At 44.4% G+C, this 144,179-nt stretch overlaps 1 protein-coding gene across 5 annotated transcripts; it reads right to left on the bottom strand.

The window, feature by feature from the left end:
• Positions 1-51,242: 51,242 nt before the first annotated feature.
• Positions 51,243-122,044, bottom strand: CBFA2T2 (CBFA2/RUNX1 partner transcriptional co-repressor 2). Of its 5 annotated transcripts, none has more exons than XM_040330338.1 (11): positions 121,846-122,044; positions 70,584-70,727; positions 66,251-66,492; positions 64,951-65,040; positions 64,685-64,866; positions 62,197-62,456; positions 60,987-61,084; positions 58,319-58,511; positions 57,971-58,039; positions 53,941-54,128; positions 51,243-52,082 (listed from the first exon to the last, which is right to left on the bottom strand). In XM_040330338.1, exons 1-11 carry the CDS (start codon positions 121,871-121,873, stop codon positions 51,807-51,809), a joined length of 1,770 nt encoding a protein of 589 aa, XP_040186272.1. In that variant the 5' UTR covers positions 121,874-122,044; the 3' UTR covers positions 51,243-51,806. The 5 variants fall into 5 exon arrangements, with proteins under 5 accessions (XP_040186272.1, XP_040186271.1, XP_040186273.1 ...); XM_040330337.1 differs by having other exon boundaries at positions 53,941-54,131; positions 121,846-122,042; XM_040330339.1 differs by lacking the exon at positions 121,846-122,044 and adding an exon at positions 83,639-83,819 and having other exon boundaries at positions 53,941-54,131.
• Positions 122,045-144,179: the final 22,135 nt, after the last annotated feature.

The raw sequence follows: 144,179 nt of genomic DNA, 5'->3' as shown, positions 1-144,179 counted from the left end.
CCTGTAGCGTGGTTGTTTTTTTATTAACTTGCAGAAGAAGAGGGATGGAGGGTTAGGGGAAGTTCAGATACCTTGTGCAGATCAATGAGGAACTTGCGATCCCGGAGACAAGTACATTCGCTGTCAACGGATCTTGCTCACCCGGATAGGCCTCTCTCACCGTCCTAGCAGCCGGAATGATGCACGGACAAAAGTCTCTGCCACAGACTCGATGATAGTACTAAACTGTTGAACAATCCTCTGCCACAGGATATGGTGATCAGTATATGACAAGTGAAACACAGCTGCACAGTACCAAAGTCCTTTAAGCCATCCGGCAGTACTGTGAGGTAAATTGATTAGGGTGCATCCTCCAATTGAGTCACCAGGCCCTTCTTGAGATACCAGCCTTCCGCCTGGTCCTCTACAGGAAAGGTCCTCCTCTGAAACTTCCAATTGCTCGGCTTCTTTCCGCAGGCAAGACAGCACAGGACGATAGGGACAGGACACATGGGGTAGAGATGAAAGAGCTGCTCGCCCCAAAGTTGCATGAGAGAAAGAAGTTCCCCAGTAGGGCTTTTTTAGGCAGCGGGGTCAAAGAGTAAATTGAATAGTTTCAGTAAAAAATGATATTTGCAGATGATATCGGATGTCACAGAGAATAATGGTGGAAAATATGCAAATATACAAGAAGAGTACAGAAGTAAATATCACAATCCTAGTTGCAGTTGACATGAATGCATATACATCTCAAATTACTATGGGTTATTGTACAATGTAGGTCCCTGACGACCATTTCGACTGTTTGTTCGGTCTCTTCAGGGGGACAAGGGTTCTAAAACGTTAATTGGAAAATTTTAAATTAGAAAAAGAGAACATGTCAACATACATCACATAGAGTATACCATGATGATATATTTACCGCTAAAACAAGTAATCAGGGATAATAGGAGCCACTGGACAGTCCGGGAGGGGTTATGGCTGCCCCCATCCCCCCCCAAAAAACAAAAGGAGCAAAAGGCCTGTCATAAAAAGGGCTTGCAAGAGCCAGAGCGTGGACGCCCTCTCGGCGGTGGAGGAGCAGGCACCTGCAAAGAACACCCACAATGTTGTAATTGGTTAGAAAGAATTGAATAAATAATTCAACGCAAAGCTGCCAAAATGACAGTTAAAGTCTGGGTATAGAGGTATGGGGGCTGAAGGCAGGTACTAATTGCCAATATAAGTAATGAATGGCAGGGCAGATAGGTAGTCCAGTGATGGAAGTGTGAGAGTGTGATGATAATTAATTTAAAGGAAAAAGTGAGGAGAAAAATCAGGGAATACCTAGTGTGTCCCACTTAATGTGGAGGTAGTGAAATGAGTAGAAGGGTAATAGTGAATAAAATGGTGGAGTTGTACATGGGTAGTGAAGTAGTTACCTGGTGCAATAATTGTTGAGAAGTTCTTTGTTGTGTATGGTAGAAACCTGATTGCAGTTGTTAATGGCAGGTAAGGACAAGGAGCCGAGAGACCATGTGTGCTGTAACATCCAGTCTGGCCTGTGTGGAATCAATTAATGACTCCACACAGACCCGTCATTAATTATAGCCCCGTGGGTGTGGCGATTAGGATGATCGCACGCAGGTGCCTGGGTAATCCCTAATCCGCCAGGGGATGGGCGTCCCGGCCGCCATAGAAATGGCTGACACGTGGCTCCCTTGGCATCCCAGAGTGCTGTACAGCCCCGACAATAGTCGTCCTCTTCCACCGCAAATCGTGTGACGTCATGACTCCTGTGTGCACGCCCGAGCGCCGTGCATGCGCACTGCATCAGGACAGTCTGGAGAGGATTGGAGGGATGCCGCCGGCAGGGTGGAGCTCGCAGAAGTGTCCAACCAGCAGGCCCCGAGGCAGAAGAAGAGTTGTCACATACCTTAGGCCAGGCGGCCATGAGGTCAGAGAGAGAAAGAAATAGCATCTACCCTTAATTATCCTCTCCTAGAATGCCCAGTGGTAAAACACTCCCACTGGACTGTTTCTGGGTAAAGGGACACCCAATACACCTTAGCCTGTTGTACTTCCAACAACGGCCTGTGGTGACAATGACACCTACCGACGACAGTGTGGAACTGCACACAACACAGCCAATGCTGGAGCAGAAGCTAATTAAGCCATAACATTAAAGTTGAACTATGTACAGTTCAGATAACCCACTAAATTTACATGAGAGTGCCTGTTTAACATGAGCAGGGCGCTACATTTGTAATGTTGTACTGGAGGTTTTAATGTTGGTTTATGAAGTTTATCGCTGGACATGTGTGGGCGATAATAACGTGGCTGAGTAGCATGAGCCCCTGGGGCTTGGGCTGCTTCCTTTTGGTACAGCCTTATGGTCCTATTCAACAGCTAGACTTGGAAAGATAGGTAGAACAATGCGGGAACAAGGACTCCCCCTTCCCACTTGTTGCTGCATGCTAAAAGATGGGGAAGGTTTGAAATCAGGTGCGTTTTGTTCCCTCTTTGGATAAGAAGCCTAGTATGGAGCTTCTGGGTTCAGCCCTGGAATGGGAAATTAAAAAGCAAGGTGAAGAACTTGTATTTACAAGTGTGAGTACCTTGCTGTATAGTTATTAAAGAAATCCCGTTATATGGGGGGGTTTGCCAGTTTACTATGCACACCCAAATGTCATATGAGCTGGTGGTGGCTAGTGGGAAAATGTCTGATGGTGCAAAGAGAACCACTCAAAACATGTGTAAGTTGACTTGAGCCACCATATCCCATGGGCCCCATATGTTAGGCTGGACCCTCCAAGCCATAGCCTGAAACTACATAATATACAGGGCCCTGCAAGACCAGGTGTAAAGAGGTCTTCTTTGTGCACTGGTCCAAATCATTTGGTGGAGGGGGGATTATGGTGTGGGGTTGTTTTTCAGGGGTTGGGCTTGGCCCCTTAGTTCCAGTGAAGGGAACGCTTAAGGTGTCAGCATACCACGATACTTTTGACTGTGCACCAGTGCACAAAGCAATGTCCATAAAGACATGGATGAGCGAGAATGGGGTGGAGGAACTTGACTGGCCTAATCTCAACCCAACAGAACACCTTTTGGGAAGAATCAGAGCGGAGACTGTGAGCCAGGCCTTCTCACAAATGCGTTTTTGGAAGAATGGTCAAACATTCCCATAAACATACTCCTAAACCTTGTGGACAGCGTTCATAGAAGAGCTGAAGCTGTTATAGCTACAAAGAGTGGGCCAACTCAATATTGAACCCTACGGACTAAGACTGGGATGCCATTAAAGTTCATGTGGGTGTAAAGGCAGGTGTCCCAATACTTTTGGTAATATAGTTTATATTCTTATCAACAAACTCATACATTTTTGTAATGGCGGAGTACTTTGTACTATATATGCTTTTTTCAGTTTAATTATAATATACTAATGACATGGTCTCTCTGTAGATACTTTGATCAGCTTTAGTAATATTTCCTGAAGAAGTGGACGTTGCTTCACGAAATGTGTCGAGATTCATGACATAGCTTGATCATCCTCATTGTGTTTACAACGCTATTACACAGCGCTTTCTATACATACTGTTTATTAAGGTATTTTTGATATTTAATATTTACATGTACATTGTGAATACAAATTGTAAGATCTTTTAATATTGGACTGTTTTTTACCTCCTATAAAAGTCCCATGGGCATTTTGTGTATTTAGACAATATTTACTTAACCCGGAGTTCAGCTTTAACTTTTAATGATACGCAGCCTGAACAGTAAAATTACAATGCAGTCGTTTTTCTCTATTAATCAGCTTTTATGGAAATTCACCAAGCTAACGGTTTCTGTTTTCTCTTTAGAGATGCACTTCCTTAGTGATTTTACATAAGCAGCTTTGTAAAGACCTAACATGGCTTGCTAATGACTTCTAGAGCAGGGTATTCACAGGAAATGCTGACATGGCTGCTTTTGACTTCTAGAGCAGGGTATTTGCAGGAAACGCTGATTCTGAGAAATTTTCTGAACTGACTGGTTTCAGGAAGTAGAAACTCAGCTCTTCTGGGATTACATTTAGAAACAGGGTAGCAGGAAGTGTACCACGCAAGTGCTCTGGGCCCAGGGGCAAGGCAATTCCATAGAGTCTTGTTTCAAAATTATATTTAAATAGGAAATATAATGGTTTAAGATATTTAAAATGTAATCAATTAACCAATCAATGTAAATTACAGTGGCGCCCCCCCCCCCCCCCAATCCATGTGTCCGACCCCCAAATCTACATGAAGGGCGTCGGATGCATGGATTCTACATTATTTTTTTTTAAGCACGTGATTAGAGCCTGAGGCTCTAATTGGCTTCAATGAAGGGTGGGCTCGGGGCACAGAGCACTGCGTCCGAGCCCATCCAGTTGTGTGTCAATAGCAAATGAATATTCGCTATCGTCACACTGATTCTCCTCCCAGCCAATCAGGAAGCAGGTCTTGAGGCCCAGTTCCTGATTTGGCCAAAAGGAGAAGCCATCCTATTGGCCTAGGAGGAGGAGGGAGGAGATACAGGGGAAGCCTGACCGACTAACCCACCAGCCGCCACAGGAAGATGGAGGGGGGACACAGAGGCCCGGGACACGGAGGAGACGGAGGTTAAGTGAGCTGGTGACCGGGGGTTGTGAATATGGTGCATGGTGTGGGCTGGAGTGCGGAAGCAATGGGATTGGGACTAGGGATGAGCCCAACACCCCCCGGTTCGGTTCGCACCAGAACCTGCGAACGGACCGAAAGTTTGTGCAAACTTTGGAACCACATTAAAGTCTATGGGACTCGAACGTTCGAAATCAAAAGTGCTAATTTTAAAGGCTAATATGCAAGTTATTGTCCTAAAAAGGGTCTGGGGGCCCGGGTCTTGCCCCAGGGAACATGTATCAATGCAAAAAAAAGTTTTAAAAACTGCAGTTTTTTCGGGAACAGTGATTTTAATGATGCTTAAAGTGAAAAAAAGCGAAATATTCCTTTAAATATCATACCTGCTGGATGTCTATATTATGCCTGTGAAGTGGCACGTGTTTAAAACTGTCCCTGCACAAAATTACGTTTCTATAGGAGCAAAAGTCATTTAAAACTGCTTGCGGCTTTAATGTAATGTCTGGTCCCGGCAATATGAATGAAAATCATTGAGAAAAATGGCATGGGTCCCCCCCCAGGCCATTACCAGCCCCTTTGGGTCTTGTATGGATATTAAGGGGAACCCCGCACCCAAATAAAAAAAAGGCGTGGGGCCCCCAGGCCCTAAATACCCTGAACAGCCATATACATGCGGTGCAAACAAGACAGGGACTGTAAATCAAAATACTGCAGGTCCCTGCCTGTATTTGTATGAGAACATCAGCAATTGTGTTTAGGTAGCTTTAGCTGCACACTGTGCAAAGGACACAGTACACTAAGTGAAAATCCTGCAGCTAGCACAATCACCTGCCTGCCTGTCAGTATATTATGAAGAGAATAACAGGAACGGATCTAGCTAAACTGAATACAGTGTATAAATATATATACAACACCTGGGATGCATATACAGTTGCAAGAAAAAGTATGTGAAGCCTTTTGGAATTATATAGATTTCTGCACAAATTGGTCATAAAATGTGATCTGATCTTCATCTAAGTCACAACAATAGACAATCACAGTCTGCTTAAACTTATAACACACAAATAATTAAATGTTACTATGTTTTTATTAATCACATCATGTAAACATTCACAGTGCAGGTGGAAGAAGTATGTGAACCCCTAGACTAATGACATCTCCAAGAGCTAATTGGACTGAGGTGTCAGCCAACTGGAGTCCAATCAATGAGATGAGATTGGAGGTGTTGGTTACAGCTGCCCTGCCCTATAAAAAACACACACCAGTTCTGGGTTTGCTTTTCACAAGAAGCATTGCCTGATGTGAATGATGCCTCGCACAAAAGAGCTCTCAGAAGGCCTATGATTAAGAAGTGATGACTTGCATAAAGCTGGAAAGGGTTATAAAAGTATCTCCAAAAGCCTTGCTGTTCATTAGTCCACGGTAAGACTGCTGCTACTCTCCCTAGGAGGGCCATCCTGTAAAGATGACTATTTTCTTTCGTATCGCCAAAGACGAAAGAAAATATTGCTTGTGAATGTATATTTTGTACTTTTTCAATGTATTTTATTGTATGTATTTTTTGTAATTAAATTTATATATTTTTCTAAATTCCTAAGTCCCTGTGATTGCCTTAAAAAGTCCGCCTTGTCACTACCTTGTGTAGTATTTCTCTATATCATATTAGTATCGAGTATCTTCTGTGGTTAATCACGTGGTTCTTTCTTTTAAATTGTTTCAATATCTGTGTATTTCATTGGATGCATTAAGTATTTTTTGTATCTATTTTGTAAAATATAAAAAATGTTCACATATAATAATCTCGATAACTGTTAAAACGCCATATATTGTAGTACCATAAAGGATTAAAATACGATCTGGCCCCCTAATAATGTCATTATGACAAAACGCGTGGGGGTGTGGTATCTTCTGTGGTTAATCACGTGGTTCTTTCTTTTAAATTGTTTCAATATCTGTGTATTTCATTGGATGCATTAAGTATTTTTTGTATCTATTTTGTAAAATATAAAAAATGTTCACATATAATAATCCCGATAACTGATAAAACGCCATATATTGTAGTACCATAAAGGATTAAAATACGATCTGGCCCCCTAATAATGTCATTATGACAAAACGTGTGGGGGTGTGGTTTTACAAGACTTGTCAGGATTTTGACTGACAATTTTACATCCATTACCATCCATTCTAGTGTTAACAGATCGGTGAGATTTGAAGTGGTATATGCTCATATCTTGTCTTTTTATATGGGATTGGCTTTTTTTTTGTTATTTGAACAATTAAACAACAGTGGGCGCTATATGGGTTTTTATTGTGATTTACCATGTGAAATGCATTCAGCCATCCATCTACCACCAGAGCTGCTGTTTTTTTTTTTTCAGAAGCCCTGAGGATTTGTTGATCAAACAAGGAAATTGTACAAGTGGAGCACATACAGGTAGTGCAGAATTATTAGGCAAGTTGTATTTTTGAGGATTCATTTTATTATTGAACAACAACCATGTTCTCAATTAACCCAAAAAACTCATTAATATCAAAGCTGGATATTTTTGGAAGTAGTTTTAAGTTTGTTTTTAGTGTTAGCTATTTTAGGGGGGTATCTGTGTGTGCAGGTGACTACTATTACTGTGCAGAATTATTAGGCAACTTAACAAAAAAAAATATATACCCATTTCAATTATTTATTTTTACCAGTGAAACCAATATAACATCTCAACATTCACAAATATACATTTCTGACATTCAAAAACAAAACAAAAACAAATCAGTGACCAATATAGCCACCTTTCTTTGCAAGGACACTCAAAAGCCTGACATCCATGGATTCTGTCAGTGTTTTGATCTGTTCACCATCAACATTGCGTGCAGCAGCAACCACAGCCTCCCAGACACTGTTCAGAGAGGTGTACTGTTTTCCCTCCTTGTAAATCTCACATTTGATGATGGACCACAGGTTCTCAATGGGGTTCAGATCAGGTGAACAAGGAGGCCATGTCATTAGTTTTTCTTCTTTTATACCCTTTCTTGCCAGCCACGCTGTGGAGTACTTGGACGCGTGTGATGGAGCATTGTCCTGCATGAAAATCATGTTTTTCTTGAAGGATGCAGACTTCTTCCTGTACCACTGCTTGAAGAAGGTGTCTTCCAGAAACTGGCAGTAGGACTGGGAGTTGAGCTTGACTCCATCCTCAACCCGAAAAGGCCCCACAAGCTCATCTTTGATGATACCAGCCCAAACCAGTACTCCACCTCCACCTTGCTGGCGTCTGAGTCGGACTGGAGCTCTCTGCCCTTTACCACGGGCCCATCCATCTGGCCCATCAAGACTCACTCTCATTTCAGCAGTCCATAAAACCTTAGAAAAATCAGTCTTGAGATATTTCTTGGCCCAGTCTTGACGTTTCAGCTTGTGTGTCTTGTTCAGTGGTCGTCGTCTTTCAGCCTTTCTTACCTTGGCCATGTCTCTGAGTATTGCACACCTTGTGCTTTTGGGCACTCCAGTGATGTTGCAGCTCTGAAATATGGCCAAACTGGTGGCAAGTGGCATCTTGGCAGCTGCACGCTTGACTTTTCTCAGTTCATGGGCAGTTATTTTGTGCCTTGGTTTTTCCACACGCTTCTTGCGACCCTGTTGACTATTTTGAAAGAAATGCTTGATTGTTCGATGATCACGCTTCAGAAGCTTTGCAATTTTAAGAGTGCTGCATCCCTCTGCAAGATATCTCACTATTTTTGACTTTTCTGAGCCTGTCAAGTCCTTCTTTTGACCCATTTTGCCAAAGGAAAGGAAGTTGACTAATAATTATGCACACCTGATATAGGGTGTTGATGTCATTAGACCACACCCCTTCTCATTACAGAGATGCACATCACCTAATATGCTTAATTGGTAGTAGGCTTTCGAGCCTATACAGCTTGGAGTAAGACAACATGCATAAAGAGGATGATGTGGTCAAAATACTCATTTGCCTAATAATTCTGCACTCCCTGTATTGACCTTTGTTGTGAGGGTCAGTATATAGAGATGAAACTGTGCCCATCAAGGTGGAGGTTTCTGCAACACCCGCTTGAAGTGATATACCCAATATTATGTCACAGGACTTTTTTCAAATTTTTATGAACTTTATGCCATAAAGTTTAAAAAAAAAAAAAATCTTATTTGGATTTCTCAAATTATTGTAATATTGAATTGCAGTTTTTGTATACAAGAATGATGTAGTTGTTCGTGGGGCAGCATTGATTTTCATATAAAACATACAATCTACTCACATAAAATCTCATAAAGGGCACTTGTGTAATATTTATTTTATTATATTTATTACGAGTACTTATACAGCACCGTACATTTTTGCAGTGCTTTACATACTGTATACAGTGGGGAAATAATTATTTGATCTCTTGCAGATTTTGTAAGTTTGCCCACTTACAAAGAAATTAAAGGTCTGTATTTTTATCATAGGTGTATTTTAAATGATAGAGACAGAATATCAACCAAAAATCCAGAAAAAACACATGAAACAAATGCTATAAATTAAAGGAGTTGTAAAGGAATTTTTTTTTTTTGCTGAAATGACTGTTTACAGGGTATAGAGACACATGGGCAGATCCACAAAAGAATTACGCCGGCGTATTTATTGATACGGAGCGTAATTTTAAAGTTCCCGCGTTGTTTCTTTGTTTTGTATCTACAAAACAAGATACGACGGCATCTGGGATCGATCCGACAGGCGTACGTCTTAGTACGCCGTCGGATCTTAGGTGCATTTTTTTCCGCCGGCCGCTAGGTGGCGTTTCTGTCGAATTCCGAGTCGAGTATGCAAATTAGCTAGTTACGGCGATCCACAAACGTACGTCCGGCCGGCGCATTTTTTTACGTCGTTTGCATTCGGCTTTTTCCGGTGTATAGTTAAAGGTGCCGTCGTTCCCGCGTCAATTTTTTTACGTTGTTTGCGTAAGTCATTCGCGAATAGGGATTTGCGTAAAATGGCATCACCGTCGTAAGCATTGGCTTGTTCCGGTTTAATTTCGAGCATGCACACTGGGATACCCCCACGGACGGCGCATGCGCCGTTCAAAAAAAACGTTGTTTACGTCAGGTCACGATGTATTTACATAAAACACGCCCCCATCACATCCATTTGAATTCCGCGCCCTTACGCCGCCAAAGATACACTACGCCGCCGTAACTTACGGTGCAAATTCTTAGATACGCTACGCCCGGCGGAGAGAAGCGCCGATCTACATGGATCTGCCCCATAATAGTTAACTGATTCCTTTTAAAATGTATTAAAAATAGATAAAAATCAATTATATAATGTACCTCTAGTTTCGTTTTTGCATCTAGTTTCGTTTTTGCATGTTATCCTGCCTCTGTGCTATACAGAGCCATAGAGCAGTCATGGTTTGGAAAATGAAACTAGAATCTCCCAGTACTGTGGTCATCAGGAAACAGACAACCAGGAAGTGTCCAGAACAGAGAAGAATTACCGCAACATCAGAGCAAAAACGAACAATGAGGACATGAAACCAGGACTGCAGTAAGGTAAAGGAAGCTATTTAGCTAAAAAAAATAAAAATCCTTTAGTGACCCTTTAAGTTGCAGTTCAGTGAGTTAAATGAGTATTTGATCCCCAAGAAAAACATGACTGGGTACTTGGTGGAGAGACCCTTGTTGGCAAGCACAGTGGTAAGAAGTTCCTAGTAGTTGATCAGGTTTGCACACATCTCAGGAGGGATTTTGGTCCATTCTTCTTTACAGATCTCTTAAGGATTCTTGGCTATCTCTTGGCAACTCAAAGTTTCAGCTCCCTCCATACATTTTCTATAGGATCAGTGGGGGTGTGTCCATAAAGGGCGCAGGAGCGCCGCCCCCTCTCTCCTGCACCTGTCTATCACCATAGATAGATTCATGCATTGCAATGAATCTATCTATGGTTGCGGCTGCCGCCCCCCATTCATGTGTTCGGCCCTTTGTTGGGTGCCGGGCATCTGAATTACAGCAGTGTTTTTTTTTTTTTAAGCGCCCGTTGGCTCTAATAGGTGTCCTGATTATAGCCATAGGCTCTAATAGGCTTCCAAATTTGTAAACAGCGGGCACAACGGTGTTGTATTAGGGAAGCAAATAAATCGCTTTCCTAACACTGAACCTCCTCTCAGCCAATCAGGTGCTCGGGTGACCTGATTCGCTGAAGCGACAGCCGCTGTGATTGGACGCCTATCAGGCATGCAATCATAGCAGAAGGCGGGAAGAGGACGGGAGAAGACATCGACGAGGACTCGGAGCGTGGAGGACAACGCCGTGACCCGAGACAGGTAAGTGCAGGGCGGGCACACTGACAGCATTTGATGGGGCACAGTAGCGGCAATTGATGGGCACACTGGCAGAAATTGATGGGGCACAGTAGCGGCGATTGATGGGGCACAGTATTGGCAGTTGATGGGCAAGTAGCAGCAATTGATGGGCACACTGGCAGCAATTGATGGGGAATAGTAGCGGCAATTGATGGGGCACAGTATTGGCAGTTGATGGGCAAGTAGCGGCAATTGATGGGCACGCTGGCAGCAATTGATGGGGCACAGTAGCGCCAATTATGGCACACTGGCAGCAATTGATGGGGCACAGTAGTGGCAATTGATGGGCACACTGGCAGCAATTGATGGGGCACAGTAGCGGCAATTGATGGGGCACAGTATTGGCAGTTGATGGGCAAGTAGCGGCAATTGATGGGCACACTGGCAGCAATTGATGGGGCACAGTAGCGGCAATTGATGGGCACACTGGCAGCAATTGATGGGGCACAGTAGCGGCAATTGATGGGCACACTGGCAGTAATTGATGGGTACAGTAACTGCGTTTGATGGCACAGTGGCGACAATTTATGGGTACAGTGGCTGTGCTTGATGTACACAGTGGCTGCGCATGATGGGCACAGTGGCTGCGCTTGATGGGCACAGTGACTGCAATTGATGTTTTTTTGTTTTGTTTTTTCAGTTTGTTTGCGCACCTCCCCCCCCCAAAAAAAAAATTGGAGCACCATGATGATTTTGAATTTTCATTATGTCACATATATATTGTCACATTGTTTTTTATTTTCTATAATTCATGTTATATTTGTACATTTTTGCAAGCACTGCACTATATATATATATATATATATATATATATATAAAATATATAGTCAGATTTAGAATACATGGAGAAATACTGTAAGGGCCAGATTCACAAATGAGATACGACGGCGTTTCTACTGATACGCCGTCGTATCTCTGTTTCTATCTATGCGACTGATTCATAGAATCAGTTACGCATAGATATCCCTAAGATGCGACAGGTGTAATTGTTTTACACCAGGGGTCTCCAAACTGCGGCCCGAGGGCCAAATGTGGCCCTTTCCTACCCTTCATCCGGCCCTTGGGGCACTATTGTTCCCAATGATATGAGGCACTATTCCTCCCAATGGCACCAACAATAGAGCACTATTTCTTCCACTAACACCAATGATGGAGCACTATTCCTGCTCCTACTGACCACCACCCGAGGCTGTGTTTATTCTCACTGATGCTTGGCCTGAAGCATTTTCTACCCCCCCACTGGTCGGAATCCGGCCCCCCTGAAGTCTGAAGGACAGTAAACTGGCCCTTTGCTTGAAACGTTTGGAGACCCCTGTTTTACACTGTCGGATCTTAGGATGCAGTACCGCAGCCGCCTCTGGGGGGAGTTTGCGTCGTAAACCAGCGTCGGTTATGCAAATTAGGAGTTACGGCGGATCCACAACGTTTTTTTGCGTTCGCTACGTCGCCGCTAGTCTAGTTTCTGGTCGCAAAGTTAGTCGTTTTTTTTGGTGCCCTAACTTTAGTCAGCAAGTGTATTGCTGTCTAAAGTATGGCCGTCGTTCCCGCGTCGAAATTCAAAATTTAACGTCGTTTGCGTAAGCCGTCCGGGAATACGGAAGTACACTACGTGCGTCGCTGTTCAAAAAAATGACGTCACGGCGCGCAAAGCACGGCGGGAGTTAAGAGACGGAGCATGCGCAGTAGGTCCGGCGCGGGAGCGCACCTAATTTAAATGGCACACGCCCATTTAAATTGGCCCGCCTTGCGCCGGAGGCTGCCGGCGTAGTTTTCATCGCAAGTGCTTGGTGAATCAGGCACTTGCGATGAAAAATTGCGGCGGTGTAACGTATCTAGGATACGTTACGCCGCCGCGATTCTACGTGAATCTGGCCCAATGTGCCCAAGTGTTCTAACTCCAGGCGCTATAGGATAATCGCTACAAAACCAATGACTGCATGCGCAGAGAACATTTTTTTTTTACTGGTAGCAATAGTAACCTTAATAAATATTGGATTATATTTATTTTTCTCCTTGTTATTGAAGGGTGTGCATCCATGTTTGCTTACACAAGTATAATCTGCTTTACACACTAATACCTTCAGACGACATTATACCGTGGCTGTTTACAATGCAGCGTCTATAACGATTATTGTGCTTTATGCCTCAGGCTTTTGGGAAAGTCTTTCGAAGGGAAAGCACCGCATGGCCTGATCTTATCGATGAGGAGCGTGACCTTTAGGGCATACACTCCCCATATTACTCACACCACTTAATCAATGATTCAACGCACCCCGCTGGATTTTACATAGATGTATGCTTGCCTACCATCATCTGAAAATCTCCCAGTAAAAGTGGCCATACTACAAATTCCACACAAACATGAAACCTTTATCTAGGGTTTGAAGTCCCTGAAGCAAATCTGCGAATTAAAGAATTTCATGAATTTAGTATGAAGAAAAGTTGTGCTTTTGTCACCAGATTTTGTGTTTTCTCAGAAAACTACCCGAGAACCGAACAATAGTCTCAAAGGAATACATATAACAAAAGATTGTAGGGTAAAAAAAAAAATACAATGGTATAGATCACGGGTCTCTAAAATTTCTAAACATAGGGCCAGTTTACTGTCCTCCAGACTTTAGGGGGTAGACTATGGCCATTGGAACTAAAAATTGCCCTGGTGTCAGTGGGCATTGTTGGTATCAGTGGGAGGAATAGTGCCCCATAATTGGTAGTAATGGAAGAAATCAAGTCCCATCATTGGTGTCAGTGGGAGGAATGATGCCCCATCGTTTGTGTCAGTGGAAATAATAATGCCCTATCATTGGTTTCAATAGTTCTCCATCATTGGTATTAGGGTTGTCCCGATACCGATACTAGTATCGGTATCGGGACCGATACCGAGCATTTGCGCTAGGGTTGCCACCTTTTCTTCAAGTCAAACCCGAACACTTTAGCGGACCACAACAATTTTTTTTATAGTATGACCTGTACATATATTTTGCTATTAAACACCATTTCTGATCATATGAAGTTAATACCAAGAGTTCCCCTTTACATCAGAGTCCTCAGAGTTCCCCTTTTAAATATGAATCCACAGAGTTCCCCTTTTACATCTGAACTCGCAGAGTTCCCTTTCACTATAAGGGGGGACTCTGCAGACTCTGATGTAAGGGGGAACTCTGGGGGCTCTAACATAAGGGATGCTCTGGAAACCATGATCTAAGGGGGAACACTGGAACTCTGATATACAGGAGGACTCTGATGTAAGGGGGAACACTGTGGTCTCTGGTGTAAAGGGGAACTCTGATGTAAGGGGGAACACTGAGAACTCTGATGTACGGAGAAGACTCTGATGTAAGGGGGAAAGCTGTGGCCTCTGGTGTAAAGGGGAACTCAGATGTAAGGGGTGCTCTGAGAACCCTGACTCACCTTTGTGTACTCAATCAGAGGCAGGAGAGAAAAGGGAAAGGGGGGGAGACATTCACAGACAGGGATGGATGGTGAGCTCACCCCCTGGCAGTCAGCACCTCTCATCCAGATGTATCTGAGGCTGCTGGACTTAAAATTTCCATCCCCAACTTTCCTTTTCTGAGGCACAGCACTGAGGATTGGAGTGTGGGCAGACACAGAGGGGACGGGGTGGGGGGGGGGGGGACTTGGTGTAGATCGAGCCCTCTCTCAGGCAGTGTAAAAGAGACAACTGCAGCCATAAACCCTGCTGGCAAGCCATAGTCCAGGCTAAATAATGTGTCCGGGTTTCAGGCTTTCTGAAACCCGGACACAGGATTCCAAACCCGAACTGTCCGGGTGAATCCTGGACAGGTGGCAACCCTAATTTGTGCGAGTACTTGTACTAGCACAAATGCTCCGATGCCTTAGCCTATACCTGCCAGCGGAGTCAGCAGGCAGAGCGGCGGGTGGAGTCAGCGGGCGGAGCTGAGGGCGACCCGTAGAGCTGGCAGGGAGTACAGCGTTCAGAGCGACCGGAGCCTTCACATTTTGTCGCGAAAGTGACGCTCCGTGTTGACGTCAGAGACACCCATCTTGGTACACCCTGCACTCAGCCACAGCATGCCAGCAGCGGACATCTTGTTACACCCAGCCCATATAGTTTGGGCTGGGTGCAACAAGATGGCCGCTGCTGCTTTTATGCGGCTGAGTGCAAGGAGTACCAGGATGAGTGTTGCAGGCAGTCTTCCCTGATGGCATTTTAGTGCCTGCCCATCAGTGCCCATAAATGTCACCTATCAGTGCCCCCCAGCCGTCAGTGCCATCTGCCAGTGCCAGCCAGCCGTCAGTGCCATCTGTCAGTGCCAGCCAGCCATCTATCAGTGCTGCATATCAGTGCCACCTAATCCTATCAGTGCTGAAGACCAGTGCCACCTAATCTGTATTGTGCTTTGAGAAACTGTCACATGACATTTAAAAAAAAGGTAATCGGTATGGGTTACCTGATCCTGATCTCCTGAACTTTGGGGACCCGGTACCAAACTTGGCACACATGTAGCCCCACTCTTCCTCTACAAGTGTGCACAGTTTGTTGTCTGGGGGACCTACGGTCGGGGAGCACCAATTTTTCAAAGCCGGGCACCCCTTCCATAGACTCCCATGTTAAACGTCAGTCTAGTCATGGACACAGTGAGGCATGGACACAGTAAGGCATGGGAACAGTGAGGCATGGGCATAGTGAGGCATGCACATGGACACAGTGAGGCAAAGTGAGGCATGGACACAGTGAGGCATGGACACAGTTAGGCATGGACACAGTGAGGCATGGGCACAGTGAGGCATGGGCACAATGAGGCATGCACATGGACACAGTGAGGCAAAGTGATGCACAGTGAGGCATGCAGATGGATTCCGAAAAGTGGAAGTTCCATTTTTGGGTGGAACTCCACTTTAAGTTAATGCAAAGAGTCCATATTTACAGTGTTGACTCTTCTTTTTCAAAACCTCTGCAATTCGCCCTGTCATAATATCAACGTCTGGGCCACATCCTAACTGATGGCAGCACATTCTTGCATAATGAATGCTTGGAGTTTGTCAGAATTTGTGAGGGTTTTGTGTTCACCCCCCGCTTAAGGATTAATCACAAGTTCACAATGGGATTAAGGTCTGGGGAGTTTCCTGGCCATGGACCCAAAATTTCAATGTTTTGCTCCCCAAACCACTTAGTTATTGCTTTTGCCTTATGACAAGGTGCTCCATCATGCCGGAAAAGTCATTGTTCCTCGCCAAACTGTTCTTGAATGATTGGGAGAAGTTGCTTTCGGAGGAGGTTTTTGTACTATTCTGTATTCATGGTTGTGTTCTTAGGCAAAAAAAAACCCACACATGAATGGTCTCGGGAAGCTTTACTTTTGGTATGACACAGGACCAGTGGCGGCTGGTGCTCAAAATTTTTTGGGGGGTGCAAACGTAAAAAAAAAAAAAGAAAGAAAAAAATTGCAGCCTCACTGTGCCCATCAAATGCAGCCAATGTGCCATCAATTGTCACCACTGTGCCATGCCATCAAATGCAGTCACTGTGCCATGCCATCAAACGCAGCCACTGTGGCATCAATTGTCACCACTGTGCCATGCCATCAAATGCAGTCACTGTGCCATCAAACGCAGCCGCTGTGGCATCAATTGTCAGGCACCACTGTGCCATGCCATCAAACGCAGCCACTGTGCCATCAATTGTCACCACTGTGCCATGCCATCAAACACAGCCACTGTGCCATCAATTATCACCACTGTGCCATGCCATCAAACACAGTCACTATGCCATCAATTCGCACCACTGTGCCATCAAATGCAGTCACTGTGCCATGCCATCAAACGCAGTCACTGTGCCATGCCATCAAACACAGCCACTGTGCCATCAATTGTCACCACTGTGCCATGCCATCAAATGCAGCCACAGTGCCCCTCAATTGTCACCACTGTGCCAATTGTCACCACTGTGCCCTTTAATTGTTGCCCCTGTGCCCATTGTTGTCACTGTGCCCTTTAATTGTTGCTACTGTACACATTTTCACTACTGTGCCCATTGATGCCACTGTGCCCTTTGTCGCCACTGTTCCCCTTGATGCCACTGTGCCCTTTGTCGCCTCTGTGCCCATTGTCGCCGCTGTGCCCTGTAAAATGCACTTACCTTAATCCTTCCACGTCCCTCGATGTCTTCTCCCGCCTTGGTGACGCTTCAGCCAGCGAGGATAAGACATCCGGGAGACGAGGGCTGTACTCGGAAAGCCTATCAGAGCCGCTGGCTCTGATAAGCACTTCCGCACAGCCAACCAGCTGCCGTTATTCAGGTGGCCGGCGCTCAACATCCGGCCACCTGAATAGACCAGCGGCAGCTGGCAACAATAACATACATTCATGCAATGCATGAATGTATGTTATTTGCGAGAGCCAGAGGGGGCGGAGCTGCAGCGCCCTCTATAGACGGACCGCCATCACTGCAGTTAGTATAAGTAAAAACTACATTTTAAGGGGAAAAAAATTCTTAAAGGGCCTTTTTTTTTTTTTTTGTGACTACAGGAGGGGGGGGGGGGGGGCGGCGCCCGGGCACCCCCTATGGACGGGCCGCCGCCACTGCACAGGACTGATGGTAGCGCTCCCCTTTTTTCTCCGGACAAGGTTTTTTCCGGATGCCCCAAACAATCAGAAGAGGGATTCATCAGAGAAAATGATTAACCCCAGCCCTTAGAGGTCGAATCTCTGTACCATTTGCAGAATATCAGTCTGCCCCTGATGTTTGTCCTGGAGGGAAGTGGCTTCTTTGCTGCCCTTCTTGACACCAGGACATCCTCCAAAAGTCTTCACCTCACTGCGCATGCAGATGTACTCACACCTGCCTGCTGCCATTCATTAGCAAACTCTGCACTGGTGGTGCCCCGATCCCGCAGCTGAATCAACTGCAGGAGACGGTCTCTTGCTGGACTTTCTTGGGCACCTTAAAGCCTTCTTCACAAATGCAGTGGAAATGTTTTTTTTATGGGATTAAGTTCATTTTCCTGGCAAAGAGGGACTTTGCAATTAATTGTAATTCATCTGATCACTCTTTATAACATTATGTAGTATATGCAAATTACCATCCTAAAAACTGAGGCAGCAGACTTTGTGAAAATTAATATTTCTCAAAACGTTTGGCCACGGCTGTACATGCTTCAGTGCAGGGTAATCTAATGCCGTGTACACACGACCAGTTTTTCCATTGGAATAACCAGGTTTTTCTGACGGAATTCCGCTCAAGCTGTCTTGCACGCAGTGACGTACAACACTATGAAGAGCCTAGAAAAATTAAGTTCAATGCTTCCGAGCATGCGTCGAATTGTTTCCGAGCATGTGTGATTTTTTTCTCCATCGGAATTCCATACAGACGAACGGGATTTCCGATAGAATTTGTTTCCGTCTAAAAAAAAAGAGAACGTGTTCTCTTTCTAAGTCCGTCGGATTTTTCAAAAAAGTCCGATGGGGCATACACGGTCGGAATATCCGATGAAAAAATTCAGTCTGACTTTTTTCATTGAAAATTCCGACGTGTACACGGCATAAGATTGTTTACCTTAACTCAGAACTCTTCACCTCTGATGCCGCGTACACACAACCGTTTTTAATGTCATGGAAAAAACAAAATTTTTCTCGACGTGATTCTTGTCAAGCCTGTCTTGCATACGCACGATCGCGAAAAAAAATGCTCGAGCAAAGCGCGGTGACGTACAACATGTACGACGGCACTATAAAGGGGAAGTTCCATTTGAATGGCGCCACCCTTTGGGCAGATTATGCAAATTTCCCTTCTCATAACTTGCTTCTGAGCATGCACATAATGCGCGTCACCAGTTTCCGAAAAAAGCCGAACGTCGGTGCGCATTATGAGCTGGGGGTGAAGCTTTTGTAATACGTCAACCACTAGTCTCTGAATAGGAACGCCCACTCCCGCGGGATTCACTACCCGGAAGCCGGGGGGAAAATATCTATACTAAGGTATGTAAACCGAAAAAAAAAAAAAACAGCATACTGTACATGTCGGCAGTATGCTGGATTGAATGGTATATACTTGTTTTTAGGGTGAACCTCCGCTTTAACGACCAATTTAAAAAATTGCATTTTTCTCGTCATAAAAAACGGTCATGTGTATGCGGCATGATACTTGGGGAAAACGGGGACACAAATTCACCACATCCAAGGACTGGAAGATTGCATTATACTGCAATACATTTTTGTTCTTGGGTTTGGAAATGCTTTAATGAAGTATTCTCACCTTACACAATAATGTAAGGAACCCACATGCAGCCCAAAAACACCTATAGATAGCCAGGAAAATGAAAGTAAATTATTATTTGCTTTGGCATATGCCACATTTAGGCTTTAGGCTTTGACCTAGTAATCATAAAGGTTCTCTTCTGGAGTCAGTACACTGAATGTAAAGCTCATTAGCTTATCAGCCGATATTTATTCAGTGACTACAGTCCTGATTATCTCACTTCTGATAAGAAATGGTTAATCATCTGAGAATATTAACACAACGGATACATTTGGTTAAGAGCCCAGGGCTTGCTCACTGTTGGCCACCCATTGTCAGATTTTTCGCCAATTACAAAAGAATGACGTTATACCTGTTCTACAGCTGATCATTTTCATCTTGGGGTGCGTCATTTCAACTTCCTGACCTAACACTTTTTCTGAACAATTTTTAAATTGTACATGAGAAACTTTGCAAACATGTTGAATTATTCCTGTAACAATTTTTTCCTGAATTCCGAACACATGAAGAAGTCGGCCATGCATGGATTGAAATTCCCATATATGGGAAGGCTGATTGTATCCAAGTTGATCCATCTGTCAACTTGGGTACAACCAGCCTATTGGAATTTTCTGCATGAAATTATTGCTAACGGCTATAGCCGGAGCCCCCCCCCCTCCCAGCAGAATAGCACTGCGGGAGGGATTCCCCATCAACACTTACTGTGTTGATGGGGGAATCAAGCAATCTTTCTTCCACCTTTAGTGGAAGGAAAAAAAGTTGCATCATCTATGGGCTGCTTAGGAGTCACAATTTGGTATTTCGGCCAAATACACAGAAGAAAAATCCAACTTAGTACCGTATTTTTCGGTGTATAAGATGACTCGGCGTATAAGACGACCCCCTAATTTTCCAGGAAAAATTTTGGTTTTGGGATATACTCGCCGTATAAGACTACCCCCTTCCTACTAGTCTTTCTGGAAGCTGAGGGTTAGCCAAAACAACCGCTGACAGAAACAACCGCTGACAGAAACAGGCTTTTTTCAAGCCTCACTATGCCATTACATGCCCCACTGTGCCATTACATGCCCCCACTGTGCCATTACATGCCCCCACTGTGCCATTACATGCCCCCACTGTGCCATTACATGCCTCCACTGTGCCATTACTTGCCCCAACTGTGCCATTACTTGCCCCCACAGTGCCATCACATTACATGCCCCCACAGTGCCATCACATTACATGCCCCCACAGTGCCATCACATTACATGCCCCCACAGTGCCATCACATTACATGCCCCCACAGTGCCATCACATTACTTGCCCCCACAGTGCCATCACATTACTTGCCCCCACAGTGCCATCACATTACTTGCCCCCACAGTGCCATCACTTGCCCACACAGTGCCATCACTTGCCCCCACAGTGCCATCACTTGCCCCCACTTCCCCCCCCACTGTGCCATCACTCATGTTTTGCAGGCCGGTGACAGTCTCCGTCTGCTGCGAGCGTCCATGATTTCAAAGCCGCGCCGTCTTCTCAGCGTGTCCTGTGATTGGCGGAACACAAATTTTCCCAGTAGCGCCTCTGTTCTGTGTTCCGCCAATCACGGATGCCTTCTCATCTCATCCGAGGATGAGAAGGCATCCGTGATAGGCGGAACAAAGAACAGAGGCGCTGCTGGGAAGTTTTGTGTTCCGCCAATCACAGGACAAGCTGAGAAGACGGCGTGGCTTTGAAATTATGAACGATCGCAGCTGCACGGAGACCGTACCCGGCGTATAAGACGACCCCCGACTTTGGATGCATTTTTTTTCATCCAAAAAGTCGTCTTATACGCCGGAAAATACGGTAATCATTGAATTCTGACGATGGAGAAACCTCCCGCTGTCAGAATACAAAAGCTCAACCACAGCTCAAGAAGCCACTAACAACCTCCGGAGGGACCCTAGTTGACAATGGCTGCTTTTGAGAGATTTCCTCTACTTTGTTTTTCTTCAATATGAAGTAAGGAGAAATATCCCCAATGGGACACAGACAGAAAAAAAGAAAGACAGAGGCCCGGATTCAGAAAGGACTATCGACGACGTATCTCCAGATACGCCATCGTAAGTCCAAATGTGCGCCGTCGTATCTATACGCTTATTCAGGAAAGCAGATACGCCTGAATTTTGGCAAGATACAACCGACATAAGTCTCCTACGCCGTCGTATCTTTGGTGCATATTTACGCTGGCCACTAGGAGCGCTTCCGTAGATTTACAAGTTGAATATGTAAATGAGCTAGATACGCCGATTCACGAACGTACTTCCGCCCGTTGCATTAAGCTACGCCGTTTACCTAAGGCGTACGTCCGGCATAACTTACCCCTCATAAAGCAGGGGTAAGTTATGTTAAGGTATAGGCGTGTTTACGTTTACGTAAGTAGTACGTGAATGGGGCTGGGCGTAGGTTACGTTCACGCCGCATGAATGGAGCCGGCGTATCTTAGGGAGTAAATTAGACGTGATTCTAAGCATGCGCGCGCATGCGCCGTTTGTTCGGCCATGCATTTACATGGGGTCACGCTTCATTATAATACAACACGCACTCTGCCTTTCTACTTTGAATTTGGCGGGCTTACGCCGGCCCATTTACGTTACGCTGGCGTACATATGGGAGCAAGTGCTTTGTGAATACAGTACTTGCCTCTCAATGTTACGACGGCGTAGCGCATATGAGATGCGCTACGCCTATCTAAAGATGTGCCGATCTCTCTGAATCCCGGCCAGAGGTTTTGGCAATTAATTATTGTAGTCAAGCTAAAGGCTGGTACACACGGGCTGAATATCTTCCGGTATTGGCTGTTTTAACAGAAACCGGCTGACTTTTGGCACGTGTGTACAGCAGCCTGTCCGACGAAGCCGATCAAATGTCCGGCTTCTGTTGAAAGGGCATAATGAAAAACCAGCAGCCAACCGGTATCCAATCAGCGCTCATAGCCAATGGCTGTGTGTGCTGACTGGTGTGTTTTGGTGGGGGCAGTTCTCTTGTCAAAACACAATAGTACAGTGGGGAGAACGCTTCTTGCAAACTCCTCCGTTCTTTTTTTTATTAAGCTCGCAGAGTTGAAAAAACAAACAAAAAAAAAATACCTGTGTGTACCAGGCTTAACATGGTTTGGCAAAAGATCCACTTTATTTGGAGATCGTATAATTTGTGATTTTCTAGTTGTTAAATACATTAAAATTGTAATGATTTACATTACATCATATGGCCAAAAGTTTGTTGATGTCTGCCCATCACACCCTACATGAGCTTGTTGGACATCCTATAATGCATACCTCCCAACCTTTTGAGATGGAAACAAGGGACACATAATAGCAAAACTATGTGGGCAAAGGACTCACAGCTTAAAAACGTCTCTCCATGTTAATCTATGGCCTCATGCCCACCATGACGTTTTTGAGCTGTAGATGGCTGAGCCGTTTTTAAGCTGCAAAAAAAAAACAGGACCAGTTCGTTCTGAAGCTCCAGTGTTAGAGCTGTAAAAACGCCAGACGTTAAAAAACGCTGAAAAACGCTGAAGAACGCTGAAAAACGCTGAAAAACGCCCAAAAAAAGGCTATCGCGGTAAGGCTTTCCACCCAATTTTGGAGTGTGCCTGTAGGAACTTATGTTCTTTCGGCCTAAGGAACATTTGTGAGGTTAGGAACTGATATTGGACAAAAAAAACGTGGCTTGGCTTGCAACTGGTGTCTCAGTTCTTCTTAAAGGAGTTCAGTAGAGTTGAGGTCATGGCACGTTGGAGTTCCTTCACGCAGAACTCATCAAACCATATCTTTATGGAGCTGGCTTTATAACTTATGTTCTTTCAGCCTAAGGAACATTTGTGAGGTTAGGTACTGATATTGACCGAAAAACCCTGGCTTGGCTTGCAACTGGTGTCTCAGTTCTTCTTAAAGGAGTTCAGTAGAGTTGAGGTCATGGGACGTTGGAGTTCCTTTACGCAGAACTCATCAAACCATATCTTTATGGAGCTGGCTTTAGAACTTATGTTCTTTCGGCCTAAGGAACATTTGTGAGGTTAGGTACTGATATTGGATGGAAAAACCCTGGCTTGGCTTGCAACAGGTGTCTCAGTTCTTCTTAAAGGAGTTCAGTAGAGTTGAGGTCATGGCACGTTGGAGTTCCTTCACGCAGAACTCATCAAACCATATCTTTATGGAGCTGGCTTTAGAACTTATGTTCTTTCGGCCTAAGGAACATTTGTGAGGTTAGGTACTGATATTGGATGGAAAAACCCTGGCTTGGCTTGCAACTGGTGTCTCAGTTCTTCTTAAAGGAGTTCAGTAGAGTTGAGGTCATGGCACGTTGGAGTTCCTTTACGCAGAACTCATCAAACCATATCTTTATGGAGCTGGCTTTATGTACAGAGGCACTTTATCCTTGAACAGAAAAGGGCCTTTCCCAAACTGTTCTTACTTGATTGGAGTGGGTGTGTGGGGTGTCCACATACTTTTGGCCATATAGTATATAATTAATTGCAATTATTCATGATCTGGAATTTGTTCCTCCTTTTCTCCACACATCCTTGCCTTATGTCTTCGTCTGAATCTCTTGTTACTGAATAACAAGGTGTTTACGAGGAAAGACGTGCGTACTCTGTCACTGCTCTGTTGCTGTCAGTAGAACTGGTATGTTGACAAGTAGTACTGCCAAGTAATGTCCCCACCTTACAAATTCCATGTTATGTAAGACGATCTAAAGTTGGTAAACAGTAGTGATTTGCGGTGCGTGCAAGACGGCATGGTCTGCTTTATCCAGGGGAAAGCTAATATAAGCCAGTGATGAGATCAGCCATGCAATGATGACATCATTCACACAGAGAAGGAGTTGTAATGAGAAATTGTCATAAGCTGCGGCACGTGTATGCCATTAGTGAAAGTGGAAATTGATAGACGACTGTCCCTCATTTTGAGGTACTGGTCCTATTACTCCTCACTTGTCCCTTTTTTTTGTCTCATGTTTAGACCTCCATAAAAATAAATTTAGGCTGTTACTGATAAAAAAAAATTGTGCTCGATTAATCGATTTTTTTTAAAATCGATTAATCGACTAATTTTCAATTAATTATAACCGTAATGTCCACACATCTCCCCCAGTAATGTCCACATCTCCCCAGTAATGTCCACATCTCCCCAGTAATGTCCACATCTCCCCAGTAATGTCCACACATCTCCCCAGTACTGTCCACACATCTCCCCAGTAATGTCCACATCTCCCCTGTAATATCCACATCTCTCCCAGTAATGTCCACACATCTCCCCCGCAATGTCCACATCTCCCCCAGTAATGTCCACATCTCCCCCAGTAATGTCTACATCTCCCCCAGTAATGTCCACATCTCCCCAGTAATGTCCACATCTCCCCTAGTAATGTCCACATCTCCCCTGTAATATCCACATCTCCCCCAGTAATGTCCACATCTCCCCAGTAATGTCCACATCTCCCCCAGTAATGTCCACATCTCCCCCGCAATGTCTACATCTCCCCCAGTAATGTCCACATCTCCCCCAGTAATGTCCACACATCTCCCCCAGTAATGTCCACACATCTCCCCCAGTAATGTCCACACATCTCCCCCGCAATGTCTACATCTCCCCCAGTAATGTCCACATCTCCCCCAGTAATGTCCACACATCTCCCCCAGTAATGTCCACACATCTCCCACAGTAATGTCCACACATCTCCCCAGTAATGTCCACACCTCTTCCCTAGTAATGTCCACATCTCCCCCAGTAATGTCCACATCTCCCCCAGTAATGTCCACATCTCCCCCAGTAATGTCCACATCTCCCCCAGTAATGTCCACATCTCCCCCAGTAATGTCCACATCTCCCCCGTAATGTTCACATCTCCCCCAGTAATGTCCACATCTCCCCCAGTAATGTCCACACATCTCCTCCAGTAATGTCCACACATCTCCCCCGTAATGTTCACATCTCCCCCAGTAATGTCCACATCTCCCCCAGTAATGTCCACATCTCCCCCAGTAATGTCCATATCTCCTCCAGTAATGTCCACACATCTCCCCCGTAATGTTCACAGCTCCCCCAGTAATGTCCACATCTCCCCCAGTAATGTCCACATCTCCCCCAGTAATGTCCACACATCTCCCCCAGTAATGTCCACATCTCCCCCAGTAATGTCCACACATCTCCCCCAGTAATGTCCACATCTCTCCCAGTAATGTCCACACATCTCCCCCCGTAATGTCCACATCTCCCCAGTAATGTATACATCTCCCCCGCAATGTCCACATCTCCCCCAGTAATGTCCACATCTCCCCCAGTAATGTCTACATCTCCCCCAGTAATGTCCACATCTCCCCAGTAATGTCCACACATCTCCCACAGTAATGTCCACACATCTCCCCAGTAATGTCCACACATCTCCCCCAGTAATGTCCATATCTCCTCCAGTAATGTCCACACATCTCCCCCGTAATGTTCACATCTCCCCCAGTAATGTCCATATCTCCTCCAGTAATGTCCACACATCTCCCTCAGTAATGTCCACATCTCCCCCAGTAATGTCCACATCTCCCCCAGTAATGTCCACATCTCCCCCAGTAATGTCCACATCTCCCCAGTAATGTCCACATCTCCCCTGTAATATCCAAATCTCCCCCAGTAATGTCCACACATCTCCCCCAGTAATGTCCACATCTCCCCCAGTAATGTACACATCTCCCCCAGTAATGTCCACACATCTCCCACAGTAATGTCCATCTCCCCAGTAATGTCCACATCTCCCCCAGTAATGTCCACATCTCCCCCAGTAATGTCCACATCTCCCCCAGTAATGTCCACATCTCCCCCAGTAATGTCCACATCTCCCCCAGTAATGCCCTTTAGTGCCCATCAGAGATGCCTGTCAGTGCAAACCAGTGCTGCCAATCAGTTCCCATCAGTGATGCTTGTCAGTGCCCTTCAGTGCTGCCTTTCAGTGCCCATCAGTCATGCTTGTAAATGCCCATCAGTGCCGCCCATTGCTGATTAAATACCACCAAAAGAAAGTTCCATATGTCTCAAAAAAAGAATCAACATTTCATATGGGTGTTGCATGACCACACAATGAATTGTCTTTCAAAGTGTGACAGCACTAAAAGCTGAAAATTGGCCTGGGCAGGAAGAGGGTTAAAGTGCCCGGTAGGCAACTGGTTAAAACAAATAGCCTTGACTTCTGATGATTAATATCATCTATGACTTTTTTAGGGCTGGTTCACACCAGATGCAAGACAGTCAATTACATACATCGACAATGTTTAATACGTATGCCAATGGCCCTGGTTCACACCAGATGCAGATACATCGACAATGTTTAATACGTATGCCAATGGTCCTGGTTCGCACCAGTGCAGTCAACAAAAGTAGAACATGTTGCATTTTTTTCTGTATGGAACAAATCTGAAATGTGCCAAAACGCATCAAAAAAGCACAAGAACGCTTGTCCTAAATCGAGATTTCGAAAAGAAGAGGGGGAAGCATCAAAAACGCATAAAATGCATCAAAAAGGAGCCTACAGACATGTCCCCAGAATACAGAAATTGTGACCCTCTAAAATTAGGACAACGATGATTTAAACATTCTTGTCCCATGCGCCATCTCATCTTTCCTCAGACAATTAGAAACCAGTGCGGCCATATATGAATAGAATCTCATAACTAACATACTTGAAATTATTTAAGAACACACTACAATCATTTCCAAGTGTTTCGGTGTAAACTCCTTAACCACTTGCTAACTGGGCACATATACCCCCTTCCTGCCCAGGCGAAATTTTAGCTTTCGGTACTGTATCGCTTTAAATAAAAATTGCGCGGTCGTGCGATGTGACTCCCAAACAAAATTGACATCCTTTTTTTCCCACAAATAGAGCTTTCTTTTGGTGGTATTTGATCACCTCTGCGGTTTTTATTTTTTGCGCTATAAACCAAAAAATAGCGAGAATTTTGAAAAACAATATTTTTAACTTTTTGCTATAATAAATATCCCCAAAAAAAAAAATGTTCTCAGTTTTGGCTGATACGTATTCTTCTACATATTTTGGGGGGGAAAAAATCACAATAAGCGTATAGTGATTGGTTTGCGCAAAAGTTATAGCGTCAAACTAACCCTGAGTATGCTGTCTGATAGAAGGTCAGATTAAAGGTGGAAAATGTTCTAAAATAATTTATCTTTGTCTCATTTTTTTACATCACAGAAACCTGACATTTTAAAATGGGTGTGTAGACTTTTTATATCCACTGTAGCTGTATGCTAGCTTTAAAGCATAGGCTTCAACTTTCAGAGGGCAGAAAATTAAATGGGAGGCCAACACTGAGCTACTTTCCAAATGCGTATTGATTTATGTAGCTCAATAATCATTTAAGAAGAACTACACCCAGCAGGGGGGCAATACACCCAAGAAGTGGATTTACAAGCACCCTAAATAAACACTACAAGTATTTTAAACTGAAAATTAGGTGATGCCATTAAAATCAATGACAGAATGGAACCAGTTTATTTCGATGATTGTATCATTTGGAATGCTTTTAATACACTACAAAAAAAAAAAACACCCATCAAAGCATGTTTTCTTATACATTGCAGACAAAAATAAAAATCAATATAATTAATATTAAGTGAATATGTACCTAAATTTGACCTGGTATCTGTTTTTTTTAGTCCCTGTAATACTAAGCTCTGACTGAGAGAGGGAGAAGCAGCACAAGAAGCCAATCACTTATGACTGACAAAAAGCATTCTGATAGGAGGATAGAGCAGATAGTGCTGCTTCTCCTTCACTATCCAGTTACTGGCTGGGGTAGGTCAGCGACAGCCTGGCTAAGAAAGGAGTGGGCTGAACAAGGCTGGTTCTCATTCAACTTGGAAGACTGGGGACATCTAGGGCTGCTGTTAGAAATCACGGGGCCCCAAACAGCCTACCTGGCAGGGCCCCCCCCAATATATCAAGACCATATTTTCACAAAAAATACACTAAAATCATTATTAGTGGACACAAACATAACAGAAAACCTGTGTGAATTAGCCCTTTTTTATATAGTTTTTTACATTAAAAAAATTTGACACGGGGGGGGGGGGGGGAGTCAGAAGCAGGCAGAACAGGGAGGGGAATCAGTGTTAGGGAAGCAATTACAGGTATGATGCCATGTATGTGTCTGTGTCTCTCCCTGCAGCAGCTGAAAGCCGGCAGGAGGGGTAGAAACTGGCTTTTCATCTGCTGCAGAGGGCTGCACAGGGCATCCTTCTGTAACTGCCCCTCCGCCAAACCACACTAATTCCTCCTGCTGTTTGGGGCCCCCTGTGTGCCCAGGCCCCCTACAGGAGGACTGGTGGTCCCCCCCTATCAGCAGCCCTGGGGACATCTAGTAATGCAAAATAAGTATTGCAATGGATAGCTCCAGATTAAAAGTGATTATTGCGGCAAAAGCTGTTTTTTTAATTTGTATGTTTTAATGTATCTTGTATGTTTTCCCATTGTGTACGCTGCGTGACTCTGGTCTAACATTATTTTTGATGCAACTATAAGTTTATGCATGTTGTGCTGCACTGTAACCCCCTTTTAATATATATATATATATATTACTATACGGTTGTGCTCATAAGTTTAAATACCCTGGCGGAATTTATGATTTCTTAGCCATTTTTCAGAGAATATGAATGATAACACAAAAACTTTTCTTTCACTCGTGGTTAGTGCTTGGCAGAAGCCATTTATTATCAATCAACTGTGTTTACTCTTTTTAAATCATAATGGCAACAGAAAATACCCAAATGACCCTGATCAAAAGTTTGCCCCATTTCTTAATGCCGTGTATTGCCCCCTTTAAAATCAATGACAGTTTGAAGTCTTTTGTGGTATTTGTGGATGAGGATCTTTATCTTCTCAGATGGTAAAGCTGCCCATTCCTCTTGGCAAAAAGCCTCCAGCTCCTGTAAATTATTGGGCTGTCTTGCATGAACTGCACATCTGAGATCTCCCCAGAGTGACTCAATGATATTGAGGTCAGGAGACTGAGATGGCCACTCCAAAACCTTCACTTTATTCTGCTGTAGCCAATGACAGGTTGACTTGGCCTTGTGTTTTGGATCATTGTCATATTGGAATGTCCAAGTACGTCCCATGCGCAGCTTTCTGGCTGAAGAATGCAAATGTTCCTCCAGTATTTTCTGATAATATACGGCATTCATCTTGCAATAAATTTCTATCAAATTTCCTGTACCTTTGTAGCTCACACATCCCCAAAACATCAGCGATCCACCACCGTGTTTCACAGTAGGAATGGTGTACCTTTCATCATAGGCCTTGTTGACTCCTCTCCAAATGTAATGTTTATGGTTGTGGCCAAAAAGCTCAATTGTGGTCTCATCACTCCACATTTCTTTGTGCCAGAAGGTTTGAGGCTTGTCTCTGTGCTGTTTGGTGTATTGTAAGCAGGATAATTTGTGACATTTGCATAGTAATGGCTTTCTTATGGCGACGTGACCATGCAGCCCATCTTTCTCCAAGTGCCTCCTTATTGTGCATCTTGAAACAACCACACCACATGTTTTCAGAGAGTCCTGTATTTCACCTAAAGTTATTTGTGGGTTTTTCTTTGCATCCCGAACAATTTTTCTGGCAGTCGTAGCTGAAATTTTGGTTGGTTTACTTGACCATGGCTTGGTTTTAACAGAACCCCTCATTTTCCACTTCTTGATTAGAGTTTGAACACTGCTGATTGATATTCATAATTCCTTGGATACCTTTTTATATCCCTTTCCTGTTTTATACAGTTCAACTACCTTTTCCAGATCCTTTGACAATTCTTTTTCTTTCCCCATGGCTCAGAATCCAGAAACGTCAGTACAGCACTGGATGAAAGATGCAAGAGTCTATCAGGAGTCCATAAACTCATTGACCTATTATACACACACACTTACAATAAAAATTAATAATAGTAATAAATAAAATAAGAATTAAATATACAAAAGTTAGATCAAGGTTGAGCTAGGTCAGTGCCAGGGTCAGTGTTTGTGTCAAGTAAGGGTCAAAGGTCAGGTTCTAAGGTCATGGTCAATATATTTTAGGTAAGATTTTATTTTTACATTTTTTTTTCAAATAAGTATCAGTGTCAGTGTGTTTTAGGAAGGTTAAAAAAAAGCAGAATGCACACGATTGTTTTTGGGCTGTACTATGGGTACATACACATATGTGGTATCGCTGCATGAGAATTTATTTTGGGTTGTTCTTTGGTGGAAGGTTATGGTAGTAACAAAAAATACAGTTAAATATATATATAAATATATATTTTTTTATTATTATTATTTCCTATGATAATAAAAAATAAATAAAAAATCAGGAGCTATACATGACCATGTACCACAAAACGAAAGCTCAAAAAACAAGGTATAATCTACCTGGATACACACAGTAGTTGCGATGATATGTACGGTTTTACTAAGACATGTCAACATTGCAAAATTGTGCTTAGGAATTAAGATTTGTTTTACCCTTATGTATGAAGGGATTAAGGGGTTAATGTGCTTGTTTCCTCCAAACTCTGGCCTAGACTGCCATTTTAGATCATGGCATAGGCTCACGCTGCCACAACAGACACACACTGGAAGTCTTCAGCTGCCTTGTAAAGGTAATATCTGTGTTTCTGGTGTGTGTGCTTCACCTTTTAAGGAGGAAAGGGCTGCCTGCAGATGAGCCTGCCCTCTGCTTTTGCATTGCTACAAGTGAGCCTGCCCTTTGCTTTTGCATTGCTACAGATGAGCCTGCTATCTGCTTTCGCATTGCTACATGTGAGCTTGCTCTCTGCTTTTGCATTGCTACAGGTGAGCCTGGTCTCTGCTTTTGCATTGCTACAGGTGAGCCTGGTCTCTGCTTTCGCATTGCTACAAGTGAGCCTGCCCTCTGCTTTCACATTGCTAATGGAAAGCCTGCTCTCTGCTTTTGCATTGCTACAGGTGAGCCTGCTCTCTGCTTTTGCATTGCTACAAGTGAGCCTGCTCTCTGCTTTTGCATTGCTACAGGTGAGCCTGCCCTCTGCTTTTGCATTGCTACAGGTGAGCTTGCATTCTGCTTTTACATTGCTACAGGTGAGCCTGCCCTCTGCTTTTGCATTGCTACAGGTGAGCCTGCTCTCTGCTTTTACATTGCTATAGGTGAGCCTGCTCTCTGCTTTTGCATTGCTACAGGTGAGCCTGCTCTCTGCTTTTACATTGCTACAGGTGAGCTTGCATTCTGCTTTTACATTTCTACAGGTGAGCCTGCCCTCTGCTTTTACATTGCTATAGGTGAGCCTGCTCTCTGCTTTTACATTGCTATAGGTGAGCCTGCTCTCTGCTTTTACATTGCTACAGGTGAGCCTGCCCTCTGCTTTTACATTGCTATAGGTGAGCCTGCTCTCTGCTTTTACATAGCTACAGGTGAGCCTGCCCTCTGCTTTTACATTGCTATAGGTGAGCCTGCTCTCTGCTTTTACATTGCTATAGGTGAGCCTGCTCTCTGCTTTTACATTGCTACAGGTGAGCTTGCATTCTGCTTTTACATTTCTACAGGTGAGCCTGCCCTCTGCTTTTGCATTGCTACAGGTGAGCCTTCTTTTTGCAAATATATGTTCCCATAACTGGGGAACTCAGATAGTTTAGCTTTAGGGACTACACTTATCAGAGGTGCCTTCAATGCAAACATTCAATAAATGCACATTTTTATTTTAATAATATAGGTGCATTTATAACATTTCTGCATAAGGTGGACTATGCCTTTAAGTTGTGTCTTTTGTATCAGCCTAGAGTTTAGTTTTAGATGAACTCAATATGCACCTATAGAGGTAACACCTGCAAAAACATTGCCGCACATTATGTATGTGCATTGTCCTGCAGGCCCCATCCTTTTGTAAAGCCTTCACAAACGCTGACTATCTGACCTTTACTTTGGGTTAATGACATTGTTTACAACCTGAACATAAGGCAGTTTTTACACCCTTGACTCTGCACACGAGCCACTTGTACTGGCAGCGAGTATCGCATTATACAACACCTTGCCAGACAAAAACAACCCTACCTCCAGGCTGAATTACCAGCTGATTGTACAAGCTCCCTGACCTGCACCTTACTCCATTATAATCACACTTAAATAAATATTTGCAGCTTTGTATTTCTAGTGGGAGGTCACAAGTGTATTTTTGCTGGTTGCTAGGTAGTCTGGCCAACTAGAACCTAAGTGGAGCGTGGTGATTCATTAGAAAACAGGTGACATGGAAGGGGGTGGTGGTCACACCTGCCCAGACTGGTCAGACCTGATACTGTATATCAATATATTCACAACATCGTAGGTGTATACATGAGGACATAATGCAAGTAGTGTAATAAGGTTTTCATTACTGAAAGCACAATAATTTAGAACGCATTAAGGGCAGTTAGCCCTCTGAAGAGCAATCTACAGTGGATGGCTTGTCAGAGGGAATTTGACAGGTGGTGAGGAGGCATCATGTTACCTCGTCACCTCCTGATTTAATCCCTAAAAGACTGAACAAGCGTGAAATGCATGTGGTTGTGGCGTGGCCTCTATCACGTGCATGAGTCAGGTTCGGGTGGGCGGCACTGCCGAATGTAACAGGGGATCATTTTTGGTGCACTGTGATGCAAAGCACCTAAAGTTTGCACCTAAAGCTACTTGGTGTGTACTGCACGTGTCCTCTGCAAATTGCACCTAAAGCTACTTGGTGTGTACTGCACGTGTCCTCTGCAGATTGCACCTAAAGCTACGTAGTGTGTACTGCCCGTGTCCTCTGCACTGTGCACCTAAAGCTACGTGGTGTGTGTACTGTCTGTGTCTGTGCTATTTTTCTCAATGATTTTTATCCATATTGCAGGGACCAGACATTACATTAAAGCCGCAAGCAGTTTTAAATTACTTTTTTCTTATAGTAATCTCATTTTGTGCAGGGACAGTTCTAAACACGTGCCACTTCACAGGCATACTATAGACACCCAGCAGGTACGATATTTAAAGGAATTTTTTTTTTTTCCTTTAAGCATCATTAAAATCACTGCTCCAGAAAAAACTACATACAGTTTTTAAAACTTATTTTCCATTGATACATGTTCCCTGGGGCAAGACCCGGGTTCTCAAAAACGTTTTACGTTATAACTTGCATAGTAGGCTTTAAAATGAGCACGTTTTGAATTCGAACGTTCGAGTCCCATAGATGTCAATGGGGTTCTAAATGTTCGCGCGAATGTTCGGTCCGTTCGAAGGTTCTGGTGCGAACCGAACGGGGGGGTGTTCAGATCATCCCAATTCCTGATGTGTCGCTGGGACAAGATTAAAGGGAAATCTCCCCAATGAGTCAGCAGAAAAAGGGAGTTTTAACCCATCCTTACTATCCAAAAGTAAAAAAAGTTTTGGCAATACATAAACTTTAAAGCCAAAACAAGGATGTATACATACAGTATATTCCTCAACAGCCACACACTATGTAAAACCACTGTATGTGCACTAAACACCCTTGTAACACAAAACAGAGTGAGAGCTGAGCTGTGGGAGGGATCCAGCAGGCTCCACCCAATACAGGGGCGGAGGGAAAGGAAACTACAGGAGGGGGCGGAGACAAGACCAGTCCCCTGCACAAGGAGAGAGAGCAGTGACTTTATTACAGGAAGCTCCTGCACAAAGGCAAAGCGCAGGAGTTGTTTCACACTGGATTACCACACAGATCTGAAGGAAATGCACAAGATTCAAGAAGAACAAATAGTGTATGTCTTCTGTATTTAGACAATAGAGGTTAGCTTTAAGAAAAGCCCTTATCTCTCTTGACATATCAGTCTAAACATTTTTCAGAGGAGATTGGTATCACTGGTGACCTGGGTTAGGTGACATTCCTGGGAACGCGCTTTACGCTAAAAGAAAGAAAACATTTACATATGTGCATTGCCAGCATTGCAGCTACCAGCGGCAAACCTCAGCTTGGAGTTTCCAGAAATCTGCAATGCTGTGCACACACGTTTCTGCAAAGATTAAAACGTGATATGACAACTGCTTCTGTAACAGTAAAGAAAAGGAAATCAAATTTTCTTTATAAATGGGAATTTTCTTTCTATTTAACCACTTAAGGACCGCCTAACGCCGATATACGTCGGCAGAATGGCACGGCTGGGCACAATCACGTACCCATACGTGATTCCTTAAGCCCAGCCGTGGGGTGGCGAGCGCGCCGCCCGGGGCTTGCACGGGACCTGGTCCGAAGCTCCGTGACCGCGCCTGCTGGACCTGCGGACCCGATCGCTGCCGGTGTCTCACGATCGGTCACCGAAGCGGAAGAACGGGGAGTGGTGTGTGTAAACACATCTTCCCTGTTCTTCGTTGTGGCAGTGTCATTGATCGTCTGTTCCCTGATATAGGGAGAGACGATCAGGGCTCAAGTCCTGCGGGACCGTGTGGGAGCGGAGTCCCTGCACTTTTTTCACAGCAGGAACTCAGTTCCCTTTGCAGGACTAGAGCAGCCGAGAGCAGTAGAGCTGCCCGAGCCAATCCTTCACCAAGCGGCGATGCCCAGCTCGAGTCACTGTCAGGGGCAGGCGAACCTTAGTAATCCTTTATGTTACTGGCCGCTTCCTGTATATGGATTCATCAGGTAGTGTGCGGGTATTCCGTCACTTCCTCGATGCCGCAATGTCTCCTGGGAGCTTTTATCATTGTTCCCAGGAGACATTGCAGAGGTCTGCCGCGAGTTATCGCGGGATTTAGAAAGAACTTGCGGCCAGTAACATAAAGGATTACTAAGGTACAGTGGATCGAAAAAAACATGCGGTTTAGTAATTATGCATATGAGCATATCATTTTTTTTCGGGGAGTGGATGTTGGGTGGGAGTTCCCACACTTTTTTCCCCAGGACTTGACCACTGGAGACGATCAATGATGTCACACGTCCACCCCCGCCCCCCTACAGTTAGAAACACATATGAGGTCACACTTAAACCCTACAGTGCCCCCTAGTGGTTAACTCCTAAACTGCAATTGTAATTTTCACAGTAAACAATGCATTTTTATAGCACTTTTTGCTGTGAAAATGACAATGGTCCCAAAAATGTGTCAATATTGGCCGATGTGTCCGCCATAATGTCGCAGTCACGAAAAAAATCGCTGATCGCCGCCATTAGTAGTAAAAAAAAAAATATTAATAAAAATGCAATAAAACTATCCCCTATTTTGTAAACGCTATAAATTTTGCACAAACCAATCGATAAACGCTTATTGTGATTTTTTTTTCCAAAAATAGGAAGGAATAATACGTATCGGCCTAAACTGAGGAAAAAAAGTTTTTTATATATATATTTTTGAGGGATATTTATTATAGCAAAAAGTAAAGAATATTGAATTTTTTTCAAAATTGTCGCTCTATTTTTGTTTATAGCGCAAAAAATAAAAACCACAGAGGTGATCAAATACCACCAAAAGAAAGCTCTATTTGTGGGGGAAAAAGGACGCCAATTTTGTTTGGGAGCCACGTCGCACGACCGCGCAATTGTCAGTTAAAGCGAAGCAGCGACGAATCGCAAAAAGTGGCCTGGTCCTTTAGCTGCACATTGGTCCGGGTCTTAAGTGGTTAAGTAGGAATTTATACAGATATTTACATATTACGTTAAAAGTAATTTTTTGTTTTACGTTACTCCGTATTACTGGTTTGCCCTTCCTTATTTTCACTTATGTATTTACTTGAAGATCTTCCCCCTTATGACTATCTTTACGTCAGATAGTTGCTGAATATCCCATGAAATATAATCCAAACAGGATAAGCCTTGAAATAATATTTTTATATCAGCCTGAACAGACTGATGAGGTTTAACCCCTTCAATTCTAGGCACTTTCACCCCCTACCTGCCCAGGCCAATTTTTGCACTTTGAATGACAATTCCTTAGTCATGCAACACTGTACTCAAACTATAATTTTAAAATTTTTTGGAGAAAAATCAAGATTTCTTTTGGTGGTATTTAATCACCACTGAGTTTTTTTTTTTGCTAAACAAATAATAATAATAATAATAATAAAAAAGGTAAGTTTAAAATAAGTACTTTTTCTCCTTCACTGATGAGGCTGCACTGATGGGCACTGATGATGTGGCACTAATATGCAGCACTGATGGGTACTGATAGGCAGCACTGACAGGCATCACAGATGGGCAATGAAAGACATTGTTTATGGGCACTGATAAGTGGCAAGGATAGGCATTGTTGTGCATTGATGGGCAGCATTGATAGGCGGCACTGATGAGGAGGCACTGACAGACATCACTGATGGGCACTGATAAGTGGCAAGGATAGGCACTGTTGTGCATTGATGGGCGGCATTGATAGGCGATAGGCACTGAGGAGGAGGCACTGACAGATGTCACTGATGGGCACTGATGATGTGGCACTAATATGCAGCACTGATGGGTACTGATAGGCAGCACTGACAGGCATCACAGATGGGCAATGAAAGACATTGTTTATGGGCACTGATAAGTGGCAAGGATAGGCATTGTTGTGCATTGATGGGCAGCATTGATAGGCGGCACTGATGAGGAGGCACTGACAGACATCACTGATGGGCACTGATAAGTGGCAAGGATAGGCACTGTTGTGCATTGATGGGCGGCATTGATAGGCGATAGGCACTGAGGAGGAGGCACTGACAGATGTCACTGATGGGCACTGATGATGTGGCACTAATATGCAGCACTGATGGGTACTGATAGGCAGCACTGACAGGCATCACAGATGGGCAATGAAAGACATTGTTTATGGGCACTGATAAGTGGCAAGGATAGGCATTGTTGTGCATTGATGGGCAGCATTGATAGGCGTCACTGATGAGGAGGCACTGACAGACATCACTGATGGGCACTGATAAGTGGCAAGGATAGGCACTGTTGTGCATTGATGGGCAGCATTGATAGGCGATAGGAACTGAGGAGGAGGCACTGACAGATGTCACTGATGGGCACTGATGAGGTGGCACTAATATGCAGCACCGATATGCAGCACTGATGGGCACTGAAAGACATCGTTTGTGGGCACTCATAAGTGGCAGCGATAGGCACTGATGGGCGGCATTGATGAGGAGGCACTGACAGACATCACTGATGGGCACTGATTGGCATCACTAGCAGGCATCTCTGATGGGGCTGCACTAATAAACATTGCACTGATTATCAACGCAGATCCCCCCTGTCAGGAAAGCCGCTTATTGGCTCTCCTCTACTCACGCGTTGTCAGCATGAGTAGAGAAATGCCGATAACTAGCACTTCCTATTTAGACTGTGATCACCTGTAATTGGACATAGTTGATCACATGGTAAAGAGCCTACGTCTTTACAGAGATCGGAGATGAGGTGTGTCCAAGCTACACACCATACCTTCGATCGCCGCACAGCATGCCACTGGGAGCGCACACAGGCGGTTTGTTCTGAAGGACATCCTATCACGTCCACTCAGGACAATGGAACCGGTCCCATCGCTGTCATTTTGCTATTGGCCGGAAAGTGGTTAATGAAGAACTGTAAAGACAAGAGTACAAAGACAGAAGAATACAATCGGGTCTGCACTGGACAATGTCAGAAGCATTTGTCCTGCCGTGATGAATTTTCCCTATATTTTGTCTATTATGGTTAATTCCTTGATTGTCAGTGCCATCTAGTGGCCATAATGCAATATTTTCCTGACAGAGATATTTTTTTTTTTTTTTCATTCAAATTTATGTTTATTTTCAATAAAAGTACATACATTTGTACTAAAACAGCAGTATACATTTCAGTAATACACAGTAAATAATAAATCCAATGCATTGCTTTACATAGAAGATGGTCTTGTCATAGAAACTGACTATCATATACAGCCATATCATATGCTATCACCATACGGTGAGAGTATAACAGATTGTAATAGTTAAAAAGAAAAGCTAGGTATAACCAATAATTTATAATTAAATAAATAAAAGGATATTTCTATATACTATATAATTCCTTAGGCTTATTGTTGTCACACAATAAAAAACCCCATGTGTGTACTGGGTCTAATTTCATGGAACTAATAAAGGACAGGATTTCTGTATAACAAAGACTTCTCTGACACCCCCACTGGGAACAGTCTGTGTCCAAGAGGTTAAGCAAACCTTTAAATCCCCCTTCCCTCCCTCCAATAATTATCACCAATACCACCCAGTCACTGTAAATATATATTTTCAAAACCCTTAACATACCTAACATCCCCAAAAATTTGGTGGAATCTTTTGATAACCCAAACATAGGCTAATACAAATGTTTATATATATCTTTTTTTTTTTTTTTTCTAAACATAACACTCTGAGAATGAGAAATAACAAAGATGTTATCCTCGTGTAAAAAAAAAAAAATATCAAATCAAATAACAATCAATGAAAAGAAGAGAAAAAAAGAGAAGAAAAGAAAGAAAAAAAAAAAAAGAAGATCAGGGGAAAGTAAAAGGAAAAAGAGATGGCAGCCTGCCTGTCAATGAACAACATCGTCCTAAGGATATAAATATCACCACAGCCTTTATGGGATAAAAGATATTCCCATAAATTTCATCCACGGTTCCCATATTTCATGGAAAAGAGTAGACATATCCAACATGGAACAGACCCTCTTTTCTTGTTCCATAATCCATGTAACCTTTTGTTTCATATACCGGATGGAGACAGTAGATTTTTTCCACGCAGCTGCAATTGTGATCCTGGCACCTGTCAGAATGTATAGGATGAGTTTTCTAGTAACCTTGGAGGTTTGGGGTAACATCCCGTTAAGTAAAGCGATAGTGGGGGATTGATGCAAATTACAGCCTGTGACACGTCTTATTATGTTGAACACCTTATTCCAGTATCCACGTATTTTGGGACATTCCCACCATATATGTACCATAGACCCCAATCCCTGACAACCTCTGAAGCAAAGGGGCGAAATTGACGGATACATGGAAGCCAGTTTAACGGGAACTAAATACCACCTAGTATAAATCTTTACATTAGCCTCTACAAGGGATATATTCACAAATCCTTTAATGGATCTAGTATAATTACTGCACCAGTCAGATAAATCCCAGTTGTTATTAAGTTCCCTTTCCCAGGCCAGCATATGAGGTAATTTGGTGCAATTATTAGCAAGCGATTGATATATGATTGAAATATTCCCCTTCCTGATCAAACCCTGATCACAATTACTTTCATAAGGTGTCAATAGTCCAGAGATCGAGCCACTATCCCATAGGCTTTGTGCATAGTCATGTAGTTGAGAAAATCTTAATTTTTCTGAGACAGGAAGACCTAGCTTGTCAATGAAGTGTTGTTTAGGAAGTGGACCCGAGCGCGAAAAAAAACGGCCTATACGATACAACCCTTTGTCATGCCACCATTTGAATGAATCTACTTCAATTTTAGAAACAAAGAGTGGGTCTAGAAAAATACTCGATAAAGGTCTGCCTTTAGAAATTAGAGAGGGATTGTTTTTAAGTGAATCCCATAAAACAAAGGTTTGAGAAAGAGTCGGAGATAAAATAGAAGGCCTATTCTTGGTAGGACTCCACATTAATTCCTCTATCGTTAGATTCGGGGTCGCCTGCTCTTCTATATCTAACCAGTCAGGGCGTTCATGTTTAAGAAAAGTTTCCGATAACTGTGCCAATCTTGCTGATTGATAGTACCATAATAAGTTGGGTACCCCCAGACCCCCCTGTTCAGGCAAGTTATAGAGAGTGCGAGATGGAAGGCGTGGACCCTTATTGTTCCAAATAAACTTGATAATCTTTCCTTGAAAGGATTTTAGATGACTTTTAATTATCGGTATGGGTAATGATCTAAAAAGATACAAAAGCCTAGGGAGAAGAGTCATCTTAACCGAGTTAATTCTACCAATCCAACCTATATTCTGAGTCCCCCAATCTCTCAAATCTTTCTCAAGTTTTCTATACATAGGTGGATAATTGGCCAAATACAAGTTTTGGATGTTGGGAGTCAAATAGATACCTAGGTATTTGATATAAGAGGTGTCCCATTTGAATCCATAATTTTCCTTTAGTAGAGAAACCGTGGATTCAGAAAGAGAAACATTGAGGGCCCTAGACTTGGCCATATTCACAGTTAGACCTGAAACTATAGAAAATTTGTCTAAAAGAGAATATAATTCCGGTAGGGATGTATCTGGAGCGGTCAAAAACAGTAAAAGGTCATCTGCAAACAAGGCACATTTATGTTCCGTTTTGGCACATCTAACTCCTCTGATGTTTGTGTTCTCACGAATAGCTATAGCCAAGGATTCCATAACTATTGCAAACACCAGGGGAGACAGAGGACAACCCTGCCTAGTACCCCTATGAATCTCAATAGGTTCCGAAAAGATACCCTGAAAGCGTATATTAGCTTTAGGATGAGAGTAAAGTGCAGATAAGATTCCAAGAAATTTCGTGCCAAACCCCCAACGTTTCATCACTTCTAACATGAATGGCCATGATACTGAGTCAAATGCTTTCTGTAGATCAATAGAAAGAAGCATTCCCCTTTGATTAGTATCACCAGTCCAACCCGAGTTCAAAATGGAGATCAGATCCACAGCCCTCCTAACCTGATCAGGACCTTGCCTTCCAGCGATGAAGCCTACTTGATCTTTACTAACATACTGGCCAATGAAAGAGGACATTCTATTGGCCATTACCTTAGTGAGTATCTTAAGATCGTTGTTAATGAGGGATATAGGTCTATAGTTTTCCACCAGGCTATGGTCTTTTTCTGGCTTTGGGATAACCGAAATATAAGCTAAATTAAGTTGCCTGTCTATGGGAACTCCACCGGTCATGTGGTTGAAGAATTTAACCATGTAGGGTGTTAAAATGCTCGAATATGTTTTATAATAAGCACTTGAAAACCCATCAGGGCCCGGGGCTTTATCTAATTTTAGGTTTTTAATTACTAACAATACTTCTTCAGCTGATATGGGAGACTCCATCATTTCTCTATGAACTTCAGTCAATTGAGGTAGAATCAAATTGTCTAGAAAATCATCCATTCCCTCTGAAGAAGAATCATCAGTGGATGCATAAAGCTTAGAAAAAAAATCATGAAAGGCCTCCATTATCTTCCTAGGATTCAGGGTAAGAGAACCATCAGTCATCCTTATTTTAGGGAGAGACCGCGATTGAAATCTGGGTGAGAGTTTATGAGCTAGCATCGGGCCTATTTTATCTTTAAATTTATAGAAATTAGCTCCAGTCCATTTCATATCTTCCCCAGCTTTGGTGGTAAGTACCAAGTTTAGGGCAGATCTAGCTGCATCAAGTGCCTGAGTAGGAAAGTTAAGAGGATCAGATTTATGTTTTTTACGTAGCTCTATATAGTTGTTTTCCAGCTTCCTTATGTCTATGTTTCTTTTTTTCTTGAGGCCAGCGGCCACTTGTATAATTTTGCCTCTGATAGAAGCCTTGTGGGCAGCCCACAGAGTTTCAGGGGACACATCTTCTGTATCATTATGCTTAAAGTATTCTAGAAGAGATCGCTCAATATCCTTCATTAGGACAGGGTCCTTCAAAATAGACTTATTTAGTGTCCAATGAGACACTTTAGGAGAAGTGTCCTCTCTCCTCAGTGACAATAGAACCATCGAGTGATCTGACCAAGAAACATCAACTATATGAGACTTAATGGCAGCTGGGACGTGATGGTTAGAGATTAATATATGATCTATACGCGAATAAGAGTGGTGAGGGTTAGAATAGTGAGTATAGTCCTTAATTTTGGGGTTCATCTCCCTCCAGATGTCAGTTAATCTAGACTGATGTAGAATGCGTGCTACTTGTAGACTAAGTTTAGTCGGTCTGACGATTCCCTTGACAGAAGGTTTGGACTTATCCAATCCCGTGTCGAAAGCTAGGTTAGAGTCTCCACCCATAAGAATGATCCCCTCCATGAATGGTCGGAGGGTATCAAGCATCTGTGAGAAAAACTTTTTCTGACCTCTGTTAGGAGCATAATAAGAGATAAATGTGTATAGTCTGCCATCAAGGGTACCTTGTAACAATAGAAACCTACCTTCCGGATCTCCAAATTCTTTAGTCAGGTTAAAATTACAATACCTAGAAAACAAAATGGCCACACCCTTAGTTTTGTTTTCTGCTTTAGCTAGGTAAAACAATGGAAAGTGGGCATGCATAAAGGAAGGGTTGTATCGTTTAGGAAAGTGGGTTTCTTGAAGGAAAACCACATCCACACGGAGAGACTTGTATACTTGAAAGGCTTTGCGCCTCTTAACAGGAGAATTCAACCCCTGAGTGTTGTGAGTAACAACACTAAGGGGTTTAGATACATCATTTGATCCAGCCATAAGTCTTTTCTACATCTATGAACATGCGGGACCGTACAGATATCATCAATAGTCTCGCAAATACGAACAATGGCAGGCAGGCTGAAGAAACGAAGAGAGTATGAAGAAGAAAGAAAAAGAAGTGAAAAGGAGAGATAAAAAGAGAAAAATAAAAAAACATATGGCACAATAAACTATTAGATCGTGCAAGGTCAATTCGTGACCCAGAATGGGGGAAGAGAATGATTCTCCTTCCCTCATTCAAACAAGAAATTTTTGTATAGTCCCAGAAAAGGACTATATTCTTACCCATTGGGTCGACAAAGTGTCGACACAAGAGGTAAGTTGAGGTTCAATACCTCACCGTCGTCAGTTGCCGACAGATTAAACATTACACCTTAAAACAAGTTTAAGATAAAAGGCAAGTGAATCATAGGATGGCCCAAAAACAGTAGGAGAATAATCTAAAGAAAAACGGCATTAAACTAGACATGTAAACCCGGAATCTTCTTTGTTTTTAAAAAGCATCCGGGATAAAAATTCATCTGAATTAAAGATTAAGAGATACGTCCTGGATAAGTCTATTCAATATCAGGGTGCTTGGTCCCCTCCAATTTTCCTGTACTTGACCTTGTTCCAAGGATTTTGAGTCGGACTAGTAGGTGTGTTCCTCTTGGCAGATGGAAGTTGAGGCGGATTAGTGTCCATGACAGGATCAAGAGATATAATTTTCAGATCATACAGAAGTCGTTCACCTTCTTGGAAATTATGTATTATATGGTTTCTACCATTATAATTGAATTTTAAGGCGAAGGGGAAAGCCCATTTATACTTGATGTTTTTGTTGATGAGGGCAGACAATAACGGTTTCATTGCTCTTCTTTTCTGAATGGTATATGGTGAAATGTCAGAAAATATTTGTATATTAGTACCTTGGTATTGAAGATTCTCCTGTTGTCTGGACCGTTTCATAATGTCTTCTTTGGTGGAGAAATAATGAGGCTTGACCACCACATCTCTGGGCAAACCATCTCTTCTCATTGGACCTAATGATCTATGAGCCCTATCAATTTCCAATTTTATATCAGGTGCAGATGGAAGGAGGATTCTCATAATGTCTCGTATTGCTGAATGAACGTCCATAATGGACTCAGGAAGACCCCTAACCCTGAAGTTTTCTCTTCTTGACCTGTTTTCCAAATCGTCAATCTTAGTTTGAGCAGCCTCCAGTTGTTCTTGTAGGAAATGGATATGATCATCATGTTGTTCAGTTTTAGAGACGTTAGTGTCCAATTTATGCTCAACTGAGTCTATCCTGTTGCCAAGACATTGGAAGTCTGCCCTAATATCTTTAGTAATTTTCTCAGCCGTGTGAGCTAAACCCCTTTCCAGCATTTCAGAGATCCTGTTATAGAGATCAGCAACATTGAAAGAAACTTCTGGAGCAGTTTCAACGTTAGTAGTCACTTGTATAGGGTCATGTGATGGAGAAACCATAGGAATCCCATGATCAGCCATTATAGGTGTTATACCCTCCCTTACTACAGATGAAAATAAAGCTGAAGATGTAGTAGAACTTAAGGTAGGAGGTGATGAGGAGGGTGTCACATGAGACGAGAAATGTTCAGTAAACTTAGGATCCACCACAGGTACCTGAGGACTTGTATGAGGAGGGGTGTCCATATCAAAAAGACTCTCCTTGATAATTGAGTTCTTATTTTTTTTGCCCTGTTTCCCCTTCATATAAAATAAGTGTTATAGTGAATTCTTATCAGCAGGGGTAGAGTTGTTCTATATCGTAAAATCAAGAGTTCACTCCTATATCAGCTCCTATAGGCATAACAGTCTTATAACCACCATCTTACAGTGGGTATTGCTTATGTGAACTGACCAGGTCCAGATTTGAGCCTTTACAGTAAGTATTGTGAAAAGATCAGCATCATAAAAATGTCTCAAATTACGTATCATGCAGGTGTCATATTAGTGGATAGGTCTGCAGCTATCTTCGACTAACATCGGACGGTGAGTAGGAACCCCTCAGTAAGTTTCCATTGCAGGAATAATCATAGGATAATCCGATATTGTATAACACAGGCCCTGGGGACCGTATCGAGTTGGTAACCAATCTCTGACTACTGTGATTAGTCTATTATTGCAGTCAGGTATCCAGTGTACAAAAAATTACCTCAGTGTAGAGAAGGAATAAATATAATAAAAATTCCAAATAGTGTGATATAATGGATTATTTAGGTTGCAAGATGTTACGGTGAACTGGGGATAAAATCCATCTACACTCTATCAGATCCTCGCAGTAGTTTTGCAGGATAATGGTCACAAGTCACCACACACTGAGTTTTAGTCACTGAGGTGGATTATAAGAGAAAAGTGTTTAATTTCAGCAGTTTTCGCCTCAGAAAAGCAGTTACACTTTTTTTTTTTTTGAAATCTGTGGTAATATACTTGTAGGCCACAAGATGGCGGCGTTGCCTCCGCAGTTTAAATATATATCAAGTCTGTGTTAATAAACTTGCAGGCCACAAGATGGCGGTGTCACCTCCGCAGTTGAATTGCTTATGAATTCTGTGGTAATATACTTACAGTCTACAAGATGGTGGTGTCACCTCTGCAGTTTAGTTATAAAATCTTTCCAAGGTATTTCATCCAGTTCTGAGGTAATAGTAAAGATAATTTGACACCCCACAGGGTGTAAGGATCACTGTCACAGTTTTAGCTTTCAATCCACATAACGATCGGAAGCTGTGTTCGTTTAGCCCGCTGTCACAGTACTTTAGATCGAGGGGTATAATGTTTACTGGGCCCCAAAATGGCGGCAGGTCTCCAGGTTAAAGATCTGCTCCCGGACCTAATAACCGCTTCAAATCGCCGCTCAGGCTTATGTCTCTGGGCCACCACGTAGATCGCTACACATATGAGGAGGATGACACTATGATTGTGTCTTTTTCTGCCGTTTTTACCTCACTTGAGCACGGCTGTGATCAAGGCTTCATAGGCCCCAAGATGGCGGCGGGACGTCTGCAATTGAACTCTGTCACGGACTGATTTACACCGCCGGCAGACCATCAAAAGGCACAATAATGGTATGGGGCTGTGCAGGGAGATTCCCCGAGTCAGGATGGAAGGGTTAGAAGTTTAAATTCCCGATCCTCGGTACCGGATGGCTTCGGATTCAGTTCAGCTAGGACGGAGCTCCCTCAGAGAGCATCCATTGCCATCAGCGTCCGGCCACGCCCCCCATCTATAATCTGACAGAGATATTTTAAGAAAATACTGCATTCTGGTCATTTGATGGAGCTGACACTCATAGGAGATATGAATCATTTATTGTATCCGCGCTTAGGAAATTAGTAGGCTGCTGCCTCCCCTCATGGCCCCTGTTACCAGTGTCTGGTGTGTATAAAAAAATCTGTGATAATGGGGTGAGTGGCCTGCTCAGTTTAGACACAGTAAGAGAAATTGCTCTCATAGATAATGGGCCAGATTCAGGTACCGCTGCGCACTTCTTACGGAGGCGCAGAGTCCCGTTTTTGCCCTGCGCCCCCTGCAAATTATCAGCGCTACGCTTCATTCACGAAGCAGTAGCCACGTAATTCGCTCCTCAAAAATGCCCGGCGTAAGGGCGCGTAATTTAAATGATCCCGTAGGGGGTGTGGATCATTTAAATTAGGCCCGTTCCCGCGCCGAACGTAGTGCGCATGCTCCGTCGGGAAACTTTCCCGACGTGCATTGCGGCAAATGACGTTGCAAGGACGTCATTTGCTTCAAAGTGAACGTAAATGGCGTCCAGCGCCATTCACGATTCACTTACGCAAACAACGTAAAATTTAAACTCTGCGACGCGGGAACGACGGGTATACGTAGCATTGGCTGCCCCTGCTAATAGCAGGAGCATCCTTACGCGAAACCCGACGAACGGAAACAACGTAAACTGCGTACGCAGGGCTCGCATAGGGTAGTGAATCGGCGTTAGTATGCAATTTACATACTATACGCTGACCACTACGGGAACGCCCCCTATCGGTCATCGTAAGAATGCAGCCTACGATATGACTGGCATAAGAGCCTTATGCTAGTGATATCTTAGGCTGCAGTCAGCGTAACGAGGTTCCTGAATCAGGAGCATTCGAAGCGCACGCGCAAGTAAGCAATTGTTACAATGGTTACGCAGACGCAATTGCTTTTTGAATCTGGGCCAATGTTTATTCAGAACTTTTTCCAACTCCAATGGTGAAAACATCTATTAGGTGGATTCAGGTAGGCGGGCGCATAGTTGCGGCGGCGTAACGTATGTCATTTACACTACGCCGCCGTAAGTTAGCGAGGCAAGTACATGATTCACAAAGTACTTGCCTGCTAAGTTACGGCGACGTAGCGTAAATCGGGCGGGCGTAAGCGCGCATAATTCAAATTCGGCTGAGGGGGCGTGTTTTATGCTAATGGGGGGTGACCTGACGTGATTGACGTATTTTACGAACGGCGCATGCGCCGTCCGTGTACATATCCCAGTGTGCATTGCGGCAAAGTACGCCGCACGGTCCTATTGGTTTCAACGTGGACGTAAATTACGTCCAGCCCTTTTCACGGACGACTTACGCAAACGACGTAAAATTTTCAAATTTCGACGCGGGAACAACGGCCATACTTAACATTACTATTCCAGCTATTTGATGGAATAACTTTAGGCCTGAAAGTGCGTTACGTAAACGGCGTATCTTTACTGCGTTGGGCAAGCGTACGTTCGTGAATCGGCGTATCTACTCATTTACATATTCTAGGCCGACCGCAATGGAAGCGCCACCTAGCGGTCAGCCTAAAAAGTACACTTTAGGTATACGACGGTGTAAGACACTTACGCCGCTCGTATCTGAGCCTAATTTAAGCGTATCTAGTTATCAGAATATGCTTAAATTTGCGTCGGCGCAGATTCAGACTTAGGCTGGCGTATCTACTGATACGCCAGCCAGCCTAAGTCCATCTGAATCCACCTATATGAATCTATACAAGTCTATTGGATTTGTTTTAATAAAGGCATTTGCTGAAAAGGACAAGAGCGCCATCTTGTGCTGTAAAATGATACTGACGCTTGTCCTGTGAACCTTGAGATAAGAGTGAAAAGGCAGTGCAGTAACCAATGCTGGGCTCAGTCACCCTCAGTGAACTTCTCCATAACACACTTTTCTTTTGGTCTGTAGTTTCCATTTAGGAAAATAAGTTATTCATTATATAGTGCAGCCACTGCAGCAGAGAGACTCATAGATCTTGATAGAGCACAAGTGTGGTGACGGCTCTGCCCTTGTAGTCCGTTGATTCTTCCTCCAGCTGCAGGTGGAGGGGTGGAGGAGCTAGGCCAGCACAGACAGTAATTAGACACTTCCATAGGAGGAGAGGGCTTTAATGTGCAAGAAGAGAGGGAGCTTTATTAGGAAACAGATTCTTCCTAAAATAGTCAAAATTTCTGACAGGGGGGGTAAGTGCAAACAGTACAGGGGACAGGAGGGGGACAGTAAAAGAGGGTGCAGGAGGGCACAGCACAGGGGGAGGGTAAGTGGGCACAGTGCAGGGGGCAGAAGGGTACAGTACAAGGGAGAGCAGGAGGACAAAGCACGGGGGGTAAGTGGGCAAATTACAGTGGGCAGGAGGGTACAGTACAGGGGGAGTAGGTGGGCACATCAGTGTCAGCGCTGGCTCTCCCTGACTGATATCCCGAGCTGTACGAGCTCCGATCATCTGGAAAACAACCCGCTATCTCTCCAAGTAGCGGTAAGGGGACTCACCACTGTGCTAATGGCGGGGGGATAAGGCTTCTTTAATTAGGCAAATTAGGTGGCCGCGAGGCCTTAGGCGACTGCCTAATTTGAGAGCCGCCTCTGCCACTCAACCCCTAGCAACCTATTCTGGAACTCTGGTTGAGAATGGCTGGTCTAGATGATGTTGGATGTCCCCTATCTGACTTGCTGCAGCTTCTAATGCACACTGTGAGAAGCTGCCCACTGGCCACCCCACTAAGTCCTTCAGTGCACCCACTTTTATTTTAACACTCTTATCCCAATGTATCCCCATACCCACCCAGAATTATCTGCATCCCTCTCCAGCAGAGGGATGGCTAATTCAGGGCGGCAATGGGGATAGATTGTGGAAAGGCATGGATGATTCTGGGTGAGGATGAGGATGATGGAGTTCAGGTGCTGTAGCGGTAGGGGGGGGGGGGGGAGACGCACCTGACCCCCCCCCCCCCATGATTCTGGTTGGGGATGAGAGTTAGATTGTGAAAAGCCTCATCCATTTTCACTGGTCCACGCCAATCTAAAGCATATAAGAACGCCACTGCACACTGGTGACTTACCCTCCATGCACCTGAGAGGGCTGGATCCACTCCCACCACTGATGAGCCTAACCACACCCCCTCCCCGAGTCCCACCTCGCCCAATCACAATACTAGTAACCTAGGAGCAGCAGGTTCTGCCTCAGCAGTGAAGGACACAGAGCAAGCGAGTGCAGGATCACCATCGGAAAGGGGGGACATGGGGAGAAGGAATCAGATGGCGGCTTGTGTATGTGTCATTCACTATTGCGGGTGCCATTCATTAAGCTGATGTATGGGGGCACGGGCCCCTTGGGACACTCGGGCCCCTTACAAGTGTATTGCTTGTACCCCCCCCCCCCCCCCCCGATGGCAGCCCTGCAAGGAACTTTTTAAAGTTTCAAATTTTACAAAATTCCAAATGGATGTTCACTTGTTCTCACTAGCTTCCTTTTTGATCAGCTATACTGTATGTAAAGTTTCACATTGTGTATAGTCAGCCATTGTCATGCCTTCAGTGATAAGGCTTGAAGTCTTCTCATTGACTTTTTGGTTTAATTAGATTAATCTATGCTGCCATCTAGTGGCCATTTTGTATAACTGCGCTATATTTATTTCAATGCAGTCATTTAGAATAGCTGATTAGATTTGGTACATGCAAGCCTCCTTACTTTCAATCCCATCAGGCCGTGCATCAGCTTTTTCAGTCTTTTGCTTTTTACCTTTCACCCTGGAAGCAAGCACATGGGCTGCCAAGTTCTACGCTAGCCATCCGGATTCATCTTGGGTATGTTTACCATCTGTGTCTTCAGCTAGATAGAAAGGCACTAATTGTATGATTGATTATTACCGTATTTATCGGCGTATAACGCGCACCCCAATTTCAGAGGGAAGTTTCTGGAAAAAAACTTTTTTTAAATGTTGTGGTCAGTGTGCCTAAATGCAGCCTATGTGTCCCAGCTCCAGCCTAAATGCAGCCTATGTGCCCCATCTCCAGCCTAAATGCAGCCTATGTGCCCCATCTCCAGCCTAAATGCAGCCTATGTGCCCAGCTCCAGCCTAAATGCAGCCTATGTGCCCAGCTCCAGCCTAAATGCAGTCTATGTGCCCAGCTCCAGCCTAAATGCAGCCTATGTGCCCAGCTCCAGCCTAAATGCAGCCTATGTGCCCAGCTCCAGCCTAAATGCAGCCTATGTGCCCAGCTCCAGCCTAAATGCAGCCTATGTGCCCAGCTCCAGCCTAAATGCAGCCTATGTGCCCAGCTCCAGCCTAAATGCAGCCTATGTGCCCAGCTCCAGTCTATGTCCCCTAAGGCCCCGTACTCACGACCAAACATGTCTGCTGAAACTGGTCCGCGGACCAGTTTCAGCAGACATGTTTGGCCGTGTGTAGGCACGAGAGGACCATTTTCGGGTGGATCGGACAGGTTTCCAGCGGACAACTGTTTCCTGGACTTGCTTTAAAACAGTCCGCTGGAAACCTGTCCCCCCCGACATGTACGGTCGTCTGTACAGACCTACCGTACATGTCCGGCCGCCCGCCATCCCTCGCATGCGTCGAATGACTTTGACGCATGCGTGGAAGCATTTAAAAGGCAGGCCCGCCCACGTCGCCACGACACCGCGTCATCGACGCGGCGACACCGCGGACACGCCCCGCGTATTGTTTACGCGTGGAGTTCTGTTCGATGGTGTGTACAGCCATCGAACAGATGTCCCCGGGCAGACAAGTCCGATGAAAACGGTCCGCGGACCGGTTTCATCGGACATGTCTGCTTGTGAGTACTCGGCCTAAGTTTTATTTGCCTAGATGCAGCCTATGTGCCCATTTGCAGCCTCACCTTCTCTCGTGGAGTGAGGGAATCACCAAGCCGTCATCTTCTTTTCATGCGGCGGCAGTCACATACACAGTCCCGCCTCCGCAATCGGCATTGGCTCCTGTGATTGACAGAACACTTGTCCAATGCCGGTGGCGGAAGCAGGACTGTGTGTGTGATGTTAGAGCCGAGTAAACAGGAGAGACGGCTCGTGGATTCCTGCGGCGCTCGGCGAAACTCAGCAGCGCTCGTCCCCCTCCTTCCCCTCCGAGCCCAAGGTACACTATCGGCGTATAGCGCGCACCTGTGATTTCCCCCCTATTTTCAGGGGAAAAAAGTACGCGGTATACGCCGATAAATACGGTAATTGCATTTTGTTTGTATCTGTTACAGTGTTACTCTATCTTGCATCAATAAAAGTTCAAAAGGAGTCTGCGCCTACCGGAATTCATTGGTATGAGAGGAGTTAACAGTGTGCCCGAATACACCTCAGTCACGTGTAGTGAGGGGCATAACAGCCATATTTGAAATAATACTTTGTTTTAAAAAGCCTTTTTGTCTCTTTTGCTTTTAATAATACACATTTAAAAAGTTAACTACAAAGTAAGCATATACAACAACAAGGGAAGACTTTCAGAAATAAAAAATAAAAACATGCAATTTTTCGTAATGCTATATACTGCCATTTTGGTATAGCTGTTTTTAGAGTAAAATAATTTAAATATACAATAGTCTTTATATCCCAAGCTGGAAGCAGTAGAAGAATCAGGCCAATGGCGACAAAAGGGCGATCTGCACAAGCGGAGAGATTATCCTAGCGGTTGCTCCCTGCCGGAGAATGACAAAATCAGCGATGTTCAACAATTTTCACCGTGCTTTGTGCCTCTTTAGTGTGTTCACAGTCCAGGGTGCTGTACAGGGTCCTACAAGTTAAATATTTTGGTCCATTAGGTCTCCTTTAAAAATAAAAGTGTACTTGAAATGTATAGATAGCTTAAATGGGTTCAATGGAAAGGTTTGACTTTTGTAACGTGACCATTTTTTTCTTCTTTTTTTTTTTTAATCCAAATCTACAAATGGCAGGTAAGAAATGTTAGATGGGACATTTGGGATGGAAGTTCAGTATTCACAAGTTGTCCACGGCGGTCACAGACGCAGGAGTGGAAGAACGAGAGGTGGCGCTGGATGAGCGTTCAACGGCTGGGCTAAGCAATATAGTATCGGCGGGTTTCGGCAGTAGGGAGCGGACGGAGGTTGGGGCCTTGGCTGGGCAATGTAGGGTCTGTCCGCAGATCCGATGATGCTTCTCCCAGTCTTTGTGTTGACAAAACGATCCACAGTATCGAGCGATATTGCATCCGCTGCAAGTCTCGCTTGCTTTACGGCCACAGTTCCAACAAGTCTGCAGAGATAAATATTGAGGTCTTAGTAAGAGATTTAGTTAGATGCAGAATGCTACAGGTACAAAGGTGTTCATTCATTTTCATGTACCATCTAATGCTTCTAGGTGCGACAGTCCATGCATGTATATCCTTTAAAGTACAACTACACCTTTGAAAACAAACCTCTCTCTAGCCTAGCTCCCTAAGCTGATCCAACCTAGAACAACCCCACCCCAGTATACAAGTACCCCAACGGCAGCCTCCTGAGGTGTTTACATCCTCCATTCAGAAATCTAATCTGATGCTGCCTGTGCCTGCAGCAGTAATATCCTGTAGAGCTGAATGGAGCCATTCTCTTGGCATCTCCTCTGTGGGAGTATAGCTCCATGCATGTCTTTTGAAAGTGACCAGGCAAAGCCAGAGGACATGTTGGCATGGGGAATATAAACACTATGGGCCAGATTCATAAACGATGTACGCCGGTGTATCTCCGGATACGCCGCCATTATTTCAAATGTGCGCCGTCTCATCTTTACGTCGATTCACAAAGCGAGATACATCCAAAAACATGGCTTCAGCCGTCCGACGTAACTTGCCGGCGTATCGTGGGAGCAAAGTTACGCTGGACGCATTCTGCGTTCCCATTATAAATACGCAAATAAGCTAGATACGCCGATTCACGAACGTACTTGCGCCCGGCGTATTAATATACGCTGTTTACGTAAGGCGTACAACCAGCGTAACTTTACCCCTCATAAAGCAGGGGTAAGTCATGTTAAGGTATGGACGTTGGAAACGTCGGAACAGCGTCGTATTTTACGTTGTTTGCGTAAGTCGTACGTGAATGGGGATGGGCGTATGTTACGTTCACGTCGACTAAGCAATGAGCCGGCGTAACTTAGGGAGAAAATTTGACGTGATACTGAGAATGCTTGCGCATGCGCCGTTCGTTAGGCGCGTCATTTACGTGGGGTCACGATTCATTTCCATACAACACGCCCCCTACCAGCCTACTTTGAATTAGGCGTGCTTACGCCGGCCAATTTACGCTACGCCGCCGCAACTTACGGAGCAAGTGCTTTGTGAATACTGCACTTGCCTGTCTAAGTTGCGGCGGCGTAGCGTAAATAGGATACGCTACGCCGGCACAAAGATGCGCCCAGGCACGTGAATCTGGCCCTATGGTTGGTTGCCACTACCCCTGTCACTGAGAAGTACAGTGGGGAAAATATTTGATCCCCTGCAGAGTTTGCCCACTTACAAAGAAATGAAGGGTCTATAATTGTTATCATGAAAGGAAAGTTACCCCAGGGGGCTTTGTATTGCAGCAAAAAATAATGCAATTATTAATGTATCAAAAAAGTTATATTTAGAAAAGATGTGCCACAGGGAGAGCATATTTAGATACAAAACAAGAACTCCAAATGGGTGAAATAGAATATATACATAAAAATACAGCCGTATAGGTATATATACAATAACATGACATTAATATCCTATAATAAATTGAATGCCGACGCGTTTCGACCTTATCGGGAAGGTCATCTTCAGGGGGAAAGGAAGAGATGCTCTAAAATAAAAAAAACTGTAGGTGAAAAGCATCTCTTCCTTTCCCCCTGAAGATGACCTTCCCGATAAGGTCGAAACGCGTCAGTGTTCAATTTATTATAGGATATTAATGTCATGTTATTGTATATGTACCTATAAGGCTGTATTTTAACTATTTTTATGTATATTTTCTATTTCACCCATTTAAAGTTCACTGGGTTGAAGCAAACAGACCAATATTATGGTGCTAACAAACCCATTACAGCAAGTTAATGGCTCACAAACATGTCAATATGATAAAAGTGTAGAGTAGGGCAGTTTGGCTCATACCTCAGTTGATTCCTCCTGCTCATTCACTACAATGAATGCATCCTCAGTTGCTCTCCTCTTTGTATCTGCAATAGTCTGTTCCATCCTGGCCCTCTCTGATGCAATCATATCAAATGCTTTCTGTTCGGCCTCAGATACGGCCTTCTGTACTTCAGACACGGCTTGCCTCTTCACCTCATTTACGGCCTCTTCTGGAAAAGATGAGCAGGGAGTTACAGAACAGAACATTGCAAATTACAATAAAGCTACAATGGATATGTCAAACCATCTTACTACGGTATTCTCTCTTTGTAAGCTTTCAACATTTTATTTAGTTGGGACAAAAGCAAATTACACATGGATGGGCAGGAGCACATTGCTTACTGTCAAGGGAATTTCCAAATTCTCAGAATGCCAAATGGCTGGGGCTTATATAAAAAAGTATGGGGATGGGGTAGATTGGTCATATTCAAATAGAGGCCCACAACCAATTCCAGAATTTCTGCTACTACTTCCATGAAAACCACAACCGATTCCAGAATTACGGTAAAGCCCTGTACACACGACCGGGAATCCCGTCGGGGAAAAAACACGGCGGGATTCCTGGCAGGCTTGATTTGAAAAGCCACGTATACACACGTCCACACAAAATCCCGCCATTCTTTTGAATGGCAAGAAGCTAAGCCGGTGTCTCGTCACATTCAATGCCATCGCCGCCATCTTGCTATACCCCACACTAACCTTGTATGCTACCGCGCATGCGCTGAAGTGTTATCGAGCATAAGCGTTTTTTCACCCATACAGAGGACGGTTTTCTCGGCAGGAAACACTCTGCCGGGAAACCCGACGAGAAAATAGAGAGCAGGGTTCTCTATTTTCCCGTCGGGATTCCCGGTTGTTTTTCTGACGGGAAAACGGCTAGGGAGCATACACGCGGCCGGGATTCCTGGCCAAATGCTTTCCTGGTACGAGGCTTTACTCCTTCCATGTGGTCCACAAACAATCCCAGAATTGCTGTTGCTCCTTCCATGTGGCCCTCAACCAATTCCAGAATTTCTGTTACTACCTCCACATGGCTCTCAACCAATTCTCGAATTTCTGCTACTACTTCCATGTGGCCCTCAATCAATTCCAAAATTACTGTTACCCCTTTCATTTGGTCTACAGACAATTCCAGAATATCTGTTACTGTTAGATTTTAAATGTATTAATATTTATTATGTGATAAATGTTTCTGAATCATTGGTTTAAGACATGGTAGCTTTTGAGGGCAGACAAGGTCAGTCACAGGACAGTACATCTGTTGTAGTGTAGACCACATCTATTCTTGAAAGTCCTACGTCAAGACAGTGGGTGGAGATGTTACTTAAAAATACATAAGTGGGTGTTACGTTCATCACCAACCTTCCATGGAGCTAATCTATATATGAATTGTGCTTAGCTTGGCTGTTAAAACAGTATAAGGACACATGTGGGTTGTGTAGTTAGCTAGGAAGCCTTAGGGTCACGACCCTACAGAGAAGATGGAGGTTGGAACAACCCAACCTGCTGGAAGGAACCTTTCCCAGCAGACAGACGTACCATCATAACATCTATTTCCTCCGTCTGTAACTTTCTGAAGTATCAACCTGCAATGATGTTTTACCAGCTGTAACATTGTAAGCATTAACTGTCTTGCTGTCATATCTTTGGAAGAATAAACATCATATAATGAAGGAAACCTATGTCTGTATATTGGGAACCAACAACGCCCGGGAGAAGGAGAGTTTTGACATATCGCATGACACGTGTTAGAGGAAAATGTCCCCTCTATCTCTCCCCCTCGTCCCTTCACCCTTAACAGTTACTCCTTCCATGTGGCCCTCAACCAATTCCAGAATTTCTGTTACTACCTCCACATGGCTCTCAACCAATTCCATAATTTGTTACTACCTCCACATGGCTCTCAACCAATTCCAGAATTACGGTTACTCCTTCCATGTAGCCCTCAACCAATTCCAGAATTTTTGTTACTACTTGTTACGCCTTTCTGTAGTGGCCTAACATGCCCCATTTGAGTCACATCTATGAGTCCATATCAACAAGGAGTATGAGCTTTTGGATTAACAAGCTGGGATTTAGTTGAGGGTGGGTCAGAGCGATGCAGAGAGATCTCTGTTCACACACAGAAGCAGCCCTTACTTGCTGCCTAAAGTGGGGGTTTTGGACCAAAGCTAAGACTCTGTTATGCAGACAATAACCATAGGCACATCCCAATCACCCCATGCGGCACCGATTTCCCTTGCTTACCCACCCCCCCCCCCCCCGCCCCCGTGTTCCACAGCAGGGATCCAGTGCGTCCCCGTTCACCGTTTCAGGTCAAAATTATTTTTCGGACCTAAAACAGAGCCAAAGACACAGGACCCTTCTGCTCCGGAGATGTGTGAACCGTCTCCTTTGAAAGCCAGTCACACTCTCTTGTCATGCAAAGGGGATATGGAAAAACCCACATCCAATTCGCAATAGTGTGAACCTAGCCTTACTGTATATCGCAGCGGAGGCTGCGGAGAAAGACTGGGGAAATCGCTGTCCTCAGTCCTTTTCTCAAAAGTGAGACATCAGGAGTCTATTTAGACCCCTGATATTTCACCAAACTTCCCTAACTGGGCTCCTAAAAAAACTGTAAAAAAAAGAATGAAAAATAATATTGTACAAAATAATCCAAATAACAACATTGTACAAAATAATAGAAAATAATACAAATAAAAAACTGACACCATCAACTGTCCTACTGACACCAACCTTTGCCTTACTGACACCGTCCACTGCTCTACAGACTGACACTATCCATTGTCTTACTGACACCAACCTCTGCCCTACTGACACCGTCCACTGCTCTACAGACTGAAACTGTCCTACTGACACTAACTTCTGCCTAAAACCTCGTACACACGATCGGACTTCCATCGGACAAATCTGTGGATTTTTGTGGGGGCGTTGTCCGTGAACTTGGTATGCATACACGCGGCAGAACATTTTTAGCCAACATACAACAAAACAACGTGTTTTTTCAGCTCTTTACTGCCACCCTACTGTTTAGTTGTTGTCTGATGTTTAGCATTAGTTCAGAGCATGCGTGTTTCTATTTTCGATTTTAGTCCGATGGATTTGTGTACACATGATCGCATAATCTGACGGAACACATGTTTTGTCGGACAATTTGAGATCATGCACAGCCAACATTTGTTGTTGGAAATTCCGACAATTGTCCGATGGAGCATAAAGACAAAACACATCCGTCGGACAATTGTTGTCGGAATATCCGATCATGTGTACGGGCCTTTACTGACACCGTCAACTGCTCTACTAACATCGTCCGCTGCTCTACTAACTGACACTATCCACTGTCCTACTGACACCAAATTTTGCCTTACTGACACCGTCTTCTTGCTCTACTGACACCGTCTACTTGCTCTACTGACACCGTCTACTTGCTCTACTGACACCGTCTACTTGCTCTACTGACACCGTCTACTTGCTCTACTGACACCGTCTACTTGCCCTACTGACACCGTCTACTTGCCCTACTGACACCGTTTACTTACTCTACTGACACCGTCCGCTACTCTACTGACACCGTCCGCTACTCTACTGACACCATCCGCTACTCTACTAACTGACACTATCCACTGTCCTACTGACACCAACCTCTGCCTTACTGACACCGTCCACTGCTCTACTGACACAATCCATACTTTAAAACACTAAAATGTTTTTTTACATTTATTTATAAAAGTGTGTGTTTATATATATATATATATATACACACACACACACATATATGTGCTTCAGCTCTGGGTGCACACCCCAATGCAATAGGCTGTGCATACCTATGACGATAACCAAAAGACATGTAAACATCACATCTTTTATGCAGCTATAATTCAATTACATATATTGCAGCTGAATCTTAAGTTGAGTGTTCACTTACACGAAAACATACACACCCAATGTGAACAACCCAACCCACCCGGCACTCTCCTCCTAAATGAGCAAAGCTGAGAACATGTACCTGCTTTCCTCCAGATCTCATCAGTAACATAGCTTCCTCCTGTTCTGCCACTAAAGTCCCTCTGATGATCTGAAAGTAGAAAATAAAATCCAAGTAAACTTAAAAATCCCAACACATAATAATGATATAAAAAAAACATACTTCACAGATCAAGGCACTACTTCCATCATAAATATTTTGGGTCTGTTGATACCAAGTGTGGTTAAAATGGCTCAGGAAGCCTATTCCGAATATAGAAAATAAAATCTTTAAAGCAGCCATTCTCAACCTCTTGAATACAAACGGACCCTTGAAATAAGTTTTGTGTCTCGGGAAACCAACTAGTGATGTGACCAGAGGCGTTCTCACCATTGGTACCAGATTCAGTACTGGTTGGACTGTGTTGCCTGCTTGAGTGCTCGCTTCCTTTCCGGAGTTCTGAGGATTCATTGTACCGTCTCTTCCAGTAATTCAGCTCCTCTCTGTCCACTTCTTGACACCTACGTAACACGGCCATAGAACGCCTTGTCTTTTCCACCATTTCCATTATACAGTTCAAGGCCTGTGGAAAAAAATAATGTCAGATGATGTGGTTTACAAATGAAAAGGAACTAGCTGACAACAAATACAAAATCTGGACTCTAAAGCCTCGTACACACGACCAGTTTCCCGTCGGGAAAACAGACATGACCGCTTTTGGTCTGGGAAAATTGGACGTGTGTATGCTCCATGGCAGTTTTCCCGACAGGAAAACCGCCGGAAATCTGAGGGAAAAGTTCTCTTTTTTCGCGCCGCGATTCCCGGCAGTCTTTTTCCCGTCAGTTTTCCTATGGGAAACACTGCGGTGGAGCATACACACGGCCGGGTTTCCCGGCCAAAGCTCTCATTTCAGTTTTCTTGCCAGGAGAACCGGCCGTGTGTAGGGGGGAAAAGTTTGCCGAGCCAGATCTCGACTTTCCTCTCTGGTTTCCCGGCGGTAAAAAGTCAGTGGTTTGGTAGGCATGTTCTGGTTCCACTCCTGCATTTATTTTGTTTTTTCAGTGCTCTCTTTTGCCAGGCCAACTATAGGTAGGGGCGGGTTTAGGTCATCACCTGCCCCATATCTATTGATTAGCACACCTGTGCTTCTTTTTAGGAGACTTTAAATTCATAGTTAGGACCTGCAGTACACAGAGTGCCTTGTCACTGGCCTGCAGCTTACACAGGTATTTGCAAATACATGCAACTAAACCTCTTTTTTTTAATTACATCAGCTAGACAGATTAATTTGGTTTAGTGCTTCTTTGGTTGGTAACTTTGAGCCTGGCTATTATGGATTTTTTTTTACATTCCATACATATATATATATATATATTATATATATTTAAATCGCATACTGCTATAAACGCATCTCATTTAAAGTCCCGACCCTCCCCCCCCCTTTTTTATACATTTACAGGGATGGAGGCCTGTGGTAGTTCCTATCATATGCCTCATCTAAAGTCCCACCCCTATCCCCCCCTTTTTTTGAAAAGTCAGCCGGGAAACCTGTAGGGGGCATTAGGGCTTGTTCACACAAGCGGTGACCCTTAAAGCCTCTTGGAAAAGTGATCCGCAGTGGCTTGCTTTTTAGAGGGTGGTTGACAAGTGGTTGGGAGGCGATCTGTTCTACAAGAAAGAGTGTGGAAATATTGCAAAGTCTAGATGTACAAACGTAGAAGAAACATATCCCAACAGACTAAAGGCTGTAATTAAAGCAAAAGGCAGCTCAACAAAATCCTGACACAAGAGAGTGATTCTTTTTCCACTCAGTGATTCGGTTTATGAATAAAAAATATATATATATTATTTTTTTTCTAACATGTTGGTGTTATGTGGATGTTATAAGTTGCACTTAGTAAATACAGCTGGATAAAACAAAAACAGTGTCTGTCTTTATTTCATTTAAATTTAATTATTTTAAAGGGGGGTGATTTTTTTCTATATCCACTGTAAGCTCTCAAATGTGTATGGTCAGCTTTAGATTTACCAAGCTATATAGCTTTAGGGTGTACTTTAAAATTCCAAGCAGGCAACTGCACTATATAGTCATTGGTAAATCTATAGGATATTGTACTATACTTGTCAGCTATAAGGATAATAAAAGTGCATCCCAGACACTAGCTGAAGCCATGTATGCGTTTTTTTTTTTTCAGAATAAAACAAACCACTGGATGGCGCCAGACAAATGTATGGAAAAGGCAAGATAAAGGTTTTGCCCAATGTTGTCCTAAACTGAGCTTGACTATGATAAAAAAAGAATATTCCATGACCATAAATCTGTGAAAAAAAGTCCATATGAACTGGTGATGCTAGAACATGTACCAAGGAGCCCTGGAAATGTAAACACCAAACAAGCTCTTCTGTGCACTTAGGGGGTAATCCACAAACAGCGGCGCAAATTAAGTTACTCAAAACTTATGTCATTTAAGTTACGGCGCCCTAATTTGGTGTTGTAAGTGCCGTATCCACAGCGCATTTGCGCACAAAATTGCGCAAGTGTACCTTAAATCCCGAGGCGTAAGGCGGGTTATTGCAAGTGGGAAGGGAGTGGGCGTGCTTCATTGTAATGAGCCGTGACCCCATGCAAATGAAGGGCCGGATGTACTGCGCATGCGCGCACGAATCTGCTGCTCACTGGGCATGTGCAGAACTTTGCTCTGGGCAATCAGTGAGATAGGTAAAAGGCCAAGCGTACTTAGTTTGAGGATCGCCCTGTTAGCTCTGTGAGACATGTAACAATAAATGTGGGTGTATGGTGCAAGTCTCTGGTAATGCAAAAGCAACCAGCTGGACAAGGTAATGTAGGTGCAATAATCCATTTTTTTTCCAGAAATACCGCAATCAGGAAACAAACACATTACGGCCACAAGATGGAGCTGATGATGTATTAACTACATGCATTAGCGAAAATATGAAATTTTTTGTTCTCAGTGTGCCGATATTTGTCACTTTTACGCAGCAAATGTTTTATACAAACATCACCAAGTGTCATCAGATAATGAAAAGACAGTCTTACGTGATCTAGATGCTTCCACTCATCTGCCCATTCTCTCTCAGTCAGCCTGTGATCCACCAACTCTTCTTGGTAGCCATTGGTCACATTGCCGTTAATCCCTGAAGCCAAACATATAGCGTTATATTATAGTTAATCTCTTCCAATCACACCAAACCCAACAACATTTCAGAAAATGCAATATGCTTCCTAATCCTTTCATTTTAACGCCTTAAAACTCAACTCCAGCTCATTATTTTTTATTTTTTTTATTTGGCCAGAGCAAAAAGATTAAAACTTTAAGCCATTTTTTTATTTCTGCCTGTAACCCCATTGGGCAGATTTCCTGTCCTTGTAACACCCATATAACAAATTAGGATGAGAGTTGTCAAATGGACTGGAAGGAAGAGAAATAAAAATGTTGTTAAATGATCAACCTCCACACCACTAAAACCTACTATACAAAAAAAAGTTAATAAAAAAAATTGAGGAGTGCTGTAATGCAATTCAATTAATTATAATTTACTAAATTTTGTATATATAGGGATGCTTCCCAATTTTTGGGCATGTGTCATCACACTATATACTCAAACTAAGCCAAAGAAGGAAGAACCAATGAAAACAGACACCACCAAGGTACATCCCTAGGTTTATTGACAGGAAAAATTGTCTCAGAAAATATGAATTTATATTTAGTATTTTTACCGGTATATATTTTCTTTTATCGGGATATGTCTTGTTGGTGTTTGTTTTCATCAGCTTTCCTTCTTTAACTTACAAATGTATTTATAGATGTCATAAAAACCTGACAGAGGTTCCAACCCTTCCCTGCTCTATTCAAAATTAAATACATTTTTTAGCTCCATTTGACCTGAAAGCTTTACCCGTTGGCACTATTTCTTCCCACCAAAAATCAAGCCAAGTGAAGCAGGAGTATAAATGCCAATTCAGCATTACTGCTCTGCAGTCTGTAAAAAAGGGGGTGACTGGGGGACCAAGAACCTAGGTGAGAACATTCTGCCTCTAGAGGGTGCTATACGTCAAGATTTCCCACTCTGCTCTACTGATGGAATGACACACAGGACTCGCATAAAGGCTGCCCACCGTGTTGTTGGCATCACCCAGTATGGCCGTTTTCCTACGGCACAATATCAAATGGTGCTTGATTGGTTGCTTTGGCCACAATACACTTTATGTTCCTCTACTTTGTATAGATCAGCTGGCCTTTACTTACCGCCCACCGGATGATGACGTTCTCTAACTTCTCTGTGTTCACTCATCTTGCACAGTGGATCTCTGTACATCTGTGGTCCTGGGATGTCATCCAATGAGTAGTGTTGTAGAGGAGGTGGGGTGGGGTGATACTGGTTAGAAGAATTCAGGATAGGCAAGGACAGGGCCGGGCTGTGACGGGGAGCTGGGCTAATAGTGCACACCCTTTTCACAGGTGGTTCAGGAGGTATAGGCTCTCTTTCAAACACGTTATCTTCTCTCCTGCAAAACACACAGTTCAAAAAGAAATATGTGAACAGATTGTTAATCAACAGAACATTTCAGCAAGGTATTTATAAGTTGGTAATGGAGGTACCAGTAGAGCAGCCTGTCTCAACTTTTTTGACATGGAGGAACCCTAATGCCTCGTATACACGGCCAGATTTTCTGAGAAAAAAAGTCTGACAGGCTTTTTTTCCGAGGAAAGTCCGGCCGTGTGTAGCCTCCATATGACTCTTTTTTTCGGAAGTCCGAAGGACCTTAGATAGAAAACCTGTTCTCTTTCTTCTGAAAAACTGACGGCTGACTTTTGCACGGTCAAAAATCCGACCGTGTGTACAAGGCATTAAACCACTTTCTGTTCTCATGGAACCCCTGTTAATAATGACCATACCTACAGCTCACAGTACATTAGCATGATAGTCAGTAGGAAGAAAGCCCTTTTACAGATAGCCAAAAAGAGCATTGGCATCAGTGGGTACTTATCTAAGAGGCAGAAGCTGCTCATTGCGCAAGGAGCCCCTAGCAACATCTGGAAGAAACCTAGGGTTCTGCAAAACCCTGGTTGAGAAAGGTAAAGGGAAGGTGGGCAGCAAATCACAATTTTAAGGTGAAGTTGACGTTGAGGCCACCATGACAGTGTGCTCCTGCCAGAAAGGGGGTTCTCCAGACACACAGAGATTTTTTTACCAACAACAACATTCCTGGCAGGCACACTGTATCTGCTCTTGCTGTGTAATGTTAGCCACGACATGTCAACGTTCAACACTTTCTGCCTACCCATGGGTTGGATTGGGTGAATGTCTCTACATGATTGTCACCAGCTCTCCAACATTGTTCAAGCATGGTCTTTAAAATGCAGATGCAATAGGCTTTGCTGGCATCCACATATGGCCTGATAACCTGATTTGTGTTTAATGGTACCATCCATTATCTATATTACTGCAGCTACCCACTTGTACATAAAGCTTGTTATGGGTGAATGGCTCTGACATTGACCTTAGCTTGTTACCTTCTATAAGGGTTGTCTCAAACCTGTGCCCGTTTCAGAAAATAAGAGGTACGGAGTTAAAAAGATTGTAGAACCCTACACATTCCTCATTGTCATCATCATGTTTTGTCTGCTTAATGACTACTTCAACTTTATACATCGATGCCGAATGCCTTGTGCACACGATTGGAATTTCCAATGGAAAAAGTCAGACGGAATTTTTTCATTGGATATTCTGACCGTGTGTGTGCCCCATCAGAGTTTTTCCATCGGAAGTTTCGGCAGACTTAGAAAAAGAACATCTTCTTTTTTTTTCCCGATGAAAAAAATTCTATTGAAAATTCAGTTCGTCTGTATGGAACTCCGACGGAGAAAAAAACACGCATGCTCAGAATCAAGTCGACGCAGCATCGAACCTAATTTTTCTTGGCTCGTTGTAGTGTTCTACGTCACTGCGTTTTGAACGGTTGAAATTTGGTGTGACAGTGTGTATGCAAGACAGCTTGAACGGAATTCCGTCAGAAAAATCCTTAGGCGTTTATCCCGACGGAAATTCTGATCATGTGTACGGGGCATTAGGTGTAAGGATACTCCCAATACATAAATGATGGTAAATTGCACTTGCATAAGTCTTTGAGGGGGGCAGCTCAATGACTGTTCTCAATTAAATGATTTGGACTGCCATTGTACAATGCTGTCGCATTGTATGCTTAAAATCTACAATAAAAAAAACCTCCTGGTACATTTCTGAGAAGGGCTTGTCTCTCCTCAAACTCTTGACTACAAGTTACTTAAAATTGTCTCTAACAGAACTTAGAGAGCCTATAAAGAGACATTTGGGGACAGTCATTACTATCCTCTCCTAAAAATGCTAGTTGATTGGCTGTCACACTGATCTAATGTCTTCAGTACTTTCTTGGCTATGAATTGACAACTATGCAGCCAAGAAGTTCTGACTTTGCTTCCTCCAGGACTATGACTTAGATATATGAAAGACTAAGATAGCCAGCGACTAGCATTATCAAAAGACGCTTAGCAATGAAAACTTCTATTTTTATCTAACTACAGGTTTCCTATATTTATTTCTTGGAGGTCCTCTTTAAAGGAATGCCATGTAAAACTAACTTGATATAAATACCTTATAATCGGTATACTGAATCATATTTTAAAAAAATCATAACTCTATGTATAGTTTTTAATTTTGAATGTACATGAAAACAGCCATCTTCTTGCACTTTACCTTTCCGGGCTGTATCTTTTGCCATTGCCATTGACCTCCATGAGCAGCTCAGAGGAATCAGATGGGGATGATGTGTTGGTGTTGAGTAGCAGGTGTTCATGTTGTGCCAAGTACTGAGATGGAGTCTGCTTGGCCGTGCGGGCACAGTGCAGTAATTCCCTCTGGAGGAGCGGCAAGTTGGCCTAGAGATAAAACCAAAAATGGTATTAATTTAAGCCAAGAGTTACCACAAAGCAACCAGCTCAGGATGTGGTTGAAACACCCACCTTGAGGAATGGGATGACAAAGGGTCGGAGAGGAAAATTGGTGGCTTCCTGGAGCTTGCAATGAAATTCTTCTATGGTTATAGTTGAGTTCTGGGTTATGGAGAGAAGAAATAATTATCAGTCAAGAGAATTTTTAACAGGAGGGGACGAGGGGGTGTTTGTTTTTGTTAAAATTACACTGGGCTTATCTTTTTTTCTATTTTAAAATTCCAGTCAAAACTTTAAGGTTTGGATAGAGTTGGGAAGGGTGGTGACCAATGTCACCAGGACATGAGATGAGGGAAAATCCCCAAATGTTAAGTTTTTATTGACAAAGGAGAAGAGGGGACAACAGCTCCTAGCTATTCCCTACTCTTTACAACACAATCCAACAAACAGTGCCAACAGTACTTTATATTCGAAGGAAAGACAGTACAGTTACAAAACAACTAAAGACAAGAGGACTAGAAGGCCCTGCTCATGAGAGCTTACAATCTAAAAGGGAAGGGCAGGTGACAAAAATTGAAGATGAGTTGATGAAGAAAGTAAAAGTTCAGTTGTTCAAACAGAGGTAGAATAGACTTCCTTAAAAGGATATGTTTTCAGGAATCTCCTAAAGGCGGATAAAATATGAGATGGGCTGACAGATTGGGGTAGGGAGTTCTAGAGGATAGGAGAGGTAAAATCCTAACAAGAGGCCCTGGAGAAGTCCTGGAAGTGACTAAGGGAAGCAGTGAAAAGAGAGCTAAAGAGCAGGGGGTCTTGGGAGAAGTGAGGAGTATGGTTTGGTTGATATTTTGAGACAAGGTCTGTGATGTAGATTGGGACAATGTCATTGATGGCTTTGTATGCTGTTGAATTTTGTTGTTTAATTTGTTGCGCAATACGTAGGCAGTAGAGGAATTGGCAGGGATGAGTGGGGGACACTGTGCGGATGGTAAGTTGGTTGAGCCTGGCAGTAGCATTCATGATAGACTGAAGAGGGGATATCATGTGTAGAGGTAGGCAAACGAGGAGAGAGTCGGAATAGTCAAGCCAAAATAAGATTGTTATGAAGGGGCATGCTTTGAATGGAAATGTTAAGGAGGCGTAAGTAACACGATTTTGACAGTGTTTTGATGTGGGTTGAAAGAAGAGGTCAGAGTCCAGGATTACACCTAGCACCCTGGCCTGAGGGTAGGGATGGCCATTTGTGCCAATGGGGGTGATGCTGCCCTCACAACCTCTATAAAGTAACATCCATGGTATTTTGCACTGTTAATTCTATATTTCCCCCAACACTGCCTCTGAGATTTCATCCCTTGCTTTCAAGCACACTTACCACCAGAGCAAGAACGAGGGTCCGGACCTTCTCTCCAATCTCGGGGGAGATGTCATTTCCAAACTGCTGCAGAGTGGTGAGGAACCTCTTGAGTTTGCTGAGCTGTCTCACCCCACAGGTGGCCGGCAGCTGCTGATTAGCCAGAGAAGATGAAGACGAGGAGGAAGGCCCATTGCTGGAACGCTGCGGAGGCGACGGAGCTCCGTTCAGTAAAGATGGAGAATGATTCATGCCATTCAAAACTGAGGAATAATGAGAGATACTGATTAGTTTTGTACGCAGAGTATTCATCAAATTAACAGGGCAGAAAAAGCTGACAAAAATGATTGATTGAAGATATCACAAGTAAGAATAAATTAGCATTGGACTGTGGCAGGTCTATCCGGTGTAGTTCAAATTCTGATTCAAATGTCCAGTAAGAAATGGCACTCATTTCCAGGATTTCAAACTAGAGTTGGGACTATAGAGGATGCAGCAATGTTGGAGTCGAGGTAAGAGTGCTCATGTACGTAGGAAAATGGCCAAATTGTAGGGAAATTGGAAATTTAGGTCAAAAGGGGACCTAAAGAGATACTTTAACACATACTGCTTGGGATCATACCAGGAGTCTCGGCGCTCACAAACTTGCATTATCCTAATGAACTGAACATCTAGCAATAAAACCGTCATAGCCTCCTGGCTGCAGCACATAACATTTCCTGAATGTATACAGCCGATATAAACTTTTTTCATACCCCATCAGTCATCTGTCAGGCACACCAATAAAAGAGGATATCAGACAACCGGTAAATCAGAAAATGAATAAAAAATAAATACATTAATATTACTTTTTATATCAAGGAGGTAAAGAGATAAACAGCAAGAGTACTGGATTTACACACAAGTTAAAGGCTTTTTAAGGGAAGCCATTGACGCTACTACATTTCATCTCAACCAACTAGATTGGACAAACTCTTCCAATAATTGGTTAGTTAAGTGTACAAAAACAGTTTTACCCTGTTTTAAAGTGGTTGTAAACCCTTACAGATCACTTTAACCCACAGGTAAGCCTAGATTAAGGCTTACCTGTAGGTGCAAAAGAAAGGCACCGATGTCTACGGCAACGGCGCGCAGGCGCACTGAGCATGTCGTTACTAACGGCGATCATGCCGTTAGTGGCGCGCCGCCGCACTCATGCGTCATCGAGGCTCCAGCCAGTCAGAGGTGCCGGAGCATCAATATGCGGAAGTGACTCGTGGAGAGATGTCGACGACGGAGGTGACCGAGCACCGCTGCGGGGGCTTCGATCTTAGGCAAGTACTTCATAACGACTTCATTATGCCTTTGCCTTGCAGAGAGGGTTTACTTCCTCTTAATGTTGAACTCCAGGCACAAAAACATTTTTATTAAAATTCAGTATATTCAATAGAAAAAAAAGGAGAGAAATATTTTGCCAGGTAGTAAAGAAAATGAATGCAACCACCACATCTAAGGAGGTGTTCACCAAGAAGCAAGGGTCCCAGAAGCCAGAGGCAATGACTAGAGTAGCGTTTTTTACTACAGTGATATCCAGCTTCCACGGTGATCCCAGAGGTGGGACACATACGTACTTGCATTAATTAAAACTGTAACCATTTAAAATTTGCCACACCTACACTTCAGCTCTAAAAGGGATGTCATTGTTGACCTTTTTCTGAAAACACTGCTTGCTACGCTGTTATGGCTTACGACTTGTTGCCACGCTGTTATAGCTTACGACTGGTTGCCACTCTGTTATGGCTTACGACTGGTTACCACCCCCCTTCCTTTTTTGTCACCCCATAGATTTCACTGGTTCATCCTGGGACCTGTAGTTCTTCACTGGTTGGGGGGTGGGGGGGTCACATCTTCAGCTCTGAGTGGTTCATGGTGGGACCTGTAGTCCTTCAGTTTTGGGGGTCACATCCCCCCAAAAGTGAAGGACTACAAGTCTCAGCATGAACTCCTAATATCTAAAGATGTAACCCCCCAAATTTGAAGGACTACAACACCCAGCATGAAACCCTGAGATCTAAAGGTGTGATCCCATAATTTCACAGGTTTATGTTGGGACCTGTGGTTCTTCACTATTTGGGGGGCAGGGGTGTCTCACATCTTCAGCTCTGGGGGGGGGGGGGTCACGCTGGGACCTGCAGTCCTTAACTTTGGTGAGGTCAAACCCCCCCAAAGTAAAGGACTACCAGTCCCAGCATGAACACCTGATATCTAAAGATGTGACCCCCTCCCCAAATTTGAAACTCCCAGCATGAACCCGTGAGATCTAAGGGTGTGATCCCATAGATTTCACAGATCTATGCTGGGACCTGTAGTTCTTCACTATTTGGGGGGGTGTCACATCTTAAGCTCTGAGGGGTTCATGCTGGGACCTGTGTCAGTTTCATTCCGGGAGGCCAATAGAAGGAACAGTGGCTCCGAGCGCGTAGCCCAATCAGCCTTTGTTCTCCCTGTCTGACCCTCCTCCCGGAAGTAATCACGTGACCTGTGAGGCTGGAACAGGCTTCATCCTGATGGCCACAGGACAGGCCTGAAGACTCCACACATTCTGCTTTCTTCACTTCTAAGCAGCCCATGGATCCGGGACGAGGACTACAGGATGTTACAGATGAGCCTTCTTTCCTTACCTTCGTGTAAGTGTGTTTTGTACAATGTGTTATTAAAAGAACCTCTTTAATACTGCACTTAGGTGGCGCTTCCTTTCTCTACCCCTCTTTAGTTTCATTCCGGGACACTGTATTGTCCCAGAGTGAAGGTGCCTGGGACAGACCTGCAGAATGCAGGACTGTCCCGGGCAATCCGGGACACGTGGTCACCCTAATCTGCCCGTGTCTGTATACCAGGAAGTTTGTGAAGCCTTCTAAGAAATATAGCCATGGCTGAGGTAAGGCCTTGTTTTCAAACTCAAAGAAAGCTTATATTTTTGTGCAACTGAAGTATATAAAAAAAAAAAAAAAAAAGTGAACTTGGCCTTTAAGTCACTGATCCCGAACAAGTAAGCGAGATCAGCACCCAGTACAAGGTTTCAGATCCAGACCTTCTGCCTTCTTGGCCAAAAGGTACTGGAATCTGGGGATCGATATAACAGCCATGAAACTATTATTTTTGGAAACACTTCAGCAGTAGCAGCCCACATATTCCCTTCATCATAGGTTTCCTATAAAAAAAAAATCTCTGGTGTTGCTGGGTTTAAAAAAAGCACCAACCAGGCTTGTAAAATTAGGAAGTTTATTATTTTAAAATGTCTCCATTCATGAGTCATGATACAGTAAGGTTAACATTGAATCATCTGCAGAACGCAAGCAAACATAAAGCCAAATAAAACAGCGTGTACTCGGGGTGTTTTAACAATCATGGAGTAGGTGTTCGATGTCTCCTAAAAGCCAAAAACGGTCCACACAAGAAAGATTTTTAGGCTTTGGGTGGACCCCAGCAAATGAAACGAACCATCTACTAGTCACAGCTACTGAGGACACGTGTGGGGAATTTCTAGGCTTTTATATGTAGACATTATTTATAGGAATTTGGCGCCGTTCTCCGCCCCCATGCGTCGTAACGTCGCAGGGAACGGAGATCGGCGGCACACAGGGACACTGTGTGAATCGAGCGAGAACGCCGCTCGCTCACACAGTGGGGATGCATCGCGGGATCCAGGGACAAGGTAAGTAACTTTGCCTGTGGCTGTTGCGAGGCGATCCCGAGTCTGGCTCGGGGATACTGCTTTTGGTAATGAAATCTTACCCCGAGCCAGACTCGGGAATACCGCCAGGGGGGTTAAGGAAAAGGGGGCTGCTATAGGTGAAGCACACAGTAGCCAACTACAGTGTCTGACCACCTGCATTGGGGTAGACATGACATTCGTGACAGGGCCCTGATGTGGGGGGGCTCTAATGGAGAACCTGATAAAAGGGGGAACTTTTATAGAGACCCTGGCATGGGACCCTGATGTGGGGGGGGGACAATTCATTAAACAATGTATTTATTTATTTTGCGCTCAAGTATTTATAAAATTTTCAATGTAGCCCCCATAATGAAAAGTTTTGAGACCCCTGGCTTAGAGGTTAGCAAAGCTGATCTGTAACACTCGGTTCAATTCCTACATGAAGTGCTATCTTCATGGTGTTTGCATGCGATTCTCCCATGTGCTACAGTTTGTTCCCACAGCCACTGAAACTGATCCCAGGTGTGTAGATACCCAACTAGACTAGAGGCTGCGAGGTCACTTTAGGACAGGGATGGATGTGAATGGTGGAAAATAGACTATTACAATATATACAGTAAATGCAGCAACAAAAAAGTTTTGCAATTACAATATACGTACGTGAGGAGGGTGGAAACGATACAGGCCTTGGGCCAGATGGATTGACTGGTGGCAGGGGTGCCATGGTGGGAGGGGAGGATCTAGAATGAATCTTCACTTCCATGGGGGACCCGGGCATTGCTGGCACCCTCTTGTCTCCAAGAACTACAAAGTGACAGAGAGGGTACAGTATGAATATAGAGACTGCTAGAAACACACACTCTTTTAAAGCTGATGTTTATTCTACATTTTGCCTCCCAGTATCATAAACATGATAATGAAATTATTATATTAAAGTTTTCCATTGTGAGAAGCCTGTACAACTGCGCTGTGCAAGACTGAAGGGAAGGCTGGAGTTAGTCTTTAATGTTCTACTTTTACTATGCCAAAAAGACCAGCATATACCATACATACATACATACATACATACATACAAGTATACTATATTGATAACTCATTGTTACGGACAATAAATATCTTTTACAGCTTGACCTGCCTATACACAAGAAGATCAGGTCGCACAAGTCTTCTTAATCAGCTACAGACAACCAGATCTGAAACAGAGATTTGCCTATCCACATCCATAGATTGATCTCATGTGACAGCCGTATTGTGTGGAGGACAGTTGAAGTTGTTGGAGGACCAGATGGCTGCATCTTGTACCCAGACCGGGATGCCCGCATAGACAACATAGGTCATAGCCTGGGGAGGCAGGGCTGTTGGGGTGGCATTCAGCCACACACACATCATGTCGCTGAGTGTCAGCACAGTCCCATCTACTGTATATCAAAAGGTTATGGACTGCTGTCCTGCTTGCCAGTGCTATCCTGATTATTGCTGCCCTTGCTTTCGGTCTGTACGCCTAAAATCATACTGCTAGTAGAATACGGCATGGTCTGTCTACTCTTTTGTTCTTGGTTTTAGGTGTACTGCCATTGAATGTAGCAGTTTCCTTTACATCAATGGTCCCGGCCTTGTTGTCCCTTGTGTGGATATGACATTGGCTCTTGTTGAAGTCGATCAATGAATCGACTTCAATACAACCAGCCTACCCATAGATCGATCAAATCTTGGCCGAACCAATGGAGATTCTATCCATTTTAGTACGATATCAACTCCAATCACTGGGGTAAAAGGGTAAGAACGAGACAGTAGGCCTAGTGGTAAGAAGTTTAAATAGACCTCTTCTTCCATGTGTATCCAAGTGGTTATCGCTTGCCTCCAAATATGGGGGCACTCCCAACACTGGCTGACTGCCAATAAATAAGATCCGCCTTTTTGTGCAAAAAATTGGTCTGTCCATAAAGCTTTATCTTGTATTGTTTTGGCTACATTTTTTTCCCAACACAGTCATCTGGAATATTAAATGCTTTTCAAACGAGGATTGGGTTGACCTAGGTCAACCCAACCATATCAGTGTCAAAGCACATTATTCAAAACTTTCTAATAGTTCTTCCAACTTTCAGAAATTGGCCCTTCCATAGACACCATTATATTATGTATTCTTTTAGCTACCGTATATACTCGAGTATAAGCCGAGTTTTTCAGCACATTTTTGGTGCTGAAAATGCCCCCCTCGGCTTATACTCGAGTCACCTTTTTGCGCCTGATCTCCCGGATTTTGGGGAAACGGTACCCGCCGGACGTAGGTCTCCTGGACCCCAAACTTGGCACACATATAGCCCCAGTTCTCTACAAGTGTGCAAAGTTTTCTGTCTGGGGACCTACGGCTGGGGAGCACCGATTGTTTTCAAAGCCGGGCATCCCTTCTATAGACTCCCATGTTAAACGTAAGTCTAGTCATGGGGACAGTGAGGCATCGGCAAAGTGAGGCATGCAGGTGGACACCCTAGTCTTATACTCAAGTCAGTAAGTTTTCCCATTTTTTTGTGGTAAAATTAGGGGCCTCGGCTTATACTCGAGTATATATGGTACTTTTCTAAACATTAGGGAACTAATTAGATTACATTTTATTTATAGATATATGCTTTCTTCAAGTGAAAAATCTAAGAACAAGTTCAACCAAAATGTAAAAAAAAAAATATCAAAATCTGTAGAGAAGGTTACGCCTATCTAAAAGCCACAAATTGCATTAAAATTACTATGTAACTAATCCGAGTCCATTTTGATTTTTTTTTTTTACTTTTTAAGTAGGCCTCAGTTAATAGGGTTTAGGGTCAAAGAGAAATATTCAGTACACAAACAAATAATGCCCCATGAATAAAGGACTTGAAATCTTGAACTAAAATTCCCTGACCGTGAGCTTTCCAGAATCCTCTCTGTGTTTTTTCCCTGAGCGCTGTGGTAAAACCACTTTCCATCTGTTTCCCGTTTCTGCCAAGCTGAGGTTTTCCTCTGATATTAACCTCTGCAGTGCCAAAATGAAGAACATGCCTAGGATCAATGCATCTAGAGTGTTAAAAAGCTGCTATTTGCACTGGACACAAAAAAGAGCTGCATATAAAGATTCTTTATGCAACAGGACCAAAAAGTCAGAAGTTTCTAGAATACTATATATAGGTATACTTAAGGCACCATTCAAACCAAGCTTTTTTCTCCCTTTTACACTGGTGTTATACAGTTCACATTTTAATTCACCCAGTGAGTCCAGTGTCGTTCTGCTATGATCTACCACACACTGGGTCTGAAGCCACCATTTTTGTTTATAATGTCATTGGGAGCTGGCTATCTCTTTCTCACTCAAGCAGCCATCCCCGTAATGGGCAACCAGGTCTACCCTCCGAGAGTTGCTGTATGGAACCTCAAGCATCATGGGGAATGTGACATGCATCCTCAGAGCGGAGGAGACATCATTCTTACCCAAGTGCAAATGGTGGTGGGTGTAAATAGAGCATTAAACCCCCAAAAATTGGGGTAATTTTTGATTGGACGGGGGGTGCAATGATACGTAGTGCATCTAGTGAGTGAATTTGAGATGAGAGAAGTTTGTTTTTAGTGTGAAAGTCCGCTTTAGGGTAACCAACCCAAACCTCCTCAGTTGTCCTCTTTTTGGTTTAATGTATAGACATTTATAAATACATGTACTATTTAACTTTCAGATGTGTTATATGACACAACATTCAAATACTAGAATGGAGACGTAGCTAATTATTTTTGGGATTTTGATACCAAGGCCACACATGTTCAATTTTCCTTTAGATTTACCTTAAATTTACCTTAAACTATAGTGCAGGAGCCTGCCTAATTGGATACAATTAAAAGTTGTTTAGTATGGTAGATGGCCTCAAAGGTCAGCAGGCAAGGAAATAAAATGGGGAAAAGATTATTATTATTTCAGCTGCCTACTGAACAATTTCATAATTTAAAAAGAAGACAACCTCTGTTTATGATTTTCTCCTTTATATACCTAGTTTCAATTGCCCAGGTTTGTGGCAGGTTCACGTTAATTCAACATCTGAAAAGATCTTCAAAAGGTTAGATATTATGAAGAGGTATTAAACGATGGGAATCAGTGACAGTTTTCAACTATGGAGCAAAGATACTAATATCCATCCTCCAATCTGGAGTTACCCATCACCTGATGAAATGGTCTCAATGACTATCCAAGTCAGCGACGCCAACCGTCAGTATTTTTACTGGCAGCCAGTAAAAAATGGCCACTTTTCTCCTGCCAGTAAATGTCAGTAAGAGAAAAAGGGTTGCCAGTAAAAAATATGGCTGTCACGCTCGACTTGGGAATGCGCATGGGCATTTTGATTCTGGACCTGGCCGAGACCATCTAAGTGCCTACTACAATGTGTTCAGGCAGTGCCAACAGGAGAGGAGCCTGGCGGAGGTGCTGCCTGAGCATGTCGTGTGATGTCATAGTGCAAGGAAGGGAGTGGCACCAAATGTGCAGGTCTGCGGGGTGGGAGCTGGACTGTCAGTGCTGTCCTGAGTCTTGTCCCTGAGTTACTTACTATATCGAAAATAAAATAAGAAAAATGTTTTTACAATTGCATAGTGTAAAATTTGCAATTAAGACTGTTATTTTGTAACTTTTGGAAACGCCAGTAAAAACTTGGCTGTGCCAGTAAAATTTGAGTCTCGTGTCAGTAAATTTCAGTCTGGTAGGTTGGCAACACTGATCCAAGTTGACTTTTTTTTCAGTTATTAACTTCTAGCAACATGAGTTTCTGGTTCTTGTGGCTAACAAATATTGCTGTAGTCATAACATTATATTGCATTTACAACCATCCTTGAAATTTAGGGAATCTGTGACAGTTTGCAGCTATAGAGAGAATTAACCTATATCCATTCTCCACTCTGGTTGGCTCTCCAGTGACTTGTCATCTCACGCATGAAATAGTCTCAATGACTATCCATGTTGCCCAACTTACAGCCTTCTTTTTTTCAACTATTTACCCACTAGCAACATTAGCAGTTGTAGGCAACAAACACTTCAGTAGACACAACGTTATGCAGTATTTACTACCATCTTTGAAATCATATAGAGATAATGAAATGCGGAGCAGGAGCATAATGGGTAAATTAGGACGTCATCCATGCCACACCTGCCACGTACTAATGAAATTATTCGCTAGTCCCAGGTCTTCAATTCTGAAGGCTAAACACAGCGCCATATGCCAGGCCCTGCGGGTGATATTATGTGCTGTCGAAGTAGTACTTGTAAAAGAATTAAAGAGTTAAGCCGTGCAGTTGAACAATGGCCAGAGTGTCCAGCTCAGAGGCTTCCTTGGGAAAATCCCCCTATTCCAATATGCATTCCACTCTTCTCCAGAATAGAACAAAAGATTTATCAACCAAGGCTTAAGAGGCAGATCATAAAAACCAATCTTTGAATAGTTGGGACCAAATTACTACAAGATTGTGGTCCAGTTCTGAAATCCTTCTCTTTACTGGTTAGTAATGGTAAGACACCAAAATAAAACTTGTTCATTACCAGTTAAAGACATACAGAAAATAAGCGTGCTCAACCTTCACGCCCTATATCGACTATTATGTCATGTACACACGCTCGGAATTTCCGACAACAAAACCGTGGATACATTTACGACGGAATTTGGCTCAAAATTGTCTTGTATACACACGGTCACACAAATGTTGTCGGAAATTCTAAACGTCACCAACGCGGTGACGTACAACACGTACGACGGGACTAGAAAAGAGAAGTTCAATACCAGTCGTGTTAGTAGAAGTTTAGTGAGAGAAGATTTGCACTTTTCAGTCCGTTACAACGTGACAAATGTGCTATCTCCCTTACGAACGCTAGTTTTACCAGACCAAGCGCTTGCGTGTCGTACTTGATTCAGAGCATGCGTGGAATTTTGTGCGTCGGAATAGTTCACACACGATCGGAATTTCCGAGAACGGATTTTGTTGACTCTCAAATTTTTGTTGTCGGAAATGCGACAGAAAACATCCGATGGGGCCTATACACAATCAGAATTTCTGACCAAAAGCTCCCATCGAACATTTGTTGTTGGAAATTCCGAGCGTGTGTACGCGACATTAGAATGCTGGTGCCATGGCAAGGTTTCTGTTAACCCACAAACTATGGTCCAACATACAAAAAGAGGGAACTTCACTGCGGATACTTATTTGCCTTTATTATTTTTAAAAGGACAATAAATACATATATGTTCAATGTGCTAATGCATTTTGGCCATTAAGGCCTTAATCAAAGCTCATGATTTGTCTTAATGGTAGAAACCTGTTGGCACCTTGACCCTTATTTGGACTTCAAAAATAATAAGCTTTTGATACGGCTCTGCAGCGGAGTGCGGCTTTTTGTATGTTGCAATACCAATTAAGCCTGTCATGCTATCTAAACTACTATACCCATCTTTGTGGTCCTTCTGAGTGTCCCGGGACCCCCAGAACTTGATGTGCTCAACATGGAATGAACACCCTATTAATGTCAAAATATATTCAGGATGACGTAGGGAATGCCAAATTTCATGGAGTCGCTGTTTGTAAGCCCAGGTTTTGCTAAAAAAATAAAAATAAAAAAATTGCAACACTGATCTGGTTTTGCAATCAGAAAATCAAGGACTGAACTGCTACCATTAGTAACTGGAAGTCTTAAAGAGGAAGTAAACCCTGATGGGTTTTACTTCCTCTTTGTTTCCCTGCAAAGGTAAAGCATAATGGGCTACTATGCATCGCATAGTAGCCCATTATGTGTCACTTACCTAAATCCGAAGCCTGCGATGTGCCCGATTTCCTCGCCTCCACGAAGCGTCCATCTTTCACCCTCTTCCTTCCGGGTATCTTGGCTCTGGCACTGTGATTGACCAAAGCCCCGATGACATCACTTGATGACAGATTTGGCTGTACTTCTCCTTCAAGTGTCAGATTAGGGTTAGGGATAGGAAATATACGCAAGAAGGGGCTAAAAGGGACATTTCAATTTGACCAAGCCCTGTGGTTGGCACTAAAACATAATGTACCATATTTTGCATGCAAGAGCCACATTCTCAAGCACTGCCAGATGCATATCCCTTGATAAAAACGAGAGGTTGCAGAAATCATACAATCTTAAAATGTACTATTTTTTTTAATTTGAAACATCTTAAATTGCACACAGTACTTAATCTGTTCAGTAACGGTACCTCTTGCAAATAAAACCCATCTTCGCCCTTCAAAAAATACATAGTTATCTCCACAGTCTCTACGGTGCACATCGTAATTTCACAATTTTCTAGCATAATGCAAAGTTTACAAAGCTGGCACGGACACTTGTTCTTATAAACGCTTGGTAAAGTTACTTCTATAGACATACAATGGAACTTGAAGAGTTTGTGACCCTAAAGAAAATAAGTTTGCAAGGATAAATGACCTCCTCGCAGCCACCTTATGTGTGAAGTGTAATCATGCACGGTTTTGTTGGGTGAAGGACTAATTGAAACACAAAAAATAAAAGTCTTCCCCTCCCTCCTCCTCATATGTCTGTTATACACGGGAGTCAAGGACAACAGCTGATGCTGTGACAGTCACCTGCAACCATAGGGGAGGTCAAAATGCAGTGCTAATTTCCTTAAGAGACAATGGAAACAGATGAGCGTTGGTGACTGGGATTAGGAGTAGCACACACTGCACCTGGTGTCAGTAGCGAGGGGGAGGCACAGCGCACATCTGTTACTAGACAATAGCAAAGTGCTTTTCCACCTCCTCCTCACTCTTTCTGCACATGGGTTTATATTGGGCTCAGCTGATCCAGAGATGCAACAAGTTGGAGTGAATTTTTATTTTTTTTACTGGACACTAGTGGCGTACCAAGCACCCTTTGGGGAAGAAAACATTAATTACACAGAGTGCCAAGTAGTTAACCTTTCACATTTAATCACCAGCTATAAAGTAAAATTCAACAAGAATACCGTATATAACTATATTTTTATATAATATATAATGATCAATCTTCAACAATTCTGTTACCAACATTGTTTTAGGTATTAATAAAAGTAATATATTTAAACAAAAATATATGATACCGATCTCAATCTTTTAAAATCGGAACCTAAAAGATCTATACTCAGACAAAAAAGGTTAGAAAGCAAATATAATAAAAAAAATTGGGCAGACCACTTTGTCTTTTTTCTGCCGTCACGCTTCTATTTTCCTAAATGTATTCCCTCTCGAACCCCCACGGATTTCTTTTCAAAGTGAAAAGGGATTATCATTGACCAAATTGGCCCACACATTCGCCATGTCAAGTTGCAGTGGACTCCGTACATGGGTCGATGGGAAATCTGGGAGTCTGTAACATTGTTTGTAGCACAGTGAATGTTACAACTGCTGTCGCTGGTACATTTTGGACATTCAACTTTTTCAAATGGGAACATAGTTGGTCAATGATTCTCCATTGAGTCCTAAGGAGGACTTGCCATGTTTCTGCTCCCTCTACATCCCCCAGACTCAACCATACAGCCGATGCACTGCACTGCCACCCTGTCATGTCACCCTTCTTGTTTTAAATTGGAGGGCTTTAATGTGGGAGTAAACTCCCATGGGCGATTCTACCCTTGGGAGTTAACTACCGCTTTAAGTGCGTTTTTGATGCTGCTTTTCTCCTGTAAGGTGCGAACCAGGCCTAAGAGCCGGTTCACACAGGGGCGACTCGTCAGGCGACTCTGCCGCCTGACAAGTCGCACTCTGCTCTGTTCAATGGAACTGTTCTAATAGGAGCGGCTCAAGTAGCTCCGACTTAGGCCCCTTTCACACTGAGGTTTTTCAGGGGTTTTAGCGCTAAAAATGGCGCCTAAATACTGCCTGAAAAACTCCTGCCCTGCAGTCTCAATGTGAAAGCCAGAGGGCTTTCACACTAGAGCGGTGCGCTAGCAGGACCGCTCCAAAAGTCCTGCTAGCAGTATCTTTGGAGCGGTGTGTTTACCGCTCCTTCCCATTGAAAGCAATGGGAAACCGCAGCAATACCGCCAGCAATGCGCCTCTGCAGAGGCGCTTTGCCGGCGGTGTTAACCCCTTTTCGTGGGGTTAAAACCGCACCACTAGCGGCCGAATACCTAAAAATAGCGCCGCTATACCGTCAGTGCACCTCCCACCCCAGTGCGAAAGGGGCCTTAGAAAAAGATTCTTGCACGACTTTGGGGGAGACTCGGGGCGACTTGCATTGACTTCAATACAGAAGTCATTTTGCAAGTCGCCTCTGAAGTCATCTTGAGATCGCCTTGCCGAGTCGCCCCCAAAGTCGTACCTCCCCTGTGTGAACCGGGTCTTAATAGTGAGCCCCTTTCCTTACCAATGTAAAAACGCTACAAAAAAAAAAAAAAAACTCCTGGCTTCCAGCCTCTTTGCCTTAGTGCCAGTGAAGTCACTCATTCCAGTGGGATCCTGGGAAAGCTAAAAATCCCAAATCTCATGAGAATGCACCTCTAATGTTTTTTATTTATTTCAAATTAATCATAATATTTGAGTAATGTTTTTAATTGGGGGTGGGGCCTACTAAATAGCGCCAGCTCAATTTTGATGAGAAATCCCACTTAGAACACCTTGATAAATAGGATTTACTGTCCAATGTAAGTTTAGCTCATAGCTTATAATGCATCAGTGTGTTTATTGAAAACCAAACATACATTATACACTATGACAACAACTCTAAAGAATATGAAGATTTAACAGTACCATTTCCCATGACCTGAAAACTTTCAATTTATTATTGACTTCATTATTTACCATACGATGTGGCAGGCCAAGTTTATGTTGGCTTCTAGGTCCTTGCTCTCCCTGGAACTAATGCTAACTGCAAAAGAATGTTTTATGCAATCATAACCGACACCAGTCACAGCCAAGCAAAAATGTAGATATCCCCATTTTCCTTTCCTAGAGTTTTGTTAATGGACAGAAAGGGTGGATCAAAATGTCACTGACAAATTAAATTTATGCTCATTTGTCCATCATTTCAACGAACTCCGCTAAGTTTACATAGTATCACTAGCAAGAGGCTAGAGCAGGGTTTCTCCACCGGGCTTCCTCCAGAGCAGACTTTCTCAACCCTTTCAACACAGAGGAACCCTTAAAGTGGAGGTTCACCCGAAATCTTAATTTTTAACATTAGATTGATGCTCATTTTGTCAAGGGGAATCGGGTATTTTTTTTTTAAAATCGAAGCATTACTTACCGTTTTAGAGAGCGACCTTCTCCGCCGCTTCCGGGTATGGGCTGCGGGACTAGGCTTCCGACGGTCGCATACATCGCGTCACGATTTTCCGAAAGTAGCCGAACGTCGGTGCGCAGGCGCCGTATACAGCCGCACCGACTTTCGGCTACTCGTGACGCGATGTATGCGACCGTCGGAAGCCTGTCAATCAAATAGGAACGCCCAGTCCCGAAGACCATACCGGGAAGCGGCGGAGAAGATCGCTCTCTAAAACGGTAAGTACTGCTTCGATTTTAAAAAAACTACCTGATTCCCCTTGACAAAATGAGCATCAATCTAATGTTAAAACATTTTTTTTTCGGGTGAACTCCCGCTTTAAGAAAACCCTTAAAAATTCCGGTCTCAGGGAACCCCTGCTAAAAATTACTATATCTACAGCTCATGATACATTAGTGTTAGGCCCAACATGATGGTCAGCTCCTTACATTTGTGGTCATTGGGAAGAATTACCCCATTACAGATAGCTAAAAAGATCAATGGTGGGAACTTATATGAGAGGCAGAAATTGCTCATTGCTCAAGGAACCTCTAGCAACCTTTGGAGGAACCCTAGAGTTCCATGGAACCCTGGTTAAGAAACCCTGCTCCAGAGTTTGCTAGAGGTTCCTTGAGCAATGAGCGACTTCTGCTTCTAAGATAAGTTACCACTGACACCATTGATCTTAGCTACCTGTAAGGGGGTAATTCTTCCCAATGACTACAAGTGTAAGGAGCATTCTTGCCACTGACCATCACACTAATGTATCATGACTTGTAGATATAGTCATTTGTAGCAGGGGCTCCCCTAGACTGGAAACGTTTTTTCAAGGGTTCCTCTGTGTTAAAAAAGGTTGAGAAATGTTGAGCTAGAGCAGTGTTCTCCAAACTGCAGCCCAGGGGACGGATGTGGCCCTTTGCTTGCCTTTATTGAACCCTTGAGGCACCATTCCATCTACTGACACCAATGATGGGGCACCATTCCTCCCACAGACACCAATGACAGTGCTCTGTTCCTCCCACGGGTATCCACAATGGGGCACTATTTCTCCTACTACTAAAACCAATGACAGGGCAGTGTTTAATCCCGCAAACATCAAAAAAAAAAATCAAATTCTACTGGCCACAATCTGGCCCCCTTAAAAGCTGAATGACAAATAACTGGCCCTTTGCTTAGAAAGTTTGGAGACCCCTGAGATACAGTATCACTTACGTATTCTTATTGGCAAAAAGCTTGATTGTAATTTAGGTAATATCATTCGCAAGAAGCTTTTTCTTCCTAAATAATAATTTGTGGCTTTGTTTTGTACATATTCTTATTAAGGTGGTCGTAAACCCTTACAGACCACTTAGACCTACGGGTAAGCCTAGATTAAGGCTTACCTGTAGGTGCAACAAATATCTCCTAAACCTACACGGTTTTTAGGAGATATTTCCAAAAGACATGCACCAATGTCTACAGCGCATGCGCACTGAGCGTGTTGTTACTAACGGCAATCATGCCGTTAGTGGCGGCCCCCGCGCATACGCGAGAGTGAAGTCATCACGGCTCCGGCCAGTCACAGCACTGGAGCCGCGATACGAGGAAGACACGCGGTGAAAGATGGCGGCATCGGAGGAGAGGAACGAGCACCGCTGGGGGGGCTTCAATCTCAGGTAAGTAATACATAATGAGCTAGTATGCTATGCATACTAGCTCATTATGCCTTTTTCGTGCAGGTTTTTTTTTCAGATTATTTTTTAAGAGGGTTTACTTCCTCTTTAAAAGATAGTGCCACCCAAGACTCCCTTAATTTGGGCACGGTCCTTGGAAACTACTGCTGGCTGTAATTGACTGTACTGAATTCTACGATAATTTGTCCATACAAAAAAAGACTAGACAGAATGATGATGTCGATGATAGGTGCCCACAGAGTAGTAATTATTATTATTATTATTATAATACAGGATTTATATAGTGCCAACAGTTTGCGCAGCGCTTAGCTACACAAGTATACCAAAAAATACATACCGTATTTATCGGCGTATACCGCACACTTTTTTGCCCTTAAAATCAGGGCAAAATCGTGGGTGCGCGATATACGCCGATACTCGCTTCCCGCGCTGTGTTTGAACCACTCCGCCGACATATACCGAGTGCAGTACACTCCGGTATACTCGGCAGGCTCGGCTCCGCTCGCGGTCACGTCCTGTGCGTCCTGTACGCGAGCGGAGCCGAGCCTGCCCGAGTATACCCGAGTGTACTGCGCTCGGTATATGTCGGTGGAGTGGTTCAAACACACCGCGGGAAGCGAGTATCGGCGTATATCGCGCACCCACGATTTTTCCCTGATTTTAAGGGCAAAAAAGCGGGGATCGGCTGAAAAACACAGCGGGGAGGACACCGCGATGGCCGCAGAAGGACGCCGGACCGGACAAGGCCGCCGGGCAAGACACCAACGAGGGGCATCCAAACGAAGTATTTCTTTTTTTTCCCAGGCATTTTCCTTCCAGGTTGGGGGTGCGCGCTATACGCCGGGGAAGATAAATACGGTACATATGTACGTATATAAATTTTAAGATAGATATTTTAATATATATACACATTTATTATTTTATAGCGTGTTTAGCATATTATATTATAGCATGTGTTTGTCCGAAACTGTGCAGTCCCTTGGCTTGTAAACCTTGTATGCATGAAGATTTAAAGTAATAAAAAATTTAACTGAAATTGAGGTTGCATCTCAAATTTTTTGATAGATTAAATATTATATATTTATATTTATACAGTATATAAACTCATACATACACACACAATTTATTTATTGCTGGTACTTGGATAGCTCCGTCAATTTACGCAATGCTTTACATATATATTATACATTCACCTCATTATACATAGCTACAAACCTACACAGAATTTAATGAATACAATTACAAATTCGTATACAAATCTATGAATAATAAATTGTATATATATATATATATATATATATATATATATATATACATATATACACACACACATATACACACACACACACTTTAAAATACACATGTATTAAGCATGCAAGGGTTCATACATCTCATTCTAGTATAGCATTGCATATGTAATAACCATTATACACGTTGAGGTTTGGAAGTTAAAGGGGTCACGTATAAAAAAATAAAAAATAGAGCCTCCAGTTTCTCCATGGCCAAGCACTAGCCCATTTTACTCCCCTGTACCATCCTCCCAACATTCCTGACAGTTATTTTCAATAGCAGGCAAAGCGGGTGACAAGGCATGCAATAACAAAGTATATGTATATAGTTTTTTTTAAATATATATATATATATATATATATATATATATATATATATATATATATATATAAATTAAGGTTATCCTAATAACCCATTTTAAGAAGTCTGCAGTGGGGGACAGGGGTGTTGATCCAGTCAAGGACACAAGAGGGGAGTGCGCTGAAATGCAAGACACTTACCGTCTGGGATCTGCCAGCTTGGAATTTTAAATAGGATTTTTTTTTGCTTGGGCTGAATGGAGTGGGATAGCCCTCCGCCCCTGCGTGTGTTTAACACATCTGTGATGCCTCAGTGTGTTGGAAGAAGCAGGACTGTGCTGGCGCAGATGGACTGCAGATGTGTTGTCAAACTGAATTATCCCCCCCCCTCCTCTCCTCCTGGAGGAGAGACACCCCCTCCTCCTGACTATAGCTGCCTGGCGCTCTCCTTCTCTCCAGCTCTGTTACTAGGGCTTCCTGCATGTCTATGTCACTAGATATACACCTACTGCTGGCTCAGAGCCAATAGAACTGGAAGTCTTTTAATGTACCATGGGCTTGTGCATGGCTGGGTGCACCAGCGGGGACATCGCCGAGCCAAGGGGGATGCACAGAGGGGTGGGAGAGAGAAGGCCGCATGACTGCCATTCCTTGTACAGCTTGGAAAATATTGATTTGTCTGGAGCGTGAAAGATAACCATACACGGGGAGAAATCTTAGACCTTACGTGACAATAAGGCGGACGCGTGACTGTTCTTTTAAAGGGACTTTGTCATAAAGCAATAAACCTATGTGAGAACGGGCCCTAAATGTTGGGGTCGATTTACTAAACTGGAGAGTGCAAAATCTGGTGCAGCTCTTTATAGAAACCAATCAGCTTCCATTTTGTTTTTGGTCAAAGCCAAAAGTGTTAATAAACCCAGGACAGTAAAAATCAGTCCGTATATGCAGAAAAGCATGCTTGTTATTACTGTGGAACCTAAGGGGTTAGAACCTCTGGGGGGAATCTAGGATGGAAAAGGACCTGGGGGTCCTAGTAGATGATGGGCTCGTCAATGGCATACAATGCCAAGCTGCTGCTAAGCAAACAGAATATTGACATGCATTAAAAAGGGGATTAACTCCAGACATAAAGTGATAATTCTCCCACTTTACAAGACTCTGGTCCAGCCGCACCTGTAGTATGCTGTCCAGTTCTGGGCACCAGTCCTCAGGAAGGATGTACTGGAAATTGAGCGAGTACAAAGAAGGGCAACAAAGCTAATAAAGGTCTGGTGGATATTAGTTATGAGGAAAGGTTGCGAGCACTGAACTTATTCTCTCTGGAGAAGAGACGCTTGAGAGGGGATAAGATTTCAATTTACAAATACCATACTGGTGACCCCCCAATTGGGATAAAACATTTTTGTGGAAGGGAGTTTAACAAGACACGTGACCACTCATTAAAAGAGGTTTCAATTTAAACTATGTAGAGGGTTCTTTACTGTAAGAGTGTCAAGGATGTGGAATTCCCTTCCACAGGAGGTGGTCTCAGCGGGGAGCATCAATAGTTTAAAAAACTATTAGATAAGCACCTGAACGACCACAACATACAGGGATATACAAGGTAATACTGACATATAATCACACACATAGGTTGGACTTGATGGACTTGTGTCTTGTTTCAACCTCACCTACTATGTAACTATGTAATTCTCTGTATTGTGTAAAAAGGCTGTTTGATCCTGCCTACTCTGATCCTCTGCTTCTTCAACTGTCCCCAACCCATCTCCTGATAGAACAGAGCCTTTGGGGCAAGCTGCTTATGCTCAGTTTGGTGTGTATTGCAAGAGTGTTTTTTTTCTTTTCTAGGGAGGGTGCATGTTATCAGTACAGGGCCAATCAGCACTGTCCAGACAGAGGGTGGGGGGGCCTGCAGCCTCATAGAACAATCAGGGGGAAATAAAAACCCGTCCTTCAAGCTTTAACCAGACACTGATATAAAAGACATAAGACTGCTATATACCGCTGATGAGAAAAGGTATCCAGCAGTTTATATTTACTAAAACATTTGCATTTCCATGTCCTGTGTACTGTGAGAGACCAGATATAGTGAATGCAAGCTCCTGGGTTTAGTAACACTTTAATTGAGCATGCTGAAGTTAGAAACCGATTGGCTACCATGGATAGCTAAAGGACTCTAGTTCACGTAAATCAACCCTGTTGTCAGATTCACAAAACACATGCTAGTTCTAGGATAGTGGATAGGGTCAGCTCCATTATCTTGGATTAGTAGTTGACAGTAGCATAGTGTTGCACCATGTTAGCCATCGATATTGGCCAATAAATGGCATCGCCGTAAAGCGGTATTATTTAATGTAAAATAATGCCCCCCCTTCAGGTCTGAGTCATAATGACCTAGCATCTACTGCATATTAGTAGATTATGACAGACTTGCCTATAAATGGAGCCCTTCAGCACTGTACTGTCATGGCTACCCGGTGATCTGACGTGCTGGTTCCATGTATCATGGAAGTTCCAGCGCATGCGCGAACTGATGCGCTGAGCTGGTTCCAGCCATCGGGAAAGTTCCGTCAAGCACTGCGCAGGTGCAAACTTGCTGACGGAAATCCCCGAACGGCGGCCGGCATCCAGGGCGACGTGGACTTAGAGGAAAGTGGCCAGTCGGCCTCACGTCCTCGCTTCGCTCGGACGGCTCGCTTCGCTCGCTCGGCCTCCTGGCTCTTTTTTTAACATCCTCCAATCCACGGGGATGTTAAGGAAAGAGCCTGGCTGCCGGGCGAGGTTCGGGGATTTCCGTCAGAAAGTTTGCGCCTGCGCAGTGAGTGGAGGAACTTCCCCCATAGGGGAACATTCAGGACAAGTCACCGGCACTTTTACTTCACCTGGTCTTCCTTCTTCTGAATCTTTTGCCACTTGAATGGCCGGGCAGCGGTAACACACGGGAGTCACATCGCCGCGGCACGCAGAGTAGGCCGTAAATGTGATCTGAGCCCTACCTGCTCATACCACATTACCCGCTGACAGGCAGGGGGGAGATTTATGACAGAAGAGACCTCTAGGGTCTCTCTCCTGTTATAAAAGCCCTGCCTGTCAGCAGATTTTGCATCTCCCAAGTTTACTATTACTTTAATTGTCTATATTGGATCTGCTGGTCATAATTGTTATTTTTCTCTGAAGGCAACTTGTGCTTGAGCACTTTTTAGTCACATGCTTAGCTTGAATTGCCTAGGTATACATCAGGTTTACATCGTTGTGGGTTTGCAGTCTGACTTCGGAGGCGATTTAACAGACAAACATCAGTGAGGGTTCCTGCACAGATTTCTATACAAAACGCCTCCCGAAGTTGCCAAAAGTAGTACAGGAACTAATTTTGGGAATCAGTGCGGCGGCGCAAAGTCGGCGCCACACCGATTCGGACCGTGCCATTGCCGTTAATAGCCGCCGATGTAGCATGCGATTTGTCACATGTCAAATCACATTCCAAATTGTACCAATGTGAACCTAGGCTCACTCTACTGGGAGAATGTTGGCCAACTACCTACACACATCAAGGTTCTTCACTGTTCTAGACATGCAAGTTAATTATTTTTATAACATTTATAGTAAAATGACCATACTGACAAGAACAAACAATTACTATCTTGTCTGAACTGTTTAATTACCATTCTTCGATCGCATTTTTGAACACATACAAGTTCAATCAGCATCTAAAACAATTGAAATTACCTGAATCATATAACAATTTGCCCACTAAGAACAGTGAACGTTGAAATATCCTCAGACAAGATAAACAGTTGACGCAGCATCACAGTCAACAAACTACACTATACGGTCAAAAGTATTAGGAAACATGAACTTTATTAGCATTCCAATCTTAGGCCCGGATTCACGTAGGGCGGCTTTCCGTTGTGCGGGCGTAGCGTATCGTATTTACGCTACGCCGCCGCAAGTTAGAGAGGCAAGTGCTGTATTCACAAAGCACTTGCCTCCTAAGTTACGACGGCGTAGTGTAAATGTGCCGGCGTAAGCGCGCGTAATTCAAATTGTGAAGAGGTGGGCGTGTTTTATGCTAATGAATCATGACCCGACGTGATTGACGTTTTGAACGAATGGCGCATGCGCCGTCCGTGGACGTATCCCAGTGTGCATGCGTCGGATAGAATGCCTAAGATACGTCGAACACTGCCTACGACGTGAACATAACTTACGCACAGCCCTATTCGCGTACGACTTACGTAAACGACGTAAAAAGATACGCCTGTTCCGACGTCCATACCTTGCATGGGCTGCGCCACCTAGAGACCAGCTTTATCTTTACGCCGGCGTATGTCTTACGTAAACGGTGTAACTAATTGCGATGGGCATACGTACGTTCGTGAATCGGCATATCTTGCTCATTTACATATTCAACGCGGAAAACAACGGAGCGTTGGCCCACCCTTTGCAGCTTCAACTCCTCTGGGAAGGCTGTCGACAAAGTTTGGAGTGTGTCTAGGGATTGTTTGACCATTCTTTCAGAAGCACATTTGTGATGTCAGGCACGGATTTTGGACAAGGAGGCCTGGCTCGCAGACTCTGTTTTAATTTATGCCAAAAGTGTTCAGGTTGAGGTCAAGACTCTGTGCAGACCAGTCAAGTTCCTCTACCCGAGACTCGCTCATCCATGTCTTTATGGACCTTGCTTTGTGCACTGGTTCGCAGTCGTGTTGGAACAGGAAGCGGCCATCCCCAAACTGTTCCCACAAAGTTGGGAGCATGAAATTGTCCAAAATGTCTTGGTATGCGGACACCTTAAGGGTTCCCTTCACTGAAAAGAAGGGGCCAAGCCCAACACTTGAGAAACAACCCCAAGCCATAATCCTCCCTCCACCAAAATTATTTGGACCAGTGCACAAAGCAAGGAAACGTGGCCTGGTTTGAGTCAGGGTTGCCACTTTCATACCAATCCCAGGGACCACATGGATGTGCGGTTACAGGGACCCTCCCTTTTGTCTTGAGGTGCAGCAGGAACTAGGACGAGCTCCATCCTGCGCCATTACTCCCAGTGGCGGATTCTTGAGGATTTGAAAACACGCCGTTTAGAGAGCCTGAGCTGCACACAAAGTTGTAACAGGTCGATCGAGATCTGGAAGCCTGTTGTCCGAAGATGTCAGCAGCTGGGCGGGGAGATCCAGGATGACGCATCGCTGGATCCAAGGTGAGTATAGCTCTGCTTTAAGCTGACTTTACACCAGTAGAATTTTGCTCAAAATGTTTTTTCAGTAGATTTGTTAAATTACTTAATAGTTATTGGGGTCAAATCGGCGATCAATGTATAAGGATATAAAATGTTTCTGGAACTAACAAAATTCTAACTGTAAATATGGTTTACGTTCAATAACTTTTTGTAATGTGCATCACATGGGTTTTCATTTGGAATTTTTTAAGTCCAAAATGGTTCTATTGAATGCTCTAGCAAATGAGCTTTCAGGCTGCTCTCATTAAACAACACACCCTGGAAAGGAAAACCCTGGGTAGAAACCAAACTTTAAAAAAGGAATAGGAGCGCCACACCAATGAATCCAAGCTGTTTTTAAGTATTTCATATTAAATTTGTTTTGGATATTCAGGCACTCCCTCTTCATCAGGGCTTGAGAGCTGTGCAGGCTTGAAATGATAGGACTCAGTGGAAAATGATAGGAGTTATGGTATTTATTGCATTCAATCACAACGGTAAGTCAATTGCTAGTGGCATAGCTATATTGGTGTGGCGATCCTATAGCTCAGGGGTCTCCAAACTACGGCCCGCGGGCCACATCCGGCCCGCCAGGCCATTTCTTCCGGCCCGCAGCGTGAATCCTTAGTTCCCCTGTTAGTTGTGGAACCTGCGCTGCATATTCGCCCCAGGCAATATGCAGCGCAGGTCCCGCAATCCCTCCCGGCGTCTCACTGTGTGTGTTGGCTGCTGGCTGGGACCACGGCATCCCAGCAGCCAATGAGGTGTTTAGGGAAGACCTGTTGCCGCCTCCCTGCTCCCGCCTCCCGCCTCGCTGTTAACCAGTAACGAGTGTGTAATACCAGCGGGGCGGGAGTCGGGAGATGCAGCAGGTCTGCACAGCCAGTGATGGAGAGTGGAGACGCGCTGGACACATGCAAGGAGGGGGGCTGATACACTTGTGTGGGGGTGGGTTGAATGGCGCTGATGGGGCACAAACATCTGGGGGCTGATGACTGACACGTGGAGGGGGTTTTTCAGACTGATTGGGGACACAAATTTTGGGGGACTGATGACTCTGCTGGGGACACACGTGGAGGGGGGGTTGTAGACTGATGGGGACACAAATTTTGGGGGGCTGATGACTCTGATGGGGACACAAATGTGGGGAGGGGGGGGCTGATGACTGATGGGGACATAAATGTGGGGGGGGGGGATGACTCTGATGGGGACATAAATGTGGGGGGGGGGTGATGACTCTGATGGGGACACAAATATCTGTGGGGTCTGATGGGGACACAAATGTGGGGGGCTGATGATTCTGATGGGGACATAAATGTGGGGGGGGGGGGGGGTAATGACTCTGATGGGGACACAAATATCTGTGGGGTTTGATGGGGACACAAATGTGGGGGTGCTGGTGGCTCTTATGGGGACACAAACATGTGAGGAGGGGGGCTGATGGCTCTAATGGTGACACAAATATGCAGGCGGGGGTGGGCTGTGATGGGGACACAAATGTGCAGGGAGACTCGGATAAATTATGGGGGGGCTCTAATGGGGACACCAATTTGTGGGGATAGCCTGATGAGTGATGGGGACACAGATGAATGGGGAGACTGATGGGGACACAGATGAATGCGGAGACTGATGGGGACACAGATGATGGGGACACAGATGAATGGGAAGACTGATGGGGACACAGATGAATGGGAAGACTGATGGGGACACAGATGAATGGGAAGACTGATGGGGACACAGATGAATGGGGAGACTGATGGGGACACAGATGAATGGGAAGACTGATGGGGACACAGATGAATGGGAAGACTGATGGGGACACAGATGAATGGGGACACAGATGAATGGAAAGACTGATGGGGACACAGATGAATGGGGACACAGATGAATGGGGAGACTGATGGGGACACAGATGAATGGGGAGACTGATGGGGACACAGATGAATGGGAAGACTGATGGGGACACAGATGAATGGGAAGACTGATGGGGACACAGATGAATGGGGAGACTGATGGGGACACAGATGAATGGGGAGACTGATGGGGACACAGATGAATGGGGAGACTGATGGGGACACAGATGAATGGGAAGACTGATGGGGACACAGATGAATGGGAAGACTGATGGGGACACAGATGAATGGGGGACACAGGTGGATGGGGACACAGGTGGATGGGGACACAGATGAATGGGGAGACTGATGGGGACACAGATGAATGGGAAGACTGATGGGGACACAGATGAATGGGGGACACAGGTGGATGGGGACACAGGTGGATGGGGACACAGGTGGATGGGGACACAGGTGGATGGGGACACAGGTGGATGGGGACACAGATGAATGGGGAGACTGATGGGGACACAGATGGATGGGGACACAGATGGATGGGGACACAGATGGATGGGGACACAGGTGGATGGGGACACAGGTGGATGGGGACACAGATGAATGGGGAAACTGATGGGGACACAGATGAATTGGGACACAGATGAATGGTAAGACTGATGGGGACACAGATGAATGGGAAGACTGATGGGGACACAGATGAATGGGAAGACTGATGGGGACACAGATGAATGGGAAGACTGATGGGGACACAGATGAATGGGAACACAGATGAATGGGGGACACAGATGAATGGGGGACACAGGTGGATGGGGACACAGGTGGATGGGGAGACTGATGGGGACACAGATGAATGGGGACACAGATGGATGGGGACACAGATGGATGGGGACACAGATGGATGGGGACACAGATGAATGGGGAGACTGATGGGGACACAGATGATGGTGACACAGTTGGATGGGGAGACTGATGGGGACACAGATGAATGGGAAGACTGATGGGGACACAGATGATGGTGACACAGATGGATGGGGAGACTGATGGGGACACAGATGAATGGGAAGACTGATGGGGACACAGATGATAATGACATAGTTGGATGGGGAGACTGATGGGGACACAGATGATGGTGAGACTGATGGGGACACAGATGGACGGGGAGACTGATGGGGACACAGATGATGGTGACACAGATGGACGGGGAGACTGATGGGGACGGGGAGACTGATGGGGACACGGATGGACGGGGAGACTGATGGGGACACGGATGGACGGGGAGACTGATGGGGACACAGATGAATGGGAAGACTGATGGGGACACAGATGAATGGTGACACGGATGAATGGGAAGACTGATGGGGACACAGATGATGGTGACACGGATGGATGGGGAGACTGATGGGGACACAGATGATGGTGACACAGATGATGGGGACACAGGTGGATGGGGACACAGATGGATGGGGACACAGATGGGGACACAGATGATGGTGACACAGATGGATGGGGAGACTGATGGGGACACAGATGATGGGGACACAGGTGGATGAGGACACAGGTGGATGGGGACACAGATGGATGGGGACACTGATGGGGACACAGATGAATGGGGACACAGATGGATGGGGACACAGATGGGGACACAGATGAATGGGGAGACTGATGGGGACACAGGTGGATGGGGACACAGATGGATGGGGAGACTGATGGATAGGGAGACTGGTGGATGGGGAGACTGATGGGGACACAGATGATGGGGACACAGATAAATGGGGACACAGATGAATGGGAAGACTGATGGGGACACAGATGATGGTGACACGGATGTAAAGCCTCATGCACGCTGGAAGTTTAGCCCCGCTGCATGATGCTCCAGCGTTTAGGTGCCAGCAAAGAATATAGGAGCACCATCCAATCCTGCTGTCAGCAGTAAGTCAAATTCTATTCTATTCTTCTTCTACTGTGGATTTATTTATAAATTATGTTTCCGGCCCGCGAATATGTGTAAAATATAGAATGTGGCCCTCGAAGTAAAAAGTTTGGAGACCCCTGCTATAGCTTATCACCTTCAAAGAAAGTCTCATGGAAATAAAAACAACTTCTGCAGGAACCTAGGAGGTAGCTACACATAACTGCATTCTCATCCAGGACCCTGCTTGTACCTGTTACTGACAAATGCCAGGCCGATCTGACAGGCATCAGTAGGAGGGGCAGGCATAGGCATAGCTCCAACTCCCTAGATCAGCCTTTCTCAACCAGAGATCCATTGAACCCTAGGGTACCTCTACAGCAGTGGTTGTCAACTTCTGAGACTCAAATACAGCTCCTCACATCACCAAAAGGCTCCACATAATGTTAAATATATGTAATGCTTGAGAGGACAGTCAGAAACTGTAGACCTAATAGAGTAAATGAGGGTCAGAGAGTGTGGACATGCTACATATTTGATGGGGAATATGCTGCAGAAGACGATATGAAACTGGGAACATGTTACATGATTTTAGTAGATATCAATGTTCCCACTACAAACTTCTGAGGTCTGAGGGCCACACATTATATACCAAAAGGCCACAAGTAGCACCTGGGGGCCGCAGGTTGGACATCGGGCCCCTTCACGCAATTACTTTAGCAATTAGCAATTTCTGCGCTCAGATAAGTAACCACTGACACAATAATCTTTTTAGCTGTAAGTGTGGAATTCTTTCAACTAAAACACCAATGTACTGTAAATTATTCCCACTGACCACCAATGTAAGGCAGTCCTTCTCTAGTCATCACCAACGTAGGAGGCACTTCTCCGCTTGCCACCAGTAGAAGAGGACACTTAATCGCATCGTACGGGCAAAGAGTGTCTTCTCTACTGACCACCAGTGTCAGATGCATCCTCTCCAGTCATCACCAACGTGGGGGGGGGGCACTTTTTCACTTGCCACAACTATAAAAGAGGATACTTCATCTCATTGTAAGGGCAAATACTGTCTTCTCCAATGAACACCAATGTGAGGGGGGCCCTTCTCCAGTCATCAACAATGTAGGGGGCACTTCTCCGCTTGTTACCAGCATAAGAGGACACTTTATCTCATTGTAAGGGTAAAGACTGTCTTCTCCACTGACCACCAGTGTAAGATGTTTTCTTCACGGACCACCAAAATTAGGGCATGCTACAAATGTTACTGTCTACTTTCCTTTTGTAAGCATGACTGCTGAGAAGCTTGGGCTTAACTTAACTTCCACTTAAAAATAGTTTTTCGGGTGAACTCCCGCTTTAACATTAGATGAGGCTCATTTTGTGAAGGGGAATCGGGTGTTTTTTTTTAAATCGAAGCAGTACTTACCGTTTTAGAGATAGATCTTCTCCGCCGCTTCCGGGTATGGTCTTCGGGACTGGGCGTTCCTATTTGATTGACAGGCTTCCGACGGTTGTATACATCGCGTCACGAGTAGCCGAAAGAAGCCGAACGTCGGTGCGGCTCTATACAGCGCCTGCGCACCAACGTTCAGCTACTTTCGGAAAATCGTGACGCGATGTATGCGACCGTCGGAAGCCTGTCAATCAAATAGGAACACCCAGTCCCGCAGCCCATACCCGGAAGCGGAGGAGAAGATCTCTCTCTAAAACGGTAAGTACTGCTTCGATTTTTAAAAAAACACCCGATTCCCCTTCACAAAATGAGCCTCAATCTAATGTTAAAAATTGAGTTTTTGGGTGAACCTCCACTTTAATTAAACCATAACAAACCTCGCCCCCAATAATTACACATAGAACATTTAAAGTTGGAAGTGGGCAAGGCCACAACTTTATTGAAACATATCGGTATAGCAAACTTCAAATCCAAAAACCCATGCAAGTCATGGTTACACCGTGAGCATCTCTAAACAAACTGTCTGGTTTAAGAGGCCTGTCTCCACCATCAGTGTGAGGCATTAAACTGACCCTGTAATTCAACGTGAGGGCTTAGCTCATAAAGTAATGCCAATTGCTGGCCAGGTAAAACCTCCAAAGAAGCTGTGACGAAAAAAATCACAATTGACGGTGGGTGGTCAACTCTTGTGACGTCAAATTCTTCGGAAGTAGTGGGACGTGCCCCTTCATAGCTTTTTCTAGAGTTCTGGCTCCACCACCTCACCTGCTATTGTAGCCAATCCCAGCGGAGCCACTCCCTGCTTATGTTGACGCCCTGCTTGGTTGCCAAGCATCCAGCAGTGAAGGATCCCTTTCCTTAGTGCAGGGCAGGTCAAGGGGCCTTCATTATTATTATCACTTAAAATAATTTTGTTGTGTAGAGCACCCAAGGGTATCAAGTACTGTAAGCATTCCACATTCCTTATACTATTTATTCTTATATATCAACCTACTGTTCTTGCTAATGCACCATGGGTGGCAGGAGTTGCCTGAAACCTGTAGCTTGTTTCAAGGGCTCTTCCAGGTTAAAAAAGGATGAGAAAGGCTGTCCTAGGTGAAATTTGTATTTACATGAAAGAGCAGCCCAGGTCTCAAAATCCTGTCATGATATGGAATACATCTGCAGGTATTGGCAGAAGTATCCAGCGGTCAAAAGTACGATTTGGAAGGTATAACATTATCTGTGTATTTAGCGGTTTGCCTGAAGTTTAGCTTTAAATATTGCACCACAAAGGTGTACTTTACTTGAAATACAGGTATGTCTGAAACGTAAAGTAATGAAGGCTTTCACCCAACAAGCTAGCAGGCCCCAGTGGTGAACATGTAGGCAGATCCGTCACCTACTGTATTTATCGGCGTATACCGCACACTTTTTTGCCCTGAAAATCAGGGCAAAATCGTGGGTGCGCGATATACGCCGATACCCGCTTTCCCGCGTCCAATTTTGAATACTGCGCCGGCATATACCGAGCGCAGTACACTCGTGTATAGTCGGGCAGTCTCGGCTCCTCTCGCGCTCACGTCCTGGACGTACAGGACGTGAGCGCGAGAGTAGCCGAGCCTGCCCGACTATACACGAGTGTACTGCGCTCGGTATATGCCGGCGCAGTATTCAAACTCGGCGCGGGAAAGCGGGAAACGAGCGGGAAGGTCGTCACAGAAGCACGCCGGACCCGACGAAGAGGACACCCGAAGCCGCAGACGGACCCGACGAGGCCGCCGGTGGACGCCACGCAAGAAACCAAAACTGTAAGTACAAAAAAATATTTTTCTACAGGAATGCGGGTCCACATTAGGGGTGCGCGCTATACGACGGAGTGCGCAATACCCCGAAAAAATCGGTATTTCTAGTAACCTTCTAGCGTTCTGTAGACCATGGTACAGGAGGCAATGTGGTCTGCACCAGTATTAAGCTCACAAGGAAATTATGATGTCACCGAGCCACGAGCAACAAAGTGATCCCATATGACTTCCTCCTACTTACCATCTCCATCTGGATTCTGATGCTTAACCCTCTCTAATCCCTCTCCCATGCTGGGCTGGACTTGTCCCAAGAAATACATTCTGGCAAGGTAATTTGACCGAGAATTATTCTCCTGTGACCAGCGATACAATTCTTACAGTCTGCAGAAAGCTTTCAATTGTACTGAATGCACAGCTGCAGGCATGTCACCTCTATGTATGTTGGACCCGAGTAGAACGAAGCAGTCTGCAGTTATGTCACTAGCATAACAAACCTAGAAAAGTTATGTAATGAAACTAAGAAGTTTGGTATGACAGGTGCTGTCCTGTGTTATGTTTTCGGTGTTTAAAATGTATTCAAATCCAAAATAAAAAAAATCGTATATTGTACTTACCAGTGCTTAGATGTGATTAGCTGCCTTCGTTTTTTTAGGCTTCTTTTCACCTAGTGATCCTGCCAGTAACACACTCCCTGTCTTAGGGTGGCTACAATCATTCCTTTACTGCGTCTATGGAGTAGCAGCACAATCACCCTTCTGTGGAGAAGATTATGGACTAGTACAGGCTCCAAACTTTTCAGTATAAGAGCCACATTGTACAGTGGAACCTCGGAAAGCGAGTAACGCGGTTAACGAGCGTTTCACAATACGAGTAATGTATTTAAAAAAATTAAAAAAAAGACTCGGTTTGCCAAAGCCGAAACTGCCACTGAAAAAAGCCTTCCTCTCCACTCAACACAAAAAGTTAAGTTAGTTATATCTTAACCACTTCCGGACCGCCGCATGTACATTTACGTCGGCAGAATGGCACGGACAGGCACATTGGCGTACCTGTACGTCCCTGCCTAGACGTGGGTCGGGGGTCCGATCGGGACCCCCCCCGTACATGCGGCGGTTCCCGTGGCTTCAGGAGTGATCCGGGACGAGGGCGCGGCTAACGAATAGCCGCCCCCTCGCGATCGCTCCCCGGAGCTTAAGAGCGGGGAGAGCCGTATGTAAACACGGCTTCCCCGTGCTTCACTGTGGCGGCTGCATCGATCGTGTGATCCCTTTTATAGGGAGACTCGATCGATGACATCAGACCTACAGCCACACCCCCCTACAGTTGTAAACACACACTAGGTGAACCCTAACTCCTACAGCGCCCCCTGTGGTTAACTCCCAAACTGCAACTGTCATTTTCACAATAAACAATGCAATTTAAATGCATTTTTTGCTGTGAAAATGACAATAGTCCCAAAAATGTGTCAAAATTGTCCGAAGTGTCCGCCATAATGTTGCAGTCACGAAAAAAAAATCGCTGATCGCTGCCATTAGTAGTAAAAAAATAAATAATAATAAAACTATCCCCTATTTTGTAAACGCTATAAATTTTGCGCAAACCAACCGATAAACACTTATTGCGATTTTTTTAAACAAAAATAGGTAGAAGAATACGTATCGGCCTAAACTGAGGGAAAAAAAATGTTATATATGTTTTTGGGGGATATTTATTAGAGCAAAAAGTAAAAAATATTGAATTTTTATCAGAATCGTCGCTCTATTTTTGTTTATAGCGCAAAAAATAAAAACCACAGAGGTGATCAAATACCACCAAAAGAAAGCTCTATTTGTGGGGAAAAAAGGACGCCAATTTTGTTTGAGAGCCACGTCGCACGACCACGCAATTGTCTGTTAAAGCGACGCAGTGCCGATTTTGTAAAAACCCCTTGGGTCATTTAGCAGCATATTGGTCCGGTCCTTAAGTGGTTAAGAAATTGAAAGAGTCGGGCAGGAAAAGGTTAGCTAGAGTCATTGTACAGGTATTCTGAACATTTTAGTGTGGATGGGGGAATCTGCGGGTTTCTCTCGTTCAGCCCAGCGGCCAACTTTTGTTTCCCTCTCGTACAATGTCACCATTCTGTTATAGGATATCACGTTGCTATTCCTGACACTAAACACATGGAGTTTTGGTCTACAGCAGTTTGATAAGTCTGATCTCCCACGACTGAGAGCAGAATCTACCACCCGTAATTGTTGGGCCTGCAGGAGGGAGCAGAGAGTGAGGTCTGCCTGCATTCCACAAGTCCGGCCTATGGCTCCAGGAAGTCTGATGGGGCCTGAGCTGCTTGGAGCTATTCATTTCACAAGGAAGTGAGACACCCACCACCTCTATTACACAGCATGTCATTACAGCATAGCCTGGAGGGCCGAGGAGGGCCGAGGAGGGGGAGGGGTGGGGGGGGTCCTCCAACGTGTGGCCTAGACTTTGTATCAGCATGGACTCTTTGGTTTCTTCTAAACTTCATAAAGTGCCTTTCCATGTGTGTAAACAAAGATGTCATTCCACCAGAGGAAAATAACTGCCTCAAATTGAGCTTTGGAATGTTGTGCTGCGTGCAGAAGCGATCCATAATTAATAAGCGGTACGATATCACAAATAAGAAGTGCTCTATGTTCTTCACCACTAAAAGGGAGAGCGGCTGCGATGGCTGATAAATATCAGGGGATTGATCAGCCAAGGGGGTGATGAAAAAGGCGGTGCAGGAGAGACGCATGTTTTGGATTGTCTGAGGACAATTTGTGGATTCTCAAATGCCCCTCCTCCGATTGTGCTATAGATGGCCACACGCCAGAAGAAATATATTCAAAATAATTCCTTTTTGGAATGTTCGACATTCTAATGGTTAATGGGGTCAAATCGACATTTGATATTTGGCGAGAAAATTCAATACAGCAGGATGGAAATTTTCAAACTTTTCTAACTGTGGGTGTAGTTTTCATTCAGGAATAGGGTCAGGGCCGTTCCATCCTATAGGCTCACTATGCAAGCCGCTTAGGGCCCCGCAAAGCTGTGGAGGGCCCCCCAAATTACGAGAGGGCCCGTCTGGTTTGAAGTCATTTTCGGCCCCTCACCCGGCTTCTCTACTTGCTGGCTGCATGGGAGAAGAGGTAAGAAGTCAGCACCCCCCCCCCCCGCTTCTCACTTCAATGTAAGATGTCATTTCCGACAGCAGAACACCCCCTCCCCCCGCTTCTCAACTGTAATCTTTAATGTGACATGTCCCTGGTGGCAACGCCACCCCCCCCCCCCCCCCCCTGCTTCTCAACTTTAATGTGACATGTCATTTTCGGCAGCCCCCCCCTTCTCAACTTTAATGTAGCATGTAATTTTGCTTAGGGCCCCAGGGAGGTCAGGATCGGCACTGAATAGGGTGACCACATTTCCAAATTACCATTCAGGGACAACCCCCTTCCCAAAAATCAGCTTGTGCTGTAATGAATTACAGCACAGTGATTGGACATAAGAGGCGGGATTTATGATTTCTCCAATCACAAACAGTGGGCGGGGATTGTGCTCCTCCAGGCATTCCCTGCCAGCAAAGCGGTGATGTGGCAGCCTTTTTTCGTGGGGATCAGATTGGCCCGGGGGGTGGCTGTGTTAGTTTCATTCTGGGACACTGTATTGTCCTGGAGTAAAGGTGCCCGGGACAGACCTGCAAAATGCGGGACTGTCCCGAGCAATCCGGGACATGTGGTCACCCTATTCAGGAAACAGTGTACATATTGTAAGGCCCAAAAAAAACATGGCCATCAACTACAAGAAACGTCTTACCACTGTGCTTGCCAACAAAGGTTTATCCACCAAGTACTAAGTCATGTTTTGCTTGGGGATCAAATACTTCTTTTACTCACTGAACTGAAACTTAAATTAGAGCATTTGTTTTAGGTGTTTTTTCTGGTTGATATTCTGTCTCTAGCATTTAAAATACACCTATGATAAAAATGATAGACCCTTAATTTCTTTGTAAGTGGGCAAACTTGGAAAATCTGCAGAGGATCAAATAATTATTTTCCCCACTGTAATATATATATATATATATATATATATATATATATATATATATATATATATATATATATATATATATATATATATATATATATATATATATATATATATATATATATATATATATATATATATATATATATATATACACACACACACACACACACTTTAAAAAAAAAATTAAGGAACACTTTGAAAAATATCATGTTGAATATCCATACTGATATGGACTGGGTAATGTGTTGGGAGCGAAAGGATGCCACTTGGAAATAAAAATATTCAACCTACAGAGGGCTGAATTCAAAGACACCCCGAAAATCAAAGTGAAAAAATGGTGCAGCAGGCTAGTCCATTTTACTGGAATTTCATTGTAGCAACTCAAAACGGTCCTCAGTATTTCGTGTGGCCTTCACATGACAACATCAGGGCATGCTCCTAATGAGATGACAGATGGTGTCCTGGGGTATTTCCTCCCAGATCTGGACCAGGGCATCACTGAGCTCCTGAACAGACTGAGGTGCAACCTGGCTGCGTCAGATGGACTGAAACATAATGTCCCAGAGGTGTTCTATTGGATTTAGGTCAGGCGAGCGTAGGGGCCATTCAATGGTATCAATTTCTTCATCCTCCAGGAACTGGCTGCATGCTCTCGCCACATGAGGCCGGGCATTGTCGTGCACCAGGAGGAACCCAGGACCCACTGTACCAGCGTAGGGTCTGACAATAGGTCCAAGGATTTCATCCCGATACCTAATGGCAGTCAGGGTGCCATTTCCAGCCTGTAGAGGTCTGTGCGTCCCTCCATGGATATGCCTCCCCAGACCATCACTGACCCACCACCCCAAACCGTTCATGCTGAACGATGTTACAGGCAGCATAATGTTCTCCACAGTTTCTCCAGACCCTTTCATGTCTTTCACATATGCTCAGGCTGAACCTGCTCTCATCTGTGAAAAGCACAGGGCGCCAGTGGCGGACCTGCCAATTCTGGTGTTCAATGGCAAATGCCAATCAAGCTGCACGATGCTGAGCAGTGAGCACAGGGCCCACTAGAGGACATTGGGCAGATACCGGTCCTGCTGATGGGTTAAGGACCTTCTACGGCTCTGTCCAGCTCTCTTAGATTAACTGCCGGTCTCCTGGAATCTCCTCCATGCTCTTGGGACTGTGCTGGGAGACACAGCAAACCTTCTGGCAATGACACGTATTGATGTGCCATCCTGGAGGAGTTGGACTGCCTGTGCAACCTCTATAGGGTCCAGGTATCCCCTCATGCTACCAGTAGTGACATTGACCCTAGCTAAATAGCTCAGCACACTATATCATAAAATGCTATTTCACCTTTTTTTCCCTCCTCTTTAGCCACTTCCTATACTGTATGCACTTGCTCCAACCTTGGTTGTAGTTCATTGCTTTTGACTGTCTTCCTGATGGTGACAATGATGCACTACGCCTGAATGTTGGCATAACCACTTGTGATCTCAATCAACGGTGCATGTGATGGGGTGACAACAAAAAAGGCTGGAGGTAATCAGAACCAATATATATATATATATATATATATATATATATATATAAAATTTTGCATTTCAACGATTCTGATCTTCTCCAACAAATTTTAGTCACCTCTTGTCTATATACACTTACTCCAACTTTGGTTTTCCTTCATTGCTTTGGACTGTCTTCTTAATGGTGACAGTTATAGCCCGCGCCTGAAGGCTGGCATAACCACTTGTTATCTCAGTCAGCGGTGCGTGTGATGGGGTGACAACAAAGAAGGCTGGAGGAGATCAGAACTTTATTTTTTTGCATTTCAGTGGTTCTGATGCTTCAACATTGGTTGTACTTGCTTTGACTGGCTTCCTGATGGTGACAGTAGTGAACCATCCCTGTGGGTTGGCACAAGCGCTTGTAATCTCAATCAGGGAAGAGTGATAGGGTGACAAATATATATATATATATATATATATATATATATATATATATATATATATATATATATATATATATACACACATACATATTTCAGGATTCTCTACTTGTAGCAAGCAGGTCTTTTACCTGATACTGCTGATCGCAATTTCTGCTGAGTCTAATATTACTAAAGCGTGAATAGTCTGTGTAATTGAAAAGGATCCCTTTAAAAAAAAAAAACAACGTATTCAGTTGCACGGATTAAAAACACTATATCTACAATTTACTCTTTTTAAACCATCAAGTCTTAATTCTGAAAAGAAAAGGTTGTTCAGAATCTGTAAGTGGAGGTCGTGGTGCTTATAAATCTGTAGAATAAAACAAAAGGCGTCCTTTTGTTTGAACCATTTACATGGAGAGAAGATCATTACAAGTGTTACGCATTCATACCACCTCGATCAAGTGATCCTGGAGTGTTTTTTATTACAAAGTAACTTGTCTATCAATTATAGTGGTTATACTGTATCACTTTTTAAAGTGGAACCATACATGGCTGACATGATAGCCCTCCCACATAGCTGCTCTATAGAGAAATGTCACAAAGCAGTATGAGAGATTACATTTTGGCTGTCAGATGAACTTTTTCCCAAATTAAAAGGGTTAGTTCACTTTTATCTAAAAAAATGTTGACTCAGGAGAAGAATTTACAAAGGCCCCCTGCAGGATCCTTAAGATTTCATTCAGATGGGCAGCCAAGGGGCAGTAAAAATAAGCCGAATTGTATCAAAACAGCCAAACAAGGCTGTACACATCACAACTGTGATGCTTTGCTTCATAGTCATGGCATTTTTAACTCAGACTGCAGAGATTGACAGGCAGTAACACCAGAATCCCCCCCCCCCCCTTATATCAGGGTCCCTCCTTCCAATAACTTTCCCATTAGAGTCCACTCCTTACATCAGGGTTTACATCACAGTCTCTCCTTATATCCGTATCCCCCTTGCCACTTTAAGGTTTACAGAGTTGCTGTAGCAGCAGGGCAGGAGCTTGGAGGCAGAGCAGGTCTGGACGGAGGAAGTTCTGCCTTTCTCTGAATACAGGGACAAGCACATCATTGGTTACAAGATGCCAGGGGGTGGAAACATGGAGACCAAAGGCAGCCCCTGCTGAGCTAAATCCTCAGCCTGAGCCTATTGAGAATAAATAAACCACTGACCCTATCTGTGGGCCAGGATAAATCTTGAATGAAGCCAGATGTGGCTTGAGGGTCGTAGTCTCGGTCTTATGCCGCGTACACACCATCACTTTATGTGATGAAAAAAAACGACACTTTCTGTGAAGTAAAAAATGACGTTTTTGAAACTTCAATTTTCAAAGACGAAGTTGCCTACACACAATCGTTTTCTCACAATGTTCTTGCAAAGTGAGGTTACGTTCCACCACGTTTTACCATTGAAGCTTGCTTCATAAGTAGCTTCTGGGCATGCGTGGATGAAAAAACGTCTTAGAAAACGACGTTTTTTGCTACACACGGTCAATTTCTGTGAAGTAAAAAGTGCACTTTTGAAAAACGACACATAAAATTGAAGCATGCTTCAATTTTTTTTGGTCGTTTTTTACAAGACATAAAACGACGTTTTCCCCCACACACAGTCAATTAAAGTGACGTTTTTAAAAACGTCATTTTTTTTCATCACATAAAGTGATGGTGTGTACGCGGCATTAAACTCCTCAAAGCTACTGTAGATTCATACATGGCAGCTCATGAACGCATGGTTTTCAACAGGCTTCCCTACATGTGAAAAAAAAACATACCAAAAAAGCTCATTTATCTTTTTGGGCATTGAGTGTTGAAGGTTTTAATGCGCGTTCATTAAAAATGGATATGCATTTGTTGCACCTTCCATGAACACTAATGCCGCGTACACACAACCGTTTTTCATGTCATGGAAAAAAAACTATGTTTTTCTCGACGCGATTCCTCTCAAGCCTGCCTTGCATACACACGATCGGGATAAAAAAATGCTTGAGCAAAGTGCGGCGACGTACAACGGCACTATAAAAGGGGAAGTTCCATTCGAATGGCGCCCCCCCTTGGGCTTGGATTATGCAAATTTCCCTTCTCATAACTTCTGAGCTTGCGTGTTTTTTTCCCTGTTAAAGCCTACACATGACCATTTTTCACAACGAGAAAAACGACGACGTGAAAAACGTTGAGAAAAAAATAGGAGCAGGTTCTAAATTTTTAATGCCCATTTTTCTCGTCGAGAAAAATGCTCTGGAGCCTACACACGATCGTTTTTAATGAACAATTAAAAAAAATTGCATTTTTCTCATAATGAAAAACGGTCGTGTGTACGCGGCATGAGGTGTGAATGGAGCATAATCCATGTCAGCCAGCATCCCAGTCCTCCAATCTGCCAGGCTGAAACGTAGGTGGGTACTTCTAGCAGTGCCCACTTCCCACCCCAATAACGTGGACACTGATCCTGCACTTCGTACAATGCAGATTTGATGTTGGCGCTAACACGAGGGAAAGTAAAGATTTAAAGACCATTGTATAAAGGAAAGGGAGTTTAGATATACCTGCCTAGTGTTACATAGTACAAAATAATGTGTCACCCGACTTAGGGTCTCACAAGTCGGATCCCAAGTCAAATGCCCTGTACACACATTCGGTCAATCCGATGAGAACGGTCTGATGGATTTTTCCATCAGTTAACCGATGAAGCTGACTAATGGTCAGTCGTGCCTACACACCATCAGTTAAAAAAACGATCGTGTCAGAACGCGGTGACGTAAAACACAACGACGTGCTGAAAAAAAGTTCAATGCTTCCAAGCATGCGTCGACTTGATTCTGAGCATGCGTGGATTTTTAACCGATGGACGTGCCTACAAACGATTGTTTTTTTCCCTATCGGTTAGGTATCCATCCATTTAAAACAAGTTTCAAATTTTTTAACCGATGGATAAATAACCGATGGGGCCCACACACGATCGGTTTGGTCTGATGAAAATGGTCCATCAGACCGTTCTCATCGGATTGACCGATCGTTTGTACGCGGCATAAGGCTTCTTTCACGCGGGCGGCCCGGCCGGCGGACTCCGCTTTGTTTAGCGGGGGATCACTCCGCTGATCCCCGCTGAGCAGGCAGATGACAGGTCTGTCTCAGCTCACTGTGCCGAGATGGACCTGTCAGAGTCCTCTTCTCCTCTATGGGGAGATCAGATGAAAACAGATTGCCTGTCCGTTTTCATCCGATCCACCAGATGGATGGGAAATAGGGTCACCGGATTGGATCGGATAACAGCGGGTGTCAGCACCACCGCTCCATAGACCTGATCAGAACGCCCGTGTGGAAAGGACCCTACATGTTAGAAGATTTATTTTGAAAAATGGTCTAGAGATGGTTTATGGGGAGGATGGAGGCAGTATTTTATTTTCTGTCTGGGGTTCCTATTTAACCTTTTACATTACGTTATTTTGTGACTGGGCCTTTATAGAGGTCTACAAAAAAAAAAAAAAAAATACCTCTATAAGACCAACTCAAGAAAACACTGGTGTAAGGTATAGCTATACAAATACTTGAATATTCTGGTAGTAAAGACGGAATCCCCTTGGGGAAAATGTTGCGCTTGAAAAGCAATTGAGAAATATAACACCGCATTTATACGTTTTACCCAGCGACTGTCATTGAGAAATGAAAAGTAAATAAGCCAAATTCATTCTTCTGAACAGAATTGTTTGCAGCTGATCTGCGAGCGTGGAGCGCTCCCTTTGTGTTCTCAAACCACATTACTAAGCCAGCTAATAGGCAGCTTGCTGCAAAGGACTCTGGGAGGGGTCATTAGCCACACAAAAGGCCCCTCGTTGCAAGAAGGAAATGTTTTGTCACCCAGCTGAGTGGGCTGTTAACATATAAATACTGGGCTGGCTTTCCCTTAGAAAAGTGCATCTGGCTAAAATAAAAATTTCTTTCTTCTCTCTGTTAAACTATAAACACAACTGTTCCTCCGAAGAGAAAGGAGGGGTGGACGACAAAGAAAGGGAGCAGAGATGCAGATAGAGATATGGAGCGATTTTGCATCCCCATGGCAAGGGCTGGATAAACGAACAGTGGCATATCTTTCTATAGATCTTTATATAACCCCCACCACCCCCCCCTCCGGTATAGCCTGTGGTCATGCGGAGACTTATGCACCTGGTGGGAAAAGCAGAAGGAAGCCCAGGTGTAAGAGTGTGAGGACACACCTGCTGGGTCCCAGCACACACCTGGCCGTTCACACACACCCAGAGGCCGCGTACAATGAAGCTGCTGGGAAATTGAATGACAAGCTGTCAGCAGGTTCTTTTCACAGTAAAATTACATGCATCTATTACATACAAAAAAACAAATGCTAAACTGCAAAAAGGAAAATTAAAGGGGTTGTAAAGGTTCGTTTTTTATTTTCTAAATAGGTTCCTTTAAGCTAGTGCATTGTTGGTTCACTTACCTTTTCCTTCGATTTCCCTTCTAAATGTTTTTTTTCTTTTTCTGAATTTCTCACTTCCTGTTCTTCCTCAGTAAGCTTGCCACCATCATCCGAGCCGTTCTGGCTGGGGGTTAGTCCCTCCCTTGGGACTACATCCCTACAGGGAGACGCTGTGAACGTTCACAGCGTCTCCCTGCAGGGATGTAGTCTCAAGGGAGGGGGTGAGCACGCTGACTAACCCCCAGCCAGAACGGGGGCAAGCATACAGGAAGTGAGAAATTCAGACAAAGAAAAAAAAAACATTTAGAAGGGAAATGGAAGGAAAGGGTAAGTGAACCAACAATGTACTAGCTTAAAGGAACCTATTTAGAAAATAAAAAACAAACCTTTACAACCCCTTCAGAGCCGGTTCACACTGGGGTGACTCGTCAGGCGACTCAGCCGCCTGACAAGTCGCGTCCCATTCTATTCAATAGAACCGTTCTAATAGGAGCGATGCAAGTCGCTCCGACTTAGAAAAAGGTTCTTGTACGACTTTGGGGGCGACTTGCATTGACTTCTATACAGAAGTCATTTTGCAAGTCGCCTCTGAAGTCGTCTTCAGGACGTCTTGCCGAGTCGTCCCCGAAGTCGTGCCGCCCCAGTGTGAACCGACTCTTAAGCTTTTGGACCATGTCACACTAGCAATACTGATATTGGCGGCAAATCGCCAGACTTGGGATGATTACCAGCCATGGGGTCACTGAAGAGACTTTACACGCATAGGTATAATCTTCAACTACAGATTGCTAAAGAGAGCTTATGTCGGTAGAGATGAGCGCCAGGTACAGGATCACTAAAAAGACACTGGACATCCGTAGGGATGATCAGTAGCCACAGAATCTCTAGAGAGGCTCGAAACCTGTAGGGATGTTCAACAGCCACAGGATCGCTAAAGAGACTTGACTCCCATAGTAATGGTCATTTTCCACGAGGTTGCTGAAGAAACTTGACACCCATAGCGATGATTGCCAGTCATGGGATCTCTAAAAACTTGATACCTCTAGGGACGATCTTCAACCATGGAATCGCTAAAGAAACCCAACACCCTTAGGGATGATTGCCAACCATGGGTTTACTGAAAAGACTTGACATCCATAAGGATGATTGCCAGCCACAGGATCACTAAAGAGACTTGACACCTGTTAGCCATGGGATCGCTAAAGAGGCTTGACACCTATTGGGAAGATCACCAGCCATGGGATAGCTGAAGAGATATTACACTCATGGGGATAATCCTCAACTTCCGGTTCGCTAAAGAGTTTACACCTGTATGGATAATTACCAAAGAGACTGGATAACCGTAGGGATGATCAGTAGCCACAAAATCTCTAGAGACTCGAAACCTGTAGGGATATTCATTAGCCACAGGATCACTATAGAGACTTGACTCCCATAGTAATGGCCATTTTCCATGGGGTTGCGAAAGATACTTGACAAAGATATCGATGATTGCCAGACATGTGATCTTTTAAATACTTGATACCTGTAGGGAAATCTTCAACCATGGGATCACTTAATAAACCCAACACCCTTAGGGATGATTGCCAACCATGGGATCACTAAAGAGACTTGACACCCGTAGCAATGATTGTTAGCCATGGGATCGCTAAAGAGACTTGACACTGGTAGGGATGATTTCCAGCCCGGGATCGTCAAAGAGATTCAACACCTATAATGATGACAGTTAGCCACAAAAGTACTAAAGACACTTGACAACCATAGTGATGATTGTTAGCCATGGAATTGCTAAGGAGACTTGACACCTTGTAGGGATGATCACCAGCCATGGGATCACTAAAGAGGATTGACACCCATAGGGATGAATGCCAGCCACCGGACAGCCAAATAGACAACACCAGTAGAGATGACCTCTAGCCATGGGATCACTAAAGAGACTAGGATCCGGTAGGGATGATTGCCAGCCACAGCATCCCTAAATGAACCCAAACACCCATAGGGATGATTGCCAGCCATGGGATCGCTAAAGAGACTAGAAACCTGTAAGGATGATTGCCAGCCACAGCATCCCTAAAGGAACCCAACACCCATATGGATGATTGCCAGCCATGGGATTGCTAAACAGATTCAACACCCATAGTGATGATAGTTAGCCACAGGATCCCTAAAGAGACTTGACATCTGTAGCGATGATCACCAGCCTATGGATCATGTCAAACTGATTGGAGGGGAGGGGCAGGTATTTAAATGTACCTGTAGCTTTGCCATTTAATTATACAGTTTACAACATGATATAGATAAAGGCAGAGTGATCAAGCTTTGTAGAGCTGGTCATTATTGGTGAAGAGCCAGCCCCACTCAAACGCCACTTCCCTGTTTAATTCTTGGAGTAGCCACCGAATGCTAGTACTAAGGAAGCTAGGGAGTATGAAATGTATATCTTTAATAATAAAACATAATTAACTATATAATTTGTTTTAATGACTCCGCCTCCTAAAATATGGATGCATTTATGAACCGATCAAGCTAAACACCTTCCCCACCCACCCCCTGTGTATAAAATATGCCAAAAATGTAGATATACATGGAGATATACTGCAGATGTTATTTTATGTCAATCAGTCCTGCTCTGTCCCATGTCTTTCATTTCAGCATTTAGTGTGTGAACTCCCACCATGACCCTGTTTTGGAATTCCATCTGGTGTCCAGAGGATGATGGCAATTTAAAATGGTTTGACATAACAGCTTAAAGCTTGAAAAACAAGGTCTTGAATCCAGCTAGGTATTTTATAAAATATAACTAAAACGTGTAAAAAATAAAAATAAATAAAAAAAAAGCACAACAGCAGCTATTATAAGTACCTTAATCTATATTTTTTTCACTTTTTAAAGTGTATTTTGTGTGTGTACTCGAGAGAGGAGCCGGACTGCAGGAGTTGGGAGCAGGCAGGCCTCCCCCAGAGGCAATCTGCCACCTTTCTCCATGCCCCGGGTGGCAATGGCGGGTGTGTGAGGGGGTCCTCCCACACAGCCCGCCCTACCTGCTCCGCTTTGAAGCCCAACGGGGCAGAGGGATTCCCTATAAGGGAGTGAGAGGGTCTAGCCCGCTCAACCAGCCCCGTTAGTCCTTCGCCTCTCTTTTTTTTAGAGACCGCGTTGTCAAAGTGCGTGCATGTTAACCCAATTTCGAGTGCGTGCAAGTGTGGTGGTTTTTGTGGGAGGGGGGGTGGGCATACTAAGCGCAGGCTTACCTTGCATAGCACACCCACAGGGAGCCGGGCTGAGACCACCAAACTCAATTCACATGTAGCCGAGACCAGGAACTGAACCCCTAGCTGCAGAGGTGAATGGCTTGTCAGCGCAGTGCCAATCGCGTTGAGCCACCGCAGCTCCCCATCTTTTTTTCTTTTATTCCCTGTATAGCAGAACCTAGGTAGGAAGAGGGAGGAGCAGCAACACAAGCCAACCAGAATCGAATGCACTTAAAAGCGCTGTCAAATCTAGACCTGGCCGTAGACGATTTGAATCTTGGCCGGTTCGGCAGGGACTGGCCAAAATTCGGACCATGTACGGGCAGGCTGATTGTACTCAAGATGATCGATCAACTTGGGTTCAGGATGGATCGATGCTTTCATGTTTACTCCAAATTCTGACCCTACCATCTGAATGCCGCAGCTAAAATCGAGACTCATTAGATTAGGCAACGTTTTTTCTATCTTCTATTGTCAAATTTTGGTGAGCCGGTGTAAATTGTAGCCTCAGTTTCTTGTTCTTAGTGGCATCTGATGTGGTCTTCTGCTGGTGTAGCCCATATGCTTCAAGGTTCGATGTGTTGTGTATTCGGAGATGGTGTTTTGTATACCTTGGTTATTTGAGTTAAGGTTACCTTTCTATCATCTCGAACCAGTCTGCCCAAGGCATTTTCGTCCACACAACTGGATATTTTCTCTTTTTCGGACCATTCTCTGTAAACCCTAGAGATGGTTGCGCGTGAAAATCCCAGTAGATCAGCAGTTTTTGAAATACTCAGAGTAGCCCATCTGGCAACAACAACCATGCCATGTTCAAAGTCACTTAAATCCCATTTCTTCCCCATTCTGATGCTCGGTTTGACCTTCAGTAAGTTGTCTTCACCACGTTTAGATACCCAAATGCATTGAGTTGCTACCATGTGATTGGCTGATTAGCAATTATGATTTTATATATTTCTGGTTATTGAGGAATTTCTAGGCATCTTGTCCTATATATTGCAATTTTTGCCTTTTCCACCAGATTCTCTTTAAACAGATCTCGCTATCCGTTTGTGAAAAAAATACGACGTGACTTGGACAGTGGTCTTTTCATGTGCGGAATGGATGAATTTAGATATTTATATAAAGAATTCCCTTGAAACTCTGGAGCCCGGGGTGTAGTTTGGAAGCTAGACAGTCTGGCTCCAAAGACATATCCCTAAAACGAGTTGATATTTTTTACCTGCTCACACACATGCGTCGCACATGTGTACGGCGATAACGACAAACACATGTCGGGAAACTTGCAAACCCGTAACACGTTTCTCGTTTTAAAAGAAAAAAATTCTTCAAGGAAAATCTATTTATACGCGGGTCGGTTTTTGTCTGTTTAAAGAAGAAAAAAAAAAACCTCTAATCAATGGAGTCTCGGCCTCTAATCTATAGCAGCTGTTCAGGAGACGGGCTGACTCTGTGAAAGCTCACACACCATAACTTAGACATTTCTTCTGCGGGGCCTGGAAATGTCCACGGAGAAATTGGAATTTACTTTGGCTCCGCGCAGTATTCCAGTCTCTGGGCTACTCATCAGATTTATTGGACCATGGTGAACGATATAGAAACTCAACATGTCATTCGACAAATAGATTTCATGGATAGAGTGTGAACAAGCTGTGTAATGCTATTGCACGTCTCCCAAAAGTCCAACTTTTTAAGGGATGGCCCCTATTTTTGGGCCCCCAAATGGGACAAAGCTGGCCGAAAGCGTGTGTGATGTACACCAAAGCTAGGTGGGTGGAGTTTATGTGGCGGATTATAATAGAACAGGATGGGGGGGCTGACTCTAGGGGCAACCGCTGGAAGGCTAACAGTAAATTTCAGCTTTGCGAAAAACATATTTTGAGACCTTGGTCAACAATGAAAGTCTTTGTGTTCTCCTTTGTAAAGCCGAACTCCAGGCAAAACCGCTAAATACACAGTTGAAATACATTCTACCTGCCAAAGGATTTGTGTCTATCCTCTTCTGAGATTTACACAGCTCTGCTACAAAGCACAGTCCTTCCTGACAGGACAGAAGACTTGGGGCCGGATTCACATACCTCGGCGCATATTTCTGCCGGCGTAGCGCATCTCATATGCGCTACGCCGACGTAACACAGAGAGGCAAGCACAGTATTCACAAAGCACTTGCTCCCAATGTTGCGCTGGCGTAACGTAAAATCGTAGGCGTAAGCCGGCCTAATTCAAAGTAGGTGGAAGTGGGGGTGATCCATTTAAATGAAGCGTGACCCCATGCAAATGATGGGCCGAACGAACGGCACATGCGCCGTCCCGTGGCCGTATCCCTGTGCGCATGCTCAGAATCACGTCGAATAAACTCCCTAAGATACGACGGCTCAATGCCTACGACGTGAACGTAACCTACGCCCAGCCCTATTCACGTACTATTACGTAAACAACGTAAAATACGACGGCTGCTCCCTGGTCCATACCTTTGCATGAGTTGCGCCTCATAGATGGGGAATAACTATACGCCGGACGTAAGCCTTATGCAAACCGCGTATATTATGCGCCGGCGCAACTACGTTTGTGAATCGCCGTATCTCCCTCATTTGCATATTTGCAATGAGGCGGCCAGCGTACATATGCGCCGGCGTAGGAAAGTTAAGTCGGTCGGAGGAAGCCTATTTTCAGGCGTATCTAGTTCTATGGGCACGGCGCATAGATACGACGGCGCACATTTACACTTACGCGGCATAAGTGCTACGTGAATCCGGGCCTTGATTTTTTCTCTGCTGCAGTTAGGTAGTACTTAAAGTGGTTGTAAACACTTTACAACCACTTTTACCTATAGGTAAGCCTAGATTAAGGCTTATCTGTAGGTGCTTGAAATATCTCCCAGACCTCCACGGTTTAGGAGATATTTACAAATGAGACTGGCGCCGATGTGTCTATGGCACATGCCTTTAGAAACAGCGAGCGTGCCATTTCGAAAGGAGATTGTGCCGTGACTGGTGGCACCTACAGGTAAGCCTTAATCTAGGTGACTTCATCGCGGCTCTGGCCAATCACAGCCGCGATACCCGGAAGGAAGATGGACGCTTCGTAGAACAGAGAACAGCGGTGATATCGCAGGCTTTGGTTTCAGGTAAGTGACACATAATGGGCTACTATGCAATGCACCGCAGTCCTGTTCAAATTGCATGCAATTATTTCTAGTACGATTTGAGCCCATTCATTTTGTATGGGCTCAAATCACACACAAAAAATATCTTTATATTGGTATTGAGCAATATATTGAATATCGAAGACTCACCAGTAAAAAAAAACGTAAGCAGTGCAACCCTAATTAGGGGCCATTAATTATTAATGTCCGCCAAATCTATCTCACAAACGTGCGTTTGCAGCCACTAAAAGGCACGGTACCACGGTTTGGTGCAGCTGCTATTTAAAAGTTGCACCTCATGTACTTTGTGCACCTTCCCGTGCATTGGGCTGCCACCTGTCTGGGATTCACCCGGGCAGTCCAGGTTTTGAATTGTGTGCCCTGGTTTCAGTCCACTTGAAACCCGGACACATTATTTAGACAGGAATGTGGCACAGAACAGGGATTGACAGAAAGATATGGGGGGGCACTCATTACTATTCTCTTTAGAGTGCCCAAAGGTGTCCCACGTCTGTTACAATCCTATAGTGTATACTAAAACAAAACAAAAAATAATAATTTACTGTGCGCCGATAAAGTGTTCGGTTTGGCTTGAAGAAAAAATGGCAACCCTAATTGGGCAGCAGGGGCGGACTGACCATCCGGGCACTGCCCAAGGGCCCCATGCCACTAGGGGGTCCCATCAGGGTTGCCAGCCTCAGTAAAACCAGGGACAGTATGTAAAAATCTGTGTTTTAAAAAATCCCAAGATTATAGCTGCCCCGCCTCTCCAGTACCTTTTCAGTGTGTGTATGTGTATACTTCATATTCAGTGTGTGTATATACTGTGTGGCCCCATAATCTATTGCCTGGGGGCCCCATAATCTCCTATTGCCTGGGAGCCCCATAATCTCTCATTGCCCAGGGGCCCTATAATCTCCCATTGCCCGGGGGCCCCATGAGTTGTCAGTCCGCCCCTGTTGGGCAGCACATTGAAATGAATGGGCTGTCAAAAATGGAATGCGCAAAAAACACGTGCACGAACATGCATGTTCCAGTGTGACCCAGCTCTAATTGCGTGTGCAGCAACACAATCTTAATAAGCCCTGAGAGTTTGGAGATGCAACAGTTTACGATCTAGAAAAAAAAAAAGAAAAAGAAAAAAAAGAGGACTGCCTATAATCTATTATGTAAGTTTATTAATTACTTATAGATTACTTTTATCTTAATAATTCAGATCCGTCAAGAGCATTAGGTGATACTGTATACGTGTATTGGGGGGCTGTTAAACATGTATGACGTCGTATTTTTTTTTGACAAGCGAGATCCGTTTGAAGAAGATCTGGTGGAAAAGGCAAAAAAGTTGCAATATATAGGATCAAAATTCCTCAAAATACCTCAATAACCAGAAATGATATATGACATCATATAAACACTCACCGGCCACTTTATTAGGTACACCTGTTCAATTGCTTGATAACACAAATGGCTAATTAGCCAATCACATGGTAGCAACTCAATGCATTTAGGCATCTAGATGTGGTGAAGACGACTTATTGAAGTTCAAACCGAGCATCAGAATGGGGAAGAAATGAGGATTTAAAGTGGAGGTTCACCCAAAATATATTTTTTTAACATTAGATTAAGGCTAATTATGCGAAGCAGAATCGGGTGTTTAAAATCAATGCAGTACTTACCATTTTAGAGATCGATGTTCTCCGCCGCTTCCAGGTATGGGCTGGGCGTTCCTATTTGATTGACAGCCTTCCGACGGTCGCATACAGCGCGTCACGCGTTCCCGAAAGTAGCCGAACGTCGGTGCGTAGGCGCCGTATAGAGCCGCACTGACGTTCGGCAACTCGTGACGCGCTGTATGCGACGGTCGGAAGGCTGTCAATCAAATAGGAACGCCCATTCCCGAAGATCATACCCGGAAGCGGCGGAGAACATCTATCTCTAAAACGGTAAGTACTGCATTGATTTTAAACAAAAAACCCGATTCTGCTTCGCATAATTTGCCTAAATCTAATGTAATTTTTTTCGGGTGAACTCCCGCTTTAAGTGACTTTGAACATGGCATGGTTGTTGGTGCCAGACGGGCTGGTCTGTGCATTTTAAAACGGGCTGGTCGTTGCAACCAAGGTATGCAGAATACCATCTCTGAACGCACAACACCTTGAAGCAGATGACCACTTTGGGTGTCCCTCCTCTCAGCTAAGAACAGGAAAATTAGACTACAATTCTCACAGGATCACCAAAATTGGACAATAGAAGATTGGAAAAACGTTGCCTGGTCTGATGAGTCTCGATTTCAGATGCGACATTCAGATGGTCGGGTCAGAATTTGGTGTAAAGAACATGAAAGTATGGATCCATCCTGCCTTGTATCAATGGTTTAGGTGGTGGTGGTGTAATGGTGTGGGGGATATTTTCTTGGCACACTTTGGGCCCCTTAGTACCAATTGAGAATCGTTTACACACCACGGCCTACCTGAGTATTGTTGGTGACCATGTCCATCCCTCTATGACTACAGTGTACCCGTCTTCTGATGGCTCCTTCAAGCAGGATAATGCACCATGTCACAAAACTTCAATCATCTCACCACTGGTTTCTTGAACATCACAATGAGGTCACTGAACTCCAATGACCTCCATAGTCACCACATCTCAACCAATAAAGCGCCTTTGGGATGTGGTGGAAGAGTTGTATCATGGATGTGCAGCCGACCAATCTGTAGCAACTGCGTGACGCTATCATGTCACTATGGACAAAATCTCTGAGAAATGTTCCCAACACCTTGGTGAATTGATGCCACGAAGAATTAAGGCCGTTCTGAAGGCAAAAGGGGTCCAACCCACTACTACCACTACTAGCAAGGTGTACCTAATAAAGTGACCGGTGAGTGTATATAGTTAATGCGCCTTTTTGATTGCGTTTTGAAGCTTGTTAATGGACTCGGGAAATCAAACCTAAAGCCAATGGGGGGAATTCTCAACAGGCCCGACCTAAAAGACTCAGTGGTCCCATGTCACCGAAGCCACATACGAGAGTCTTTGATCAGAGACATTACTGCATTATAGTAGAGCATGGCCCCCATCGTAGCAAAGGACCAAAAAAGGATACAGACTGCGCTGAACTATATACACGGCGTAACACTATATATTGAAATAAACATCACACCATGCAGAGACATAATATTTACAGAACGTCGTGTAGACCAGCGCTATCTATATATATACACACAGGCTAAGAGCCGCAGGATTACCACCCACCACCAAGACCTTCCACTTACAGGACCCCGGCCTCCATACACAGAAATGTATAGTAAGGCACAAGCAGTGCAAAAATCCATTAACACAAAGTTGGTCTATGGGCCAGATTCAGGTAGACTTACGACGGGCGTATCAGTAGATAAGCCGTCGTAAGTCCGGCAAATCGGCAAAAGTAGCGCAGGAACTACTTTTGCAAATCGGTGCGGCGCCGCAAAATCGGTGTAGCACTGATTGGAACAGTGCCATTGCCGCCAATAGGCTGCAACTTGTCATGCAATTTGATCTCTCAAATCGCATGACAAATCGCTCCAACGTGATCCTAGGCTTAATCACTTAATGCTCAGGCTACGTATGAGCATGCGTGTGATTCTGGAGAAGCTTTGTTTTTCTTTTTTTTTTGCGCACTTTTTTTCTGGCGTTTTTAGGCTTGAGCTTTTTTTTATTTTAGCCAATGGAAAGCTGGTTTCTAAAGGAAGGAAATAGTTGTTTGCACATCATCAAAAAAACAAACAAACACACAATTTATCTGGCGAAGTGCCATTGGGGTACACTGTGGCAGGAGAGAGCCCAATGGGGTATGGATGGTGGGGGGGGGTGACACCATGTTTTACCGCACCAGGTGACACCAACCCTAGTGACGTCACTGGACTGTGCAATCAAACTGTGTGGTCAGTTTAGGTTTTATCTTCTCGTACTTCTTTTGCTGTTTCTGGTCTCTCCGGCAGCAGTTTCTCCATATTGATAAAAAGCCACATCACACCGCAGCATGCCTTAAACGCCATCACACAGCATGGACATCAAATTATCTATTTAATCAGCAGCAGTCTGTAGACCACACACATTGCATCACAATTTACTTTCCACAAAATGTCCAGGTTATATTGATATAGTAGTTACTGGCGACGCTATCTCAGAAAATAATGGTATAATTTACCAATTACAATACTAAAATGACAGTGTAGATGTAACTGATACAAGAAGGAAAAAGAATGCAGAAAAAATTAATACATATGTTGCTTTATATATATATATATATATATATATATATATATATATATATATATATATATATATATATATATATATATATATATATATCGGTTTCATACTTATTAGAGGATCTAAAACAGTGGTCTCCAAACTGTGGCCCTTTAGTTGCTTTTATCCAGCACTTGAAGCACTATTTCTTTTTTTTTCACTGACACAATTCCTCCCAATGACACCTTAGATCAGTGATGGCGAACCTTGGCACTCCAGATGTTTTGGAACTACATTTCCCATGATGCTCATGTACTCTGCAGTGTAGTGTAGCATCATGGTAAATGTAGTTTCAAAACATCTGGAGTGCCAAGGTTCGCCATCACTGCCTTAGATGTTGGCACAATTAATCAATGATGGGGCACAGTTCTTTCAGATGACACCAAGAATGGGGTCCAATTACACCAATGATGGGGCACAATGCCTCCCAATGACACCAACAATGAAGCAGAATTCTTCCCAATGACGTGAAACAATTTTTCCCACTGACACCAATGATGGGAGGAATTGAGCCCCATCATTGGTGTTAGGCCCCTTTCACACTGAGGACGCGTACACACCATCGGTCCAAACCGATGAAAACGACCTGAAGTCCAGTTTCATCGGTCCAAACCGACTGTGTGTACGGCCCATCGGTCTGTTGTCCTTCAGACAAAAATTAGAGAACTTGCTTTAAAATCGAACCGATGGACGGCTGACCATCAGTCAAAACCGATCGTTAGTATGCAAAAGCATCGGTTCAAAACCCGCGCATGCTCAGAATCAAGTCGACGCATGCTTGGAAGCATTGAACTTCGTTTTTTTCAGCACGTTGTGCGTTTTACGTCACCGCGTTCTGACCCGATCGGTTTTTGAACTGATGGTGTGTACGCACATCAGACCATCGGTCTGCTTCAGTGGTGAACCAATGAAAACGGTCCGTCGGACCATTCTCATTGGATGGATCGACCGTGTGTACGCGACCTGACACGTTTTTTTTCAGGCGGTTTAGCACTAAAAATATCGCTGCTAGCCTTTCCTAGTGGCATTGGCCCCATAACTATGCAGCCACCTTCAAATGAGAAGTCAAGCAATCCATGAAACCCCGGCTGCTCTACAGACTTCTGTTTTATCCTTTTGATCTAGACCTGACTTTCCCAACATTTCTACCCCAGGATATCCCTTTAAATAACTTTGAGGTCCAGGGTGACCCCTTCTGAAACCAGTTCTTTGCTGGCCAGTCACCCCTTTCAGAGATGGTCAGACTTCACCTTAATAGCATACTATGAGCTTATTGGGGTTGTACTGCTGACTCTTTCAAGTGGTATTAGCTCCAGAACTTTGTAGGAACCCTAAAATTGAAAGCCCAGCAAGAACAGCTCAAAGAACACCTAGCAACATCTGGAAGAACACTTGGGTTCCACCGAACCCTGGTTCACAAGGACTGCTGGTAGAATAAAACCTTGGCTTGCGAGCATAATTCGTTCCAGAAACATGCTTGTAATCCAAAGCACTTGTATATCAAAGCATTTTTTACAGGGTATAAAAGAGAAGAGAGGCACCTCTAAGTGTAGCAATAAGTTGCTAAATGTTGTATCTTCATTAAATGTATCCATATTGCTACACTTAAGAGGCTCCTCTCTTCTTTTTTATACTCGGTTGTGATATGACGCTACTCTTATATCAAGACATCGCTTGTATATCAAGGCAAAATTTATTAAAACATTTTGCTTGTCTTGCAAAATGCTCTCAAACCAAGTTACTCTCAAACCAAGGTTTTACTGTATATACACTTCTATTTCATGCTTCTTATCCACTAGCCGACCGCCCACCGCTGTTATACGTCGGCAAGTTGGCTCGGCTGGGCGAGAGCACGTAGTATGATGTCCTCTCTCCCAGCCGCCACTAGGGGCGCGTGCGCGCCGCCGAAAGCGCGCGCGCCCCCCGCTCGCCCCCGACTCCCGTGTGTGTGCCCGGCGGGCGCGATCGCCGCCGGGCACACGCGATCGCTCGGTACAGAGCGGGGACCGGGAGCTGTGTGTGTAAACACACAGCTCCCGGTCCTGTCAGCAGGGGAAATGCTGATCTTCGGTTCATACAATGTATGAACCGAGGATCAGTGTTTCCCCTAGTGAGGCCACCCCCCCCCCCACAGTAAGAACACACCCAGGTATACTTAACCCCTTCCCCGCCCCCTAGTGTTAACCCCTTCACTGCCAGTGGCATTTTTATAGTAATCCAATGCATTTTTATAACACTGATCGCTATAAAAATGCCAATGGTCCCCAAAATGTGTCAAAAGTGTCTGAAGTGTCCGCCATAATGTCGCAGTACCGTAAAAAAAAAAAAAAAAAAAAAAAAAAAAAAAAAAAAAATCGCTGATCGCCGCCATTACTAGTAAAAAAAATATAATAAAAATGACATAAAAATACCCCCTATTTTGTAAACGCTATAACTTTTGCGCAAACCAATCAATAAACGCTTATTGCGATTTTTTTTTACGAAAAATATGTAGAAGAAAACGTATCGGCCTAAACTGAGGAAAAAAAATGTTTTTTTATATATTTTTGGGGGATATTTATTATAGCAAAATGTAAAAAATATTCATTTTTTTCAAAATTGTCGCTCTATTTTTGTTTAAAGGCACAAAAACTAAAAACCGCAGAGGTGATCAAATACCACCAAAAGAAATCTCTATTTGTGGGAAAAAAAGGACGCCAATTTTGTTTGGGAGCCACGTCGCACGACCGCGCAATTGTCTGTTAAAGCGACGCAGTCCCGAATCGCAAAAAGTACTCTGGTCTTTGGGCAGCAATATGGTCCGGGGGGTAAGTGGTTATAGGACCCAGACTTGCCTTTCCCAACCTTTATTTTACTCAAAGAGACTTGTGAAATCGTTTTCAGGTCTAGGGGAACTCCTGCAAACACCTATCCTTTGGTGCCTAGAATGCCCACTTTACAACAGTGATCAGAATGCCACCTTAGAAACAGCTACAAACATTATTAGAGTTGTGTCGTTGGCTCTTTAAAGTGGCATTGACCCCAAAACTATGCAGGCACCCTAAGGTGAAAAATCAAGCAACCACAACTCAATCATCCCCTAGCAACCTCTGGAGGAACCCCCAGGATCTACAAAACCCTGGTTGAGATTTAGAAATATTGGCCTAACATGACATTTATAAATATTTTTCAGATCTAGGGAAACTCCTGCAAAAAAAATTAAATTCTTTGAAAGCACCCCTTGTTTAGAAAGCCCCCTTAGAAACAGCTACAGAGGTTACTGTAGTGTTGCTGGCTCTCTCAATTGCTGATGACCCCAATACTATACAGGCACCCTCAACTGAACATCAAGCAACCACAGCTCAAAAATTCTGTAGCAACCTCTGGAGCCTGGTTGAGAAAGGCTGATTTAAAATCAATAACGTAAAGGGCTAACATGATATTTATAAATCTTTTTCAGATCTAGGGAAACTCCTGCAAAAATACAATTCTTTGAAAGCACCCCTTACAACAGTGACCAGAAAGCCCCCTTAGAAACAACTACAAAAGTTATTAGAGTTGTGTCTCTGGGTCTTCCAAGTGGTGTTGACCCCATAACTACGCAGGCAACCTCAACTCAAGAAACCCGTAGAAATAGAGTTGCAACCTCATCCCTTCAAACCCAAAACACATAATAATTACACAGGTTCGATGGGTGATTAAGGTGGTAATTAAACTCACTTGGTGCCTTAACTGCAATAAATTAGCCTTAGAACCTGTGTAATTCAGATGTGTTTGGGTTTAACGGGATGAGGTGGCAACCCTACTTAGAAACCTCTAGGTTCCACCAAACCCTGGTTGAGAAAGGCCAATTTAGAATCATCAATTTCGAATTTTGAAAATTTTACGTTGTTTGCGTGGATCTGGCCCCGAATATTTAAGAATGTTGTGTTATATTTAAGAATGTTGTGTTAGCTAACACAACATTCTTAAATATTCGGGGCCAGATCCACGAAGCGCGGCGCTTCTTTACGGCCGGCGTAGTGTATCTCAGATACACTACACTACGCCGCCGTAACTTACAGGGTATTTCCCGTATTCCCAAAGAATTTGCGCCGTAAGTTACGGCGGCGTAGTGTAACTGTGTCGGCGTAAGGGCGCACAATTCAAATGGATGAGATGGGGGCGTGTTTTATGGCAATACGTCTTGACCCGACGTAAAATGACGTTTTTTCTGAACGCCGCATGCGTCGTCCGTGGGGGTATCCCAGTGCGCATGCTCAAAATTAACCCGCAACAAGCCAATGCTTACGACGTGAACGTCATTCTACGCAAAGCCCTATTCGCGAACGACTCTCGCAAACAACGTAAAATTTTCAAAATTTGACGCGGGAACGACGTCCATACTTAACATAGGATACGCCTCATATAGCAGGGGTAACTATACGCCGAAAAAAGCCTTACGGAAACGACGTAAAAAAATGCGCCGGCCGGATGTACATTCGTGGATCGCCGTATCTAGCTAATTTGCATACTCGACGCGGAAATCGACGGAAACGCCACCTAGCGGCCAGCGTAAATATGCACCTTAGATCCGACGGCGTACTAAGACGTACGCAAGTCGGATCTAGCCCAGCTTCAGGCGTGGATACAAAACAAAGATACGCCGGAGCAAACTAGAAGTTACGCGGCGTATCAATAGATACGCCAGCGTAACTTCTTTGTGGATCTGGTCCTCGGTCTACAAGAATAAGTAAGGAATTAAATGGTCATTTCGGAGAAACAAGGACCCTCGTATAAAAGGAGCATTTTCTGGGACAAACTTTCAAAACCTAGGACCGTCCCGGAAAAAATGATCAGCGATGCATGGACAGAACTAAACTCAATCGTGTTTTAGTGTGCTTTAGGATTCCTTCAGCGTTGCAGGCCCTTGATGTGCAATAAGCAGTTACAACATACACAAAGTGCAAAACATCAACACAGTCTGTAGAGCAAGGGATCAGTGCAGGGAGCTTGCTTTGCTTCTGCTGCCCCTTCCAACAACATGGAAGAAGGCGGCGATCCTGCCCTCCCACAGCTGCCAACAAGTAATAATAGGAATCAGTACTTACACTGAAATGATCCAGGGATCCCAACCATCTTATATATCCTGTGTGTGATACAATGTAACAGATCTTCTCTCTGACCCTCCTGCTTTCTGTGCTAGGGTTGGAGGAGTCTGTGGGACTGGAGAAGGTTCAGGGAGAGACAAGGAGAAGTGGGGAGGGCTCTGCCTGCATGCAGACTACAGGAGTGAACCCCTCCCCCCCTTCTGAATGACTCTTCCCCTCTCCTCCGGATCACTTTCTCCTCCATAGAAAAGTGTAGCAATGCAGCAGTCGCTACTTAACTAAATACATTTAAATAAAAGGTAAAGTATACAAAACATAATATAAATATTTCTGTGTATGTGCATGCTCCACATGTTGTAACACAAGTTGTTTATTAAACAACAAACACTTGTATAAAAAATATTTATACATTAGAAATATCTAGCCTAATGCCGCGTACACGCGATCGGACACCGTGGGCTAGATTCACATAGATTAGCGGATCTTTAGATCCGCGTAATCTATGTGATTTACGATCCGCCGGCGCACTTTTGCGTGGCTAGTGCAGTATTCACAAAGAACTTACCTCCAAACTTGCGCCGGCGGATCGTAACTCCCACGGCGGAATTCAAATTCCGCGGCTAGGGGGAGTGTACAATTTAAATCAGGCGCGTTCCCGCGCCGATTTAACTGCGCATGCGGCGCCGGCGATATTTCCCAGTGCGCATGCTCCAAATTACGTCGCTAGGACGTCATTGTTTTCGGCGGCAACTTAAATTCCGGCCATCCGTATTCCCGACCGACTTACGCAAACAACGTAAAAATTTGAAACTCGGCGCGGGAACGACGGCCATACTTAACATTTGCTACCCCTCATATAGCAGGGGTAACTATCCGCCAGAAAAAGCCGAACGCAAACGACGTAAAAAAATATCGACGGGCGGGCGTTCGTTTCTGAATCGGCGTATCTCCTCATTTGCATATTCCTTGCGAGTAAAACACGAAACGCCACCTAGCGGACAGCGGAAGATTGCAGCCTAAGATCCGACGGTGTAAGTCACTTACACCAGTCAGATCTAAGGGAGATCTATGCGTAACTGATTCTTAGGAATCAGTCGCATAGATCCGACCGTCGGATCTCAGAAATACGACGTCGTATCAGGAGATACGCCGTCGTATCTCTTTGTGAATCTGGCCCGTGTTTTTTTTTACCGACGGATGTTCGCTCAAACTTGTCTTGCATACACACGGTCACACAAATGTTGTCGGAAATTCCGAACGTCAAGAACGCGGTGACGTACAACACTACGATGAGCCGAGAAAAATTAAGTTCAATGATTCCGAGCACGCGTCGAATTGATTCCGAGCATGCGTAGAATTTTTGTGCGTTGAATTGTGTACACACGGTCGGAATTTCCGACAAGAACTTTTGTTGTTGGAAAAATTGAGAACCAGCTCTCAAATTTTTGTTGTTGGAAATTCCGACAGCAAATGTCCGATGGAGCGTACACACGGTCGGATTTTCCGCTCACATCGAACATTTGTTGTCGGAAATTCCGACCGTGTGTACGCGGCATAAGGGCTCCTTGACACGTTCATTTTTTTGGCATTGGTGTGCACTGGAAAAAAATTAGATTTTTGAGCAGCAAAACACGTTTCGACGCACTATTATGCATCATGAGGCATTGTTTATTTGTTAATGAGTTGAAGTTTAAAGAGGAGTCGCACCCAAAAATGGAACCTCTGCTTTAAAGCAGAGTTCCAGGCTATTATTAGCTTATTATAAGTCAGCTGCTATAGAAAGTATAGCTGCTGACTTTTAATAAACAGCCACTCACCTGTCCAACGACTGGGTGCGCACTGCGCATGCGCGAGCCGCCCTCTCGGAGTGGAAAGGCGCTCTTCTGAGACCTGTCACGTGTCCCAGGAGATCGCCTAGAGGGAGGAGCCACCTAGGGGGAGAGGAGGAGTCGCCTAGGTGGCCCGTAGGCGGAAGGAGGAAGTGGGACAGGAAGTTCCCTTCAAAACGAAGAACCCACTCCCCCCAAAAAAATTACATTTGGCATGTAAGGGGGCGAGGAGTACTTAAAGCGGAAGTTCCTCTTTTGGGTGGAACTCCGCTTTAAAGTGGAAGTAAACCCCCCTATCATTTTCATTAAAGGAAGCTGCCATCTTGGCCTCTGTTTAATCTACAATTGCCATGATGCTGCACATGTGATCAGTTATGATACCAGCCATTGGATGGTTTGACAGTTTGGTTGAGAGCACAACCAATGGGAGTGTTACATTTCCGGCACGGGCCAGAAATGATACTGGTTTTATGGATAGGTTTACTTCTGCTTTAAGTGTAGGTGACCCCCAACATGCCACATCTGGTATGTCATTTTTTTGGGGGGAGGAGTGGGTACCCTGTTTTTACAGGCACCCAGCTTCCACTTCCTGAACGCCAGAAGGAATATCATCTCTCCCCCTTCCTCTCTGCAATCTTCTGGGACATGTCACAGGTCGCAGAATATTGCCCGACCAATCACAGCGCACATCGCGGCTCGCTCATGCGCAGTGCACGCCTGGCTGTGAAGTGGATCGGCGCAGCGTATCAGTGATATGTTACGCGCCGTAACTTTTTCGGCTTTGGTTCGAATCCTGAAAGATTGCGCGACGAAAATTACGGCGGTGTAGTGTATTTCTGGCGACAAAATTCAAATCGGCGATTAGGGGGCGTGATTCATTTAAATGAAGCGCGTCCCCGCGCCGTTGAACTGCGCATGCTGCGTTTCGAAATTTCCCGCCGTGCTTTGCGCGAAATGACGTTGCAACAACGTCATTTTATGAACTTAGACGTGGCTTCCGTCCATACCTATTCACGGACGACTTACACAAAAAAAAAAAAAATTCAAAATTCAACGCGGGAATGACGGCCATACTTAACATGGCAAGTCTATCTATACGCTGCAAAATAGCAGCTTTAACTATACGCCGGAAAAAGCCGACTAGAGACGACGTAAGAGAATGCGACGGGCGCGCGTATGTTCGTGGATTGTCGGAAAAAGCTAATTTGCATACCTGACGCGGAAAACGACGCAAACTCCACCCAGCGGATGCCGAAGTATTGCATCTACGATCCGAAGGCTTATGAAGCCGTACGCCTGTCGGATCGAACCCAGATGCCGTCGTATCTTGGTTTGAGGATTCAAACTAAAGATACGACGCGGGTAATTTTAAAGTAAGCCGGAGTATCAGTAGATACGCCGGGCGTACTCGCTATAAGGATCTGGCCCATGAACTTTAATGGCATCCCAGTGTTAGTCTGTAGGGTTCAATATTGAGTTGGCCCATCCGTTTGCAGCTATAACAGCTTCAATTCTTCTGAGACGGCTGTCCACAAGGTTTAGGAGTGTGTCTATAGGAATGTTTGACCATTCTTCCAGAAGCGCATTTGTGAGGTCAGGCACTGATGTTGCACAAGAAGGCCTGGCTCACAGTCTCCGCTCTAATTCATCCCTAAGGTGTTCTATCGGGTTGAGGTCAGGACTCTGTGCAGGCAAGTCAAGTTCCTCCACCCCAAACTCGCTCATCCATGTCTTTATGGACCTTGCTTTGTGCACTGGTGCAACTGACAGCTCCGGTCGGAGCCGCTGTACTAACCTCCCCCGCTGAGCTATTGTGTTCTGACAGGGGGATGGGCCCCCCCACCAGAACACTCCAATCAGCGCTCTCATTGGCTGAGAGCTCTGACCGGGAGTCAGTCGAATGCTGGTTTTCTAGCATGCACGTCTGACAGAAGATGGCATTTATTTTGTTTTTTTGAACCAGCCATTGTAATTCTGCCTGTGTGTACGGGGCTTTAGACTGGGATGCTATTAAATTCATGTGCCTGTAAAGACAGACGATCCAAAACTTTTGACAATATAGTCCCAGATTCACAAAGCACTTACGCCGACGTATAACAAGTTACGCCGACGTAAGTGCAAATGTGCGCCGTCGTATCTGTGCGCCAGACCCACAAACTAATATGCGCCTAAAAACAGGCTACACCCCGCCGACGTAGCTTGCTTACGCCGGCGTAGGGTGGGCGCACATTTAGGCTGGGAGCATGGTGCCGCTCCCATTGATTAGCCATTCAAACATGCAAATGAGGGAAATACGGCGATTCACGAACGTACGCGTGCCCGGTGCATGCTACGCGAGATGCACGTAAGTTGTACGTCCGGCGTACAGTTATTCCCTATAAAGGAGGTGCAACCCAGCAACAGACATGCTCAGGTCTGCATCAGGGAACACAAGCCAGCGTATTGTGCGTTGGACGTTTGTCTGGCTGGGCGTACGTTATGTTCACGGCGTACGCAGTGATTCGGCGTAGCTTAGGCAGTTGTGCCGGCGTGGTTATGAGCAGGCGCAGGGGGGTGTGCTGTGCATGTGTCCACGTCACGGCGCATGCGCAGTTCGTGATACGTACCTGTCTGGCGCTTGGCCCATCATTTGCATGGGGTCACACATCATTTGCATGGGGTCACGCCCACTTCCACCTACGCCGGCATACGCCTTCGAAACCCACGCCACGCTGGCGCAGCGTTGGGAGCACTGGCTTGCTGAATGCAATGCTTGCCTCACCGCGCTACGTTGGCGTAGCGTACTGTGTTTGCTCTACGGCGGCGTAATGTGCGCCTTGCTCTCTGTGAATCTGGGCCATAGTGTATATTTCTTACTTGGTCATGAGTTCCACTAGTCAAATATAAAAAAATTGAAAAAATAGGACATCATTTTTTTGTGCAGTACAGCGACACTCTATATTGCATTGATTTTAGAATACATAAAAATGCTGCATTTTAAATGAAATGTAAAGTAAATAAAGTAAAAAAATAAAATAAATGTAACATTGTAACAATGCATTGCTGTGCGAATGCACAATGCACACCAACACTCACCATAGCATGTCCACTGGAGTGATCAAGCTAGGCTGACCACATGTCCCAGATTGCCCGGGACAGTCCCGCATTTTGCAGGTCTGTCCCAGGTCCCGGGCACCTTCATTCTGGCACAATACATTGTCCCTGAATGAAGCTGAAACAGTCACCCCCCTCCCCTCTATCTGTCGCCCCTCAAAAAAAGCCACCACATCGCCACTTTACTCACTGACAACCCTTGTTCTGGATGGGAATGTCTGGAGAGGCGCAATCCCCGCCCCTTGCTTGTGATTGGAGAAATCATAAATCCCGCCTCTTGTGTCTAATCACAGCAGGGTGGTGTAAAGCCAGCGTTGGAAGAAGGTAAAACTGGGGTCTCGGCCAGTCAGGACAAGTGCTGTCAGTGAGTAAAGTGGCGATGCGGCCTTTTTTGGTGGCGTGATCAGTGCTTCTGGGTAGCGCTCGCACCGCAGTAGCTCCGTAAATTGCGTGTGCGTTGTGTAAAATTGCGTGTGCGCTGTTCGTAAAATTCGAACGTCGCGACGCGGGAACGACGGGTATACTTTAGCATTGGCTGCCCCTGCTATTAGAAGGGGCAGCCTTACGCTAAACACGCCGTACGGAAACGACATAAATTGCGTACACAGGGCTCGCGCAACATTGTGAATCGGTGTTAGTATGCAATTTGCATACTATACACTGAGCACAATAGGAGCACCCCCTAGCGGTCATCGCTAGAATGCAGCCTAAGATATGCGTGGCATAAGAGCCTTATGTCACGCAGATTTTAGGCTGCAGTCGGCGTTACGATGTTCCTGAATCAGGAGCATTCGTAACACCGGGGCAAGTAAGCAATTGCGCTGTGTAACCTATGGTTACACAGGCGCAATTGCTTCTTGAATCTGGGCCAATGTAATCATTAAAAAATATGACATGTTGGATTTCTGCGTAGCACAGCGCATTATGGTGCCCTATACTGCATCGCAATGTATCGACACGCATAAAGTTAAGTGAAATGTAAGTAAAATAAAGTTCAAGAAAAAAAAAACAAGCACTGGAATGCACTGTAATGTTGTTAAAATGCACACCATAAGTGCGCCCACTGGAGTTAACAAGCCACAAAGTGGAGCAATTATCAGATATTTTGTATACTTCACGCATGCAAAGGTTATATGAGTTTACAGGTATTGGTGTCTGATGGGGCCTATGGCAGTAGAGAGACAATGCAAAGGGAGCAGCTTCTCTATGTGTATTGCAGCCCTTATCAATTCCCTTCAAAGGAATGGAGGGGGAGGGTAAAGATGATATCTTGACTAGGGTCCCATTCCTTTCTTCCTCTGTATCTGCCTGGAAGTCCTGAATTGTGAGCTGCTCTGATATGCAAGTTTCCATCAGCTCCCATTGTTGAAAGACAAGCTTCCTCGGTGGCCTCTGTGCCTTACTATTTCCCCATCACTTTGATGGTCAACACAACATCATGAGATAATAGTAAAGCTGCCCATAGAAGGTGCGATTTTCTTTCCTGCAACCATGGGTTGCAGGAAACGAAATTTGCTTGATTCCCCCATCAACACAGTCAGTGCTGATGGGGGAATCCCTCCTGTGGAGCCATTGTGTTCTCCCAGCAGGGGGAGCCATTATGCCAGGAAAACACACAGTGATCCTTGCTAGCAGCTATAGCTGTTGGCAATAATCACATGAAAAATTGGACAGGCTGGTTGTACCCAAGTTGCTTGATTGATCAACTTGGGTGCAATCAGTCTGCCCACGACTGCCTTTGCTTCTCTTCTATTTACCCAGCAAATTGATGACTTTTCCAGCAGTTTTATGTGTCATGATGACAACTGCCCCTGGGCCGCTCCGCCTGCCCCTATAGTACCCTAGCCTACCCCTATACTACCCTAGCCCAAACCTATACTACCCTAGCCCAAACCTATACTACCCTAGCCCAAACCTATACTGCCCTAGCCTGTCTATATACTACCCCAGCCTGCCCCTATATTACCCTAGCCCAAATACTGCCCTAGCCTCTCTATATACTACCATAGCCTGCCCCTATGCTACAATAGCCTGCCCCTATATTACCCTAGCCTGTCCATATACTACCCTAGCCTTTCTATATACTACCCTAGCCTGCCCCTATACTACCCTAGCCCAAACCTATACTACCCTAGCCCAAACCTATACTACCCTAGCCCAAACCTATACTGCCCTAGCCTGTCTATATACTACCCCAGCCTGCCCCTATACTACCCTAGCCCAAACCTATACTGCCCTAGCCTGTCTATATACTACCCCAGCCTGTCCCTATACTACCCTAGCCCAAACCTATCTATATACTACCCCAGCCTGCTCCTCTACTACCCTAGCCTCGCTATATACTCCCCTAGCCTCTCTATATACTACCATAGAATGCCCCTATACTACCCTAGCTTGTCCATATACTACCCTAGCTTGTCAATATACTACCCTAGCCTCTCTATATTAAACCCTAGCCTGCCCCTATACTACCCTAGCCCAAACCTATACTGCCCTAAAATGTCTATATACTACCCCAGCCTGCCCCTCTACTGCCCTAGCCTCTCTATATACTACCATAGCGTGCCCCTATACTGCCCTAGCCCACCCCTTGGAATTGAACATAATGGTATGTCATATAATTTTGCATATAGACAGGGTGCTGTTGCATGTAAATCTAGCTTCCTGATAAATTTAACTTTTAGTTTTGATTTTCAATATATAATATAATGCATATGGGGGTCTTTTGGAGGGCGTGATTTTAGATATTTGGGGGGGGGGGGGGGGGGCAGCATTTCATTCTTGGACCCAGGCAGCACAATGTCTTGGGCCAGCTCTGAGTCTGCCCATACATGGTCCCTGCTGAAACGGCCAAGATTCGAACATCTATGGCTGGCTTTAGGAGCATAATGTAGAGAAGGTTCCTCTCCATAAGGCCTGGTCTTGTAGATTGCATTGGGAAAACTAAATTGCATTGCACGCTCCTGAAGTTGTCAGATTAAATGGCAGGTTTTGGGGATCCCTAAATACTCTAACGATAAACTGGGCCAGCGAGTAGGCACCTGAATTGTCAGCTTTATGGACCTAGGGACACCTAACAACCTAAATTAACTCACAGGTTCCTTCGAATCTCGAATTGGCAAGGAGATTTTGCATTTGTGCCATAAACGCAGCCTTACCATTGCCATCAGTGCAGCCTGATCGATGCCCATCTGCAGCCTCTGAGGGCAGAGGGAGGGGGGTGGGACGAGGGCCGACAGATTACAAACAGGAGAATATCTTGTTTACTCTGTGGCCTCTTTAATACAAAGTCCCGTCTCATATGATAGACAGAACAGTCGTCCAATGGCATCTCAGGAGACGGGACTCCCAATACAGACGCTGCTGAGTAAACAGGAGATTCTCTTCATGTAATCTGATGGCGCTCGTCCTCCCCCCTCCAAGGCAGTGCCGATAAATACAGTATATATCTTTTGTGGCCCTGGGGGCCACAAACACTATATATATCCAAATCCCCAGAGGGCCATATTAAATCAACAGGGAGGCCGCATTTGGCCCACGGACCTGATCGCCGCTGGGGCCCCGCGATCGGTTCCCAGAACTGAAGAACGGGGAAAGCCGCGTGTAAACACGGCTTCCCCGTGCTTCACTGTGCATCGATCGTGTCATCCCCTTTATAGGGAGACACAATCGATGACATCACTCCTACAGCCACACCCCCCTACAGTTGTAAACACACACTAGGTGAATCATAACCTCTTCAGCGCCCCCTTGTGGTTAACTCCCAAACTGCAACTGCCATTTCCACAATAAAGAATGCAATTTTTGCTGTGAAAATGACAATGGTCCCAAAAATGTGTCAAAATTGTGCGAAGTGTCCGCCATAATGTCGCAGTCACGAAAAAAATCGCTGATCGCCGACATTAGTAGTAAAATTAAATAAATAATAAAAATGCAAAAAAATTATCCCCTATATTGTAAACGCTATAAATTTTGTGCAAACCAACCGATAAACGCTTATTGCGATTTTTTTTAACAAAAATATGTAGAAGAATACGTATCGGCCTAAACTGAGGAAAATGTGTGTTTTTTTATATATATTTTTGGGGGATATTTATTATAGCAAAAAAAAAAAAATATTGCATTTTTTTCAAAATTGTCGCTCTATTTTTGTTTATAGCACAAAAAATAAAAACCGCAGAGGTGATCAAATACCACCAAAAGAAAGCTCTATTTGTGGGAAAAAAAGGACGCCAATTTTGTTTGGGAACCACGTCGCACGATCGCGCAATTGTCAGTTAAAGCGACGCAGTCCCGAATCGCAAAAAGGGGCCTGGTCCTTTACCTGCATTTTGGTCCAGGGCTTAAGTGGTTAACTATTTTACATATTTTTTTCTTTAAGCAGAGCTTCGTGGACTTCTTTTTAAAACTCTGTGGAGCCCAGACGGCTATGATACTCTTTTAGAAGCCTCTACTTTAGCTTTGAATTCAGGGAAATTACCACCCAGCTTTGCTCTCTCTTACTTTAACATGACAAAGTGCCCTTTTTGTGGCCATTGATCTCTCTCTCTGATCGGTAAATTACATTGACAGAAAGGAATCTAGCTTGTACTACAATAAAATGGGGCCTCCTTGACTTGACATCACTCTGAATGCATGTAAGGTCTAGTGAGGTTCATTGTCCAGATCACTGGTGGCAGGTGCAGTGGCTAATCATTAGACATTAAAGAGACATAAATAAAAAATACTCACATACTGTTAGAGTAAATTGCTGTCTTAAAGTGGCTGTAAACCCTCATGCCGCGTACACACGATCATTTTTCGGCATGAAAAAAAAAACGTAATTTAAAATGATCGTGTGTGGGCTTCACATCGTTTTTTGGCTTCTGAAAAATGAAAAAAAAAAAAAAAATCGAACATGCTGCATTTTTTAACGTCTTTTTTAAAAATGTTGGCCCGGATTCAGAGAGCAATTGCGCCTGCGTAACCATAGCTACGCAGCGCAATTGCTGACTTGCTCCGGCGTTACGAATGCTCCTGATTCAGGAACATCGTAACGCCGACTGCAGCCTAAAATCTGCGTGGCATAAGGCTCTTATGCCACGCAGATTTTAGGCTGCATTCTTGCGATGACCGCTAGGGGGTGCTCCCATTGTGCTCAGTGTATAGTATGCAAATTGCATACTAACACCGATTCACAATGTTGCGCGGGCCCTGCGTACGCAAGTTACGGAGTTTCCGTACGGCGTCTTTAGCGTAAGGCTGCCCCTTCTAATAGTAGGGGCAGCCAATGCTAAAGTATACCCGCCGTTCCCGCGTCGTGAAATTTGAATTTCACGTTGTTTGCGTAAGTGATTCGTGAATGGCGCTGGATGCCATTCACGTTCACTTTGAAGCAAATAACGTCCTTGCGACGTCATTTGCCGCAATGCACGTCGGGAAAGTTTCCCGACGGCGCATGCGCTTTACGATCGGCGCGGGAACGCGCCTAATTTAAATGATTCCCGCCCCCTCCGGGATCATTTAAATTGCGCGCGCTTACGCCGGGCAATTTTGCCGGCGCGCCCTCGCAATTTACGTAGCTACTGCTCCGTGAATCGAGGGCAGCGGCGCAAATTTGCGGGGGCGCAGGGCAAAATCGTTGCCCTGTGCCTCCGTAATTTATGCGCAAATCTTACTGAATCCGGGCCGTTGTTTTTCGGGTTGTAAAAAATGATCGTGTGTGGGCAAAAACGACGTTTTAAACCAGCGCATGCTCAGAAGCAAGTTATGAGACGGGAGCGCTCGTTCTGGTAAAACTACCGTTCATAATGGAGTAAGCACATTCATCACGCTGTAACAGACAGAAAAGCGCGAATCGTCTTTTACTAACACGGAATCTGCTAAAGCAGCCCAAAGGCGAATAGAACTTCCCCTTTAGAGTGCCGTCGTACGTGTTGTATGTCACCGCGCTTTGTTCATCATTTTTTAAAAACGATGGTGTGTGGGCAACGTTATTTTTAATGATGAAGTTGGAAAAACGTCATTTTTTGGACATGCTGAAAAACAACGTTTTTTTTTTAAGCCGAAAAATGATCGTGTGTACGCGGCATCATACCCAGTGAAGTGACTAGCCTCATGTGATACACAGAGATAAAACAAATCCTCCTACATAATCTGTACCTGTTTATCTGTGGTCTTCTCTGCTCTACATTCATTCAAAGTGCTGAATTTATACAGCATGTTTGAGCTTTCAGAAAGCAGGGGCAGAGAGCTGTGAGAGCTGATTGGAGGGAAGGAACACACCAACTTTAAAGCACACCAGTGGCAGCTGGTGCTCAAACTGTCTGGGGGGGGGCGCAAACGTAAAAAAATAAAATAAAAAAAATTGCAGCCTTACTGTGCCCATCAAATGTAGCCACTGTGCCACCAATTGTCACCACTGTGCCATGCCATCAAATGCAGTCACTGTGCCATGCCATCAAACGCAGCCACTGTGCCATCAATTATCACCACTGTGCCATGCCATCAAATGCAGTCACTATGCCATCAATTCGCACCGCTGTGCCATGCCATCAAACGCAGTCACTGTGCCATGCCATCAAACGCAGCCACTGTGCCATCAATTATCACCACTGTGTCATGCCATCAAATGCAGTCACTATGCCATCAATTCGCACCACTGTGCCATGCCATCAAACGCAGTCACTGTGCCATGCCATCAAACGCAGCCGCTGTGCCATGCTATCAAACGCAGTCACTATGCCATGCCATCAAACGCAGCCGCTGTGCCATGCCATCAAACGCAGTCGCTGTGCCATGCCATCAAACGCAGTCGCTGTGCCATTCCATCAAATGCAGTCGCTGTGCCATGCCATCAAACGCAGTCGCTGTGCCATGCCATCAAACGCAGTCACTGTGCCATGCCAAACGCAGTCACTGTGCCATGCCATCAAACGCAGTCACTGTGCCATGCCATCAAACACAGCCACTGTGCCATCAATTATCACCACTGTGTCATGCCATCAAATGCAGTCACTATGCCATCAATTCGCACCACTGTGCCATGCCATCAAACGCAGTCACTGTGCCATGCCATCAAACGCAGCCGCTGTGCTATGCCATCAAACGCAGTCACTATGCCATGCCATCAAACGCAGCCGCTGTGCCATGCCATCAAACGCAGTCGCTGTGCCATGCCATCAAACGCAGTCGCTGTGCCATGCCATCAAACGCAGTCGCTGTGCCATGCCATCAAACGCAGTCGCTGTGCCATGCCATCAAACGCAGTCACTGTGCCATGCCATCAAACACAGCCACGGTGCCATCAATTGTCGCCACTGTGCCAATTGTCACCACTATGCCCCTCAATTGTCGCCACTGTGCCAATTGTCACCACTGTGCCCTTTAATTGTCGCCACTATGCCCATTGTCACTACTGTGCCCATTGATGCCACTGTGCCTATTGATGCCACTGTGCCCATTGTCACTACTGTGCCCATTGTTGCCACTGTGCATGTCACTGTGGCCTTTAATTGTTGCCACTGTGCCTATTGTCACTACTGTGCCCATTGATGCCACTGTGCACTTTGTCGCCACTGTGCCCATTGATGCCACTGTGCCCTTTGTCGCCTCTGTGCCCATTGTCGCCGCTGTGCCCTGTAAAATGCACTTACCTTAATCCTTCCACGTCCCTCGATGTCTTCTCCCGCCTTGGTGACGCTTCAGCCAATCAGGTTACCGATAACCAGAATCGGCTAACCTGATTGGCTGAGACGGCCGTCAGTCTTATCCAAGGAACGCACCCCGTACGTTCCCCGGATAAAGCATCCGGGAGACGAGGGCTGAACTCGGAAAGCCTTTCAGAGCCGCTGGCTCTGATAGGCACTTCCGCACAGCCAACCAGCTGCTGTTATTCAGGTGGTCGGCACTCAATGTCCGGCCACCTGAATAGACCAGGGGCAGCTGGCAACAATAACATACATTCATGCAATGCATGAATGTATGTTATTTTCAGTGGCGGTGCGGAGCCAGAGGGGGTGGCGCTCCAGCGCCCTCTATGGATGGACCGCCGCTGCAGCACACAGGAACAGAGCTGAGGCTATCATTTACAGGCTGTGTGCTGGAGATCCCTCCCCTGTCACCCTTTTATCTCTTGAATGACTCATTCAGATAGCAGAATAACAAGGCAGCAGACAGAAAAGACACTTAGGGGGTTATTTACAAAAGGCAAATCCACTTTGCACTACAAGTGCAAAGTGCACTTGGAAGTGCAGTCGCTGTAAATCTAAGGGGTAGATGTGAAATGAGGGGAAGCTCTGCTGATTTTCTCATCCAATCATGTGCAAGCTAAAATGCTGTTTTTTATTTTCCTTGTATGTCCCCCTCAGAACTACAGTGACTGCACTTCTAAGTGTACTTTCAGTGCACTTTGCACTTGTAGTTTGCACTTGTAGTGCAAAGTGGATTTGCCTTTAGTAAATAACCCCCTTAGTGTTCTGGATTGAGACAAGTGCACACTATAGAGGGATATGCTTTGTTCATATTTCATGTCTGAGGTGTACAACCACTTTTTGAATAAAAAAATAAGACAACTGTAAAGTTAGCAGAATTTTTTTTATATTGTGAAAGATAATGTTATGTCGAGTAAATTGATACCCAACATGTCACGCTTCAAAATTGCACCCGCTCATGGAAATCTCCATAGGCGACATTTAAAAAATTCAACAGGTTGCAGGTTTTGAGTTACAAGGGAGGTCTAGGGCTAGAATACAGTTTAGAGTCTGACAGACCTTCTAACCCTTCCTCATATTACCTCTGATGGGAAGAGGGGCTTCTGATGTAATGAGAGGATTCTATGATAGTGAGAATCTGCCGATGTGATGGGGAGGGGGGGGGGGGTTGACTTGATGGTGGGCAGAACTCTGATGTGATGGGGGGCTCTGATATGATAGGGGCTCTGATGTGAGGTTCTGCTGAGTGGGGGTATTACTGAAGTTCTACTGGGCCCCTTTAAAACAAATAAATCAACACACACAGGGCGACTGCAGCTGGTCCTTCTGGGTGTTGAACTACCTCACCCGGGGCTTCAAACCTGTTGGCACTTGCTGACTACATCCGCATGGCTGTTTGGCTCCCATGCCCCAACTCAGTAGTGTATTTAGGTCTTGTGCTGCCCTAGGCCTGACTAAACTCGTGCACCCCCTAATTTAAATATGGCCCACCCCTTCCTGTCAAGGCCACACCCCCTTCAGTTTATGACCCTCCCTGAAATTTTCGAGTGGGGACAATAGTTCTGAGGGCCTGGGGGCAATGGATTGTCTTTATTTGCATAGATTTCCTCTCAGTTCCTGATTGGTTATGGGGCAGGAAGTGAAGGGAAATCTCTACAATGGGACAGGGATGTGTGAAAAATAAATGAATAAAAGTAAAAATTAGAAGCAGCGCCCCCACTTCTCCACAGATGCAGAATGCCGGCCGGCCACCCGCATTGAGGAAGCAATGTGGCCGCTCTATGGGGGTGCCAGACTAATTTGCCTCTCAGCCCAGTCCGTCCCATAAGACTGGTGCTACACTAAAAGTGGTGCTAGACTAATAGTGTAGCGCAAGCCGGCAGGGACTTGAGGCGATTAAGTTCGCATTTGTTGCGCTATAGAAGTTTCTCACTCACTCACTCAGGGACTCTTTTCATGCTGCCCCCCTGCAAAGTGCTGCCCTAGGCCTGGGCCTTGTTGGTCTAGGCCAGGATACAGCATTGCCCCAACTCACAATTCCCTTTCCATCACTAGAGGAAGTGATCATGCAAAGCTTGGGGTGCTGCTCTAAAACCTCCATGACTAAGCTCTGTGGATGGGGCGAAACGCGTTGGGGAGCACGGCCTGGATGGAGCCGGGCTGCAGCCCTTTACTATTACAGACACAGGCTGTGCTGTTGGATGTTTTTTCACTAGAGGAACGTTTTCTTTAAAAGGAGCCCAACACCCAAGGACATAATTCTCTCTACCACACTATATTGGGAACAGAGCCACCAAGTGGCAGTGACCTCTGATGTGTAATGGGCTACTGATGTGAAGGTGATTGTGTTCACCGTCCCAGACTCAGATTTCCCATTAATGGTAAGTAAAATTTACGTCACTTGTGCCTCGAGATTTTCCATTTTTTTTTTTTTAACGGTTGATGTGAATAAAAATATTTTTCGGAGAAATGTTACCCTAGACAAAAATGACCTTTGCAGTTTTTTTTGTAAATTAACCTTTTTTTTTCCATTCCGAAGTTCATTTCCAAGTGTAACGCATATCTGGCGAATGTTTGTTGTGCAGAGTAAATCACCATTCCAAGCCAGTGTTGTGTTTGCATTGGGGACACGTCCTTTGCTGCTTGTCACTTTGTGTGCTCATCAAGTATCTGGTGTCACTGGGGCAGGTGGCAGGCTGAGGGCCTGTGGACTGTTTGTAGAGAAGGAGCGTGTGCCTTTTATTGGACAAACAGCTGATTTACATGGCACGTCATTGGATCATTCTCACCCCTATGGGCTTCTGTCCATATGGCATTGTCAGCTTAGCATTTACATAGGAAAGTACATTCTCTATTGTCTTTTATTCAATTATTAGAGGATGTCATGTAGGATGGAAGATATATTGGGGGCCATTTACTAATACTGGAGAGTGCAAAATTCGGTGAAACTCTGCATATAAACTAGAGGGTGAATGGACATTTTGGTGCCAAAACCAAAAATGCTGGATGCTCTTGTCCGAAAACCCAAACTATTTTTTTTAAATATATATATATATATATGTTTATATATTATTGTATAATATTCCACTTTTTATTAATATCCAATGGCGGTGCGTCCATAGTGGGCGCAGGAGAACCGCCCCCTCTCTCCTGCACCGTCACTCAACAATACATAGATTTATGCATTGCATGAATCTATGTATTGTCGCCGCTGGCCCCCTGTTGAGTGCCGGCCATCTGAATAACAGCGGTGGGTGTGTTTTGGAAGTGTCTATCAGAGCCCGCGGCTCTGATAGGCTTCCCGATTACAGCCTGTGGGCTCTAATCGGCTTCCAAATGGTTAACAAGAGGGCGCACAGGGTGTGCATTCCCTGGTTAACACTGACATGTGTCTCAGCCAATCAGGTTTACCGGGTCTGGTTACCGATTACCTGATTGGCTGAAGTGACATCGAGGGCGGGAGAAGACATCGAGGGATCGTGGAGGAGGATGGCTGACCCTAGAAAGGTAAGTGTCCGGCAGGGGGGCAGGGGGCAATCTGGCGGTATTTTGGGGCAATCTGGCGGCATTTTATGGGGCAAACTGGTGGCATTTTACGGGGCAAACTGCCAGCATTTTACAGGGCAAACTGCCAGCAATTGATGGGCACAGTGGTGATAATTGATCGCACAGTGGTGACAATTGATGGCATTGTGGCTGCATTTGATGGCACAGTGGCGACAATTGATGGCACAGTGGTGACAATTGATGGCACAGTGGCTGTGTTTGATGGCACAGTAGCTGCGTTTGATGGCAGAGTGGCAAATATTAATGGCACAGTGGCGATAATTGATGGCACAATGGCTGCGTTTGATGGCACAGTGGCGACAATTGAAGGCACAGTGGCTGTGTGTGATGGCACAGTGGCTGCGTGTGATGGCACAGTGGCGACCAATAATGGCACAGTGGCTGCGTTTGATGGCACAGTGGCGACAATTGATGGCACAGTGGCTGTGTGTGGTGGCACAGTGGCTGCGTGTGGTGGCACAGTGGCTGCGTGTGGTGGCACAGTGGCTGCGTTTGATGGCACAATGGCTGCGTTTGATGGCACAGTGGCGACAATTGATGACACAGTGGCTGTGTGTGGTGGCACAGTGGCTGCATGTGGTGGCACAGTGGCTGCGTTTGATTGCACAGTGGCGACAATTGATGGCACAGTGGCGACAATTGATGGCACAGTGGCGACAAATGTTGGCACAGTGGCGACAATTAATTGCACAGTGGCAACAATTGATGGGCACAGTGAGGCTGCAATTGATGTTTTTTGTTTGTTTGCGCCCCCCCAAAAATTTTGAGCACCAGTCGCCACTGTTAATATAACGAATTTAAAGAAATATGAATTTATTGTCAGACAATATTGGCACCTTTTGCGCAATAAAAGCTCAAGACAAATGTATCCCTTTAAAATCTATGTATGTCTTCTCCCTGGTCCTTTGCGCTTCCATTGTGGTAATAAAAAAACAACAGCAAAAACGCACCTCCCCATTGAAATTGCATTAACCACTTCAGCTCCGGAAGGATTTAATCCTTTCCTGACCAGAGCACTTTTTGCGATTCGGCACTGTGTCACTTTAACTTCCTTTAACGTTCTTTTTTTCCCCACAAATAGAGCTTTCATTTGGTGGTATTTGATCACCTCTGCGGTTTTTATTTTTTGCGCTATAAACAAAAAAAGAGCAACAATTTTGAAAAATTAGCAATATTTTTTACATTTGCTATAATAAATATCACCAAAAAATAGATACATTTTTTTCCCTCAGTTTAGGCCGATACGTATTCCTCTACATATTTTTGGTAAAAAAATTGCAATAAGCGTTTATTGATTGGTTTGCGCAAAAGTTATAGCGTCTACAAAATAGGGGATAGTTTTATGGCATTTTTATTATAGGCTTGTTACGTAATACCTGTTGCCACAGCGCAAAACGCATGTTATATTTAAGTGACACAAAATTCTGGTTTAAAAAAAGAATTGATAAAAGTATGCATTCATTTTCCATGTTCACGTTCATTCTCCATGGTCCCTCTGTATGTAGGAAGGTAGCCACCCTCTCTTGCTCGCTCCCAAGGTGGACTAGGGACTATGGGATGTGTAGTGTGCACAGAGCACTGTATATGATCGCAATTCGCAACTAACGTGCACTGCTCGTCCCAAGCAAATGATGAGGAGGGGGAGAATTAGAGGCTCTGGAGCTCACAGGGGGCGTTACAAGGAGACAGAAAAACACAGTAAGAAAGTAGCAGATGTTTATGGAAACACTTAGGAGAATAAGGATATTGTTTAGAGTCACTTTAACTAATTTTATCAATTAGAAACCAAAACAAAGTGGCAAAGATGGAGATTGTAGAACAATAGAGGTAAACCCTGTGTATTGCAGCATACTGCTTCTATTCCTTACATATTCATCAAATATTAACTGAAGACAAGTAGAAATGTGCGCAGTGTTAAAGCTGAATAATTCACCATATGCTAAACATAATGCATAAAAGGAGACTGACAGACCACTGCGACCTTATAAATAGAAAAGAGGAACTCGCTCTACAATAGAGGCGAGGGGAGCTCCGCTTCTAACCCCACCATATGGCCTCCAGACCTCAGAACATATAGAAAGACACAGAGAGAAAATAAGGCTAGATAGAGATAGATAGATAGATAGATAGATATACAGACATAGATAGACAGACATAGATAGATAGATAGATAGATAGATAGATAGAGAGATATACAGACATAGATAGATAGATAGATAGATAGATAGATAGATAGATAGATAGATAGATAGACAGATAGACAAATAGAAAGTGTTTAGGGTTGACCTCATATTATATGGTTTTGGTAAATCTAAAGGAAAATTGTACAAGGAAATTGTAAATAGGTAGATAGATAGACAGAGATAGATAGATAGATAGATAGATAGATAGATAGATAGATAGATAGATAGATAGATAGATAGATAGATAGATAGATAGATAGATAGATAGCAGAAGTAAGAAAGACCAAGAAGGAAGGAATATGAAAAAGGAAGGAAGATTGAGAAGGAAGGAAGATTGAGAAGGAAGGAAGATCGAGAAGGAAGGAAGAAGAGCATAAGAAGTATCGAGAAGGAAGGAGGGAAAAAGTAAGAAAGACCAAGAAGGAAGGAAGGAAGAAGAAATGAGAAGGAAAGAAGGAAGATTGAGAAGGAAGGAAGGAAGGAAGGAAGATCAGGAAGGAAAGAAGGAGTAAGTAAGACCAAAAAGAAATGAAGGTGTAAGAAAGAGCGAGAAGAAAGGAAGGAGTAAAAAAGACCAGGAATTAAGGAAGGAAGAAAGGGAAGGAAGGAGTAAGAAATATTGAGAAGGAAGGAGGGAGGGAGTAAGAAAGATCGAGAAGGAAGGCAGATCAAAAAGAAAGATCGAGAAGGAAGAAAGAAGTGAGTAAGGAAGGAAGGAAGGAAGGAAGGAAGAAGTATTGAGGAGGAAAGAAGGAAGATTGAGAAGGAAGGAAGGAGGTAGTAAGAAAGATCTAGAAGAAAGGAAGAAGTGAGTAAGAAAGATCGAGAAGGAAGAAGTATTGAGAAGGAAAGAAGAAAGATTGAGAAGGAAGGAAGCAAAAAAAGAAGGAAGGAAGGAAGATCGGGAAGGAAGATCAGGAAGGAAAGAATGAGTAAGAAAGACCAGGAAGAAATTAGGTGTAAGAAAGAGCGAGAAGATAGGAAGGAGTAAAAAAGACAAGGAATTAAGGAAGGAAGATAGGGAAGGAAGGAGTAAGAAATACTGAGAAGGAAGAAAGGAAGGTCGAAAAAGGAAGGAGGAGATTGAGAAGGAAGGAAGGAGTAAGAAAGATTAAGAAGGAAGGAAGATCAAAAAGGAAGGAAGATCGAGAAGGAAGGAAAGAGGGTGTAAGAAAGATGGAGAAGGGAGGAAGGAGAAAGGAAAGGAAGACATCTAGACAGATGAGTATTGAAGTGTGATGAGAGTTGTGATTGAGGGAAGTATGAATAGAATCTCCCATGGTTTGTGCAGCATCAGTGCTCTTGCTCTCAGGGTTGATGTATTGCATGTGAATGCCTGTGAGCGATGGGAAACAAAAATCAATAAAGAACAATATGCTGCCAAGCTACAAATCCAATTTCACTATTGATTTATCCCAAATTACCTTTTTCTGCACTCACCAGTAGCTGCCTAATAAAAATAGAATTGGCGTCGGAGATAGGTCAGATTGCGAGGGCAGAACAAGAGCCGCATACAGTCAGGAAGTGCAAAGTGCGATTACCTACAGAAACGAATCAACCAATTAATCTGGCTTGAAAAATAATTGTACTCAAATTATTATTATTATTATTTTTTTACACTTAAAAAATCTGAAATATTGCATATAAAGGGTATAGTATTACCATATCAGGCTTACTGGATGAACTCTAGGCTCATTTTGACATTTTTTTCAGTCCCTCCACCAACCCAAGGAGTCATGAGCGCACATGATCCAAGGGGATTATAAGAAGACTCTGTTTACTTAGTGGATATTCAAATGTAGATATAAGAATTATTATTATTATACAGGATTTATACAGCGCCAACAGTCTGCACATCACTTTACAATTTGATGAAAGGTAGTACAATTGAAATACAATCATAGGTGTGCGCACAGGGTGTGCCAGGTGTGCCTGGGCACACCCTAATCACCAGGGGTCAAGTCCTGGGGAAAAAAGTGTGGGAACTCCCACCCAAAATCCACTCCCACCAAAAAAAAATGATACGCTCATATGCATAATTACTAAACCGCATGTTTTTTGTTTTTTTTCAATCCACTGTACCTTAGTAATCCTTTCTGGATTACTTTACGGAGGTCTGCCGCGAGTTATCACGGGAACTTTAAGCAACTTGCGGCAGACCTCCGCAATGTCTCCTGGGAACAATGACAAAAGCTCCCAGGAGACATTGCAGCATTGAGGAAGTGACGGAATACCGCACACTACCCGATGAATCCATATACAGGAAGCGGCCAGTAACATAAAGGATTACTAAGGTTCGCCTGCCCCTGACAGTGATCCGAGCTGGGCATCGCCGCTTAGTGAAGGATTGGCTCGGGCGGCTCGGCTGCTCTAGTCCTGCAAAGGGAACTGTGTTCCTGCTGTGAAAAAAGTGCAGGAACTCCGTTCCCACGCGTTCCCGCAGGACTTGAGCCCTGCTAATCACCCTGTGATGTGCAGATCCCCCCTGCTTCCTGTCTGCAGAGAAAGGGATGTGGGAATCTCTGTCCTCACTCTCTTTTTTCCCCGTACACACGATCGGGATTCCAGGCGGTAAAAAGTCAGCCGGGAATCTCAGGAGGAAAACCGAGAACCTGCTCAGTCACTTTCCCGGTGTACACACCAGAGGTTTGCCCGTTGGGAAAACTGCGGTGAGAGCTTTGGCCGGGAATCCCGGCCTTGTGTATGCTCCACCGCAGTGTTTCCCATAGGTAAACTGCCTGAAAAAAGAGCGCCGGAATGGCGGCAGGAAAAAAGAGAACATGTTCTCATTTTTCCTGCCGCGATTCCCTGTGGTTTTCCTTTCGGGAAAACTGCCATGGAGCATACACACGGTCAGTTTTCCCGGCCAAAAGCTGTCATGGCAGTTTTCCCGACGGAAAAACTGGTCGTGTGTACGAGGCTTTTTCTCTGTCTCAGAAGTGAGCCCCCCAATTGGGCTCCTAAACAATTGTAAAAAAAAATAGTAAAAAAGAATACAAATAAACTACTGACACCAATCTCTGCCCTACTGACATCATCCACTGCTCTACTGACACCGTCCATTGCCCTACTGCTATATATACAAACACACATGTGTGTTTGAGCTCTGGGGTGCACACCCTAATGCAATAGGCTGCACACACCTATGAATACAATACAATGCTCATGAAAGCTTACAATCTAAAACTTACCATAAACTAGTAGATTTCCGAACATTTATACAAAGATTCTGATCAGTACATTTCGAAGCCTTGACACATCATTCGAAAAGCACATAACATTTTTTTTGCTTTCAACATTTGATTTTGAAAAGAGTGGACTTTCCCAAAGAAAAAACACATTCACTGTTTGAAATCTGTTACATTCCAGAAAAATTTCCATCCTGCTTTATCGAATTTTCTCGGCACTGTAGTCAAAAACAAATGTAGATTTAAGCCCACCAATGATTAGGAAATCGCGGGCACCAGGCACGCGCATCGGCATTTCGGTGACGCGCCGTGCATGCGCGCGCACCGCCCAGTGGCCGGAGGACCCAAGCCCGTAAAAGAAAACAGCCTCCCGGCATTGTAGAGCCACCTTGTGGCTGTCTTTTTACAATGGCCCGGGTCTGAAGTAGTTAAAATTCAAGATATAAATGCTCATGTGAGTATTAGAGCTAAAAGAATAAGCTTATGGAGAAGTACAGTTGTTAGGTAGAGTTTGAGTAGGTTTGCCTGAAGAGATGAGTTTCAAGGAATTGCGTACAGCCAGAGTAGAGGATAGCCAGACATGTGGGGTAGGGAGTTCCAGAGGATGGGTGAGGCTCTGGAGAAATCCTGGAAACGAGCACGGGAGGAGGTGGCAAGGGAGCCATAGAGCAGGAGGTTTTCAGAGGAGGGGAGAGAACAGTTTGGTTGATATTTTGAGATTAGGTTGGTGTTGTAGCTCGTGGATGGCTCTGTTGTTAGTATTTTCAGTTTTATTTATTGGAT

This window comes from Rana temporaria, chromosome 12, assembly GCF_905171775.1.
Source record: "Rana temporaria chromosome 12, aRanTem1.1, whole genome shotgun sequence".
In the NCBI taxonomy this organism is placed as follows: domain Eukaryota; kingdom Metazoa; phylum Chordata; class Amphibia; order Anura; family Ranidae; genus Rana; species Rana temporaria.
Note: the sequence above shows the minus strand (reverse complement) of the source record. Positions and strands in the feature narration are given on the sequence as shown.

What these genes read in the sequence shown, in the direction of transcription:
- CBFA2T2 (XM_040330337.1), bottom strand. Translation starts at nt 121,873, where the DNA reads ATGGTTGGGATCCCTGGATCATTTCAGT. An exon ending in GATCCCTGGATCATTTCAGT is followed by an intron (nt 70,728 to 121,845) that starts GTAAGTACTGAT and finishes GTCACTTTGTAG; the next exon opens with TTCTTGGAGACAAGAGGGTG. An exon ending in AGCAGGAGGAATCAACTGAG is followed by an intron (nt 52,083 to 53,940) that starts GTATGAGCCAAA and finishes TTATCTCTGCAG; the next exon opens with ACTTGTTGGAACTGTGGCCG.